This window comes from Trachurus japonicus, chromosome 11 (genome assembly GCF_045865225.1).
Source record: "Trachurus japonicus isolate A0001 chromosome 11, Traja_1.0".
NCBI classification, from domain to species: domain Eukaryota; kingdom Metazoa; phylum Chordata; class Actinopteri; order Carangiformes; family Carangidae; genus Trachurus; species Trachurus japonicus.
Window position 1 is genome coordinate 29,795,700 of NC_140917.1, and position 144,179 is coordinate 29,939,878.

The 144,179-nt window shown below is 42.4% G+C and overlaps 3 protein-coding genes across 4 annotated transcripts in view; all 3 read left to right on the forward strand.

Annotated features, from left to right (window-relative positions):
• The first annotated feature begins 57,241 nt into the window (after positions 1–57,241).
• On the forward strand, positions 57,242–120,686 carry dlgap3 (discs, large (Drosophila) homolog-associated protein 3). The gene is made up of 12 exons (XM_085792273.1): positions 57,242–57,322; positions 100,919–102,123; positions 109,263–109,477; positions 111,362–111,464; positions 111,550–111,766; positions 114,000–114,538; positions 114,819–114,913; positions 116,370–116,589; positions 118,648–118,942; positions 119,053–119,144; positions 119,356–119,502; positions 120,124–120,686. Exons 2-12 carry the CDS (start codon positions 100,993–100,995, stop codon positions 120,451–120,453), a joined length of 3,384 nt encoding a protein of 1,127 aa, XP_085648399.1. The 5' UTR covers positions 57,242–57,322; positions 100,919–100,992; the 3' UTR covers positions 120,454–120,686.
• Positions 120,687–129,532: 8,846 nt separating this feature from the next.
• Positions 129,533–136,411, forward strand: umad1 (UBAP1-MVB12-associated (UMA) domain containing 1). 2 transcript variants are annotated; one of them, XM_085792244.1, is made up of 4 exons: positions 129,533–129,825; positions 130,535–130,623; positions 131,526–131,611; positions 135,708–136,410. In XM_085792244.1, exons 2-4 carry the CDS (start codon positions 130,542–130,544, stop codon positions 135,969–135,971), a joined length of 432 nt encoding a protein of 143 aa, XP_085648370.1. In that variant the 5' UTR covers positions 129,533–129,825; positions 130,535–130,541; the 3' UTR covers positions 135,972–136,410. The 2 variants fall into 2 exon arrangements, with proteins under 2 accessions (XP_085648370.1, XP_085648371.1); XM_085792245.1 differs by having other exon boundaries at positions 129,539–129,820; positions 135,708–136,411.
• Positions 136,412–139,161: 2,750 nt separating this feature from the next.
• The window catches only part of glcci1a (glucocorticoid induced 1a), an 11,934-nt gene continuing 6,916 nt past the window's right edge, over positions 139,162–144,179 (forward strand). Inside the window, 4 exon segments of the mRNA XM_085790247.1 lie at positions 139,162–139,203; positions 139,477–139,585; positions 139,588–139,733; positions 143,331–143,413. Coding sequence (XP_085646373.1) covers positions 139,162–139,203; positions 139,477–139,585; positions 139,588–139,733; positions 143,331–143,413 — 380 coding nt within the window.

A 144,179-nucleotide genomic window follows, 5' to 3' on the forward strand; every position in this document is an offset into this window, starting at 1 on the left:
AGAATCAAGGCTTTTTTTTTTTTTTAATTTCCAGCTTAGAGCATGTATGCCCAAAACTGAGGGGTTTAGTTACTCTTTAAATTGTCATTGTTGTCTTGGTTTTATGATTTAGCAAAATGTAAAAAAAACAACAACAAATGTAACAACTGGAACATGTACTTGTCTGTGGCGGTGTTCAATGAAAATAAAGTTGGCAAAAAAAACAAAAAATGGCCTTACTTGCATGTGGCCTCCTCCATTCTTTTTAAAACTGTATTAATTAACATGCTTGAATTAGCATATTTTGTTTTGATAGGTCAATAAGCAGCAACAGCTAGCTCATTGTGACAAGAACGGTGCTGCTAAACCATGAGATGAACAACTGATGTGCTTTGGACAGATTATAAGTATGATTATTGACTTTTTGTTGACACATGTTTGAATTTGCACCAAAGATATCAGAGGTAAAGTCCTCTGTCTGAATACAGCAGGTGTTGGGTCAGGTGTTAGTTTGTGTTTGGTTTTTTGTTATAATTACTACTCTTTTATATTGATGATTAGTCTTTCATCGCCTCTGTTTAATTATCTTTGAGCAGGATTTGAGCGCTCAGCCGCTGCGGGTGCATGCCATGCACATGATTTGTAGAAGTGGTGCTAAGTGGCAGGTTGTGGTATAGGCCACGCTGCCGGAGGTGCCAGTGCACCAGGGGACAAGGAGAAGTTGGATAATGCTTTACGCCCCCCCCTCCCTCAAAGTCATAACTCACTCATAACATGAATCAGCGTGACTTACACTTACAGCACTGATATTTTCCAAGTCTCTCGTGGATAAGCGTCCATAAATCAGCTTTATCCATAAATAGAGTTCGCCTAGTGCATCATAATACACAGAGCAGCCCGGGATGTTTTTATTCCAAATCAAGCACAGCATAATTTTAGCCACAATAGATGAGCGTACACACCCGACTCACAGACACACAGCCTTGTTAACCATTTGCTCCAGTTCCAGTGTGATTGGTGAAAAAATAGCGTTTACTCCATGTTCAGATTTTGTCTCTCCGCAACGTAACACAGCCGGTGCGGACAGATTTATTTTTTGAGTCATAAAAACATGAGCAGTCACAGCCACAGTCACTTTTGTCGGATTACTATTTTTCATGACCCATCACCTTCACATCATCATAAACAAGGGTCAATAGACCGTGATGCTGTAGTTCAAAACATCAACGGAATAAAAAATGAGCTCTCTTTTAAATCTAAAAACGCCACTCGACTGTTAATGATTTGCATTTAAAGCTGCAGGGACGACACGGGTTACACAACTCATGTATGTTAAAGGGTTAGCAGCGTGGGTGTTCTGTAAAGACAGTGTTATATGTAATGCCATTGGAAAATGTACTCATTAACAAGTGTGACACTATATATGAGGAAGATAAGATCACTAACACAACCCTCTTTATCTCTCTCTTCCCCTTATATCCTCTGATGACGACGCCAGTGGCACTGATTTTGTCATTTGATCTCATCTCATGCTCTTGTGAATCATAATCACGGGGCCGATTGTTTAGCCGTGTCTATTTCTCACGGACGCTGCTCTAATGAGTATCAGTGTTATCCGTTCTGTCACCATCGGTAATCTTCTGGCCTGTTGGGCAGCTCATCTGAGCATTTTCAGATTGGCTGGTCTATCAGAATAGTCGGTCATGATTTGTTAATGCCTCCAGTCAGTTGAAGTAACGATGGAAACTTGACTCTAAAGAAAAACTGTCTCCTTTGAAACTCAGGTGGATTGGCGACTGTTGCGAGCAAACTGTGACTTTTTATTTTGAGCTTTTACAGCTTCTCAAGGTTTTAGGGACAGTCGAGCAAGCAGAAAAGAAATAAGTGGAGCTGTAACGGAAAATAAAAATATATGCCCTATTGTCTCCGGGTATCCTTGCTGCGAGCTATGCACTGGTGCTTGAGGAGAGAATGGAGGGGGGTGGGGGGGCGACAAGAAGATTGAGAGAGTTGTGTTTGTTGTGATCTTATCTTGTTATTTTCTCTTTTGCTTGTTATTCACTACTTTTTTCCCGCAAAGCCATCTCCTGGAGGGAGCTTCTTCTTACTTTTCAAGAATACAGGGTTGGTCCCTCAGGGGGGCATTTTAGGGGAGCTCTTGGTGTGTGGCTGCCTTCGACTGTCTGTCAGAGACGGAGAGGGAGAGGAGGGAAGGAGATGGAAATGGAGGAGAGGAAGGACTAGACAGTGTTTGATCAGTGGGGGTGCTGAGTCACACTGGGATGTGATGGAGAGAATGGTGCTCTGCGACAGAGAAGAGGGAGCAGAGAGAGGAAGACAAAGAGAGAGACCAAACAAAAGTTTTTGGAGAAGTAAAGCCCCGGCGGCCATCGTCCTCCTTCAAGGTGTCTCTCGCAGAACAAACACATGTGCAGAGACATATGCACAATATCGGAACAACCTCTCAGCTGTCTGTCTCTCTCTGTCTGTCTGTGGGGGCCCGAGTGTAATCGCAGATGAGGCAGATGAAGCAAAAATCCTGTCATACATTTTGCCACCCATCAGAGGTGTGCTGCTGTATGTGTATGTGTGTGTGTGTGTGTGTGTGTGTGTGTATATGAGAGAGAGTGTGCTAGCTGTCAGCAGTTGTTCCCACCAGAGCTGACGAATGTAAGCCCCTAAAAGCTCCACTTTTACACCTCCAACAATGCTGGGCACCCTCCAGGTTGATGTGCGACTGTAGTGGGATTCATAACTGTGCCATATGCAGAGGCTGTGCATGTCACCAGAAATACATGTGATAATCATATTCATGTTCCATGGCAGCTCCAAGCAAGAGTGGGTTTGATTTTAGTCCAAGACTGAAAGAAACAAACAAAAAAAAAACAATGTTTAAATCAGAATAGGGGTGGGCGATATGGCAAAAAATATCATATCACGATTTAAAAAAAATAAAATAATGATCTGTGTTCGCGGTAATTTGAATACTGTACAATTAGCGCGACATAGCGCATTTACCATTTATTAGCGGCAAGAGCGACCTATCCATGCGTCTGTGTGTGTGTTTGTGTGTGTGTACGTACGTGTGGTGCGCCCGCACGCGAGAGAGACGGCAGACGGAGGGGCTGACTGGCAGAGATGAGAGATGGTGAAACGCTGTTTTAAAAAAAAGAAAAAGCGACCAACTCCTGCTTTGGCTTTCAGCCATGGTTCTCCATGCGGCTACCACTACACACACAAACAAGGAGGTGGGTAAGAAAGCACGTCACTGCCCGTAATTCGCTATGATTGGTCGTTCAGGTTGACGACGTAATATGTCTGGTGCATCGGTGCATCAGCATAGAACTGCAGTCTATAGAATGTGCCCTAGAGACGATCCTACGATCTCTGCACTTTGGCAGATCGTCTACACGCTCTAATCACTTCACGATCTAATATCGTCATGTCGCCCACCCCTAAATCAGAATTTATGTAAACCAACACAAGGAAATCAGAACAACAGCTAAGAAAATAATAGATCATATAAGACAAGTTAAACAAAGTGTTTTAAAAGACTTAAAGGTACATTGTGTAGGAATTACTCCCATCTAGCATTGCAGTTGTATATCGCAAGCAACTCAATCGTATTTTTCATGCTACATTCACGTGAAATGGGGCAGACGGACGACAGCCGCTGCATGTAACGGCATAAACAAGCCTCTATGTAAACAAGTGGTCCGTCAGCACGAGGCAAAACAATACACGTGACAATATGTTGTCATGGCGATGTCGTATTGTTTACCTGACCCACGTTTTACTGGCTTTCTCTGGACTTGTGTGACTAAAATGACATCTGGTTACCGACGGCCGTCTGCCCGACTGCACGTGAATGCAGCATCAGTGTAAAGGGCCTTTCACACCGAACGCGGTATGCGCTGCGCCCACCGCGAGGTACAGCGCAGACAGGCGCAGAGCAGGGCGGCAGCGCGTACACATATGGCGCGAGTTGCTGTGCAACTGAACAAACAAGACAGGATTTTGGGGGGGTATATGCAAAGATATGTTCGCCAGGAGCTACAAAACGACCGCTTCCAGGTGAACTTTAGCGTCAGGCTGAGCAGGGAGCAGTTTAACAGCCTGTTAGAGAGAGTTGGTCTGATCCTCAGGAGGATGACAACTCGCTTCATGCATCCCGTCACTTTAACTGAACGTCTGGCCGTTTGTTTTCACTCTGCAAGCGGCTGATTTTTTTTCAGACTCCACTACATCCTCTCCTATTGGACGCGCCGAGATGTCGTCACAGCGCGCTGCGCCCAGATTAAACATTTTTTAATTCGGGCGCAGCGCGCCGCCGCGGCATGCGCCCACCTCGCGTGCCGCTCAGCTCGGCGCAGAGCCGTTCGCCGGTGCGCCGCGGTAGCACATACACAATGAATGGGTTTGCTGCCGCCTTCCGCCGCCTGCCGCGTTCGGTGTGAAAGGCCCTTAACGCTCCATTCCTCCTCACTGCGTTACCGCGGTGATTTTTCACAGACGCCACCTCCACCTGAGCCGACAGCTCCGGTGTCTCCGCTGAGTTTCCGTGGTTTCCTACCGTCACGCTGCCACTGAACGTAAAAACATGGCGACATGACATGTCAGCCAGCACCGAGCTTACCCGCTCCATGTAGATATGAATGATATGAACGGCAAATTCAGAGCTGAAAGGAACACTTCAGTTTGTTGATGGCGGGGATTACTGATTAATGAAGGACATACTTTTGAACGAAATAATCGATTTTCATGAATAGATAGCAGGAGAAGTTACACAATGTCCCTTTAAGGCGTTCTGAAGTGTTATACAGTAATTATGCAACCATTAGTTGAAACACTGTAATTTTGCCAAATGAAGTCCCATATTTTTATCTTAAGCTGGCAAGAAATATGGCATTAGCTGACACCACATTACAACTTGTTCATAGTTAATCAATTCATGACAGCCTTACCCCATTTACTTGTCACTTTTTCATTCAGCTCCACTTTTTTAAAATCCTGTTTATTTCCAGCTGAGGAATCTATTTAATTTGTTCCATTATTTAAAAATAATAATTTGAGAGTGGAATGAAAGGAGCTTTTTATTATTTTTTTTACACACCACAGATGAAGAGGCGAGATTGTCATTTATATATATTTTTTCCCCCAAATTAAAAAGTGCAGCGTCTCATTATAACAGCACTGCTAATTTCCAGCGAGGGCCAGTCTGGGGGTTAAATGCGGTTCGTCCTCACACAGGGCCAGAGGCGGCAGCCGCTGCCAGGGGAGGGAGAGCAGGAGGAGCCCACAGCTGTCACACAGCTCTGACCTGACTGCATACAGGGGAGCAAAGGTCCAGTGGCCTGACATGATACAGCAGGGACTCTGACCTCTGTCTGGGATGTGACGGCCACAGCTAATGAGGATACACACTTGATATGAATAGTAATTTAAACGAGAATGGCACAGCGCTAAAAATGAGATTAATAACACTGAGAGAGGCGACACCAGTGGTAACACTAATAGTGGTAATAATAGCCTGCTTCTACAGTACAGGCTGAGGATGTCTAATGTACAATGGAAGTTGTGTACTGAATAGTGTGTCCGACCTCACACTGTGTTAACATTGGTGACAAATGCAGTGACACCAGCAGGCCAATAAATAGGCAAGAGACAAGCTCCACAGGAGGGCCACGGTAGCAAGGTGCAGGCACATGAGCCACCCCCCCCCAACGCACACACACACACACACACACGCTGCCAGTGTGACAGTCAGTTGCAGCAGTTGGATCACTGGAGGGCTGCAGGGCCGAGGCCATTACTGACTGAGCACAGCCAGAGTTGTGCTACCTACTGCAGCCATTAATGAAATACATTCACTATGTGTGTGTGTGTGTGTGTGTGTGTGTGTGTTGCTACTGGGGAGCAAAACGTTCCATGTTTGTACATTGTATGCCGTGAATTAACCCAACGCCTGTAAATGCACGGATGCGTCATTTGATTCGCCGAGTTCCTATCGCGCTGCTGGCTTCCCGCTTGTCCTTGGCGCTACTGATCTCTGCTTCACTGACCTGAGCTCAGCACTCGCATTCGCTAAGGGATCACTGCAGGAATGTTTACACAGTGTTAGAGAACATTCCCTTAAGGAATTTCAAGTCGGGTTAAAAGACTTGTGCAGATGCAACTGACAACAATTCTGAGAATCAATGCATATTTTAAAGCCCCAGTGTGTAACTTATTTGGCTTTTTATTAGCAAAAATCAAATATTGCTTTCATAAATACGTATTTCACTGAAGTTGAATCACACCCGCATACAAATGAAAGCTTTCTCTACCTTAGAATGAGTTGTTACAAGTTGTTACAAATACACAATGATGCACCGAACCGAGGCTGCCATGTTGCATCGCCATTTTTTACGTTCAGTGGCAGCGTGACCGTAGGTAACCACAGAAACTCACCGGAGCTGTCGGCTCGGGGAGAAAGTTTTCCAGGTAGCGCCTGTTAAAACTGTCACCACTGTGTAGTGTGAGGAAGGACGGAGGCACTGATGTTGCATTCAGGTGCAGTCAGGCAGACGGCCGTCGCCAAACCAATCGGATGTCATTTTACTCGACGAGAGAAAGACGGTAAAACATAGGTCAGGTAAACAATACGACATCACCATGACAACATATTGTCACTCCTGTATTGTTTTGCCTTGTGCTGGCAGACCACTTATTTACATAGCTTGTTTATCCTGTTACATGCAGCGTCTGTTGTCTGTCTGACGTCTGCCCGTCAAGAATACGTTCCGATATGCAACCGCACGGCTAGATGGGGGTAATTCCTACACTTTATACCTTTAAGTAATTTCTCAAAACAAACATTTACTGATTTTACCTGTTTGTCAGTTGTGAGGGTTGTGGAACTATTATCCATAGAAATAAGCAATTTACATATATTTTTGGCAAAGCAATCAGAAAGAAATTGCTTGCTAGTTGCAGCCTTAAAAAAAACATTAGTGCTCATGCAAGAACATTTTTTTATTCTGCTGCTCAGCTGTGATGCTTGATTTCTTGTGTAGAATCAGATTTAGCCTGTTGTTTTCACCTCCACAATGCTAAACACAAGGTCTATATCGTCAGATTAAGCCATGATTTATATTCTCCAGAGCTACACAGATTTGTAGAACTGTAGTTACATCTATTGATGTTATTTCACTGTGTCTCCTTTCTGAATAGAGACATCCACAATTCATTTTCTGGCTCAGAGAAGGTTGTCAGAGTAATGGTTTCGTTAGTGAAAACGAGAAGGCTGCTAAGAGTCTTCTCTGATGTCGGCTTTCCTCTGTAAACTATCACAAACATGCATGAGGCAACACCAGCAGCCAATCACAGTTCTCAGCCATCCCCATTGAAATTCCGCCCACCTTCACATGTACAGGGTGAACCCTGAACACAGAGGCTTTGTTCAATATCTCCCTTAATTGTACTGTGAGGTTTTCTTGTTCAAGTTCAGTTTAATTCACCTGACTTTCCAAACTGCAGCAACTTGTTTTAAATCGCTCGCTCTCGGCACCAATTCATGAGATTTGATCATTACCTGTTCTGCTCCATTTGCCAGAAACTTCACACACAAAAAATGTTACTGAAAAGAGCATGTAAAGCAAAGCAGCACATGGTGGAAGTTCACAATCAGCACAGCAGCAGTGTTATTGGTCACATATAGAAACAGCTATTTGGCGTCACTTACAGCAGATGCCAATTTGCAACACCGGTGTCTAGAGACGCTATTACTGAGTACAACATGGTTCAATAAACCTCATTTAGAAGAAACATCGCCAAAGAAAATGAGTACAGGTTTGTAGCTGAATCAACCAGGATTTGGTTGCTTTCTTTAAAAGTGAAGTTTGCAATTGAAGTGATCAGTTATACACAATAAGCAGATTGAGAAAAAAATGTTCTGCTGAATGAAATCTGAAATGAAACTGGTGATGATTGTCTCTTGATGTATTTGCAGAAAGGCAGAGGAGTCGGTTCATTCGGTCGTTTTAACACAAGCTATACATAACGAAAATGAAAAACCACGTCAAACGCAGCAATGATGCTTCATTTTCTCCCTCCATCCTCCAGCGACTGTTTTTCTAATAGTAAATACATGGCTGACTTTGGATGGAGATTGAAGGGTGAAAATAATTGTTGGTGTCCAAGTGATGGATCAGTTGTTTCCGCGACAATCTTCTCCAGTGCTTTAGCCAGGACTGGAAGAAGAGTAATTGGTCTGTAGTTGCTAATCTCTTCCCTGCATTTTAAAATGGGCACTACCAAAGCATTTCTCCATGCACCAGGGAATAGCCCAGTTGTGATGGAAACATTAACAAGAGGAGTAAGTGGCTGAACCAGAGTGCTGTTGTATTGATAATCCAGGTTATAATTATCCTTAGAGAAGGTGGTGTTTAATAGCTTTCAAAACAACTGGTTGGTCAACTTTCCTTGACATCATCTTCATCAGAAGCCATAACGTTCCTGTTAGTACTAATATGGAGGAGGCTTCCTCCTTCCTAATTTCTTTAACGGGAGGATCTTTAAAGGGATAGTTCAACATTTTGACAAATTGGGCCATTGCCATAATCCCTGGCAGTAGTTTCGTTACCTTTAATTGTTGGTGCAAGCTATTTACAGAACGGCGGAGCAGAGCCGCGAGCTGCTCAGAGCAGAGAGAGGCAGAGTTGTTTTCAAGGTAAATTCATGCAAAACCACTGATGTGTGTTCCTGTCGGGGACAGTTTTTCGGCAAGCAGTCTCTGCATTTGCCTCGAAAACAACCCAAATCAACAACAACAATGTTCTGTTATTATCTCATAGCGTGGTGAATGTGCAGGTCACAACTTGTCCACGAGAACGTTTTGGAATTGTTGGATTGTGTATTTGATGAGTTTGATGAGGAAAACCAAGAAATGAGCCTCCGTAGCGTAGCTCTGAGCAGCTCGTGGCTCTGCTCCGCCATTCTAAAAATAGCTTGCACCGACAATCAAAGGTAACGAACCTACAGTAATTCTATGACTATAGTGATTATGGTAATCGGCCAATTTGCCAAAATGTTGAACTATCCCTTTAAATTCCTATTCAAGAGAAACAGAAATTGACCATTTCTATATCACTACACTACCATTTCCTTCAGAGCTCCACCTCCACCATGCTCACATGTGGCTCAGTGTGTGCAGCTGATTTGAGTGCAGCCAAAATACCGACTCTCTGTTCTGTGTCACAAACTCCCTCATATCAGTGGAATGAGTTGGTTTATGTTCAGAATATATTGACAAGTAGTGAGCTTTACATTTCAGTTCAGTGTCAAAAAGCAATTAAATGACCTGGTGATATTAAATAGTGTTTATTGTGTTCCGTGTTGGATTTAGTTTTGACTGAAGTGAGACAGTGATGGGATTGTGTTTTGCTCTGTGTGTGTGTGTGTGTGTGTGTGTGTGTGTGTGTGTGTGTGTTTTCTGAGCTCACCTTGCTGGGTTCTGGTCAGTCCAGTGTGACCACTTTCTTTGACAGCTCTAGTGGATTGGTGTGTATGTTTGTGCGAAGGTACACACACACACACACCCATAGCTCACATCTATACGTAGCTTACCCTCCAATTTAGATGATTTCCGCCGTCACTCACTCTTGACATTTCCTAACTTCACTTCTCCCTAGCTCTTTTCATTTCCAGCCTCTGGTGTCAGGGTCTCTGCCTCGGTCCGTCCGTCTTTGGAGGGTTCGGAGGCAGATGGACAAGGTGAGGGTCAAGGTGATGTAAGGGGTCAGCAGTGATGGAGAGCTTTGGAGACAGGGGACCGGGTCAGCAGAGAGCGGTTGGATGCTGGAAGGGAATGAATCAAGGAAGGAGGAGGATGGTAGGGGTTAGGGTGAGGTGAACAGGGGGGTTGGGGGAGGGAGGATCATTTAAGGGTGAGGTAGATTGAATGAGAAATGGTAAATGAGGGAAGGGAATGGTTGGGGGTTGGTAGGTATAGCATCAGGCCTGGAGAACAATATTTGTCTGCAGTGCTGTTTGTGTATTTTCCATTAGAAGTAAGATTTCAGAATAAAATGGTTCCACATGACCTGCCACACTGATGTTTGTTTAGAAGGAAAATCTGAAGAACGAGTTAATCTCCATGAAAAGCAAAGGATAATTATCTCGTAGCCCTCATTTGTTTGTTTCATAAAAAATATAGTGACATTAAACCCCTCATTTAAGCTTAATTTGCTTTCATGACATATAGAGCTGCAGTCACGACGTCTTTAGCGTAGCTTAGCATAAAGAGGGCAGAAGGCTTGGTTCTATCCAAGAGGGATGAAGCTCATCCAGTGGGAGTGGGGAGTGACATTACAAAATTACCCCTGAAGGAAAGTAGACTCAATGTGGATTGTACTTAAAAGTATTCGTTGGGATTACTTTGTAGTAGAGCAGTGGCACTGGTTCAAAGTGTTGCTGTCACACAGAGATTGCCCCACATTGATCATGTCTTGCATTCAAATAAATGGTAGCCTGTGTTAAAGTTGAAGGTTGGCAGCGTTTTCTTTTTTGAGATCAATGAGCAAAAATTCTATAATCACTTAATAGTATTTTGTAATGCAAGTGATGTGCAGACTGGACGTGTGCTTCAGGAAGACTAGCCTGTGATGAGAGACTTTAGCTAATAATCACAGGAGTGTCCCTATTGGCTGTTCTACTAATGCTCACGTGTGTGTCTCTCAGAAAGACATGTGTCCATCAGTGTGTTTCGACTATGAAGAGAACCTGTTAACTTCATTGTCCTGCTATATCTCAGTGTGTTGTAGCTGATGGTTTACAACGGAAGCAGATGATGAATGACCAAGTTGTGAATGGTACGGTACAGTACAGCTTTGATTTGTTGTGAGTATGAAGCGTGTTCATGTGCTGGTGAGGGGAGAGCTGCAGGAAGGGGGGGCTGGACCAGTGACGGTCAGGACCAGAGGCATCGTGTGTGTGGGCTGTGTGTCCCATTATGATAAACTTTAGATGATGAACTTCAGATCTAGAGCAAATGGTCACTCTGATTCAAGGATGAACTGATTCCAGTTTCATGGTCAAGTGTCAAAGGTCAAGGTCAGTGTGACCTGATAAAAGAGCCACAACAATGTCATTCATAAACTATTTATAATTTCCCCGTAACATAGAACACAAAATGATGATATTTGAATCCAAAAGGTCAAAGGTCAACATAATACTGTATGTGTGAAAAAAAGAATTTCTGGCCATTATTCAATGCTGCAACGTGTGACCATATTTCCTGCAACTTGGCTTATTGATGGAGATTTACAACCGCATTGTACAGTAGTTTTTTTTTTTTTTTACAGATTTCTGCCGACTTCAGCTTTAATAAGTGAACTGCAGAGGTGTGTATTTTGAACTTTGGACAGGGCCTGGCTGTAGCTGCTCACTGCTCTGTCCAGTCTTTAAGCAAGTCAGAGCACGTCCTGACTCTGGCTCTGATTTTTTTTTTTTTTTAACACACAGGCATGAGATTGATCTCATCTCCCTATGCACAAGGAAGGTAATGAGTTCATTTACCCAAAATTTACCCTATTCCTTTAAGGTCGACATCAATTCTGCAGATGTAACTAACATAACTGTCAAACATAATCATGCAGTCATTATGATCACAGTTAAACCTCCATGTGCTTCATTCACACATCTATTGAAACAACACTTTTAAGAGTGTAGGTCATTTGTCCTTGTTTCCACCCTGCCCTTCTCTCTCTCCTTCTCTCTCTCTCTCTCTCTCTCTCATTGTATATTCTGTGTAGCCGTTCAGGTCAGTTCTAATTACTGGGCTCCAATTGGAATTGGCTTTTCAATTTTTGACACTGTGGCGGTGGAAATCGCAAGGTGCTAGTGCCAGCGTTCTCCCACCCCCACCCCGCTGCGCCGCGGCGCGCAGCGACCTCCTAGTATGACTTAATATGCCTGATACATTCACCTCACTGCACCAAGGCTTTCCAATGCAGTGTGACTGTGTATGTTTGTGTTGGAGTGAGCTAGGGGGAAGAAGAATGAGGCTATTACTGTAAGTCACTACAAGGCCAGCCAGAATGTGTGGTCAGAGCAGTGTAGTCGGCATGTACGTATCTGTGTATGTCCGTGTGTGCATTAGAGTCCTGCACTGGGTTGGGCACCAGCAAAAACTGATGAGTATAATTATGAAATATTCATGGGTAGGGACATGAGTAGAAGTGAGCTACATGTGGGCAAGCAGTGAGTGAAATAGAAATGATGTTTTTAAAAAACATCTCAACCAGTTTAATGTTATCAAGTCTAGTTAAAGCCCCAGTGTGTAACTTATTTGGCTTTTTATTATCAAAACTCAAATATTGCTTTCATAAATACGTATTTCAATGAAGTCGAATCACACCCACATACAAATGAAAGCTTTCTCGTACCTTAGAATGAGTTGTTACAAGTTGTTACAAATAAACAAAGGGGGGGGGGGGGCGTACCGAACCGAGGCTGCCATGTTGCATCGCCGTTTTTTACGTTGAGTGGCAGCGTGACCGTAGGTAACCACGGAAACTCACCCGAGCTGTCGGCTCGGGGAGAAAGTTTTCCAGGTAGCGCCTGTTAAAACTGTCACCACTGTGTAGTGTGAGGAAGGACGGAGGCACTGATGTTGCATTCAGGTGCAGTCAGGCAGACGGCCGTCGGCAAACCAACCGGATGTCATTTCACTGGACGAGAGAAAGACGGTAAAACGTGGGTCAGGTAAACAATACGACATCACCATGACAACATATTGTCACGCCTGTATTGTTTTGCCTCGTGCTGGTGGACCACTTGTTTACATAGATGCTTGTTTATCCTGTTACATGCAGCGTCTGTTGTCTGTCTGACGTCTGCCCGATTTCATGTGAATGCAACATCAAGAATACGTTCCGATATGCAACCGCACCACTAGATGGGGGTAATTCCTACATATTATACCTTTTTTACAGTGAGTGATTGTGTAGCTTATTTGTGTTTTTTATTTAGTTGATGTTTCAGGTACAGAGTTGACAGTGTGATCCAGATTACATTTTGAGATAATTGTAGGTAACCAGTCGGTTCCGGTATTGCACCTTACAAGGCGGGTGTGGGTTTGCAAAATTGGTCCGGTGCAGGACTGAGACAGAGGAATGAGCGCATCACTGCGTTACAGGGGGAAAAAAATTGAGGGAGAACAGCAGAGGAGAAAAGGAGGCATCTCTAGGAAGTGAAGGAGTTATGGGAGTGGCAGAAAGAGCCTGGGTCTCTCTCTTCTGTCTTTCCCTGGGTCCGCAGTGCAGGAGAAGAGAAGATTAAAGTGGAGACGCCGCTTTTGAAGTTGGGGCAATGTAGAAGGAGCAGCACAGAGAGAGAGAGAGAAAGAGAGAGAGACAGGGAGAAGGAGAGATAGGGAGCGACTTCTTCCTTATAGCCAAGTAAAGTGAGGGAATATCAATGCTGCTCAGACTGCCTTTGATTCAGACTGCCTCACAACGTTTTAACATTCTCTCTCCACAACCACAAAAAAAAAAACAACTCCCCATGGGAAAAAAAAAGAAAAAGAATCGAATCCCATCCTCTATTTAAATGAGAGCAAGGTGATAAAGAAGCAAACTCGATTAAGTACTGACCGAGTCGTGTTTGTGGCTGCATGTTGTGGGGATTTGGAGCCTGAGTCCACGCAGATACGCTGGCAACCCCCCCGCCCCCCACCCCGGAAGCCCAAGACTGAGGTGGAAATTACAGCTGTGAATGTTTGCAATGGTTGTAAATAAGAGGATTAATTGTCCACTTTGGGCACACACAGAGACACACACACACACTGGCTTACCTGAGCCCAGTGAAAGAGGCCTAAATATGAATCTAGTGTAGAAATGTCAAGAGGTAATTGTGGGAGTAATACTCAGACTGGTGAAATGTCAGATTCACCATCCCATTAGTAAGTAGACTCCAACCCGCAACCCTTATGCCATTCATTACAGGCATATGGACGCTTCCTAAACCAATGGTAAACAATCATCATTGACCACTTCATGTTAATGACTTCTTGTTATTGCGCGCATGATGCATCCACGTGCGCCATCTGTGTGCCTGTCAGAGGAATGTGTGTTCAGACACGCCTACGCATATTTCTGTGTGCGTGTGTGTTTGTGTGTAGTCACATCCATTCCCAGCTTTCAAATCAATCTGCATTTATGGACATCGACATGTGCCGAGCGGTCATGAAGAGTGATCAGGCTTACACTGTCACTGGGAGCGCAGTCAAAGAGCCCAAAGTGACAAATCTGAAATAATATTGCTGATGACACTCCAGAAGAGCTGTCTTCAACTCATATCATTGTGTGTGTGTGTGTGTGTGTGTGTGTGCTGGAAGGGGGAGGAGCTGTCCAAAATAACCTCATATAACGCACGGTCCTCATAATGTGAATATATTGGATTTTAATGTCCTTGTCAAGTCGAATGGCTTCCCATTTGAATCCTCTGGAGGCTGGTACAAGCATACTCAGTAGCAGCTTTCTTGCTTGACCTAAAATTCCCTTTTGCTGCATGAAAAAAAATGGTGCTAGCCTTTCTTGTTCTTTGGCTTCATCTTTTTGCATCATTCTCTTCCACTGCTCCTCTCTTTCCCTCTCTCTAGAAGCCTCAAGACAGGTGAAGATTTAGTGGATTTACCTGCTTTATTCACACACAGCATTAGGCTGAATCTATCTATCTATCTATCTATCTATCTATCTATCTATCTATCTATCTATCTATCTATCTATCTATCTATCTATCTATCTATCTATCTATCTATCTATCTATCTATCTATCTATCTATCTATCTATCTATCTATCTATCTATCTATCTATCTATCTATCTATGCTTTGCTCTGCTGTTAGATGCTAGTTTAGTCCATGTGCCTGCACACAAAGTGACATTTTGCATACAGCAGTTATTTAGCATTGATAAAACAACTAGCAACAACCAGCGATTGTAGCAATGTTTAAATGTTTAGTCAACTAATCGTGTATTTATGGTGAGAGCATAAATATCTTATTGGAAATGTATGACTCACTAAATGAAAAAGGGATTTTACAACACAAATTTGAATGTAAAATTGCTTTTGACTATTATTTGCACTTAAAATTTGTAGTTTGCTAATATTAACTTTGAGGCTAAATGTAATTTAGAAATGTACTGTATGTAGAAACTAAAGATTTTTGTAAATTATATTATAATTTAGACAAACTCTTGGTAGCTAACTAACATCTATCTTTCTAACATTAAGTCATCTGCACTACCTGGTCTACAACTCACATACAAAAACTCACAAGCACAAACTCCTCCCTACAAACCTGCCACTCCACCTCCACCTCTACACACACACACACACACACACACACACACACACACACACACACACACACACACACACACACACACACACACACACTCACAATCACTCACACTCTACACACTGACCACACACACATGCATCAAGCCCCTGCAGTCCGTCCCTTCAGATTCAAACATGCAGAACATTCTCCGAACGAACACAGCATTTGAAACACACTCTTCTTCCATCAGTGCGAATATCCAATGTTCACGCTCTCAGGCTGGCTGTCTGTGTCTCTGAAGGGACTCCCATCTCACATACTGTACACCAGGAGAAAAGGCGCCTGAATTATTGAAGGCAGAAGGAGGAAGATGCAGAGTGAACAGGGAATGCATACATGAAGGGATGAGATAGAAATGGGCAGAAAAAGTGGGTAAAGTTAGGCAGAATACTGCCCTACAAAGGCAAAGTGCAGTATCTGCATTTTTTCAAATTTTTTTTTTTTTGACCAATCAAAAGTGTGGCATATTCTCTTCAATCTGGTAGAATCTGATATTGGTACTGCTAACATTTCCAGAGTTATTACTTTTTTATTTTGCTGTCCATCCAAAAAAGCACTGTGAAACCAAGGCAAAGTGCCATATCTGCAAAGAGTACTGTACTCCCTATTCTATAATTTACTCTATGATTCCACTGGAGTAAAACCAAACCAAAGTGCAGTATCTGCACCAAAACCAAGCCAAAGTGCAGTATCTGCACCAAAACCAAGCCAAAGTGCTGTATCTGCACCAAAACCAAGGCAAAGTGCTGTATCTGCACCAAAACCAAGGCAAAAGTGCTGTATCTACCATAAAACAGTCAAAATTGGTCAGAAAGACAAACTACAAAATACATTTAATTCAGTCCACCTTCATCTAATCAATTATTAGACTTGGTAGTTATTCATAATTTGATGCTTAAACCTGACAATGAAAAACACAAAAAGCTGTTTTTCTCAGTTTGGCATTTTTTCAGATACTGCACTTTGCCTTTGTAGGGCAGAATAGGCGAGCAGGGAGGGGAGATGGGAGGCATGAAGACACGCTGGGAAGGAAAAGACAAGGTACACGGAAATGCACGAGAGGGCAGAGCTGCTGTAGGAGACAGGAAGACAGGGAGGTGGAGGTATGTTACCCTCTGGTGTGTTTGGTTGCTGATGTAAAGAGGAAACGGCTAGATCAGCAGGGTTCTTTTTTTTATACCTACAGTACACTGAGTGTAGCTAGTTGCGGAAATATGTGTGCCACACACACACACACACACACACACACACACACACACACACACATGCATAAAAGTCCATGCCCCACGGGATTGAGGGAGATGAAGGGAAAGAAAAACAGACACTGTGCAGTAATGTCTTCTTCATGCTCAGGTTACACTGCTCAATAGAGCTGAAGAGGCTGTTGGGCTGTTTTTTTTTTTTTGCTTTATTGCTCATCTATGTGTGTAAACTTGTGTGTATGTGTGTGTGCTCCATGTTAGTGGAGAGAGGGACAGTGAGTGTGTATGTGTGTGTTATGAACTGACATCTGACTTACTCTGGTGCTGGCTTTAGATCAGCACCCAGCTGAACTGTGGATCAGTGGCTCCAACTCCATGCACACTTGGACTTGGTTACAGTTTACACAGCAGGTGGTACGGATAACAGCAGCCATTTGGACAATTGAACTTCCCTCTATCTATCTATCTATCTATCTATCTATCTATCTATCTATCTATCTATCTATCTATCTATCTATCTATCTATCTATCTATCTATCTATCTATCTATCTATCTATCTATCTATCTATCTATCTATCTATCTATCTATCTATCTATCTATCTATCTATCCACAACAACTGCTTTTATTGTGGACCATTCCCTCTTTGTTCCCCTAATCATGATGATACTGTAGTGGATATTGTGGCAATTAGGCTAAAAAGAAAATAACACCATGCTTCACCAGTGGTTAATTCATGTCACAAAAAGACACAACAGTATCAAATCCAGTGTGTGAAAACTGAATGCCTAACCCCAAACCTGCCAAAATACTGTAAAAAAAAAATTGTCATCGCAACTTGCGTTCAGTATAGAGCTCTTTGTTTACCTATAGCTGACTGCTGCATCCCTGAGCACTATGCATTCACCAACACCTCAGTGCTTGAAGTTGAAGTGCGGGAAAGTTTCAGGCAGGGTTTCTTCTCTCTGACTGACACTGTTGCCTTCTCGTTGTGAAAGCTGTCAGGCAGCATGTATTTACTGCTGGCCAGCTGTGATGACGCTAGACACAAGACTCTGGCAGCACTCCCTGCTGCTGCAGCCATGGTCAACACAGCAGGGCAGCTTTCAATGCATGTGTGTGTACTGGGGAGAGGAGGGGGGTAGGGGGGGGGTGGGTATGCTTGTGCATGCCCCCATACATGTAAAGTGTTTATTTGGCGTGGCATTCTCCTCCCACATCTGCAGATCACTCATCCTCTGGGAGACGTCCTCCCGCTTTCATCACGCTGCATGGAAAAGTGGGGAATAATTAAGGGGTGAATGGAGTGAAGTGGGAAAAGTATAGATGAGGTAGGAAGTGCAGTGGCACATGAAAGAGGAAAAGAGGGAGAGATGGAGAGCGATCGAGCTTTAGCTAAAGTAAGGAAAAGCCAGCAATGCTTGTGGCGCGGTGAAGGCTCTACCGGTCACCATAGCAACCCTTTAAAGGCCGATCCCCAATGCAATTAGAGTGGCTTTGAGGCAGCCAGTCTGAGGGCAGGGAGTATGAAAAATAATGGCAAGAAAGAACAGACAGACTTACGGGAAACAACCTAGCTGCATGAATGAAAACCAGCTATTATGTGACCAAGTGTGTCAGTAATTGCATGGGATAATTGTGGGGAGGCATCCCATTCTTCCACATCGGTTGTGGGAATTTTAATAATGAAGACGCCTCCGGCAACGCATGTTTATAGGTTTGGGTGTACGAGTGCACACGTTCATGTATGTTCATGTGTGTGAGAGTCAAGGTATGTGGGGGAGAAAAGAAGCCGTGGATTATTTATCGGTGCCTCCGTCCACAGAATTCTAAAGGAAAAAGCAAACTTATTGGAAATGAACAGAGAAACGGCAGCAGAGGTTTGATTCACTGCAGCATTGTGGGATGAGGGCTCGCGCTCCGGCCGCAAAGGTGATATCAATGAAATTAAACCTCAGAACTGGGTAGTATTATTGCTTGCAATCCTCTCAAGTCCTATCTAAGCCCATTAAGCACAAAAGAGCACAGGATATCCATGCACAGTGAGTACGATTCTCCTCAGTGAACACAGAGTGCAGTTTGTACTTTTGTACCTGTTTAAATGAGTGCTTCATCTAAGAATTTTGAGTAGCAAAAGCAACATGCAAACTAAATATTCAGGATTGCTTCATGAGGGCTTTGGCTGTCCATCCCACGGGGATCGTGTTCATTAGTTCATGTTCACACTGTGGATTACCTGCCAGTTAATAAGCATGCAGACTGAGAATTTAATATAGAACTGACTTAGTTCTTGATCACACAGCAGTGCCTTCAAAAAGCCTACAAAAATGATTTACGCCGGCCAAAGCCCACCTTTCAATTACACAAAAACAATTAATGGCTGAAGTGCAAGATTAAAAAACCTGCGATCGACTGAAACAATCAGTGTGATATCATTCTTATCAGATTTCACGCATCATCTAACAACTTCCATCACTTTTTTTTTTAATTTTTTTTTTTTTACAGTTTTTCTCCATCGGTTTGGCTCATTTCTTGAAACAGAAATTACATTCTCAAAACAACATGGACAAACCTCCAAACCACTTGGCAATTGTCCCCAACAGAATTGTATTTCTCATTAATTTCAAGAATTGCAAATGTCTTCGTACAACTTTGCAAATGATTAACATGCACAATAGTCTGTTCAATTGTCAAAAATAGTCAAGAACATAAAACCATGAATACCATATATTATTTACAGCACTATAGGCTACTTATAATTTTCCTTGTTTTTGTTCATGTGTTTATATTACCGTATATTATACTGTAGACATTTCCTTACTCTGATGAATGAAGTTACCTTATGTGTGAATAAAAATGGCTACCTTTCCTTAACAGTATGAGTGCAATGTGTGATGTCAAACCTTATAGGCTACTCTTACCCTAAAATCCTGTTTATTTTATTTTTTTTATTTTTATTTTTTGGGGGGGGGTTATTTATTTATTTCAGTTTTATACTCAAAACTATGAGCCACACCAACTGAGAAAAACTGTAATGTGTAAAATCAATCCATCAGTGTTTGTTGAGCAATGTTTCCCTGACTCCCTATCATGTATGAGTCATCACTTCCATGGCGACAGGCTCTTTGTCCTCCATGTGAGCGTAGTGATTCCACAGCGACACAAACACTTGTCCCTTCAGATGTCGTCGCAAAACATTTTGTACCTGCAGCCCCTCCTCGCTCCGCAATCACACAACCGACAACATTAATCTCTCCCTTTGTGACCCTTCTGCCGCCGCACGCGAAAGCCAACGCGGCATCAAAACAACGAACCGCCGTCGCTGAGACGGAAGAACTTTTTGTGACACAGCACCGGTGTTGCTCGCTGGAGCGGGCGGGAAAAGTGCCCTTCCAGTGTGAGATTTCCGCGGACGGCGACCTTACGAGACATGGACTCTGCTGTCCCCGTACTGTACGTGCAGCGAGTGAGTCAACGGCGACTCCATTCATGTGGGAAACACTCGGAAAGGGAAGCGATGAGGATATTTTTCACTGCACATCCAGGGCAAATTGATGGCTTGTGTTGTGGCCGTAGCGTACTGAGTATTTATAACGTAGCATTTGCACTCCACTGCCCCGATCCTGCGACCCCTCAAGGGGAATTGATTTCTGCCGCTCCGCTGCCCTCTCTCTATCTTCTCTTGTTGTTATCTCGTTTCTTGTTTTTTTTCCTTTTTCTCTCATCCTCTCTTCCCCTTCTGCTGTTTCTTCCCCTCATACTTTTATTTCGCACACACACACACACACACACACAACCAACACACACCAAAGTCTTTATGATCCCGCTCTGTCTTCATCTTTCTTTGTCCTTCATTTCATTCGCTCTTTTGCACCCTTTGCTCCCTCTGGCTCTCTTGTCATGCCTGCTTGTTTTATTGCCTTATACAGTATCTCAAAGCTCCAGCTAGTCTTCACTTCTTCTCTCAACCCCCCCCCCACTTGCACGCTCCCCTGCTCCTAGCTTCATCTTTCGCCACTGTCTCTCTGTACTCATTTTTATCATTCCGCTTTTTCCCTCATCCCCTCTCTCCTGTGTTTACACCCTCCATCTGTCTAATCACTCGATCGTCTCCTTCCAGTCTTCTCTCGCTGTTTGTCTTCCCCTTGCCTCCTCTATTCCTTATTTCCTACCCCTCCTCTCTGTTTGCGCCTCCGCCACTGAGTGTTATCCCTTCCTCCTCTTCTCCGTCTGTCTCTGTGTACCGGGTCCCGTCCTCAGCCCACAGCTTGGTTGACAAATGGATTATCTCTCCAAAGACACCACATAACCATCTCCAGACCTCTTTATTTAACCAGCTACAGCAATTTTTATAGCTGTCATTTCTGCAGATTGCTGCTGGCGAGGTGATACCCCGCTCAACAAACGAATATGCCCATGTTTCCGTGCAGACGCATAACCCGTCTAAACCTTGGCTAACATTTGTACTCCCTCTTAGTTTAAAGTCCCAGTGTGTAACTTATTTGGCTTTTTATTAGCAAAAATCAAATATTGCTTTCATAAACGTATTTCACTAAGGTCGAACCACACCCACATACAAATGAAAGCTTTCTCGTACCTTAGAATGAGTTGTTACAAGTCGTTACAAATACAAAAGTGGGCGACGCTCCGAACCGAGGCGGCCATGTTGCATCGCCATTTTTTACGTTCAGTGGCAGCGTGACCGTAGGTAACCATAGAAACTCACCGGAGCTGTGGGCTCGGGGAGAAAGTTTTCCAGGTAGCGTCTGTTAAAACTGTCACCACTGTGTAGTGTGAGGTAGGACGGAGGCACTGATGTTGCATTCAGGTGCAGTCAGGCAGACGGCCGTCGGCAAACCAACCAGATGTCATTTTACTCGAGAGAAAGACGGTAAAACATGGGTCAGGTAAACAATACGACATCACCATGACAACATATTGTCACGCCTGTATTGTTTTGCCTCGTGCTGGTGGACCACTTGTTTACATAGACGCTAATCCTGTTACATGCAGCGTCTGTTGTCTGTCTGACGTCTGCCCGATTTCACGTGAATGCAACATCAAGAATACGTTCCGATATGCAACCGCACCGCTAGATGGGGGGAATTCCTACATATTATACCTTTAAGTTCAGTTCATAATAGAAAACATGCAAGTTGTCTAATTTTGGTGCTTTGCTGTAATAGGAATGAAGGGTGTCCATTCATAAACAACTCTCACCCTTAGTATCTGATCTTTATGATTTGAGGAAAGCAGATTTGTTTCATGCTTTTTCTGACCTTCAGTGCCCTCTCAATCATTCCCTTATTGCTCCACTCAGGCCCAAATATTAATGTGAAGAAGATCTCAGATGGGCTCTTCTTAAGAGACATATTACCAAAGAAGTGTGCTGAGATTAAAGTATATTATTCAGGCGGTAAATTGCGCCCTGTACAATATTGGATAGGTTAGCTCAGGTGGTTAAGGCTTTTCAAAACTGCCCTTTTGTGGTGAATAATTTAGCATTTTCACAGTGGAAACCTCCAGTAAGAGCTCAGGCCCATCACACCTGGCCCACATTTCTGTCAGGGAGAACTGAGATCAGCTGCGGAACTGTGAACTTTAACCATGACACCAATTGACCTGACATTTCTCGCAGGCAGCATCAAGAAGTACATTAAAGACTTAAAGCCTTAGAAGTAATGAAATCAAAGACTTGACCTGTCTCCCTCCTAATGATTGGGCTCTTTTATAAATTGTACTTATTTTCTCATTATTTTCACATTGTATGTCACCACACGAGCATTCACAGGGTTTTGAAGTAGGGAAAATTGATGCAGTAGTCGGAGAGATTCAGCTGAATGCAGCACAACTGGAGATCCAGACAAGGTTATGAATGAATTTTTTGGGGGGGAAAAAAACTCTGTCTCTCCAAGCTCATGTTCTTCTGTGCCTCTGGCAAATGGATCAGTGTTTGGGACCTGTACCTCTCCCATTTGCTGTGTTGCCCTGTGGCTTGTTATTTCTTCTCCCAACCCAGTTAAGCTTGCTTGATATCAGACAATCAGACTATCAGACTATCTATATACAATGTTACCTGCAATCTTCAGCCTTCCAAACATGTATTTGTCCTCACATAATGCCGGTAACATTAGTGTTAGCTTCTGGCTAACTGAAGCTATGAAACCTAGTGATGAAATCATTCTCTGTGCACTGCAGACAAGATTAAAAACTTTTCCAGTCTATCTCTCTCTATATTTATCACTGTGAGTGTGGCAGACATAGGTGTGTCGGGGGGGGGGGGGGGGTTCTGTTACAATATTTGACATAAAAATGGCAGAAACAACTGATCCATTCAGCTGCCAGATGTTTTTTTTCAAAAATTCCCAAGTTTGTTTTCCACTTGATATGTTTGATTGTTGCTCCATCTTTGGTGTATGCAGAGCACAACGCATACTGATACAGAAAAAAAGCAAATGCATAATTCAAAAGGAATATTTTCAAAGCTGCAAGACCTGGGGCAGCAAATTAGCTCCATGGATTTTTGATGCCGGGGTTGTGCTATAGATTTAGTATGTATCTGAAATAGTGAGATGTATTCAAATCAAGAGAAGCCTGTTTGTGTGTGTGTGTGTGTGTGTGTGTGTGTGTGTAGGGATGACTTTTTTGCAAAGTGCTGCATCAGTAAGACCACGCTTTCTCTTTGCCATTTAATCTCCATGTCATTATCGAGCCACCCCTTGCACGGCACGCGTGTGTCTACGTGAGCGCGTGTATGCGTCGCTACCACCTCTGTGATTATTACATACTGCATACATTAGAGGATGGATGGCATGTTGCTGGGAGAGATTCACAGCTGAGGGAGCAGGAATTGCAGAGAGTGAGGAAGATGGATGGAGAAGCATACAGAAGGGGCCGCAGAGGAGCAGAGGGAAGTAAAGACGAGATGATTTCTTTGAAGTGGGACGGACGGGCCGGACACTGTCTGTCTGTCCGGGAATAAAAGAAAAGAGAGGGGCATATAACACATGTGGCACAGGCAGGTGCCGCGGTCACAGCCATAGACTGAGTGAGAGACAGAGGCACTGTGAAAAATTGATGTGGCCTACTTACAGCAGCTGAGCGGAGACAGGAGCGGGAGGGTGGGGAGGCTGGGATGATGTTAGATTTTTGGAAGCGAGCAAACCATGTTGTGTTTCTCTTTTTTTTTTTTTCTTTCTTCCTTTGTGCATTACATCACGCCAATTTGTTTCTGGGTGTGGGTGTGTTCCTCTAACTTGTTTAGCTTCATGTTCAGCCAACATGCAGCGCCGCTTTGTTGCTGTGTGTGTTTGCGTGATTTGTTTTCAAACCAGTGGTTGTTGTTCTATTAATTTTACAGGCTTAGCTGTAAACTAGCCAAAATATAAAGACATACCCTCTTTTGCATACACACACAAGAAGAAGCCTACATGGGCCACGCAGGTTCTCATTAGCCCATCTCCGGCACTGTTTGGCCAAGTGGAGCCCTTTATCTGGCCTCCTCCTTTTTAAACGAGGTAGGGAGACGAGGCCGGTCCCTGAAGGAGTCAGCAAAATGGAAACCGGCTGCATGTTAATCAACAGTCCCAAACTCCACGAGAAACAACTAAGGAGCTGTGCCGTTTTAGCCCATTTACCCCAAGGAATATCTTAATGACCAAAAAAGGATTTATGGAGGTTTAGGTTGCAGGCCACACTGGGCGTCGAGTCTTGAATTTATGCTGCTCTCAGCACTGCTGCTTAATGCGATGTAGTGACCATGACTCACCTGAGGGCTGAGATAACTATTACAGAAACCTATAGCCTGCAGCATTTAACTCTCATCTCTCCACTTCACTTAGCATGGTATGAATTGATATGTGCTATTGAAGGAATTTATCTGGAGCATCGTTTTTTTTCCCCTTTCGCTAACAAGTCACCTGCACTCCCTTCGTCTTCTTCCACCCTCCCCCCACCCACCACCTCCTGCATTTATTCATCCGTTGTCCACAGCGTTCCCATTTGACTGACAACACGGCCCTCGCCTGTTGCCAGACGACAGCTGATCTCACGGATGGCTTTTCATTATTCCTCCTTAATGGCGTATGTATAGTGAGGCCATGGGTGCGCTGTAATACATGCTATCAGCCGGCAGGAAGAGAGAGACACACACATGGAGCCTCAGGCAACAGATTGGTGCAACCCATTCAAAGCTCTAATTACATAAATTGAAACATACTGTCATGCAAGATGACACATAATGAGAGCGGTTATGTAGTTATGATGGACACATGTGAACGGACGTGGTTGCAATGGCTTTGAAATGTACACTAGCAGTCAGTCATGGTGGGGGAGGTACACGCAAGTAGGATGCTGAAGCCTCGCCTTGACCTTTGGCCTCTCGGGGGAGGTAGGCTGGGTACAAGTGATTTCTTTCCCTAACCCTAACCCTCCTGTTGTCTTCCTTGGTCAAGAAAGATGGAGGAAGGGAACAGATTGGATCAGGGAAGGAAGAAGAACGAAGGGAAAGAAGGGAGGAAGGAAGTGAGAGGGAGGGAGGAAAGAAAGAAAAGAAAGAAAGAAAGAAAGAAAGAAAGGGAACAGATTGGGTCAAGAAGGAAGGAAGGGAAATTATGGTGGGAAGAAGGGAGAAACGAAGGAAAGAAGGATGGAGGAAAGGACGAAGGAGGGATAGAGAGACAGAAGGAAGGGAGGAAAGAAGGACCATTTAAAACAGATTGGGTCAGTTTGACCCAGGAGGGCAACAGAAGGGTTAAATTGCGAAGTGGGCAGCACCTGGATACTTTAATGGCAGAGAGTGAAACCAGGTTATCAACTTAACTGTCCAGGAATGGAAACTGCATGTATGACTATGTTCACACCAGCATTAATTAAAACTGGTATTTTTGCAGTGAAATAAGTGAGTTCCATTGGACAATGCATGAATTCACTCATAAGGATGAAGTAAATCTGGATTCCACTTTGGTGATCAAAATAGAGAAATCCATGACACAGCAAACTGCAAAACATAACAGAGGATGTTGCACCGAGACATTTATGACTCAGAGTCACCACTTGTTAGCAATGGAGCTAATGAAGATCTGTCACTGTCATTATGGTGTCATATTCCTTGCTGGCTATCTCATCAACCATTCTCTAGCTAGCTTTCCAATGACACCAACATTTGAGCTCTTTCTGTTATATGTCGAATCATGTGTTTGTTTTTTGATGTAACCCTAAAACTTTGTATTACAACACTGTATGTCTCTCAAAATGAAAAATACAGGTTGAAATTTCTCTTCACTTTGATACCAGATCTCGCTGCTCAGCCTCATGCAGTCACGATCTCTGGGAACGGCACTCCCTCTGTTCTGCCGCATAACTCCAGAGGACAGAAGGCTTTGATGCCCCAAATTTTGAAAATGATCCCTAACGGAGGGCAAAGTCAAACACAGACACAGCCACACTCTCCTGTTTGGCACCGTCATTAAAAAGATAAGGAATATCCAATCCCGAAGTTTTATTTCAGTCTGACAGCGCTGACTGATTGGGAACACATTAGGGACACACGTCTGTGTTCAAATGTTGCTGACAGCACAACCTCAACCACCATGATCCCCCTGTGCTCCTAACGCTCCTAACGAGGGAACGTCGGCCAATCACATTGCAGCTCACACACACACACAGAGTAGAAAACCCAGGTGACCAGGAGGATAATTTTAGCACCTGTCGTCTCTTTTTATAAAAAAGTCTTTATCTGTATTTTTATGCTTGTCCATCTGTCTCACTTTCACAGCACTATTGAATCGAATCATTTCTCTGAGGGAGCAAGGCATGCTGGGTAATTGAAAGGGGGCAACTGGCACAAGTCAGGCAGATGGAGATGTAGTGTGCATACAGGGAGAGTGTGTGTGTGCGTGAGTGTGTTGGGCAGCGTCTGGCAGGAGTCAAACGGCTGTGGATTTATCAGCTCCCCCAGCGAAGGCCAAAAGCATGAGCTTGCCAGACGCCCCCCCCCCCTCTCCCCACATCTTCCAACACGCCCCCTGCCTTCATGAAGGTGTCAGTTTTTTGGCGGCTCGTGCAGTTTATTGTTTTCCCTCCATTGTTTCCCATCCCTCCATCTTTTTGCAGGTTCTTGGACGGCTTCTCGACACTTCCTCTTCTTCACTTTCTCAAGTACGCTTCCCTTTTCCCTCCCTCCATCCCTCCTTTGCATCTCGGTGCATTTTTCATCCCTCCCTTCATCTTTTTGCTCCCTCGTCTTTGCCGTTGGCGTTCTCGGTTAAGTGACAGATGCCATGGCAGGGAGAGAAAAGGAGAGGGGACACTGAGGGATGAAGGGGAAGAAGAGAGAGAGGCTTGATGTTGAGCTTTTTCTTTCTTTTTTCACAAAGAACGCATTTCCATCATCAACAATCCTCACTCATTTTTCTTTTTTTTAAGCATATTTTTTTTGCTAACATGTCTATGAATATTCTCATTCATCCAGGGCATTGTTCTCTCTCTCTCTCAAATTGAATCGTAGGCAACTGGACTTGTATTTGTCTAGGAAGACGTTTCGCCTCTTATCCACGGGGCTTCATCAGTTCGTCTCACTAGTTCGCACTAGTCTGACCAAGACAGTGGACTAAGACCCAGGTATTTAACCTCTGTGGGAGTGTTCACCAAAGTACCTGTGAAAGTACTGGTTCCACTTGACCATTGTTGGTATCTCATGTGGATGACAGTTGTTAGGGTCTTTTGACCCCTGGAGAATAAACAGTTGTTAGGGTCAGGTGTACCCCTGGTGAACGACGATCAGAGAGAGTCGTCTGAGGTTAAGTTGTTGATTCTCCTGGGTACAGATGAAAGGGCGACATTGTAAATGGGAACCATCTCTCTCCCCCCCCCCCTTTTTTGACTGTTTACCAGTGGCTGTCAGGGCCCACACTGTGGGTGCTTTACACACATATTTCTTTCGTGCTTCAATGTGCACACACAAACAGTAGGTACACCGATGCCTAATTCAACAAAAGAAAAAGTCATGACACCGAAAACAAATATCGGCAAATGTACACAGTAGATTTGTGATATTTGAACGGCTGGTTTATTGACTGCAAACCTGAAAGTAACCTTTGTTGTAACTGTATCACGGCTCCAAATGACTCAAAAGACTGCTATCCTCTCCTCGACTGTGCATTTAAGGATTTAAAGGAGCTTCTTCAAGGCGGAGAGAAAATAATCCAGTGCTTTCATAATCCTGCGCTGGTGTACGCACTCAACCGATCACTCGCATGCATATTCAAATTGGCACGGCAACGAGACACATACACCTGCTGCAGGTGCTGGCCGTGTCTCCGATAACCTGGCAGAAACACTCCTCCGGCGTATGACAATCATTTGCTGCCTTCATTGCGATCTTTGTTGGCTCAGTGCTGAACTACTTAGATTTGTGTGACGGTCTCCGGGCTTTTGAAACACTCTGAGATCTTCTGGCCTTTTCATCTCCTTTAGCTTTTTTTTCCCCATCCAGGGAGAAAATGAATAGACTTGTCAATCAGCCTTAGCTGGCCACCTGGAAATCATATGATTATGTTTGAAATACTTTGTTCGCCGTCACTTTGTAGTCCAAAAAAGAAAAAAAGAGTGATTGGAATCTTGATTGAGTGTGTGGCCCCTGTGAAATGACTGTCATTGCATGTAAAGGGGAATGAAATACGCTGCCAATGACAAAGCAGCCTCTTGTTATCATTTAAAAAAAGAGTTTGTTTCAGACGTCAGGTTTCATCCCATATGCTGAGGAGACACACAGAGGATTCGTCGCCCATATGTCCCAAAAATCTTCTCTCTCATGTGAGTTTTGCTGTTGACCTCACTTGGAGCTTGGACTTGTTCTCCGTACTTAGTTGAAGGTGACTTTTCCTTTCCTTCTCCAGAATGATTGTGGTTGAGGAGGAGCCATTTTGGCATCACAAGAACAGTTTTATTTTTTGACTGTCGATTGGCGAAGCTTCATGGATAAGACTTTATTGCGAGGACAACAAACGGCTCGATATGTTTTAAAGTGACTCCAGAGAGGATCGAAGACAAAGACAGTGGATATGAAAAGCCCCCTTTTAGGTCTCTCTTATGCCAAACTGCACAGGGATGGAGGGAAGAGAAGGGAGGTGTGTGTTTTTCTTTCTTTTCTTTTCTTTTTGCTGCATCATACCTTTTAAAAGTTCTGCAGTTCACTTTCAAACAGTCAAACAGGAATCTATCTATTGCCTGACAGAAATGCCAGGACGGTATATCCCATGTACACAGACACACACACACTGAAGAGTAGCCCAGATACTCCAAAAAGCAGGCTGACTGAGTGTCAGAGTTTAGAAGTTTAATTGGCCAATGTGTCAGTGGAGGAACAGGGTGTGAGAGAAGTGTGGACAATTGCAGAGAGAAAGAGAGAGTGGTATGAGTCTATGTGAGAACGGTGTGTGATGGTGCACAGAGCTGTTGTTGTGTTACATGTGGACAGTGCTTAATTTGTGCTGGATCCTGCCGGAACAAGATCCAACACCTCGCCGATTGGATCCGGGACCTCCTCTGTCAATCAGATGTGTTACTGTATGTGTTTGATGGCTTCTGAAGCTTTAACTTATCACAATGAAACACAGTTGATTTGATTTCTGATCATTTATTTCTCAGACCGCCATAGCGGTCATACTGCAGCTGCTATAGACCACTGTGACCAGCTGTGGTCACAGGTTACTATGTTTCCATGTCGTGACTTCTATTTTTTTTTTTTTTACAAATGCGTGACGGGGCAAACACGCGGTACAGAAAGGACACAAGCACGCATCAAATTTCACACAATGTAAACAAAGTGACTGTAGATAGTGCAGGAGGAGGCAGAGACCAGTGGATGACGGTGGTTCAGTCACGGTGGACGAGGACGACAGGCTGTAGGGGCAGTTAATGAGTTAATAAATTGTATTTAACAAGAGAAAAGAGCAGGAATTTAAAGCCTATTTGTCTGCACAAAATATTTGGTCCTTTAAGCTTTGTGATGTAGTGACAGCTCTCGGGGCTACAGGGTCATTCAGCTAACCGCTTACAGGCCAGACGGCAGATAAAAGGCTAGCACTAGTCAGGCACTCTGAGCTTCTTTCTATTTTTTCACACTGGAGCATTTAAGAAAGTGAATTGTGCAACACACAACTAATAAGCTAAAAGAAGCCGGCTTCCCATTGGTGAACAACCTGACAAAAATTTGCGCAGCTTCACATCAGCCCTGTGAGAGAAGGCTGCGGTGATTTCATCACGTCAGATGCTGATGTGTTCTTTAAGGAAAAGTTGACCTCATAGTGGAGAGTATTAAGAGTTAGATATTGGATGCCATTAGTGGAGATGTCCTCAGTACACTAATACAAACCTGTGCATGCACTTGTGTGTGTTTGTGTGTGTGTTTGTGTGTTTGCACAGGCACCAGAGGCTAAGAGAGCTCCCCGAAGGAAAGACCTCATTCCACGGCCTTGCCTGTCGATATTACGGCTACAAATCAGGCCTCCCACACCGCTGAGAGCAGCAAATAGCACACACTCTCACACACACACACACACACACACACACACGGGCGCACACAGACGCCATTGACTAAGGGAAAGTTTTATTACAATCTGTGCCTGATACTGCTCCCCTGCCCCGGTTCAGACCGTGTGAGAGTGAGACCGTGCCTTGTTTGCGTAGCACATACATCATGCGATTGTGCATGGATATGTGTGTTTATCCGTATATATTTAGTTTGTATGTGTGTATGTGTGTGCAGAATTTTTGGTTTTATTTGTGTTTATATGTACAGGTCTGGCCTGTTTACTCACCTGGGAAAACAGATTGTGCCTTATCTGGACAGAGGTGTGGAGTGTAGGGAAAACAAAACTAATCTCTATCAGTTGCATTAGCATAGTTCAACATTTTGGCAAATTGAAAGCAACTCCGTCTCGTGGCGTAGCTCTGAGCAGCTCACGGCTCTACTCCGCCATTTTAAAAATAGCTTGCACCTACAATTAAAGGTAACAAACCTACCCCTGAGACTATAGGGATTATGGCAACGGGCCAATTTGCCAAAATGTTGAACTATCCCTTTAATGAAGGTCAGTATTTGTTTTATGTTCAAAAACTAAATATATGTGAAGTCTTAAAATACCTAATTATATCCATCCTTTACTTCAACATGCAGATTTTGCCTGGTGTCTGACAAAGCACTGTGATTAATATGAATATGTCCATACATTATATCTTTTCACGTCTTAGAATAGAGAAAATAAAGGAGGTTAGAAGACAGGGAAGCTCAATCCTATAAAGCAGACGTGGCCTGTAATCATGGAGCCGTGATCAGCTAGTTAAGCCACTTCTCAGTGATAATAGCAGCTCATCCCACTGGCGGATCACAATGGATCCACAGAAGATCCACAGCTCAACCTGTGTGGTGCAGAAGAAGGCTCTTAGTCATCATCATCCGTCTGCTCTGCTCTCCACCAGACCTCCAGTTTATCTCTCCCATGACTTTGTACTTTCTGTGTACGTCTGGAAGGAGAAAGGAAGGAGGAAAAGAGACAGTAAGAGGAGGAAACAAAAAAAAGTGTGACCGATGGAGAGAGACAGTGAGAGACGGAAAGAGACCGTTGAGACCCAACGAGTCTCTTGCCACCTGCCGTGTTAATGCGAGTGTGTCAGACAGACCCATGTCACAGTTGTGTCCATCAGATGTACTTCCCTCAAAGCTGAGAAGTTGGACACTTAACTTGAGCTTTTAAAAAAAAATGCAGGCAGATAAACATTTGCTTTTCCTGGTCTGCTCGTAAATCAATTTTATTTCAGCGAACAGTGGGCAGGAGCTATCTATATGAACCATTATTGAATATATGGCTACTATAGTATATAGGCTACGATAAAACATCTATTTTCCCAGACACTTCCTCCAAAAGAACTTCTTCTTCTTCTTCAAGCTGTATTATTTGCATGAACAGTAATACTGTTGTAAGTAAAGCAGCTGATGTGTTTTAGTTCCAAATCATCTTCATGTTCTTCTGGGCATTATGAGCCAACGTTCAAGATAATCTCCACAAAAATTACTGGTATGAATATGATTATACTTTTATTAAAGCAGAAGTAAGCAGAATATTTGTGTTAATATAAATCTTAAATAGTTCTATCTTCCGGCAGCAATCACTTACATAGAGTGTTTGGCCTGAAACAGGGGTCTGTCAGTCACTCTGCTCTGCTGTAAGCCGAGGAGAAAACTTTCCTTGTATCCTACAACCTTTATCCAATGACGAGAGAGAACGGCATAAAGGGGCGGTCCTCTCTGTGTGTGCAGCCAAGGGATGCGCGTGAATGTGGTGACGTAGGGACGAGGGCGGGGACTGTTAACGTCATCGGCTGACAAGAAGGAGCCAAAACGAACGGGTTGCTTACTTCTGCTTTAATGCATTATGTCTTTTTCCCTTGCGGCCCAGATGCAAATGTTGTGTGGCCCCAAGACCGGTCAGTGGCATTGGGATGGTAAAGCTGTATATTAGATAAACAACATGGTTAAAGGTATAATATGTAGGAATTACCTCCATCTAGCGGTGCGGTTGCATATCGGAATGTATTCTTGATGTTGCATTCACGTGAAATCGGGCAGACGTCAGACAGACAACAGACGCTGCATGTAACAGGATAAACAAGCGTCTATGTAAACAAGTGGTCCGCCAGCACGAGGCAAAACAATACAGGCGTGACAATATGTTGTCATGGTGATGTTGTATTGTTTACCTGACCCACGTTTTACCGTCTTTCTCTCGTCGAGTAAAATGACATCCGGTTGGTTTGCCGACGGGCATCTGCCTGACTGCACCTGAATGCAACATCAGTGCCTCCGTCCTTCCTCACACTACACAGTGGTGACAGTTTTAACAGGCGCTACCTGGAAAACTTTCTCCCCGAGCCGACAGCTCCGGTGAGTTTCCGTGGTTACCTACGGTCACGCTGCCACTCAACGTAAAAAATGGTGATGCAACATGGCCGCCTCGGTTCGGTGCGTCGCCCACTTATGTATTTGTAACAACTTGTAACAACTCATTCTAAGGTACGAGAAAGCTTTCATTTGTATGCAGGTGTGATTCAACTTTAGTGAAATACGTATTTATGAAAACAATATTTGACTTTTACTAATAAAAAGCCAAATAAGTTACACACTGGGGCTTTAAACACATTCTAATTGGAAGCAAGGAAATGAATCTGGTTTTGTCCAGTTCATCGACATGAGACTGAATGACCTTCTCGTTCCTGTGAATGCTGATGTGAAACATCATGACTTTAACACTGCATACTGGATGTGAGGAATGGACTTCACGCTGCCAGTATCAGACTGAATATGGAATGAACCTATTATGTAGTTTCAAACACTTTTCCTCTGAAGTGAAGTGATTAAACTGAAAAAAGAAAAACTTCCCTGTCTCAATGTCCACCGTGTAGTTTCCTAATCTAATTTTCCTTTAATGCATGCAGTTAATACCCAGACACACCCTTTCATTCCTTTCATTCTGTGTCTGCATTTAAACATTTAGGACTATTATGCACTGAATTGAATGGTTTGTATTGCTGCATCGATTCCCTTATAATCTGAACACACACAGACACAGACAGACGGACACCCACAGATACACACATACACACAGATTTCCGCTCCCTGGTCATGCAAATGCTTCCAACAGCATAATAAAAGCATAATTTAAACAGAATAATTCATTGGGTGTTTGTTGACAGAAGCCTGTGATTCTGTTCATAGTCCAGTATGTAATTTTTTATTTTTCTTTATGAATGCATATTACCACTTCGTTCTGTGAACGTGTGCCACATACACAATAACCGTGGATCTGATTTTTCACTAAAAAAAAGAAATGAAAAGACAACAACAACCAAAAAAAATCCACTCCAGATTCCCAGGCCTTGATCCATGGGGAGAGAGCTTTACTTTGGTGGTGGTGCAACAGTCTTCTTTGAATCGATTTGGTTAAGTGGCCATTTATTTTAATTAGCTAATAAATAGACTGTTTGAATGGGATGGACGCAGGGTCATTTGACTTGATGACGCTCAGAAAGAAGCAATAGAGCTAAGTTTACTGGAGAGCAGCTCCCCAGTTGCAATGCATCAAACGGTGCACCCTGCTGCTTTTCCACCACTAGAGATAGGAAGAAAATGTAGCTGAATGACAGATAAAATGGAGACGTTATCAAAGTGAGACATACAAGACGGAGGGCACAATGAGGAGTGTTTCCAGACTTTACAGTCTGAGGGACTGTCACGACCACCAGAATCCTCTCCTCTCGTCTCAGGCTTTTCTATTGATTTTCATTTTTCACGGCATCAGCAATTTGTGCACTCCAGTAACTGTTAGAGGGTAGGTATATGTAGCATATACTGTAGGAAGCAATTAAATCCTCCCCCCTAAACAGCTGTTTAAACAACTGTCATGCTTGGGATTTCTCCACCTGTTGAAGTGGTAATAAAAATAAATTCTCAACATTAAACAGTGTGGAGGAATAAGAAAAGATGATTATCTGCATCAGCATAAGCTGCAAATATTAGCTTGCTTGACTAATTATGTTCTAAGCAAAACAATATTTTATTAGCTTTCATTTTGTAGTACTTAATAATCACATAATTGCTGTGAAGCTCTTAATATTTTTGATTAATTTGATTGAAAATTTGAACAACAAGCATTAATCTTACCTCATCTTATCTTACTTACAGTAGAAAGACATAACTGTGGTGGAAATATTATTCAGATTTTTCCTACATGTGTCATTATTGCTGTATGTTGACATTTCAGGCAATCAGCCAGAAACCTGTTTTAAATGAAATGATGGATGTAATGTTAGCTTAATTAGCTACCTGCAGCAGCAGCAGCAGCAGCAGCAGTCAGCTAAAAATGAAGACCTGAAATCATGTACTTCTTGATTTGAGGTTAAGAAGAATGTGGTGAATCTACAGCTGGGGGTTGAGTTAGCAGCAGAGCTGTCTGTCATGCTACAGAAGGGCCAGGACCCTGAACATCATTAGATATGAACAAGCTTTACCTGTCGGCAAGGTCAGCATACCTCCTGTGGAAATGTGGGCTTTAGGTCTGGATGGGGTGAAAGCGAATTGTTAGACACTTATATACACTTTACGAAAGGTATGAAACATTGACAGGTGTGAAAACATGAAGCCCTCTGTTGCACAGGCCGGCTAGCATGAACATTTAACCAGCTGTTCTCTTTAGGTTGACAGACGGTATGTGACACAAGACACTTGTCACATCTATCTCTCACATTGACTTAAATTAGAATATGGTTGGCTGTCTCCTCAGAAGGCAGGTGTTTAGCTCACCTAATGTATGCAGATGGCTGAGAAAACTAAAGGCTTTGCTGATGCATGATGAAAGATGGAGTGATAGAGGTTACAGCAATATGCATCTGATGTTTCTGAAATGCATCCTATAAAGAATATTTACAACTCCCCGATCAGCATCAGCAGCTCAGCTGCGAATCTCCAGCTATTTGTTAAAGTAATAAAATGACACAGAGCTAAAAAATAAAAATTGAATTGAAGGCAATGTTATGATTTGCATTGATAAGAATGAAAATTCATGAGTGTGCTTTGAACTAAGGGTTCAAGTTACCCTGACTGAGCTAAAGCTAAACAAAGCACAATTAGCAATCAGTGGAACGTGGGGGTGGGGGGTGGGTGGTGGGGGGCACAGCCTTAAGAAGGGGAAGGAGACGAGAGGGAAAGGGACCAAAGAGAGAACTGGAGAAACCATAAGCAAAAGCTGAACGGAGGCAGACTTAAGCAGAGCAGATGGTTTCAGCGTTTTAGCCCGGGGCTCTCCATACACACAGAAATCACTACAAGGACGGAGGGAGATGATGAGTTGAAGCACTAACTACACATCTGCACTTCCCCTCCTCCAGCGCCTCAGAAGGGAACGAGAGAGTAGAGAGGGAACCGGAGGAGTTCTGACAGGCATCACCAACACTGTGCTGCGTTCAGTAGCTTCAGTGTTCGCAGCAATCTCAGCTGACACATGGCATCCATCATCCCATGATACATTTTACCAATACGCCTTCTTTTACATTTTGTCGAACATGTTGGATATTCTCCTTTGTCTGTCAGGCGGATATGCCGCAACTTTTTAAACACATGCTGTAGAGGCAGAAGAACAGTTCATAGTGATAAATACAGTTTACATGATGATACAATGATACATAATTTCATTTATAAGTTCATATAATGGTTAAAAATGTTAAAAGCATGCTAGAATTCATGTTTTTATGTGATTTGGTACATATTGATAAAAAAGTGTACTTAGTAGTAGAGCTATAGAAGCAAACTGTTTTCTTACCTTCTTTTCAGTGATTAGTTACAACAAGTGTGTTAGCCAGCCACATTCCTTTGTAATTCTGTGGAATAATAACTTTGAGTCTGAGTAATAAAACTGGAGATTTTTTATATTTTTTCTTTACCACAAGAACGGCTTAGCTACAGACACTGCCTGTGGAACGTAACTTCTTGCTAGCAATAGACCACTGAATAAGCCATTGCAAGATCTCAAGCTATTCAAACCTCTACATGACATGCTGCGTGTATTTTTATTTATTTATTTTCCTTTTAGATAATGTAGTTCAGCGTTTGTGGGAGCATTTTAAACCCACAACACAGCTGACCCCAAAATCCTGCAGCTGAGCTTCAGCACGCGTAGACCTGTTTGACAGCCAATCTCCTCAGCGTCACTCCACCCAAAAGCACACTGTGGACAAACACGCACACACAAGTACACACACACAGACACTCGTTGCGTACTGCCCGGCTAAATGAGTGGTGAATGATGGATGAGTGTGTGGCTCGGTCGTGTTGCCATCTGTTCCGACGTGGGACAGAGAGTGAGGAGGGCTTGCGGTTCATTGAGCTTCAAACCCATCACAGCGTTTAGCTCATCTACTGTACATGCTCCATTGACACCTGGATGGATTTGAGTGTGACTGTGTGAAGGTGTGTGTTTGTGTGGGTGAGTGGATGTGACAGGCTCCTTCTTGACCGATAGCAGTCACGTAACACGTTACCAAAGCAGAAAAGATGATAGTTTCAAATATGGTAATATCTGCCTCTATGAGTCCACAGTCGCACACGAATCCCCACTCAGAAGCCGATCCAAGATCAATTTACTCTTTTTTTTTTTTTTAACTCTCATTGAAAATCCCTCAGCGTCACACTGCCACACAGTCAATTTTCTTTGACTCGGCTGCGTGCGCCTTCTCCTGCACATGTGCCCCTTAACTGCCTCGCTCTGTCTCTATTACATGCCGTGCCATTCTCTCTTTACACCACGGTGGTCACTCCAAACACAATTGCCATCGATTGCTTCATTTCTCAATTTTTTTTTGCCTCTTTGTGGGAGTTCAGTCCAGGTGAGAAGAATCACTGGTTTCTGCAGCATCACCTTAGATGGATGGAGAAGGAGAGCAACACATTTGAATCACAAACACCATGATATTAAAAGTGTCCTATTACCATCCTATTCCTAACTGATTGGGTTGCAAAATTTTCAAAATTGGAAACTTTCCTTGGGAATTAATATGGGAATAAATGGGAATAAATCAGAAATTTGAGTAATGTTTTGCTCAACATTCATGTTTTTCTTGATTTGTTGACATGATACATACCCCCAATTTCCAGTTAATTCCCAATAATTCCCATGGAAAGTTTCCAATTTGGAATATTTCCAAAATTCCCATGGAAAATTTCTGACCACTGACCAACAATATGACACACACAAATGCCTGCCTTTGGACTCCTCTGTCTGTTGTTGTAATGTGCGTGATCGTGATGTGCGTAATCTCTCTCATCCCTTCCCTGGTCCTTCTGATGACTGGAAGGTTATTGGAGTAGTGTCATGCCCAAAAGCCAGCAGACAGCTTTGCCCTTTACAACAAAGTATCAGTGCTAATGAGAGACTATGAGTATGTCGCTGAACTTAAGTGCGTGTGTGTTGGTGTAATCATCCATGCGTAGATGTCTCAGCCTCTTACTGTCTGCATCAACTTAGCATGACTAACATTGTTAGCATACTAGTGCTACGTTGAAATTCCTTTCACACTGGACAGGAAGGAACATGACGTAAATTGAAGTGGGCACAAGGCACCGCTTGCAGATTTCATTAGTTCTATAGTTTGCTAACTAAGGCAACAAAATGTCTTCAAAATCTTCCTCAAATCTGACTTTTCAATGGGAAACTGCAAGATTTTTACCTTAATTAAACAGCTTCAGAGTAATTGTGATGGGTGTATAACTTGTCACAGGGAGAATGGAGGCTCTCTGCCATCCACCTAGCCTCCCATGGCTGAAAAGCAACCTTGCAAAATCGGCGGCAAGTTTTTACAACTGTGAAAAAATGCACTCCGAAACTGTAGGGAGAGCTCCGTAGAGAAAAAAGCGACCAAAACGGCAAAAAAGCGACCAGACTTGCATACAGTAGCTGGCTGATTTTGAAATAGAAAATTGTAAATGGTGTTATCTATTTGAATATGTTTGATGCACCACTGGTGGTATCAGTCTAAAGCTATATACTGGGAAAACATTTGAAATGCAGCTAATTCAAGAGAATTGCTCTTGTATTGATTGTAAAGTAATTGGGGCTGTTATTAGGTATGGTTGGCTTACACACTTTGTCAAATAGTATTTTCATGGCTAGATTTGCTGTAGTAAGCTGCTTTGTGTTTTTAGTTTTAAAAAGCTTTAAAAGATGCCACCCTCCAAATTTTTGCTACAGGTATTGATCTGCAGAGGTGGTTTGTGAATATTAAAGTATGAAGTATAGCTTTTGTTCCTTGTACGTTTATGACTATGCATCTGCATATCTCTTGTTTCACTATGTAACCGTTTAAGACTGGTGTTCACCTGCTGTGCAATTGGTTTATATTTTACATTCAGATGAAGTGAGCAGCTTAAAAATAATCAGAATCAGAGTGCACATAATAGAACGGGTTCTGATTTACATATTCATCACCTGAAATCCATACTTTACATTGCGGGACACAGTGTACTCATTACCATGCTTAATTTAAGGGTTGAGAGAGAGGAAAGTGTTGATGCACAGCGCTTAAAAGCAAAAAGTACATACTTCACAAATCTACTCTTTTTGGTGTATCCAGTTTCTGATAAAAGGCCTTGTCTGTTTCACTTTCACCTTTATGGAGCTGTATGAGAGCTTATTCAGCGTTGAGAGTCTCTAGACTGAAAACACTGAATCTCTTGTGGCAAAAACATTGTTATGCTGTTGTACCGAAGCTCAATCACAGTCTTTGGTCTATTGACGCTGCAGCTATAAACTCAGGGAAATTTTTAGAGAGTGCTGTTGCAAAGAAACACTAAAGAAAACGACAGACTGCAGTTCAAGATCCATCAATATAAGAGGCGGATTTCTCTCTAAGAGAGAGCTTGATGGGGTCCATTATGATGGGATAGTGTCCAGGCTTATATAGCATTACCTTCAAATAGCAGCCAGGCCACCTTAAGATGTGATATGGCTCATTGGATTATAGTTCATAGTGTTTGAAAGCATCAATAGCTGCCAGTGAATGCATCCTGGCAGAATGATAACAGTCCCTTTTTAAAACAGTGTGAAGTTGGACCCCAAGTGAGGTCTTTGGATGACATTTTAGGATTTGCTGTCCTGTTTGACTCCGTCCCGTTGTATCATACTTTTCCAGGTGAACAGACTGGAGCTGAAGTGCACACCCACCATATTGTGTGAGTGGGTTTCTCGTTTCATCACTCTCCCGTTCTTTGAGAGCTGCCCCGGAAATTTCCGATGATCCCACCTCATCAGGAGCAACCTTGCCTCAGCTTGAGACTCGCATTGGCGAAATAAATAAAATCGCTGATGCTAAGCTAGGAAAAAAAAAAGCCAGATAAAAAGGCAGCAGACGAGAGCTTGAGGAGCGGTCACAGTCTGATGAGCCTGCAGTGAGAACTTCTGACACTGTTATTGTAGATTAAAAAAAGGGTATTAATGGGAGGAGTGATGCAATTGATTTCTGCACTATGCATTCAGATGTAGGAGAGCATGAATGGGCCTTTTTGCAGAGTAAAAAAAAAAAAAAGAGAAGGTATACAGTAGCTGCTCCAGTTGCCATATGCATATTTGATGGTCCAAATCTCTCAAGGGTGGGTCAGGGGTTGAGTTTACACACTCTCTACCGGGGCCCCCCGCTCTCTCCGCTGGCACTCGGCCCACAACCTCCAGGCGAGAGAGAGAGGAGAAAATCAGCAAAACGGAGAAAAAAAGCAAAGAGAAGGTTAATTTAAAGTGTGAAAGACAGAGAAGTGGAGAAGTTTCATGCTCAAATATGTACTCAGAGAAACTGTGTAATATGCTGCATGCTGTTTTTTTTAAAGCCCCAGTGTGTAACTTATTTGGCTTTTTATTAGCAAAAATCAAATATTGCTTTCATAAATACGTATTTCACTGAATTCGAATCACACCCGCATACAAATGAAAGCTTTCTCGTACCTTAGAATGAGTTGTTACAAGTCGTTACAAATACATAAGTGGCCGATGCGCCATTTTTTACGTTGAGTGGCAGCGTGACCGTAGGTAACCACGGAAACTCACCGGAGCTGTCAGCTCGGGGAGAAAGTTTTCCAGGTAGCGCCTGTTAAAACTGTCACCACTGTGTAGTGTGAGGAAGGACGGAGGCACTGATGTTGCATTCAGGTGCAGTCAGGCAGACGGCCGTCGGCAAACCAACCACATGTAATTTTACTCGATGAGAGAAAGACGGTAAAACGTGGGTCAGGTAAACAATACGACATCACCATGACAACATATTGTCACACCTGTATTGTTCTGCCTCGTGCTGTTGCACCACTTGTTTAGACGCTTGTTTATCCTGTTACATGTTGTCTGTCTGACGTCTGCCCCATTTCACGTGAATGCAACATCAAGAATATGTTCCGATATGCAACCGCACCGCTAGATGGGGGGAATTCCTACATATTATACCTTCAAAGTGTGAAAGACAGAGGAGTGGAGAAGTTTCATACTCAAATATGTACTCAGAGAAACTGCATGTGTAATATGCTGCATGCTGTTTTTTTTTAATCTTCTGTTCGCCACTTCCCTCTCCTCCAACTGACAATATTTATCTCCTCCTCCTTCATTTAACCTCCAGCTTCTCTACTAGCTGATGAACATCAGAGGCACACTGAGTTTAGGAAATTTCTCTCCCCAACTCCTATCTGTCTGTAGAGCTCCTCTCTCGCGCTGCTCATTGGATCCAAAATAACTCAGCTGCCGGCTTTGTTGTCATGTAAAGGACAGCGAGAGAAATGTAACTATACTCTATTTGCAAAACACTTGAGCTGTTAGCACAGTGCATAATAAATGATGGTTTGTGGAGCTTGTGATGCGCAACTCTCACTCAATGAATTAATAAAACTACAAGTAAAGGAAGAGGTGCTATATGGGCTGCAGGCACCGAGCCCTGAACTCATGCACTTTATAATGAGTGTTGCTGTGTGTGTGTGTGTGTGTGTGCATGCATCCTGTGTGTGCATGTGTCTATATGTTTTTTTTTTTTTAAAGAAACTGTATGTATGCTTGTTTGTGCGACTTGTTTCCCAGAAACATTCGCATGCAATATGGATGTGACTGAGTGCTCTGAGTGGACGAGGAGGCAGCGTGTGGGGATGGGCAGCAAAGCAAAGCCACAGTAATGTTATGCAAGGCTGCATCTCATGTGAAATGGTTCTGTAGCGTTCGGTTTGAGGAGTGCACTGTCATTTTTTCGTCCTGAACTGTTCCGAAGATGTTTTTTTTTTCCCCCGGAAATTGAGAAATACATGCATTTTAAAATAAGCAAGCAACGTGCACAAATGCACACAGGCAGGCACTGACAGGGATCAGGTCCAGCAGCAGCTTCCTCTGGCCAAAGGTACATGTTGTATTTATTCTTGTTTTTTTGTGGAGGGATGATTCATCTTCCCCAAAACAAGTTCCGACCCGTAGAAAAACCACACTCTTCTGAGCATGGACGACATACATTCACACAGACGCTGGAAAGCTGCGAAAAGTTCGGCCCATGGTAGATTTGTAGACCACAAAGTATGAAAAATTGATTTGTCCAATGCCACATGTCATCATATTGGAAATCTAAGGCGTTGCAGCGTGTGATGGGAGCGGAAATGGCTCCAGCGACACATATGGAGAGGGAGATAGGGTGTGTGAGTGCGTGTCTCTTTGCGTGTGACTTTTGCGAGCGAACACTTCCGCATGTGTTTGCACTTTGTTCCCGTGGAGATGCTGACAGTGTGTTGGATGTTCTTGCTCTGTTTAATGAGCAGATCTCAAGATTAACACAGGAAGATAACGAGCAGCAGCATCACAGGAGGAGACAGAGAGTGCCAAAACAGTTGTTCTGAGTTTTCAACACCCTGCTAGTTTCTCGGCACATCAGACCGCCACGTGTTTCCGTGACCTGCTCCCGGACCAGAAGGCAAGCTGAGAGGTCATAGGTCATGACGTTTCAATTCCACATGAACAGACCTACTTACCGTTAGATGCAGCAGCACCACCCATTCACCTGTCTCTTTCTTCAGAGCACTGAATCACACAGACATCCTCAACAGAGTCGTATCAGCCCGCTGTAATCTGGGGGGTGAATGTAAAATAAGAAATAAAATTGATAAATAATAAAATGTAAAATAATACATTTCAATATAATGAGTCCTGAGGCACAAAGGCATAAAGCCCATAGTCTGGTCTTTTCAGGTGTCTGATATGAGCTGCATAAAGGCAAAGATAAATGACATGAATGGGACCAAAAGACAAACTAAAGGAGACACAGTAGCATTCAAATTTTTCTTACCACATCAGATAACCACAGTGTGGGCCTCGGGCTAGAAAAAAAAAACATTTGTATCTCTCCTGACATCTTTTATGTTTCCTTTCTGAAGTATCATGTAATCGATGTAGCAGAGAAAAGAGAATAAAACACAGGCAATGGGTAGAAATTACATCATAAACACATCCAAAAGAAGCAACAGCAATATTTCCATGTTACTAAGTAACAAGGTTTGAGCCAAATCTAGCATCTAGCTGTGTCAAACAGAAAATATGCCCTCAGTCAACCTCGGCATAATAGCAGCACATGGTTATACAGCAGATTAATCATCCTTTTTCCTTCTCAAACATAATGTAATCGCTAAAGCCAACTTTCCAAGTTGCCAGGTAACATGTAGGTAACAGCAGCCTTTTTTTATCCACCAATCCTTTGACATCTTGTGACGACTGAAAGAGATCTTACACTATGATTTAATAGGCCCGGATACTGTAGCAACTGTTTTGACTGAACACCTTCATCTCTTTGTTTTGCCTCTCTCCCAACACAGCTTTCCCCCAGGTCTTAATGCATTGAGATAGATTCCTTTAGATCGCAGCCACGTAGTACAGTAGGATCTTCACAGAACAAATTCTACGCTAATCCCTGTATTGCTTAAGGGCTACAAGCCAAGCAGTGATGGCATAGCTCAATTCCACAGCCTTTAGATGAGTCTCTGTAGGAGAGAAAATGACTTGTCTCCCTTTTTGCTTTGCCTGTTTTTTTTTGTTCCTTTTCTTTGTGACGCTGTGTGAAGTCGTTGTGAGTCTCTATTTTGTTTTCTCTCTTTTTTGCCTCTTAGATTTACAGAGTCCAGATTCTTGCGGATGTACTTAGCTTACACACACACACTCACACATTGGCATTTCCTTCCTACAATATCACTTTGGTGGCATTTTCCACATTTTAACTCTGCCTGACTTCCCAACCCCAGTGAGGAAAAGTTAGAGAGTCAGGTCGGAGCTATTGTTGAGAAAGGAATAAAAAGTCTGAAAATGGACAGATTGATGGAAACAGATGGAGAGAAACTCATAAAACAAGAGACAGAGGTGGTTTGTGTGTGTGAGTGTGGGGGTGTGTGCGCGCGTTGGTCACCGATCTATAGTCGGCATCGTCGCTCAGAATAAGATAATCACCTCCCTCTAAAGATGTGGATGCTCATCGCCGGGGGCAACCACACAGCACACGGCGGTCCGTCTGATGCTGACGATCACCACATGCGCGTGCACAAACAAACACACACAGGAGACATACATGAAGACACTCACAACGGTGACAGCCAATTAATGAGAGGGATGGGATGAAAGAGGAGGGAGAGAAAGGGAGATTGGAAATGATGACATTCCTCATTGTCAAAACTTTTAGCGCCGCTTTGCTGGCGTCCGCTAATTAGCGTCTGGTTGTCCTTCTCTCTGCTGGCTGTGCATGTAGGTCCTCATGACATCTACACTGCAATTCTCTGCTCCTCGCAGATTTTTCCCCAACTAATTGGTATAAGCTGAATAGACACAGTGTCGGAAAATGGATGTTTAAATACCGGCGATGTTGTGTTTTACACCAGACAACAACTGCCCTACAAAGGCAAAGTGCAGTATCTGTAAAAATGCCAAACTGAGAAAAACAGCTTTTTGTGTTTTTCATTGTCAGGTTTAAGCATCAAATTATGAATAACTACCAAGTCTATAATTGATTAGATAAAGGTGGACTGAATTAAATGTAGTGTGTAGTTTTTCTTTCTGACCAATTTTGACCGTTTTATGGCAGATACTGCACTTTGCCTTGGTTTTGGTGCAGATACTGCACTTTGGCTTGGTATTAGCTACAGATACGGCACTTTGCCTTGGTTTTACTCCAGTGGAATCATAGAGTAAATGATAGAATGTAGGGAGTACAGTTATTCTTTGCAGATACTGCACTTTGCCTTGGTTTCACAGTGCTTTTTTGGATGGACAGCAAAATAAAAAGCCCAATAACTCTGGAAATGTTAGCCGTACCAATATCAAATTCTACCAGATTGAAGAGAATATGCCACACTTTTGATTGGTCAAAAAAAAAAAAACTAATTGAAAAAATGCAGATACTGCACTTTGCCTTTGTAGGGCAGCACCAGGGGCGTCACTAGACCTAATACTGTACTGGGGCACACCTGGGGCACAAAGAATTCATGTGAGCGCGCAAAGTGCATGAGCAAAAACATTTTTAGCACTTACTTATAATAAAAAAAAACATAAATAGTGCTTTAAACTATACATGTCTACAGTCTGTAGATGATGATAAACCAAATTTTACACAATTTTACAGTTCATGTGGCACATAATGTACCACACAAACAACTTTTGCAGTCACCAACAAAATATTCTAGATCTAAACTGCCAGCAAGTGAGACCCCCACACACCCTCATTTCTGTTCAAACACAGAGCCACAAAATGCTGAACTAGAACCAAACACACTATCTACATAGCAAAGATGATGGCAGATGTGTTACCATACATGCTCTAATCCAGAAAGATTCACATCCTGTACTGGTCCCAATATTGGAACTAAGGATAAGATAGGACTCTATCTATAGGCCCAAAAGCCAGAGCTATGGTGAATCTCATCTTTACCATTAATTCAGAAGTGAGAAACATATTAGACTATTTTAAGAAAACTGTTCATAACGTTTGATTTTGAGGTCACCAATTTCTTTTCCTTTTTTTTGTATTATTAAAAAGATAAAAGCCCAACTAAACCACCACAGACTATTAAAATGAAATTATAAAACTTTTTTTTTATGTGCTACATATAGGCTACAAATAGCCCAACACTGCACTACAAACACTCTAACAACTACATTAAACCATGCATTAAACTCATTCAACTCAACTCATTCACTTCAATTATGTTGTTTCCAAAAGGGGGAAAATGTCAAACCTGGCAACGCAGCATGCGGCTTTGTTTACAACCTGACGGCAGTGCAGCTTGCAGGTTACTATAGCTCCGCTAACCAGAGTGACTGCACAGGGCACAAAATGGATCGATTTCTAATAAGAAAAATCAAACGGACTGACAGGCGGCGTGATAAGGAATAGTGACGTTAAAGAGTCAGAGGAAGCAGCATTATGAAAATCAACATAAAGACGCCAGAGAGGGACGAGCAGGCAAGGGCCAGGTGTTCTTAGAAAAAAAAAAAAAAAAAGGTAGGAGGCATACACCTGACACAATATAATTCTGAAACTCTGAAAGTTAGTAAGTGTATTAAATAGCTTGGTAGCTACTTACATTAATTTACAGCACTCCATGAGATGGCGTGAAGTCTTTTTTTTTTTTTAATGCAGGCACCGACTTGGATGTGAGCCAGTCAGGCTCAGGCAATGAAATGGTTTAGTCCACTAGGGGTGTCTGAAATTTTACTACAAGCATCTTCCTATGGAAAATACTGTTTATTGTAGTATTTATGATTACTAATAAGAAAGATAAATGTTTCAACCCCCCCCCCCTGTTATTTGTACCTCTTTTAGGGGGGTCGAAGTCGTAATTGGGAGGGTGGGGGGGGTCAAACCCCCCTGTAATTCGCACTATGGTTGTCGGCTAACGTTACTCAGGCAGCTGCTTCACAGCGCCTCTCTCTCTCTCTCTCTCTCTCTCTCTCTCTCTCTCTGTCTGCAGCTTCAAGTTGAGCAGAAGTATAAATCAGCTGAAGTCGCTACACGTGAATAAATTACCATATTAAGTAGTTATGTGCGCATTCCGTAGCCTATGCTATGTAGACTTAAAACTCTGAAGTGAATTTTTTACTGGTGAAATTTTTACTGGGGCACTGCAGATCAATACTGGGGCACGTGCCCCAGTGAAATCTGTCTGGCGACGCGGCTGGGCAGCACATGTATATGCACACAGACCAAGGGGGCAGTTGTCGGTCTGAGAAGTGAAGCTCACTTCCGCGTTCAAAAAACTGCAATCCCCTCGGCTTCCTCTGGGGGATGGTGTCAGAAGGGAGCATTCTCCATAGACCCCCATGTTAAAATCGCCGATTTTACATCCTCAATAAACATGTTAAAAGCCTGGTGTCAGCACGTTTTTTTGTCTCAATCGATAGTTTCTACCCCCGCACACACTCTGAGGGGGGTGAATTTTTTTTTTACTCTACCGTTTTACTATTATTAGGTTAAAATTCTGGCCAATTAGGGCGCGGAAACGTTGAGTGACAGGTCCGAGCAGCTCCGTGGACAGCTGCTTCGAGGCCAGTGGGCGGGTTCTCGGCCGGTAAATCCAACATGGCGCTGTTCAGGCCGCCATATTTGAGTCACAAAAACGACTCCCCAAAACCAATGGGTGACGTCACGGATGCTACGTCCATTCTTTTCACAGTCTATGACACAGACAAGCAGTGTTGTGCCTGAACGCGTTCAATGAACGATCGTTCATGAACTCGTTCATATTTTGGGCGAGCGTGAACTGAACCTATTGTATTTCCGCTTGATGAACGTTATTGTGAACGCGTTCATTCTGGCGTTCGTGAACGGTGCTTTCTCATAGTATGACTTCTTTCAGGAGTGTGCCAGATTTCTATAGCCTTTTGGAAAAACCAGCCGATCTGGCAACACCTATCAGCTGTCTGGATCAGAGGCGCTGGAAGAGGCGGAGTGATACAGCGCGTCGCAGAGCCTGTCTGTGTGGAGGAATACTGACCCAGTTGGTTAGTAAAAGATCAACGGGGGTTAGAGAGGGAAGTCAAGTAATTTGATATATTTGAGAATTTTATAAAATAGTAATGCAATAGTAACTGTTCCTGGTAATTAATTGCTTTCATCACATTGTAACTCAGTTACTTTTTGGGGAAAGTAAAGTAGTAACTAGGAGGTTAAAACTGCAAAAATAATTGCTGTCTGTGGTCTATGGGCTGAGGCAATAATTTTGAAAAATAATAGCCCTATCCCTTTCCCAACACTGCACACAAGGGGCGCTTTGTGGCATTTATTTAGCAACATATTGTTTTATCACAGGGAGCCGGCGGGTTGCCTCGGTCCGATGCATGAGACGGATGCGCTGGATGTTTTTGTTCGCATGCCGTGATGCTCGCTGGAACGAATGTCCATAATGGTTATGTGGGTGTGTACTGAATGTATGTGGCAAATATGTGCAGCAGCAGTTACCTGGAGACTCACAAAGCAGCTGTGACAGTGCTGGCCTTTTGCAAAAGCTCCATGTGATGGAGTGTTTTACATGCTCCCCTGATAAGGTGAATCTTTAATCTGCAAAAGCAATGCATTAACCCAATATGACACCCAGTGTGTGTGTGTGTGTGTGTGTATATCTGACTTATCTCCACCCTTTCTTCACTTAAAGGTCACCGTATCACCCACCTTTGCAAAACATGCAAATAAACAGAGACAGCTACGTGCATTTTAGATCGAGACCGACTCCTCAAACAGAAAGATATACACAAGTAATCAATTGTGATGCTCGTTACACAGTAATTAGAACCGTAAGCCTATACGCGCATTATGCAGGAATATGCAAATTACAGCGAAGGCAGTCAGCTCCGTGACGAATGATACGCCCAGTGGTTCCACCGCCGTGCGTGGGTTGATGACGATTTGAAGATAAATAAACTCCTCTGTCGTTTGTTTGTCATCACCTTCTCTCTCTCTCTCTCTCTGTTTTTCTGTCTCTCGCTTAAATGAAAACGATTCAGCAGATGTAAATAGCGAGGATGCTCAGCATGGCAAAAGAAGAAAAGATGTTTTCTCCCAGTGTTTTGATGCTCTCCCTCCCTCTCCCTCTCTGCCTCCTACTTAATGCCCGTCATTGTAACAGGGCTGTTTGATGGTGCACTTTTTGATGATGTGTCCTCGTCCAGCAGCATCTGACCATAAATGCTGCGTGTGTCTTTGAACAGCTGAATTTTAAACTCATTTAGCACCTCCACTCACAAATGCACATAATGTGCACGCCCAAGTACACAAAAGCCATCTTGGATGTGCTCACTCTGGGCATTGGCACAAATTAGACTGTGCAACACACACACACGCGCCCGCACACACACACACCTGAGTGGTGGAGCTAATTTACCCAAGCAGACCTGAGTGAAAGGAATAATGAGGCTTTGATGACTTCACTTGAAGAGACTCGCTCCACCGTGACATCATCCGCGACCTCAACACGACCCGCACACTTTGCTCTGATTCATTTATCCCCCTCCCCCTGTGGAAATCTGCACTTCTGATAGGCTGGAGTCCACCGAGCCGCAGAGAGTGAAAGGTGGAGAACTCAAGTGGCCGTTTGCTGAAGACTGTGAAATGGGGTTTTAATAGAAGACGGAAAACTTCAGCTGCGTTTGGGTGTGAAGGGAGATGTAGACGTGTAAGAACAAATGTAAAAATGACAGACAGCTGGAATGTGTCTTTATAGTTTTGTCCTCAAAAAAATGTGGTACAAATGGAGCCATCATGGAGGCTCTATTTGTTCTCATGAAAAATAAAGACCTTCTGTATTAGAGAAACTAGAAAACCAAAAAAATCTAATGACTGTAAAACAGTTCAATCTCCTAAAATGTATCTGTGATTTCCAAATGGATTTCCAGATAAAGTTGTAGCACATGAAGTAGTTGGAGTGCTTTTTGAGGAGTGAAATCAGTTTGAGTCCTATTGCTGAAAGCATGTCAAATTTAAATTTAAAGTTAAAGTATATGAGGACTAACTATACAGTGGAATATTCAACGTGTAATCGCAGTTGAAATAAAAAATTTATACAGCAAGAAATGAAACTGAAGCCATAGAAACAGTTTTCAGGCTTTTGTAAGGAGTGACAATATGTTGTCGTATTGTTTACCTGACCCACGTTTTACCGTCTTTCTCTCGTTGAGTAAAATGACATCCGGTTGGTTTGCCGACGGCCGTCTGCCTGACTGCACCTGAATGCAACATCAGTGCCTCCGTCCTTCCTCACACTACACAGTGGTGACAGTTTTAACAGGCGCTACCTGGAAAACTTTCTCCCCGAGCCGACAGCTCCGGTCAGTTTCCGTGGTTACCTACGGTCACGCTGCCACTCGACGTAAAAAATGGTGATGCAACATGGCCGCCTTGGTTTGGTGCGTTGCCCACTTATATATTTGTAACAACTTGTAACAACTCATTGTAAGGTACGAGAAAGCTTTCATTTGTATGCGGGTGTGATTCGACCTTAGTGAAATACGTATTTATGAAAGACATATTTGATTTTTGCTAATAAAAAGTCAAATAAGTTACACACTGGGGCTTTAAGGTTAAAAAACTGAGTACATTTTACATTTTCATAGAAATTCTCAGATTGTATCATTTTTTAACCATTCATCTCTGTGTGTTTACGATATTGTAGCAGGGTGCAAGAATTGAGACTCCCTCAGAGTGGCCCTGCAGGTGACCTTGAGTGAAAGCTGATAACGTGGTTTAGGATGACGCTGTAAACCCTAGCTGTGACCCCCGTGTCGTATTACCAATAGTCCGCCACTAATGGATATCCTAATCCCATTCATTCTGATGAGAGTCCCTCTGAATGACCTCTCTGTGACCTCTCTGTGAATTTAACACATACACAAACACACAATAGGCCAACACAACATGCACCATTCATTTCTGTAATATTTGTCTAATGATCCATAATGAATCAGCTTGGAATTGAGTTTCGGCTGAGGAGACATGGACGAAAAATCACATGCATGTGCATTCTTTTCAAAAATTCTAACACTGTGCACATATCAAATCTTTTGCATATTTTGCAGGTCTGACTGACAATAATTAGGAGGATGCAGTTTGTGTGGCCACTCCAGGTCATCATCATCATATCTTCGACATTCACGAGCGACGGCGGAATGAATTAATCATAACTTCAGTCATTCTCCAAATTGCCTGCTTGTAAGGAATAACAAAAGAAAGGATAGAGGCCGTCTTGAACTCGAGCAAATTTGTTTCCGGGTCATTATTCTCGAAATGTTGTTGCCTTGTTTTGCTCTGTTGCTCCTCATCATCCTTGTTCTGGCGTCCTATAGGAGAGCATAGCAGGAGAAATAGGGAAGGATAGAGAGAGGCAGTAAATGAAAAGGAGGGAGAGAGAGAGGGAGTACAGTGGAAATGCTATGAAAAATGGCGAGCTGTCAGGTGAGTGGTGGAGAGGGAACAGGGCTCTAAATGTTTTGGCCTAACCACAGAGAATATGTGTGAGAGCGCCCGTAAAGATGCATGACCACAGAGCAAAAGCACAGCCGCGATCTGTGCACCTGCACCCACGAATGCATTCTTACAAGCACATGCATATTACACGTTTTCACTGTGTAATCCTGCACACACACATACACGTAACAATAACACATTTCTGCTTCACTTGTATTGAACCCAGTGAAGCAGACAGAAGCCTTTTTGTTTTGTTTTTTCTTCCTCAGCTTTTTTTATTTCCACGACCCATCTCAACCTTCCCCTTGTGTCCTTCTCACACTTTTTTTCCCCCTTTTCTTTCAACCACCCTGATGCCCTTCTCTCCATTTACCTCCTCTGTTCGGCTCCCTCTGATTTATGCATGGAGTTCTGTGCCAGCTTAAGAGCACCATATCACTAGCACCTCACTCTAATGTGCAGCGTGTCTGCGGGCGAGCCTTGAGCTGCTATATTCATTTGATTTGTGTCGAGTCAGAACAGAGTCTAAAACACATTAAGGCCAGAAACGGAGGCTGCTGCTGGTTTAGCATCCAGGTCTTTGTCCAACTGTTTACTGTACATGGAACATGTTGAAAACAGGGCAACCGTGAATCGGCTTACATTTAATGTAAGCACAGTGGCAAACAACCGCTCTGTGGTACAACCGCAACACATCTTTTGTTGACAATATTAGCATTTTAAAAAGGTTGTGCTGGCTGCTTGGTGACACTGTGAAGTCGATTTATAGTTGTGAGTCCAGGCGGTGCAGCTCATATAGCCTGTACACATAACCACCACATATAAGCCTGAGGCGCTGTCATAGCACAGGGACAGGAAGAACATGAGCAGCATGTGTTTCCTACAAGTTTCTGATCCTGGTGAAGATACACATGAAGTATTTCCTTTTCCAGGAACAATCATCCATTAACTGATACGAGGTGGACCTGTGCTTGGGTTAAATGTTTACATTTATTTGATCAATGGAATTAATCAATGGCACAGAATCACAAATGTTATCCATTTGTAGTTGTGACGGTGCTATCAGGAGAACTGAGGCTGAACTATAAACAGTAATCTGCCATCTTGATTGGGTCAGGGTAAAATCTACTTCAAGTCTTAAACCTTGAATCTACAATAAGTCAGTTATTCATTCAGTTTTAGCTCTGTTTTTGGTCTCTACCCTCTAATGATGGAAATATAACTCGTCTAAATTCTCCACTGTGTTTACCAGTAAGTTACTTACAGTGTGGATTTACACAAGTTTGTAGAAGAAAAAAATATTGCTTATAATCACTTTAACTGCTGCTTTTCACTAGAGTTTACTGTTCTTCTACTCTTTCCTCCAAAGCATTGTTTTTTAATGCCTTTCCTCATCATGTGCTACATATAGATTTGCTTCCACAGAGCATTGATCCTCTCGTCTCGCTGCTCCTTTCCCCATCTTCTTTTCTTCTCCTCTCTCTTGAAGCCTGACCCATACGCTCTCTTTAAGCGCTGTCATCTTACTTGGAGCTTAACCAAGCTCTGTTCAGTAGGCATCGTGCATCAGGCCTCCACCGCATATGTCATCTCCTAAAGACTTGATTAGCCTATCATCCTTACAGTACTGTATGTTCCACATGTGTGACGTCATGTTACTTAGATAACTCTAAGTCTTACTTTAGATATATGCATTGGTGGGATTTGGAGGCTGTGTCACTATGCTACAGTACATGAAATGAAGAAAAGCACAACAGCATACAGCAGCCATATGGAAGCAATACATGCAAACTGTTATTAAACTTTTTTACCCTCTGTTAAGCTGATGGAAATCCCATATAGGGTGTTTGCAGAGCTGAAGTCAGTGTTCTGTTAATAGGATCTAATTGGAACTGGCTGGTGTTAACAAGTTGCTTGGGTTTTCTGAACCTAATCCTGTGGAAATCCCTAAGAAGTTATTAAGAATCTATGTGCTATGTCCTAAATGTAGGACAGTGGTTTGCAAATGGAACTAAGCCCTCAGTCTCTCTGGGTTTAGCCATTGCTCTAAAGTTGAAACTACAGTAATACAAACAATACACTTGACAAAAGCCCTTTGGTAAAAAAAAAAAAAAAAGTATATATATATGTTTAAAATGATAATAAAACTACAGTAGTATATTTTGTTTCAGTATATGTCCTTTTTAATCGCATTGTTGTCAAAGTTATGAGGGATTTTTGTTGTCTTATACCAGTGCATGTGGTAAATTAGCAGAAAAACTCAATCTGTAAAGCGAATACAATAGTGATGAGTAGTGCTTCCTCTTATAGCTGGATGATGAGTCAGTGTTACTGTAGGTTTGCCAGAGAAGCCTGCTATAGTTTGACCTCTGTCTGAAATAAATGCCCCATTATCTTAAAAACCATGAACTCGCACTTGTGTGTCTTTCACGTACATTAGCAAGAGGATGTATAGTATAGTTAGCTATCAGAGTTGTGCGTACGGCTGCTGCTGCCCCCGTAGTCTCTGTCTGTGTCTTGATTGCAGTGGTCAAGACAAACCTGTCCTCTCCTGGCCTGGTATGAACCGGCCGTGCTGCTCAGCCCTGTGGGGAATCCTTGGCGCATGTCTGGCCCTAATTAATGCCCCTACTGCAGTCTCTTGTTAGAGAGGGAGATGAAGAAAGGAAGCAAGAGAGAGAGAGAGTAGAGAAGGGGACTATCAAATATTGATTGTATTTGCATAAATAGCCGCAGTTGGTTAAAGCCCTGCATGACCCCACTTGCTAGCTTTGCACTCTACGGGCATACGTAGGGGAAAAAATAAAGAGAAGAAAAGAGGTGATTATAGTCAAGAGAATGCATGGATCTCCCGCAATGCGACACAAAGTAGGCCTCTCAATCAAGCCATCCCAAAGGCTACGCCACTACTTGTACACTTTGTAATTCGAAGCAATTATTGCCCCATTAGTAAGCCAACTGTAGTACAGAGGACAGAACATAATGATGCTTTTCTGTCGAGTCGGTCATTAATACAATTGCTGGGATAAAATGCCTGAGAATGTGAAGCGGTGGCTTCAGTTGTGCTGCTTCTATCAGCGGTGGCACTTAATAATTGTGGCCTTTGAAATCAAGGAGCCGAATTTGTCGCACGCAGGGAAGAGGAGAAAATAATTGCTTTTCTCCTCTTCTACCTGGTTCATCTTCATTCCAGCGGCTCCTCACTCAGTTTGCATCCAAACCAGGTTTTCAGTCTTGGCCCCAGATCCTCAGTAAAGTAAAGTAACCCCCTAGTGACTGGGGAATGACTGTGTGGGCAGATAGGACAACACATTATTAAACATTGCTGTGGAAGAACAGAGAGTAAGTCTGAGTGTGCGAAAGAGTGCAAGACTGCATGTGTGTGTGTGTGTGTGTTGTATAGGCATTGGAGAAAGTGTCTATGAGGATATTTAGGATTTACTGTTAACTAAGCCGCAGCCCTCTTTGCTGTTTTAGAGGTTATGCAGAGGAGAACTTTGATTCGCACGGTTGTTGCCAAAGAACAGAGTGTTCAAATAAATTTGCTCCTCCAGCTTTGCTGAAAGAGACCGAGAGTGAGAGAGGATGAGCTGCGTAACTCATAGAAATACAATGCAAAACAATGAACTTTCGAGACATTTATTGGTTTACAAAAAAACCCCTCATTGAATAGAAGCTGTCTTTATTATTCCCAGAGGGGATTTTAGCCACAAACAGCCAGTGAGGCTGAATAACTATAAAGCTATGGAGCAGCTGAAATGATTTAAAAACTCATCAGGAAACAAGCAATGTAAATACATTTTGAAATGACAGCGCTGAATAGAGAAAGATATCCATTCAAAAATACATTTTTGTGGTTGATTCAATTCATGAGAGCAATGTATGACACATTTACAGAGTTATTTTGGAAATATTTCTAAATCTCAGTGGCCATTATTGGACCATTGCTCTCTATTACAGCTGCAATTGTGGCTTTTGATGTTTTTTGTTTACATGCAAATGCACTGCTCACTGACGTGTTAGTGAAGATCATGTGAGTCTTAACAAGTTGGTAAACAGGATTTAAGTTGATTTAATCTCTTTGTGCCTGTGATAGGACCAGTTTACCTTTGCGAATTTGCATTTATTGTGTTTGTGGTACTGACTAGAAACGACTGCAGTTTGTACAGCAGTCAGTGTGTTACATCATAAACACTAAATACAGTTTCCATCGATTTTAGAGCAAGTGAATGAATTTGCATCGACTATGTCCGGAAGTATTTTCTTTCCTTTCTGTGAGAGAGAGAGAGAGAGTCGTCACTCATTTGCACAATGCAGTGTATTTTGGATCGGGGCTGTGTGAGTTTTTTCGGTAGTGGCTGGGAACTGGTGGGTAGATGAAGCCACGAAATGGTACGCACACACACCCTCTGTGCCTGCCATCATTAACATCCAGCCCTTTTAGTATGTGTATTTCCCTTCAAATGTCCCCTGCGTACATACGTAGATGTGGGCCATATACACGCGAGGGAGCATGCCTCACCCAGTGTGTGTATGGCTGCATATTTTTGTGTATGAGAGACTGAGCTAACAGAGCTGATCAGTGTCCATGCTGAGGGCTTTGTCACAGCTGACCTATATTAGATGAAAGCAGCTGGATCAGTGGCCTGCAGGGACAGCAAAAGAGTTGTGTTCTAATTATCTCTGCAGCTAGCTAGCGACACATCACACCCGCCCGCCCGCACGCACACACACACACACACACACACACACACACACACACACAGACAGACACACGCTCGCACAAAAAACACACACACACTTGCTGCACGCTTTCTGGCAAATCAATGGGAGCATCGTGAGAGCATCTGCCACGCGCCGCTTGATGAGCAACAGCGGCAGGTCCTGTGTGTAGGATTGACGAGGATACGATGCCACATGTCACATAATGCATATTAAAGGGCAATTGCGGGCAAAATCCAACTCAGGGCTGTATTTTCATAACATTTTAAGTCTAAAAGAAGTAATCTGTAGATTTACAGTTTAATTGCTCCTGTTTTGCGGTGGTTGTGTCTGTCCCTGCATCGCCACGGCAGCGATGAATGGGAGCGGATGGAAGTTCCGTTCATCCCTCACATCCCAGCGTCAGATGGCTACTCAAACATGCACCGAGAGGTTTGTTCACTTCAAACAAGTCAAGAGTTGATATTCCTGTGTTTATGACACAAACGGGAGCTTCCGACTGCACGTGAACACACCGAGTGTCAACTAGGGTCTTGCGTGAGACTCCGGGAGACTTTGAATTAGATCTAGTTTGTTTGTTGGCTTGCTTGAAGTGAACAAACTTTAAAAAAAAAAGTGGCTTTGAGGGATGTAAACAGCCTAAGCAGCGGAACTTCCATCCGCTCCCATTCATTGCTGCCGTGGCGATGCGGGGACAGACACAACCACTGCAAAACAGGAGCAATTAAACTGAAAATCTTCAGATTCCTTCTTTTAGACCTAAAATGTTAGGAAAATACAACCCCAAGTTGAATTTGCCCGGAATTGTCCTTTAAAGACACCCCCCCCCCCCTTCTTTTTTTTCCTTTTTTTTAGTGAGTGTGGACTGTGCCCTTTGTTCTCCCAGTGTGACTGTCATAACACAGCTCTGTTCACCTTAGCAAAATATTATTACCCGGCGATGCACTGCTGAAATGAAATCAGGCTCTTGTTGTGGCTTGTGGGAATTGTAGGAATGCATCCAGTCTTCTTGTAAACGATTCCTAGCCTACGTTAGCTGCTGTTGCCATGGAGCCCTAAACACATGCTGAGGCGGGGGTGGTAGCGCAAACGATAATGAGGCAGAGAATTACAGCTACAAAAAAAGCCCAGGGAGCTAATGCTAACAGCTAATAGTAATCATTGGACTAATGCTAATGCTAATGGGAGGGTAATAAAGTGTGTGAAACCCTGTGGCTGGCATCCTCCTTTGCAGTTTCACTTTTGCCAGCTGGGCCCCATGTGTTTTTTACAGTATGACCACGTGCACACATCAGGTGACACACTCACAGAGTTACTTTGTGTACAACTCTATGGTCTGTGTGTGTGTGTGTGTGTATTGTTCTTTTTCTCTGAAGTCTAAGTGATTTCACACATTCTGCTACCTTTAGGAGGTAATTGGATGCAGCGCACACTCAATTAAGCTGTTAGCCACTTAGTCATCCCCTCATCTCTTTTTTTCCCCTCTTTTCTTTTTTCCTCCCTCTATTTCTATTCATCCCTCTCTCCTGACCCTTTTATTTCCATTGCTAATTTTGCTCTCTCCACTGTTCCTTCGCTCTCCTCCTCCTATCATATCTTTCTGCCACCCCTCCGTTCGCGGCTCCAGGGCCTATCTAGCGCTCCGAGCAGGGGAGGTGCAGCGGCATTAGCCAAGCAGTCAGGGAGCGTCTTGTTTTGGGACTTACAGACATATGCCGTACATGTTCGAGCACCGCTAGGGACCCATTTACAGGTCAGAGCTTAAATGGGGAAGGGTGCTTCTCCCATGAATTCTCCTCGTTGCCAGGTACGACGGAGGTTTTACACAGAGCAGCTCATTAGAGTTTTTTTTTTTTTTTTTTTTTACAGATGAAGCTTTCCTAACGTGTGTCCTGTTTTCTTTGTCTCTTTCCCACAGAGTTGACTGAGAGCGAGTTATTCAGCCGACCGTTTCTACTTGAAGACATGGAGCCCCATTTCCTGATGAGACTGTGGTAAGTAGATGCAATGCACGTACACGCTCACACACACACATACATGTGCATATGTATAAATCCTGCAGCTACTTGTCACCTGTACCCTCTCATATAAATCTCACTTTGGTATTGTGCGTCCTTGAGATCCATCCCCTGGAGTGGAGCGTAAGAGATCCCAGTGGAACCTCTCAAGGATTAACCCATGTCAGTGAAGCAGCTCTAAGAAAGTGGGATTCAGAAGCACGCCACTCACTTTGTTCTCTCTGCACGGCCTCTCTAGTGTCTTGTGTTCGATCTCACGTGTGAAGCGGTATTGATTGAATTCCCCCCTCAGTGGATGTTTAGCTTCTGAAGCAGCAGTACACATTAACGGCTGAGCACTGCATACATCAGTCTGAGTTGTACCTACAGTCACTATGTATAATGTACCCGCTATGCTTTTGTTACTGAAGTGGTTGTTTGGTAGGGACACGGATGTTGACGGGCCGGTGACTGATGGAGATAGCAATGGAGAAAAAGAGGAAGAGAAAGATGTCAGACGAGTGCTGGCTGGCACAGTAGTAAAGTAAAAAATAGCAGGCACGGCCGACCGATTGTGCTGGCCCGAGGTTGTACTACTATTATTAGCCTCAGTCTCCTCCTCTTCCTCACTCTCTCCTCCCTCCTTTCTCCTGAGTCTTTTGTTACCACAGTGACGTCAGCGCTCCTCAGTCCATCTGGTGTCTGGTAGCTCTCTGGATCTACGCTAACTCTCTTATTGGCTAAAACCGCATAACGGTCTCTCATCCATCTACCTACCATTCATTTCTCTTTTTCCCTCTCCTCTCTATTCACCTATCTATCCATCACCACGTCAGCAGATATCAGTCATGCAGAGCACTTTTTTTTGTGTTGGATTCACCAGACAATATGAGCTCTGAAGCTTCCACTTAGAGAGAGAGGACCACTCAGAAACTAAGTGCCCTTTGTGTGTGTATTTGTGTGTGTATGTGTGTGTGTTTTCTTTGATGGGATGGTTGGGCAGGATTGATTGTGATGTTTTATAAAAGTGAAAATCACAAATGCATCAAAATGTTATAAGAACTGGGAAAAAAAGTCTGTACTGTTGCCACGGTGATGTGTCAGGCCTGTGGTTGCTGTCGGAGCAAGTGCAGGGCACTGTAATTCACCTCTGACAAGAATGTGAGTGCGTTACGTAAGCGATAACACATGACGAGGTGTCCAGTTGTAAGGAAATAATGGACTAGGTGGAGGAAATTCCCTCTGCAGTGCTCATCGCTTTCTCTATGGAGACGTTGCAGTGAGTCATCAATACTTCATCAATACATCAATACTACAGCCACTTACCGTAGATTGTCTTCAGCTCTTCTCAGAGTTTAATTAGGTTTCATCAGTGAATCATAAGTATTGTTGCTATGGTTACTTGCAATCTATAGCTTAAATCTCGTGAGTTACACAAAGATCAATGTGAGGGGTAGTGAGATACAATGGGCTGGAAAAACTAGCTACCAACCCAGTCCTGTTTCAGACTGGGGGCCAATGAGACACTGCTTTATCGTAAGGGGCCACAAGCCTGGTGTCAGCTTTAACACTGTATTATATTGTAATAACCTTATCATATATTGTTAATACAAAATCTCACTTTAAAGCATAACAATAGGGTGGATGCTGCTGTGATGTGCTGCAGTGCATAAGTAAAGCGGTATAGCTGTAAACACTGCATTCAGCAACTTTCCAGCATTGATTACAATGATGTCTCAATTGGGAGATGTTTGAAGTGGAGGAGCCAAAGAGAAAAGCCTGAAGCCTGAACAGGGAAACACGGGAGAGTTGAAGGGCAGAGAGGCGATACACAAACATTAGACACTTTGGTATAACTCATGACACCTGCATTCCTGTAGCAGAAACATTTTCTCTGTTGCTAATACTGGCAGTGGTTCCATGCAGATAGACCTACGTATATCTATTTCAATCAGACAACTCTGGAATGAGAAGAAATCATTTATTGAGTGTAAGCATAGCAGGCTGAAGCGCAGCATGGATAGCATATTCTTGAGCATGGCTGCAGCAGGTTTGGCATCAGGCTCTGTCTCATATTCCTTCCCTGAATGATCTGCTTTGCCAGACATTACAGGGAATGAAGCAGACTCCCCACAGGGAATCAAGAGACAGAGCCCGCAGGTGGATGCTGGGAAGGTGGTGGGTTTGCAAAACCTCATGGGCAGCAAGGCAGCAGCAGCAGCAGCATAGCCAGGGATGAACAGGTAAACTGGGGGATTTAAATAACCCGCCCTATTTGGAGGAGGAGAGCCTGTGACTGATCAGCTGATCAGGATGGGCATGGCTTGAGTTGTCTGCCTGAACTAGCATCGCAGGCTTCACATCATTTATAGCATTTTTCTCATTCCTCAGATTGGTCAAACATTAATGACTTACTCCATTTCATCTTTCATCAGACTGGTTGCTCTGGACAGGATTGAAGTTGTTGGAGGACCAGCAAGGTCACAGAAAACCAGTACTGGTGGATGCAGCTGTAGTTGCTCCCAGGGTGGAAAACATCCACACGGCTTGTGTTAAAATCACTGTCCAGCGAGGGAAACTCACTTCACCTGGAGAAATCTGAATGGACCTTAACTTTATGGGCAGAGGTCACCTGGGAAAGCACATTCAGATCTGAGTCACACAAACAGCAACAACAAACAACAACAGTCATACCTTCCTTATTATCAAAGCTGTCTCAAGTCCTTCTCTTTTGTCCTGACATAAATGAATCATGTTTAATATTATCGTAAGTTATTACTCATGCAAATCGTGAGGTTTTCTTCAGAAACCAACAGGAAGCAGCAAACCACGTCGATAGTGAGCATGCAGGCGACGTCGGGAGGCTCAAGAATGTGAGTCATTCCCTGTGAGATCAAGATTTAATACAGAAGGGAGGCCAAACAGTTTCAAAGGAAAACAGGAAATAACAAATAAACAAATAATGTTCACATACAGTCATTTTAAGGGTTGGTTGTTTTTAAATGCCATCCACAGCCTAATACAAAGTTTTGTTTTCACCACTGCTCAAATGCATACTATGATAGTGACACATGAGCAGTCAGAAGTCACTGACACACATTTAGATCCAAGAAGGTATCAAACCGTAGTCTTTTAGAAGCCGTTCCTCAGTATGTAAGTCTTAGTACTTGTTCACACCAGCCCGGGTAGTTTTGTAACCGTGAACATGTGTTCCTGCCGGTTTTACTGTTCTGTCCACAAGCAACCGTGCTTTTGCAACACTGAAACCGTGGTCTTTTGAAACCGGGGTCCGGGGTGGAGTTCGGGTTTCAGCGGTTGCGTGTGGATATGACAACCATGATTATTTCCATTGTTTACATCAGAGCTGAGCACATGCTCTTCTACGCAACTCTACAAATAGGTAGTTTGCTAGAGCTAATGTTAGCTTGCTAGCTAAAATGGACGTGACAAAGTTGTTGTTGTTTACTGGCCATGCTGTCAGCTGTATTGGGGTCATATCCAGTTGCTCAACCTAATTCAACAACAGAGGTGCCTGGAGGAGCAACGAAGGAGACCGCTCCTCTTGCTAGCCACCCCAACAACAGCAACTTTCTCAAGGAGACAGCAGCGACGTGCCAGGGCGTCAGCGGAGGTTCTATTTTGATTGGTTAAAACAGCCTTCCCATTTTACCTTACATCGCCACCTATCGCTGTGGCATATGTATTACACGTCGTACATCACTTGGTAGCAGATTTTACGGTTGCGTGTGTACAGAGTATTTTTATTACACCACTCGTGTGGACGTGGAATTTTATTTAGCAAAACTTGGGTTTCAAAAATACCCGGGCTGGTGTGGACAAGGCCTTCGTGAGGTCACAGGTTAGCTCAGCAGCCTGAGTGCTCCTTGGCTCCTACATGCATGTGAAACTGTCCTCCAAAAGGCCAAAGGCCCGAGCATGAAATTAGTACCATTTACGCTTCTAGTAACCTGAGAGACAGATGCTACAAAATGCTGATGCATCATTATTACACAGGTCATATAGCTGCTGTGTAGCATCACTGTCGGTTTGGCTCATTATCATTCACTACAGTGAAAGACTTTAAATTGATGTCACGTGAGGTGCATCTTGCAGAGATGAGCCCCATCATCTACCCCTTCAGTCAAGCTCCACTTCTGAATGGGCGTCTGTGTGTGGTTGTGCATGTGCATACATTACGGTGTGCACGTTTGTATCTGTGCTTACATGCCTGCCTGTGCATATGGCTCGGTGGCCCTGTGCCCAGTCTCCCCGCTGTTAGCGTGTGGTTTCTGGGAGAGTAAAAACTTCAAACAGCAGCTTTTTTTGGTAGCACTGAAGGACGGCATCTCATTAGGAAGCGCATTAGGATGTGTGTAGTTTGAGTTGTGTATAGCTGTGAAGAGGCAGACAGGAGTAGAAGCCTGCAGGAGAACAGGTTATCAATTCTGTTTCTTGATTATCTGCAGTGCAGCTTATCAGCAACAGATAAGAGAATTAGGCTGAGAATCATTTTCTCCGTAGCTGTCCCGCATGCCAACCCATCTTCTCAACTCAACACCGGAAAATTTTATATTGTGCGACACGAACTTTACTTTTGTTACAGAATTCTGCAGCTGGGCAGATTAAAAAAAAAAGTTGTTTACTCTCCCACTTCATCTTTGAGCTACGCAAAAACGTGCCATCTGTCACTGTCAAACTCATGGAGCGGCTGCTTTGTTTTTCTGACAGGCAAATGGACACAATAAAAAAGAGATAACGAGAAAGCATGTAATAGATGTGTTCTCTAAGGTTTCTGTAGATCTTTTAAAACTTGATTGTGTTGCTGCCAAGTTGAGAAAAGAAGCAACAATTAGAAGGACATTTTGCAGAAAGGCTTTGTAAAAGAAGTAGAAATATATATTTAAACGATAAATAAGACAAAATGGGCGTTCTTATCTGATTCTCACCAAGACGTTGGAATCAGTTATTCTGTGTGGAAATTAACATGAAGCAAGTAACATTGGTTTGTGATATTGCATTCTCTCTGACTGTCTGCATCTCTATCTCTATCTGTCCGTCTTTCTTTTTGTTTCTAGTGGATCTGGTGTCACTCATGCATACTTCCTCCCCCTCCCACTACCCCACCCCTTATCCCCCTCTCTCTCTCTCTCTCTGGCTTTCTCTCTCCAGATGATTTATGGATATCTTTTATCAATGTTGAAAGCAGGGCTCATCTGTTCTGAACTACTCGAGTCCCATATCATACAGTGTAAGCTAAAGGAGAGATTAAAGTAAAGGGATTCCAATGTGTGTTTGTGTATGTGTGTGTGCGTGTGTGAGTGTGAGAGAGAGAGAGAGAGAGAGAGAGGAAAAGAAGGGGGGAAAGGAGGGAGGCAGTGACTGTCTCAGTCTTCATATGATTTAATCAAAGCCATCCATCACATCTGGATAATTAGACAGCAGCATGGATCGCATGACCAGAGCCCATCAGTTAGAATACACACACTTACACACATGCGTTCACACCCATCTCTTCTTCGTCACAGACACATCAGAGGCAGAAAACATTTGGGTCCCAGCATATGGCCTGAGGTTCAACACCGGCTCTGGTTCTGCCTACATGGAGGACAATGGCAGCAGCAAAAAAAAACAAAAAAAACATGTTGGCACAAAATTCAGACATAATCAGTCAGCGAAAGACGATTGGGAGCAGTTTGTGCCAAATGGCCTGAGTTGGGCTCTGTCAGAGAGGTTTTAAGCACTTGATGGCCAATTAAATGTGTAGAGTTAGTGCTGGCATTCAGAGAGCTCTTCCTGAAGCCTGCTAATGACCAGAACACAGGCCTCGTTGCACAAAATGTCGGCAAAAAGTCACTCAGTGTTAAGTGAAGTCTTAAAACTAGTCTTAAAATAATAATAATAATAATAAACAGATTCTATAACTCCACTTATTTCTATCCAGTAGAATTGTAAGATGCTTTTATTTTTTATGACAAATAATTCTTTCTTTAATACAAGGAGGACATTTTTATCAGGTATAAACCAAATGACTATGATTAAAGTGAAAAGTGTCACTCATAATGACAGACCCACATATAATTATCCATAGTGTGAAATTATAAGCTACGTAGTGTCTCAATGTCCATCAGCTCAGTGTGTTGGTCTTATGGCCCTTAACATGACCCTTGTGGTTCAGTTTCATTGCTTTCTTAGAGAGTTATTCCCAGCAGCAGACGGAGAGCAGCTGTTCTCAGCAAAAAGATATTAAACCCCACCATATTCCCACCTGCGAGACACTTAGCAACAGGTGGGTAAAGTTAGCTGCTGAGGTGGAGCACTTAGCAGCTAAAGACCCAGATTTTCCTCACAGGTCAATGAAGACCGAACCAGAGTTTAAAGAAGAACAGCCACCGTTCATCAGGTGAACTTCTACTCATTTAATTCTGTATGAATGTATCAACAGGAACATGTTTGCTAACACACGTCAGCTTCATGGGAATTGCTTTAATTGCATAAATGCAGAACTGCTTGTATGACATTAGCTTGCCAACAAAATGCTAGGCTGTGTAATCCAATCAAACTCGTAAATTATTTCACGTTTCAGTAATGTAGTTCCTGGGCCTCATAAAGCCTGCCTTTCTGTTGCCGGGCAACGTGTAGCTAAAAACCATACACGTTCCCCAAGAGTTTTCTTTTTGTTGTTGTTATTTACACAAATACAGTAGCCGTAGCTTAAAGGTTTTTAGCTAAGCCTCTTGCAAGGTAGTTGGTTTTACTGTCACTTTACTCAAAGCTGAGCCACACCTTCCAGCCAATCAAATTTCAGAATTCCAGTTGACAGTAGCCTATAACTGGGATACTGTGATCCATGTTGTATATAATAGCAAGTTTTACTGGCCCCATGTGCCACAGAAATCAATTAATGCACGTATAAAGAATCTGTGGTTTGATGTAAATTGTGTAATGGTAATATAATGAAGTGTCATTGTTTAATATTTAGATTCTCACAGTGCAGTCATATAATACGCCTCATTTGACTTGCTAATACTAATTGCATTTTGAAATAACTCTGTGGACAAAATAAAATAGTATTTCCACAGTGATGCCGTGTCAGGTAAAAACAAAGAGATAAGATACCGGTCGTGGTTTCGACATTTTGGTCACGTATTTCTGAGGTGACAGTGTGGCTCGCCACCTGATCATCGCCTCAGGATCAAATCCTCCATTACTTTCTATCATGTCATAATATTGCAAAAATGATTACCTGTCTCTCTGCCAAGTGCTTTAAACACCCAAACTGCCTTTATTCAAATGGTTTAATGATGCGTGTCTCAGTAGATTGCTGTAGAATGTGGGAATTACATCCATTCATTCATCCATTAATGCCGCTTATCCTGTGAGGGTCGCGGGGCGGCCTGGAGCCAATTCAGGCTGACATTGGGTGAGAAGCTGCATGGTACAACACAGACAGGTCGCCAGTCTATTATAGGGTTGATGAGTATACAGTGGAGAAAATAAGTATATGATCCCCTGTTGATTTTGTAAGTTTGCTCCCCCACAAAGAAATGAGTGGTTAATAGTTTTTATGGTATATTCTAACAGAGAGAAACAGACTATCAACAAAACATCCAGAAATAATATCATTATATAAAGGTTATTAATTAATTTACATTTGATCAAGTGAAATAAGGGCAAAAATCAGCAGGGGGTCATTGTCACAACTATAAATTTAATTATCATCTTTATTTTTCTTCCATTTTTCTTTTCTTCCAAAAAGGTTTATTTTGACAAATACCAGCATTTGAAAAGTGCTGGCAGAAATTCCTTAAATGAAGCCAGTGTCTTTTTACCTGGTTTAAATAAAAAATAAAAATAAAAAAAGGAAGTGAGGAGAAGATGTAAACTCCACACAGAAACTTGGCCAAACAAGAGTTCATATTCCCACTACAACAGCTTTCTGTGAGGTGCGGATGGTAACAGTCTCCCACAGTTGTTCCATTTGGACCAAACTCCGAATCCTCCTGTACGAATGCTGAATATGTAAAAGTGAGCCAATGAAGATTCTACCAATTACATGCACAGCAGCAGAGGATGATGTGTACTACAACCACAGATTAGCTGTAATCCTGCTAAGATGTATTTTTTATACTGTATTGTGTTGGCTCATAATCGACCAACAATGCTGCTCTCACGCTCTGAGTGATCCTGTTTTAACGGTGACTCTGTGTTTACGTTGATTTGATGAGGAGGGGGAGTTGGGTGGATCTATTGGCTGTCATTTTAAAACAACATGTACTAAGTAATGTGTGCACGCTGTAATGAGTCACTACACACTACAGTAAGGGCTGATCTTGGGTGGGAACAGCAAGCGCCTTTCGCTCTCTCTCTCTGCTGACTGAGAGCACCGAGATATCTTGTCCTTTTCCCTCACTTCTATTCCTCACACATTCTCTTATTGATCATGTGTACGAGTGACAAGAATGCAGTGTCAAGATTTTTCTAGGGGAGGAATACTTCCCAGCCTTTTTTTCCCCCTCTCCTGTTGTCTCACTGCTTCATCACGGCTGCACGGCTCGTTCTCATTTTCTCCTCTGCCACCTTCTCTCCATCTCACACAATCACACACACACACATACACAGAGGGAGAGAGAAATAAAGCCTGCAATAGAAAATCACATCCTCATTTGTCATTATCACCTTATCTTTTCTTCAGCTGCGATCTTTGTCGCTGCATTTCATTCTCGGTTCTGAGTAAGTTGTTGGTGCAGGTAATAAGAGGGTTGGTGCCCAGAACAGATCAGATCTGTCACCGAGGCCCGGCCGCTAAACTGAGGTATAGGTGCACTTCTGAAACTGTAATATTCAACAGATACAGGCCATGTGTGTGTGTGTGTGTGTGTGTTTGTGTGCATCATTGTGTTTGTGTGCCTTTCACACTTGAGTGACTGGCTGTGTATTGTGTCTAGGGGAAAATGAGGGCGGTCACAAAATGCTAGTCACTCGCAGCATTTATTCTCCACAGTGACCTGCCCTGCCAGTCACAGCTAAAACAACATGTGCTCGCAACACCATAAAAAAACACAGACACACACTCAACAATTACACATGCAGAGAGCGCACACGGACTAATGAGAGCAACTAAAGTGATTCCAGCGGGCATGGTCTAAAAACACTGGGTGTATACTGTATCCCCCTTGAAGTGTGCACAGGCATAAATGCCGGCGTCACTGCTTCCTCCGGTTTACCTTGCCTGTTTGAAAGCAGCACAGTGTGTAAATAAGCCCAACAGTCACAGTGAGTGGGAGTGATATGGGTCAGATGTAAATGCAACACACACCTGCAGCATCTTTGGCAATTTCTGAACATCTAACACCAAACATTTGGATGATGTCAGTTTACTACACGTTGGCTCCTGTTTTGGTTTAAGACTAAACTCATTCACCTACTTCCCCACATTTCTTTTCTCTTACCAGTAGACTGCCAACGCATAAGAAAGTATTTGGAAGGGATACTTCACCCAAAATCGATAATTCACCAGTTATACTCACCGTCATGCCAAGGAAGGGTTTGGAGAACTTTCTGAGTCATCAAAACGCTTTTGGAGTTCCGGGGGGTGGGGGGGTTCCGGCTGGCAAAGGATTTTCATATAATGGCGGTGGATAGAGCTCACTTTTGAATCGTCCAAAACACACATGAAACAGTTCAGTTCAGTTCAGTTCAGTTCAGTTTTATTTATATCCCGAGGGAAATTGGATTTGCAGCAAGCATTACAAACATAATAGACAAAAGACAGCATCAAAGACATCAACATGTCTACAACATAGTGCAGTAATACATAAAAACTGTATGAATATTAAAAACATACTACTACTAATAAAATACTGTTCATAATACATCCAAATATCTCCATACTGCTCGTCCGTACTGACCCAAGTGTCCTCGTAGCAAATCTCCCGCATTCGCACAAACATCCAAAAGCATTTTGATAACTCAGAAAGATCTCCAAACCCTTCCTTGTCATGACAGTGAGTAGTTGATTGGTGAATTATTGATTTTGGGTGAAGTATCCCTTTAAAGTGCATTACACTGGTGGTAAAATGATTATATTTAGGCTTCTAGCTTGAGGCACTGGCACATTGTTTAAATAATACATCATATTTTATCAGCTTGAGTCATGTTACAGCATTGGAAGCAGTGTAGACAGAATAGGTCAACACTCGGTAACAAGGAAGTTCCATTACACTTATATCACTCACCAGATGTTGTTGCTGTTGTTCACAACTTCACTGTCAAATTGAAAAAATCCGTGTCACTTGTACAACATGGACCCAGTCAGTCACGCATTAATGTGTTGGCGACTCTGTGTGTGCTCTGGAAAATGTATATACAATGATAAGAGACAGACGTTACTGACAGGATGAGTGGCTGAGCCATCCTGTATGGAGAGACATTGTACATCAATGGTTTGAGGGTAAAAATGACTGTTGCTGATATGGTTACCATGGTGAAAGCAGCCTATAGCGAGCAACCCTTTGGAGTGAATGCAGAGAGGAGCCTGTGGTCGTAGCCTTGAACATGTTGCATATATATATATATATATATATATATATATATATATATATAAAACACGCATATGAGAATACTCGGCACAGAATGAGCACACACAGGAAACACAACAGTATGTGTGACAGACGTTGAAACACTATGTGTCATTTTCATCATGTCAAGCTTTACAAATCACACAAAATGGTTCAAAGGCAAGGTCTGGTTTACTATGACTATGTTAAATCAGTAATAATACAAAAACCTCTGAGGGTATTCTTTAACTTTAACTGAATGTTTTTGGTCATGGTACTCTCCTTGCAGTAAACCTTATCCAGTACTTGATAAGCAAAATTTGAAATGTAGCTTGTGAAGCAACAGCTCATGTAAAGTAGTTACACAGAGAGCTCAACCAGTCCATCCACTGTCTATATGACTTGTCTGTGAAGGGTCATGGGGTGGGCAGTGGGCAGTGGGCGGTGGGGGCCTGGAGCCAATCCCAGCTGACATATAGGTTGAGGGTATATACACTATGGACAGGGCCACACATGGAGACATCACACACACACACAAGTTGCATATTGACCTATTGTGGGAGGAAGCTGGAGAACCTGCAGAGAACCCACATTATACATTATACATTATACATAGGCACAGGGAGAACATGCAAACTCCACCCAGGACTGTGCTGTGTGAAAAAAAAAGATCCATGTTGTCCATATTCCAAAAAGTCAATCAACATTTTTTCAGTATCTGAAAAACTGCTGCTGCAATTAAGTGATGTACGGAATGTACAGTAGTAACGGTCAATCATTGTCAAATGGCTTTGACTGTATTCAACCCATGAGCTTTGTCTCCTTGTTTCAAAATGTCTGTAATGTCTATTTTGAATTAGCTTTTTTCTTTCTTCAGGGACAAAACGTGGAAGTTCCTGTTCATCCCAGCTCTGTATTTAAGTTCAATATAGGCTAACCATCATACCATATTTGGACATGCTGGGACAAAACTAGTTTACTTATTTAAGTGATTTTGAAATATGCTACCTGACTGCTAGCTGCTGGGGAATGTATAGCACTGGATGCACATGTGGCATGGTTGAGCGCCAACACTGGGAATAACTCTATTAAGCTTTCAGAAAAGAGGCTTTTCTCTAAATTATATATTGATATATGGCCCTATAGTCGACTTGGTTGGCTGTTCTAAATGTAGAAATGCAGAACAAGACCAGACAAATGAATACTTTCAGCAAAGATGAAAAGAGGCAAACAGAAGATAAAAAGGGAGAAGTGAACAGAGAGGAAAGAAAGTGTAGGGAATACAAAATGCATTTTTCTCCTCCCTCTCGCTTCTTTTACATTCTGTCCTTTTGCACCTCCGCCACATTCCTCTCACCCCTATGCCTTCATTCTCTCCATCCTCTGATTCTTTTTTTTTATCTCTGTTCCCCTGACTGTGCCCTGACACTCCAAAGCTCTGCTCCCCTCATTAACTCTCTTTCATGGGGCTGCAGATGACAATAATTGCATTGAAAACAGGAGACAATGGAATACAAGGATTATCCCCGGCTCACACCCGCAACTGCTACCACTACCCCCCTCACCCACACCCACTCTGCAAGGACAGGGCTGCTCCGCATCCGTCCCCTCTGCTTCCTGTCCTTGTCCTTCCTGCAGACGCTGACTCCCCTCATCCTTTCAGTTTCATGTCTTTTGTTTCTTAATTGCCTCTTTGGTCTCCTCTCTTTCACCTTCATTTTGCTTTGCCCCTTCAAAACTTTTTTTTTTAAAGGGACAACGAGGAGTTTCTATTTGGTTATAAAAAAAAGTCTTGCGTTAATGTGGATGAATCTACGTTACCCATACTTGTTAATGGCTCCATTTTCGATAAATATATCGTTTTGTCTCTATCGTTATTTTGTTATTTTAATTAGTGGTGGAAACGCTGGGCGTGCCGACCAGTGTTTCCTTACTTTTGGTTTAGCGGACGCTGCCCGGCGGGTCATGAGAATAACGCCGCTGAATCGCCGTTCATGGTCGGAACTACGACGGTATCTGATCGTCTTCGAACCTCTGACTTTAATTGTTGATGAATGAAAACATTCTTGGCAAGACGTCCGTCTTGCGCCGGTCCAAGAATTTCACAGTGTGCGTGGAGGTTCATGGTAAATGTAGTATGAGAACACTTCGCTTTCCAAAACTCCTCGTTGTCCCTTTAAATTTTCTACTTTTTTTCTCTATTTGGTTCAGAAGTATGTTTTACATTAATCAGTAATCCCCCCCATCAACAAACTGAAGTGTTCCTTTCAGCTCTGAATTAGCCGTTCATATCATTCATATCTACATGGAGCGGGTAAGCTCGGTGCTGGCTGCCATGTCGTGTCGCCATGTTTTTACGTTCAGTGGCAGCGTGACGGTAGGAAACCATGGAAACTCAGCGGAGACACCGGAGCTGTCGGCTCAGGTCGAGGTGGCGTTACACTGATGCTGCATTCACGTGCAGTCGGGCAGACGGCCGTCTGTGACAATACGGCAGGTAAACAATACGACATCGCCATGACAACATATTGTCACATGTATTGTTTTTTCTCGTACTGACGGACCACTTGTTTACATAGAGGCTTGTTTATGCCGTTACTGTAGCGGCTGTCTTCCGTCTGCTGTCTGCCCAATTTCACGTGAATGCAGCATGAAAAATACGATTGAGTTGCTTGCAATATACAACCGCAACGCTAGATGGGAGTAGTTCCTACACAATGTACCTTTAACACACACACATGCACACACTTTTTCTTTTTATCTCTCTTTTTTGGACTCTCTCCATCACCTTCTCCCCTCTTCTTTGTTCATATTTTCTTGGAGAGCTGACAGATGAGGCCCCAAGGGATAAATCCTCTGTCCCTGCCAAGAGTGAAAGTGACATTACTGACACAGTTACACACACACACACACACACACACACAGAAAAAGAGAGTTCTGTGAAATGATAATGACGTTTGATTAAGCGGCGTGACTAATGCGATGTCATCTTTCCAAGAAAACCATGAACCTGTGACAAAGTGATGGAGGAAAATGGAACGGAGGGAGGGCAAGGATGGGGAGGGGTTGAGAGTGGTGGGTGAGATAAGAAAAGAATGGGTGAGGAGTGAGAGGGGGGAATGAGAATACGAAACAAACCTGAAAGGTACACTCCAAATGTCAGGAGTTGTCGTTCCACTCTTTCCTAATGCTCTCCGTCGGCGTGTTTTTTTCCCTGTCATCCGATCCCGCTGTCACTTTCTCCCCCATCTGTTTTCTCCTTGTTTCCATTTGCCTGAAAGTCACTCTCTCCGTTACTCTTGCTTATCCCTCCTTCTCTCCTCCATACACACTCTCTCCATCTCCTCCCTCCGGTGACGGCTCTGAGGTTTCGGCTGTAACTGCTTTAGTGCAGGGGATAATGGTTTGTAATTCACTCCCAGCTCCTCTCGGCTGGTCAGGAGGCCCACTCATGTACAAGTATAGGGAGTTAATCAGTGTGTGTGTTTGTGTGTAAGGAGTCTAAGGGCATTGTTGATTTTTGTATCACCTTTTCAGCTGCATTTCCTCTGAGTGTGTGTGTGCGCTTCTTTCTGTCATGCTAACATTTGCCTGGATGTTTGCGTTTTCCTTGAGCATTTTCTGCACTAAATGGGAGTCGGGACGCTGTGTGTGTTTATTTGTTTATTAGATGGATCCCCATTAGCTGCCGCCTTGGTGACCACTAATCTTCCTGGGGTCCATAGGGTACATAAAGTGCAGTATGACATCAATGATATACCCAGACATCAATAGTCATACATTCCAATCATAACTACACTAGGCTTTATGCACAGCTCCACTACTTCCTGAACTTTAGCCAGCTCCTTTATTTCCTGTTTTACATTATTGGACCAATGGGCTCTATGCACAACTCCAGCACTTCCTGAATTTAAGGCAGGTCCTTCATTGCCTGTTATTGGACACACTGATTAATCCAGGTGTGTCTGAGTAGTCACAATGGTCAGACACACCTGGATGAATCAGTTTGTCCAATAATGTAAGGAAGGAAATGAAGGACCTGCCTTGAATTTAGCAAGTGCTGGAGCTGTGCATAGAGCCCATTGATTGATCCAGGTGTTGTGAGGTCAGACACACCTGGATGAATCAGTTGGTCCAATAATGTAAAACAGGAAATAAAGGAGCTGGCTTAAATTCAGGAAGTAGTGGAGCTGTGCATAAAGCCCCTTCACTTATAATATAATAATAATATAAAAACAACAACAACAATACACATGTACACACACACATCAGTATGCATACTACCACAATATATCAAAAACATCATGATTCATATAAATTATATATTAATACTCTACATGTGTAATATATTTTCTGTCACTATCATAATAATCCTAATTTCAATACCAATAATGAATTCCCAGTCATATGGTCAGCTTCATTAGGTGAGCCTTGAGTTGTTTTTTAAAAGTTAATTTGTTGTTGTTGTGTGTGTGTGTGTGTGTGTGAGAGAGAGAGAGAGAGAGAGAGAGAGAGAGAGAGAGAGAGAGAGAGAGAGAGAGATAGTCAGTAATACACAACCTGATGCTGCATGGGGATCATCTCATATGTTACATAACCCCAGAAATAATGAATGCACACAAACATACACACACACACACACACAAATATGCAAATGGTTACAATGCAATGCCCTCTTCCCACAGTGGCACCATGCGGTGCAAAACTCCAATACACTACCTCCCCAGAGTATAAATAATAGAGGGATGCCATATGTGTCAGCTTGTAAATCTAGATCACCAACTGTAGGCCCGAGGAAGCTTGGTAGGCCCAAGGGTGCCCCAGGGCCTCCAGGGTGGTGGGGGTGTTGTGGGTGGGTTGAGGCTAAGCAGCACCAGACAGACTGTCCACCGCGCAGTGCCTCACCTCAGGGCAACAAAGACAGAGTGTGGACCGGAGCGGCCCGGATAAACAGGCCAGTAGCCTGTCAGACCACACTGCCCTGCTGCCGAGTCCAACCAGGACTCTGATTCAGCCGCACTGGAATGAGATGCGGTCATTGTGTGTGTTTATCATTGCTTACATACTCCACACAACATTGCAGCTGATTGTATGAATCCGCTCAATTTCTTTCTCGTTCCAAAGATCTCATTTTTAAAGCAGCCATAATTATTATACAAATTCATTTAGGTGGACTGGGTTACCTTTATTATGTGACTCCACCGTCCACCTCAGCTTTGTGTAGCTCTGTAGCCTCTTTCAGCTCATTGCTTTGGTTTTTAATTCAGTGCAACTACACTGCCAGCTAACCCTGCCTCCTCTGAACAAATAAACGGAAAACCTTTTCCAATGCAGCCCACAATAACACACTCTCAGAAGACTTTTTATTTGAACGATGTCAATTATATTTTATATTTTAGATTATTCATATACAGTATGTCACTACAGTAGATATCCATTTTGATAGTCCAGTTTCTGCCATGGATGTAATGTTTTAGGAAGCAAGACAGCAAAAGTATGCAATGTGGTCCAGTGAGACTGTATATATGTGCTGAATTTCAGTTTTGAAAATGATAATGTAGTGAAAATGTAATGTTTGCAATCTGCAAAAGTGAAATGTCATAGAGAAAGATAAATAAAAAGATTGAAAGTGACACTAAATTACTGGTTGAGAAAGACTTCACTCCTGCACCACATTCACACAGAAGCTGCTGCTATATTAACTTTCTTAACAGAGAAAGTTATCCCTCTCAACCTTTCAGCTGTATCCACTGTAATCAAAGAACACTTAGATTTAAAAGGGAGACTGCTCTACATGTACATGATATTTCTTGCACCGTGGTGATGAAAACTAAAGAATTAATGCCTGTAGGGTAGTAATTTGTACATGGTCTGTTTTTGTACTTAATTCATCAGATTTCAACCTGCAGATGTCAGACCGGCTGTCTGCCAATGAAGGTTCAGTCTCTCACATTTGTCTAAATTATTTTCATGCTGTTTTTCTTAATACAGAAGTGCCCTCTTCATTCTGATATGATATGATCAGTGTTCTAAGCTTGGACACATTGAAATTCAACATACTGGGAAAATGGCTACAGTATCTTTGGTTTTTACTAAATTATTTGTAAGAACTACAGTAAATCAGGTTTCTGTACACTGCTCCATTATGATATAATAATCCACAATTCTTAATCTTGTTTATTACAGTATATAGACATGAGTGGCCTCATTGAAGTAAGCCATTATTGTACAACATGTGTAAGAATCCAGACTTTTTCCCATTAAGGAATCTGAATCCACAACTACCACTTCCCAATATTTTGGGAGGTGTCTCATAGTACAGAGCTACGACCAATCACACTGACCCCCCCCACACACACACACACGTCTGGGCCGTTCAGCTGCTCCACTGCGCTTTTGATTTAAGCCCCAAGATTTGTTTTCTTTCCTACAGTTAGTGAACTTATCAGGTTCTGACATGGCTTTGCTGTCGCTGTCACGGTGCTGGTCCTTCCCTCTGCTGGCAGCAAGGTGGAGAGTTGCTTTGTTTGTCGAGATGTGCTCAGCAATTCAATTTCACAGCTCTCTCTTGTCTCAGAGGAGAGCTGGAGGAGCATAAGGAGAGAGGGGACAGTAATTGAAAGGCAGTGGAGCTCATCCTGTGTCCTCTCCTACTTTTTCTTCTCCATTTGTGTACATCTCTCCTTTGTGGTTTTTTCATGTCTAAAATCACTGTCATAACTGCTTTATTTATTTATCTTTTTTTGTAAGCTCTATGCAGTTTTTAACAAAATAATGTATAATAAACAAAATCTGACATGGTGCTCTCCCTCCCTTTGTCCCTGGCTTGTAGGCAGCAGAAAGCTGTCGCAGAATTGTTCTGAAAAATGTGTTTTGATCTCTGGTTTGCTTTGAATCAAAGCCCTTTACTTTAATCAATAATTGATTCCCCTGTGTGACAGCAGCTATAATAAATTATAATACATTTGCAGGGGAAAGTAAATTGTCATACACAGACCCAGTGATCTTTCACAATTTAGATTTGGGAACAAGACTTTCTTGAGGCTTTAAACAGGGAAATCTGTTCCGTGTCCAGGATAACATGACCATGTGAACTGCAGGAATTTCAGTATGAATGTTAGAAGAGAACATAAGATAGTCCTATTACACTGTATTATATTGAAAATTAATCTTTTTGTGTTTTTTTTTTTTCGTATTACGCAAGTTAAATATTTATTTCAACTATCAAAAACATAAAAAAAAGGAAATAAAAACATTAATAAAAGCCAACTGTACTTTTTATACCATTCTTAAAATTGCTCCTTCCTGGCTTTGGCTCTTCCTTCATTGTGCCACTGGAGTGTGAACCAACAGGGGCTTTTAGTGGAGTGTAACTAGGTCTGAATGAATGTATTGGCCAGAGAAGAGAGAGGGAGAGTCACGCTGCATAATTCAGAGGGGATGGGAGATTATGCGCCATCTGTGTCCATATCTCGGTGGCCCTGTCAGAATTGATCCACAACCCCTGACCTTTTCAGATACTCGGAGTGTTTTCCACCGGCTCTGTCGTGCATGGTTTGTTAGTGTGCTGGCATGTGGGTGTTTGTATTTCTGTGTTTTGAGCATGAGTCAGCCTGCTGCACACTAACCTTTCCACTGGATTACAAAGTGCAGGGCAGTCACACACGACTAGGTTTTCTGTCATTATTCTGTTGTCGCTCAAATCAAAGGTCAGGCGTTTCTACGAGGATATGAGATATTACCGGTACTAAATACAATATACACAAATAGGTCATTCCAATAAAGTTTACGGAACAGTCTGACTTTTGGGGGAGCTAAGTTTATTTACTTTTGTTGCACAGTGGGTGAGAAGTCTGTTATGTCTGTACAGTAAATATGAAGCTTGTCTGGCTGAGTCTTGTCGTCATTGTTGTTTGCAGTAGATATTTTATGTATAAGTTATAGTTGGCATAGAGTCCACTGGACAACCCCGAGGTGTTAACCACATAAAGCTGACATCACAAACATTTAACAATCAGAGCATTCACACTTATAACACAAAATCATCACCGACAGAACTGTGTGTGATTTACATCACTCTCTCTGGTTGACTGTCCTTTCAATACCCTGATATTTCCTTGTCTGTGCAACGCTGGGGGCAAATGGCATAATGAAATAAAGTTTTATGTGCCATTAAAAATCAAACAGGCTGAGGAAACGAAGTTTGTCCATCTCTCTGATGTGTCTCTTTTTGTTAAAGGAGATCATCAGTTTTAAAATGCATCTTGTAAATAAAAGAACACACTATGTAAGACTATCTTTAATAGGAGATGAAATCATGACAGAATAGTTAGATTTATTTACAGATTTTAATAGTGACAAACAAGGTGCAAGTCCCAGTATAAATGTCATGTAGGCGATACACTTTAATGCTTAAAGGTATTATGTAGGAATTCCCCCCATCTAGTGGTGCGGTTGCATATCGGAGCGTATTCTTGATGTTGCATTCACGTGAAATCGGGCAGACGTCAGACAGACAACAGACGCTGCATGTACTGTAACAGGATAAACAAGCATCTATGTAAACAAGTGGTCCACCAGCACGAGGCAAAACAATACAGGCATGACAATATGTTGTCATGGTGATGTTGTATTGTTTACCTGACCCACGTTTTACCGTCTTTCTCTCGTCGAGTAAAATGACATCAGGCCGTCTGCCTGACTGCACATGAATGCAACATCAGTGCCTCCGTCCTTCCTCACACTACACAGTGGTGACAGTTTTAACAGGCGCTACCTGGAAAACTTTCTCCCCGAGCCGACAGCTCTGGTGAGTTTCTATGGTTACCTACGGTCACGCTGCCACTGAACGTAAAAAATGGCGATGCAACATGGCCGCCTCGGTTCGGTGCGTTGCCCACTTATGTATTTGTAACGACTTGTAACAACTCATTCTAAGGTACGAGAAAGCTTTCATTTGTATGCGGGTGTGATTCGACTTCAGTGAAATACATATGACAATATTTGACTTATGCTAATAAAAAGCCAAATAAGTTACATACTGGGGCTTTAAAGAGTAAGCAAAATCAGTTCAGGCACCGATCCCGTGGGTGATCCGCTACACTGAAACGGTTGAACACTCGCTTAGTTTGACTCACCGATTGGAACCGGTAGCTATTTGATTGGATCTGGGACCATATCTGTCAATCAAAAACTGTAAATAAACTGCGAGCTCTCTCTGTGTTTTATTGCTCTTTGAAGTTAATCATAGATCGCCTGTTTTGGATGCATTTTAATCTGATAAAAAAAATAATAAAGCGGGGGAAAGAAGTGATTGACAGACCTCAATCGTCAGGTTATGCAATGCAACCAGTGACTTTTGGGCGCAAATAAGGAGGAAAGCAGGAAAAGAAGAAAACAAAATGACACTACTAAAGGACGTAGAAACTCTAAGAGAGTACTGGAAGAATATAGAAATAAGGAGGCTGAGGGTTCTGTGGATGGTTTGTGGGCAGTATTCAAAGGTAAACACAAGATTATTTATTGCTGTTTTCTGTTGTGCGATGTTATTGATTAGAAGCAGAGTACCATCATTGTGTTCGCATGTGTATGCATCAGTGCACCTGCTCGTGGGTCAGGTGTCACCACACCATACAGTAGCATTGACAGCGCTGTTTTTGTGTGTATTGTCTGTGTCTATGTGTGGCTCACAGTAATTGATTCCTGGAGAACAAGTGAACAATCAGTTATTATGTTTTTACACTTTAAATAAACTCAACTGAACATGTTGCCACTACAACATTTAGAAAGAGTTCTATTGTAGGAGATGGGGTTGCACAGACTGACGGTTAGAAAAGAGAGCTTGCGATGATTTCTGCGAAATTGTCAAACACAGCAGCAGTTGTGTTTTGTTGTGTTGTGTTGTCTCAGAGATCTTTGATTGTCTCTCATCCCCACAATACCAACACACATACAAACTCACTCAATATCTGTCTCGCTGACCAGCTTGACAAACCAATGAGGGGAATCAGCGTGTCTTGATGCTATAAAAGATCTGCTGCTCGCTCCAGAGAATAATGTGGATGTACCTTGAATAAGCATGCACACCTGCTCATACACAAACAACTATGGTACAGTAGCTCCTTAGCAAAGTTGGCTTCTTCAAAAAGAAAACCCAGCTGGTTATCATGAAACATTCTATTTTTTTCACTGGATATTGTCCCTTTTCCCCCTTTGTTGGCTTTGCATCACACTGGATTAATCAGAGAATCCAGAGATCATCACAGCGAGAGTTTCTCAGCTTAAACTGCATCATGTTGTATGGTCTGGCTCAGAATCCACATGGCTGCTTGAAGTGCACAGTTCATCAATCTGTGACACACAGTGTATGAATACTATATATCCACCCCTGCACTATTACAGTAATATGTGATACACATGATGCAAACATCCAAGACACATCATAAGATTGGAAAGAAACCCCGAAGCTGTGTTAACATCATATCTATTATAGACTGATTTACAGATGGTAAATGGTAAATGGACTTGCACTTATATAGAGCTTTTTTAGTCTCTCGGACCACTCAAAGCTCTGTATTAGCTGTCCTCTCCACAAAATCACAGTGATGATGAATGCAGTGACTAACCATGTTCTTTGTTCTGCCTGTGTACAGACAGGTGGTCCTCATCAGGTATTTTTGGCCCATCATTGTTACACATCAGCGTTGGCCCATTTTTTTGGATAGAGGATGCTCATCTGCTGCTCTGTCATTGTGCTAGATTCTTACTTTGCAGTATCCTTAATGTGAGGGTGACCACAAGGTGCCACGAGGAAGTGAAAATGTACACAGAATGAATTTTAAGCATTATACATGGCACCAATTTATCAGTGACATATCTGAAGGGTAAATATTATGTAAGCCATATTGATTTATGGCACATTGCTTTTTGATTTAATGTGCTAAAGCAGTGGTTCCCAACCTTTTTTGGCTCGTGACCCCATCCTTAAATCACTCTCTCCCCACTTGAGCATTTCTCCCACCTCTTCTCTCCCACTCTCACTCCCTCCCTCTTTGCTTTTGTGATTTTATCTTTCGTTTGATTGACTCGCGAGTTGTTTTTTTTCCCCACCTCGTCACAGCTGGCTGAGGAGTGAAGGCCGTTAAGGATTAGTATCGATGTGATGAGCCCAAATTGTTCCACTTTCATGGTGCCCTTGAAACTTAGTGAGGTTGCACTGCGGACGCCTTTTACATGAACATGAGAGCACGGAGGGCAAAAAAAGAAAAAACACATGACCAGTGAGACTGTACTGGAGCCGTTTGGTATGTTTGTCTGTCTAGGTAGCACTAATGTGTTGTAGATTTCTGTCTGATTGTGATTAATTAGATGATGAGAAGTGTGCGGTGACAAGCTGCTTATTCTGATTAGCGAGATCAGCTTCCTGTGAGAGGCAGAACTAACGAGGCTCATGAACCTTGACTCTGAGCATTCTCAACACATCTGCACTATGTCGGCACTCTCCTCCCACAGCTTTAGTTTTCTGTCACCCCTCAGCTTCAAACTCAGCGTCATATACCTTTTATAAAACCTGTTTTAATTAGATGAGATGTTCATGGACGAGTATACGCGTATAAGCCGTTGCGCTACAGTTCAATAACACTGAGAAAAACTGAAAAATAAAATAGCTATATTTTTGAAAGGAGAAATAGCATCAAGCTTAAAGAGGAACTGTGTAAGTCCGGTCCCTTTTCTGCTGTTTTGCTAACCAAGGGGGCAGTTGTCGGTCTGAGAAGTGAAGCTCACTTCCGCGTTCAAAAAACTGCAATCCCCTGGGCTGTCGCTGGGGGCTGGCTCCAGAAGGGAGCAACTCCAATTGAGCCCCATGTTAAAATAGCCGATTTTACAGCTTAAAAAAACATATTTACAGCCTGGTACATTTTATTTTTTTGGTCTCAACCGATAGTTTCTACCCCCGCACACACTCTGAGGGGGGTGAATTTTTTTAAAACTCTACCGTTTTACTATTATTAGGTTTAAAGTTCTGGCCAATTAGGGCGCAGAACCGTTGAGTGACAGGTCCGGTGACCGCTGCTTCGAGGCCAGTGGGCGGGCCCTCGGCCGGCCAATGGCCGCACCGCCCCAAATATGGCAAGTAGAATACAACATGGCGCGGCTCAAACCCCCGTAGTAGCGGCACAAAACAGACTCCCCCAAACCAATGGGTGACGTCACGGGTGCTACGTCCATTCTTTTTACAGTCTATGTTGCTAACCCTCCTCCTGCCCATGTGCATTTGTTTACAATGAAGCCGGTGAGAAATCAGTCAATAGAGCGGTAGATAATGTTATATATCATATTCGATGTTATGACATGTATATTTGTCAAGTTTAATCCGTCATGAGCAAGAGATTACAGGTTACAGAGCACATTTGTGTCGAGAGCTGGGACACTGGGACGGCGCCCCGATCAGCAAGGTTGGTTTTCAGCCAAGAGACGCAAGTGTGACCTGCAAGTGGAAGACATAGAGCCTCCATTGTCCCTCGTAACAAGTTAAAGTCCCTGAAAAGTGACACTGGATTCGTTTTCTGAGTTAATCACATCCCAGACATAGTCCTATTAACCATCCTGCCAATTTTGGATGCTAGAAAAATTCGTTTAGTAGGTGAAATTAGGTTTTAAAATCATGACTAAATGAGGCAGTTCTCGCAGCTCTGGATGTCTGCTGCAGGCACATAAGCCCCGCCCACTTGCTGAGCTTCATCAAGTTTCAACTGTCAATCAAATGGCCTACTGCTAACTGTCACATCGTACCCGAGCAGCTACGGGCTTGAGCCTGAGTCTGAGTCCAGCTCTTATCTGAATGTCTTGGATACACACTGAGCAGTGAGGGAAATAAGCTGGGGGCACACGGATCTCCGCTACCCTGATAGCGTTAGCTCGGCGGCTAATAGCCCGGCGCTAACGCGTTAGCTCGACTAGCCCGGCGCTAACCGTTAGCTCGGCGGCTAGCCCCGTTCGTTCACCCCGAGCCACTGCAGCATCGGACCCACGGCTCACCACCACAGCAGCGGGAGCCTTGAAGGCTACACCACAACAACAATGAGGGCCGCCACCGTCAGCACAGGACGACGGGCCTAGTGCTTGCCGCCGAGCTAACGCTATCAGGGCAAGCGGAGATTCGTCTGCTGACGGCGGCGGCCCTCAGTTTTGTTGCTGGTGTAGCCGTTGCTGTGTCGGTGAGCTGTGGGACGGACGCTGCAGAGGTTCACCTGGACTGTGGCTGTTTTAGCTTTTAGAGTTTTGCCACCGAGCGCCGGCTGGTCCCACGGTGGCAGTCTCATTAGTTTGTTTGAATTAAAAGTGGAGCTTCATGTTTCACATAAGAGCAGCGCTGCCTCTGGGATCTGTATAGACTAGGTTCAAATAACACCACATATCAATAAATAAATGTTTTACAATGACCTGATAAGTCTGCATTACATTTTATTAAGACAGAGACCAAGCTAATGGACTGGTAGCTCCGGCGGCGCTGGTAGCTCTAGGGGTAGTGGCAGCAGACGCTCGTTGGCATTCTTGAAGTAGGCTATTTATAATATTACTGTGCACATGGGAGGAGTTATGAAAGTAGGGACGCCAGTGCGTCACGGCGTCCCCCTCTGTAAGCCTGCCCTTAAAAACAAAGACCACTGAAGCAGAGTGAAACTGTGAAACCCTAACCTCTAAAATTAAGCACTGCACAAAAATGGGTCTTTTTGCATGTTTTTATCAATACATTTCGAACACTTTTAATATATTTTGAAACAAAACTCCAATTTCACTTTCCAGGGACTTTAAGCCATTCATTAAACCATCATAATTACTGCTGTCCCGATCAATCGACTTAATCGATTACATCGGTTACAACATATAGCCTACCGCCAGTTGTTGTTGAATTAGCCTACGCAGTTTACGCAAACATGCACAGCAGATGTTAATGTTCACAAACAGAAGTGGATGCTCGTTACCCAATTAATAACCGTTAGCTGATAAGATTATAATGCTCTATTCATTAGATTCACATGACGTCACTGTGTTTCTGCGCCGTCATATTTGTGTCCGAATCAGGGCAATCTGGGCACAGATCACAGCGTCACGTTACCAGAACAAGTGGAGTAGTAGGAGGAAATCAGCAAGAGACCGAAAATTGACGTTATTTGAAAGATGCCAGGATTATATTGTGCTGTTGACTGTGATAGCAGTCGCCAAAAAAACCCGGACTGCAGTTTTATTCCATCCCAAAAGACGTAAAGTTATAGGCGGAATAAATAGTTGACTGCAGGCAGTCTACTGTATCAGTGGCAGCGTGGGCTGTGACAAGTCTCACAAAAAGAGGGGATTCACTTTTTTTTTAATAACATGGATATATTGAATTCGGCATTTTGATTACTTTCTTATTAATTACTCACTGATTCTGCATTTAGGGTCTTTTATTTCTGTATAACAGACCGTTGCTAAGTAAAACGGGCCGTTGCTAGGGACGCCGCTCTCATCAGCGGAGCAGGGCAGAAGAACTATAAGGATTTTTACCTTGTGTTTCATTTTTACCAGCTTCAGACTAATTGTGATGTTAGAAAAATGACTTGTAGCTTGTTAGAGGGAGAGTGGAGGCTCTCTGCCTCCCTCACCGCTGCTGGAATCAAACCTGCGATCAGAGCGGACAGAGCGGACGGGCCAGCGCAGTGTCACAGCTGTGACCAGCTGTGTCTGTGCCACCGCGAGTCCGTGACACAAACGTGTCCCGTATCGTAATCTCTTATGACAGACAGGACGACATAAATGCGCACATCGTAACATTTACATGATAATTCATCAATCTACTGATTGATTATCAAAAGCTCGTTGAAAACAACTACACACGAGTCGACCGAGAGGAGGGTGAGGAGCAAACAGCGGAGAAGTGACCGGACTAAGGACTTTGATCAACATTACGTCTCAAATTAATTAATTAATTCATAAACTGTGTAATAAGTGTGATAATATAGAGTTAGTCTGTTGTTATAGAGATATAAACCCAGACAGGATGTATGAAACCCTGTCATTTTGTCAAGAAACTGTCATTTCCATCCTGCGGTTTGCATGCTGTCATATGAGGAGACCTGTCAAATCGGACATAAATATGGCGGCGGTCCCTTCGACGTGACGTCACTGCAACCCATGAATTGAATGTCTGTGACTAGGTTTGTGCCGATCAGCAACGAGATCCTCTATCGGCAATTGAAAGGATGATTGGCAATGTTTGTTGTTTTTTTCTTGCCGTTATAAAACACACACGCTGCTACAGCTGTGCAGCTCCACATGCACTGTCTTTGCTCAGATGGAGATCTTCACATGTTGAACTCTTTTTGTACAAAGTGCAGCCAAACATCAGGCTAAAGAGAGAGGAACAGCAGAGCTCCTCTGACAGTTCAGTCAGCTGCAGGTGAACCGGATAGAGAGCGCAGTGCTGTCCTTTTTTTTAATACAGTGTATATGACTAGTTTATAGTGAGTGAGTGGGGCTGGAAATTAAATTGATGCCGCAGATGCATATTAGCTAGAAAAACCAAAACAATTACCTGGCTTTGTTCCCTCCTTGCACTGTTTTTTTTAACTTGTGCTAAATAAAATAAATAAAATAAAATAAAATAAAATAAAAAAGGCTTAATACCCCACACAGGTCTAAGTGTTGGGCTAATTCACTTAAGACTTTTAATATGTGGTAGTGATGGTGCAAATGCAGGAGGATATACATTTATTAATCATAAAGTGGTGTTTTACCAGTGTTCCATAAAAGCATTAACTAACATGAGAGAGTGCTACTACAATGCAACCACTCACTTTGTGCCACACAGCACCACCATCCAGCTGCTCTAATATCACTGCAGGGTGGTTGTATTGCTTAAAAGTGCAGGTCTATAGCGGCACAAGTAGTTCTCTTATTATTACAAGTGGGAAAATGTTGCCTTCACCCTTGTAAAGCTCTGACATACTGTATCTGAGTGTGGGATATAACTGGAGGTGAAACAGTGCTCTGCAGAATCACTTCTATTAAAAAGTTGGACCACTTGTACCTCTGCTATTCGAACACTCATGAGTTGTTCTGCCATATTAGCACTAAATTGCTCTGTGGTTCAGGGGTTTAACACATGAATCACAAGTGACCGAATTAATGTCAGAAATATGCAGAAACTTGAAACTTATATATTATATAAATTCTGCAACTTCCATATGACGTGCATATAGTCTTCCTCCTTTCTTCAGCCAAACAGAAATGGGATGTGAGGAAAATATGAGAATAAGCTGAATTCCATCATAGATACAGTATATCTGGCCATACAGCAGAAGGGTAGACTCATCTACAAATGTGTAAATTTGAGCTCCGGTGGTTTTATCCTCCACTACTTTGCTGAATATAGCTTCTCCCTCTGTGTGTGGAGGCTTTCTCAGCTGTAGCCATCTAGCCTCGTCTGTTTGCCACAGATGGCTTGTCAGTCATACACAGTCTCTTTACTCACCAGAGATCCAAATTCCTCTAAAAGTTCTGCTATAAATGTGTCCCTCGATCTGAGTCATCCCAACTCTCTGTGTTTCTCTCTGATTATGGATATTTCTCTGAGGGCCCGTGCCTGTCTTCTATTGTCTCAATTGACGGGTGATGGACAAACCATTCTCTCAAGCTCGGTGACACATCATGCAAACACACACACGCAAACTTTACACGTTTAACACTTAGTGCCTGTGAAGCTTCGCAGTTGATAAATCCCCCTAGCACACCACCGTTGTTTGTGTAGATGGAAATGAAATGATTGAAACCAATGGAGGTGGAAAGGTGTGCTGTATACACTCTCCTACACAGTGCAGTTTTGCTGTTGGAAACACACTAATCACAGGTACCTTGTCTTCCATTACTGTGAGTCAGACGGGTAATCAAGTGGCTGTTTCCATGAGTTCCCTCCTCATCAGCTCTCATTAGCGTTTCCTTTCTCACTCCACTACTTCCATGATCCTGATTATCTGTGGATCTGAAGTTGGCTCAACATGAAATGAGTCTTCTCGAAAAAGATAAAACAGGCCTCATACATCAAGTGAGCGTGGAGCCAAATTAAATTATTACACTCATTTTATAAGGGATGATTAATATTTATCAATTCGATTTTTTGACTCTTAATGAGATATCTACTGTGACCCCCCCCCCCACCACCCCTTGACTTTTCCACCTGATTTCATTCATGTCAGAAAGACTAATTAACCTCCGACATACAAGCAGGGCTCTGCTGGTTTTAGTTTATTTGTCTGCACTTTAGTACTGGAGCAGAATTAAGTCTGACCTAAACCTGAACTCAACTTTAATCTAAACCAGTTCTTTCTGCTCACTCCCGAGTGTTGGAACCTATGTCACTATTTTATAATGTTTATCTTCTGTGGTGAGAACATGAGCCTTGTGATGTAATAAGGGTTATCTCAGCATTGAACATGGGTACTAGCTGGGGTTTTACCAGCTAGGGAACTTACTTTTGAGTTACATTATGGGAATTGAAGGATCTAGCCTATCATTTTTGGAATTTGACTGTTCATTTGGGATTAACAGTCGGGATATCTCAGCCACTGTTCTGTTGATTTTGACTATTCTTTTCTTATTTCTCTCTCTTGGTCTTATAAATGTATAGAATGATGTAAACTATGTATCAATACAGAAAAACGCAATTCGCATAACTTACAGCCACATAAAGGATCCAAAATGTTTTGTAAACATTATTGAAACTCTGCATTGTTATATCTTCGAGATGGGATAATGCTTTCTTTTTATCCATACAGTTAAATAAACAAGGATTTCACAATTTCTTGTACAGTTTACAGCTTTTGTTTGCTGTAATAGTTTGCAATGGTCACACTGATGAAAACCAGATCCACTCCTGAGTTTAAGTGAAATCTCATCCTAGTCTGTGCAAAGATGTATTCAGATTTTTTGAAGGTATTAAGAATTTGTGGCTGGAAAAAAATTGACATTGCTTCGAAAAACTCAGTGACTTTGAGCCCTTGAGTAAATTGGACTCCCGAAGGCCCAACAGCTTTGGCTGAACTTTGAAATGCACAGAACAAGGACACATTAAAGTCACCTCTTCAGAGCGAGTAGGAACACGTACAGTAAAAATACAGGCATATTCTGAGTAATGTTTTAAGACTGACTGGAAAATTGAACCTTTATTTAATTATCTTCATTGACAGTCAAATATAATCAGATTCTGGAATAAACATGCAAACTATATTTCTATTTCTAAGAGCGTATTGTTTCTACCACTCTGTCACCATCAAGAAATGATACAAACCACCCATATGTCATAGTAATTGAAGCCATGCAGGTGTCATTTCTGTGCCTTGTTTTTGGTGACATGTATTTTGACATAGTGTTCGGTGGTTTCTGGGTAATAAGCTCATACTGCAGCACCTATGCAGTTCCCAAGTCCATACCATCCTATAGTGGGTGCAATGGAACACATACAGGATACTGGAAAACAGGTGCTTTACTGTAAGTTCATGCTTATTTTTGTCTATCATTAGTTCTTTTTTTTTAACATACATATCCTGTGCATCACTGCCTGCAGAATATCTCACTATACCAACATGGCTTACCTGAGAGAAAAAAACAAAACAATCCCCTTTTTTAAACATAAAAAAAAAAAAACATTTTATTAAATCTGAAGACTCAATTTAATAATTTGTGTCTGTGAATTTTATGTCTTCTTGTCTTATTTTGGCAGGCCATTTTCATTGCCATAAAAATCAAAGGTACAGTGAGGGGGGGACCCAGTTGTTCCTTTAACTGCTGCGTTCTTATCTTCCTGTTCTACTCCATTGAACTGATTGGAAGTCTAACACACAGTTAGAGTGTGTAAAGACATTTTTTTTTTTGGGGGGGGGTCTCTTCTCAGGCAAATGTGCTCCTCTCAGCGTCACAGCATGTGGAAAAGTTTCCACAATCAGGCATTTTTTTAAGGACATCTCAGCAGTGGAATTTGTATTGGTTTCAACAGAGGCATGATAAATGAGGGCTGGTATCAGCACTGATTAATGAAGTCTTCATTATCTCCTGTTTTCCCTCCTCTTTTCATCCTCGCTCTCATCTGGTTTCATTGTTTTGCCTGGTTAGAGTGCATCGATTTTGTACTTCATAATGAGCCAGAGAACAATTGCAGAGTACTTTTTCATTTCTCCTCCTTAGCGATACTTACTCTTTTGTCTGCATCTTCAATAAATGACTCCTGAATGTCACTCCATTTTCTTTTCTTTCTTTTTTTAATCTCTCTCTCTGCCTCGTTTTCTGCCAGCCATTCTCATTGATTCTTAACTATGAATGGTGACTGGAATGAATGAGGAGACCTTTCTTTTTATAACACTGCTGACTTTTCACTGTGTGGAGTTTGTAGGCGCCTATAACCCAAAATGCCAATTTATAAAATTGAAATGCTTGCGAGGACATGATTTCAAATGACGTGACAAAATGTCAGATATCACCAGTGTTGGGTGACTATCTTTCCAAAGGAACAACGGTTGTACAGTAATGCTACATGGCAGTGTGCATATCCTATTAGATAGTATCTATTACAGAAATGAAATTACCTCCAGTTAATTTGATTTGGATAATATTAGGCTAATAGAAGTGTGCTGTGCTGTGCTGTGCTCTGTGCTGAATATGAATTGAGTGAGCAGAATTATGCATTCACATGGCACACAGCTGCAACCTCTGGGTGTGAGATGGGCTGGATGTCAGGTTTTCCTTTCTTTTCATCCTTTGCTCTCTCATCTCCCCCCCTTTTTCTTCTCCCTGACACACACTTGACACAAAAGAGTACAGTAACAACAAGAGCCCCGCCACGGTGCAACGCCGACAAATTCGTCACTAATTTAAATAGATTATTTTCATCTGGCAGTGCACCGTGTAAGAGATGCAATACTGGAATTACATACATTGCTTATCGCCACTGAAAGGAGAAAGAAAAACATTCATTGTTCTGAAGGTCTGGTAAATGAGAAACACAATGTTGTACACAATGTTCACATGGTGATTGGAATGATTTGTAACTTCTAAACAGCTGAGAACCAATAACAATAATAATAACAACAATAATAATAATAAGAAGAAGAAAAGTTTTTTTTTTTAAACTTTATTAGAAATTAAGTTTTAAAGCAGAAGTAAGTGGTCCGGTCGTTTTCGCTAATGCTGCGTTCCAGGCAGGCTTTTGAAATCGTAAATTACACCTTCAAGTCACAACTTACGACTTTGTAGCGTTCCAGGCAACCCACTCGTGTTTTTCCGACCTGTTTTACCGGTGAAAGTCACTATAACGGCCACTCGTAACTTCCGACCGGTGAAGTCGTACCAGATCGAACTGGTACGACTTCACGGTCGGAAAAATACGAGTTTCCTTGAACGCACCATAACAGTCCTCGTCCCTACGTCACCACATTCACGGCGTCCCTTGGCTGCACACACAGCCCTGCATGCCGTTCTCTCTCCTCATTGGATAAAAACTGTAGGATACGATAAATGTTTTCTCCTCGGCTCAGAGCAGAGCAGAGTGACTGACAGACCTGTGTTTCAGTCCAAACACTCTATGTAAGTGATTGCTGTCGGAAGATATAACTATTTAAGACTTATATTAACACAAATATATCACTTACTTCTGCTTTAAGGCAGATTGGCATTCAATTTTCTATTTTATCCCAAATGGATCCCAGATTAATTCTACTGATTTTAGTGATCACCTGACTTTTCATCCAGTTCTCAACGTCTGCTCTGCTTTGAGTTTCATGCTAATTAGTAATAGAAATATAACTTAAAACAGCTAGGCAAATCAAGTCTGATTAATGTCTGTTTGCTGATGTCAACATTTAGCTCTAAACAACACAAATTTATTTAATTACCCGCTTATTTAAACAGGAAGGGCCCTTGAGAGCTCACATTGATGACAGTGTAAGAACATATAACAATAATAATAATTAATCACAGTCTCCGATATGAGGCATTGTGTATTATGGGCACTGGAAACCACATTAATACGTCAATCAAACTGCAGTGGATCATATAAATAACACTCCCCACACTTGGGTTGTTTTAACACAAGGGTGTTGTCGGTCTGACTGCCCTCTTATTTTTGTTTACTGCTCAGGGATTTTCGCTGGTCCAACTGTGCGACTTAATTATTTCTGCTTTCAGGAGGCAAACCTCACAGCAGTCAAGATCCAAAACAAATCTCTCACATCCTCGAGTCCACATCTCAAGTGTCCAGCAGTACAGCTGTGCACACGTCTCACATGAGGCTTTTATTCAGTCGACATGTGAACCCCAGGACGGGAGCTGCTGCGTCTCAGCACTGAAACTTACAGGAGGTACCTGAATCAAGGGAAAAAAAGCTTGATTTCAAGTGGATCACTTTAATCATAAAAAATCGTGGGATTGCTACCTGTATCCATGCTCACTTCTGAGCCACTCAGTGAGTGCATGTGTTCCTGCATGTGTGTGTGTGTGTGTGTTGCAGAAAGCAAGGACAGCTGGACGTGGGTAAGCCAGTGGTACACAGCCCAGCACAAAACATTAGTACACACACACTCCCACATCTTCCTCAAAACACAGTATTTTCACTGCCTGTCACTTCTCACCTACTGCACAGATGTGTCCCCACTGCCAGGAGTGACAGAGCACCTCTCAGCATGACACACTTTTCATTTTTCAGTGTGTATCTGCAGGTTGCTGTGGGTGTTTCCAAACCTGTGACTGTGTGTGTGCATGTGTGCATCTGAACTCCATCAAGCTATTGATTTATGCAGCATGTGGCATAGAGGACACAGAGTCTGCCTTTTAACTAAATGATGTAAACACTTATCGTTTAGCCAAGATGAGTCCTTAACTATATCTTTTACACCTTAATTACATTATGTGTTATTAAACCCCCTGCATCTGTTCAATATCAGAGTTGTGCACTTCAAGCATTAATATTACTTAGCTCTAACAAGGAGGTGCAGGGAGGAGAGAAAGGACAGTGTGATGATAATAGAACGAATCGCCTTGTTGTTTACAACTACTTCCAGGTAGAAAACTAGAACAATAGTGACAGACGAGAGTTTCGCTATATATCTCATTTTTCATATCACTGTATCACCGTTGAGACTAATCTGATGTTTGTAAAGTTTATAAAACCAATTATTGGACAAACATTAGGCCTACTACGTATGTGTGCATATTTTTGCAATTAGTCATGGTTATCATAGATTAGCCGGGCTAACTGTTACCTGTTTAACTTTAATAACTCAGTGACTCAATAAACGGTCCATGAAAAAATATTTTCTCCAGCGGATATCTGAGTTACAACATGACTGAGCTACGTAACTGGAGTAGTTTCATGTCGTGTCCGACAACGGGAGGGTTTTAACAGCTGACGTCCTGCTGTTAGCTTAGCTACCGCCGTTAGCTTAGCTACCGCCGTTAGCTGTCCCTGTCAGCTGAGCCACTGATGCTTTCTAAACACTCAGATTCCCCCAAACTGAATAAATAAAACAAATAAAACACACACAGCAACACAAAAGCACACACACAGAAATAGTAATGTTTCTTCAATCATTTCAGATTTGTCTAAACGGTGATAGGGCGTGAAAAATATGATAAATATAGCTAAACTCTCGTTCGTTACTACTGTTCTCATTCAAATGATGTGCTGGTTTTCTACCCGGAAGTAGTTGTAAACAACAAGGCGATTCGGTCTATAAAAAGTCCAAAATATGGAGGAGCAAAGGAAAGGAAAAGGAGAGTAGCTGGCCCACCTTTATGTTCACTTTGCCCTCACATGGCAGACCTACATCAAAGCACAAGCCACACACACGCACCCATAGCTACATGCATGAATTATGCAAACACACGTATACATTTTGCATGTATACTTTATTTGCATTTCAAACATGCTTACATTTGTGTTTGAAAGAGGTCCAACAAAACGAACACAAAAACATCTCAATGTTTTCCTGCACTGCTGACACAGTCAGATCCTTGGAAGACGGTCTGAGAATGATCACTATTATTGATCCCAGTAGATAACTATAGTCTCCCTCGCACACACACACGCTGTCTCTCATGTTGTATGAACATCCATGTGAGATTTATGCAAATATGTTCTACATGTAGTAACCTAGTTCACCAAGTAACCTAGCAACTAGAGTCAGCTGGTTAGAAGAGAGACAGAGGGAGTGTGTGATGTGCGTGTGTGCGTATGTGTGTGTGTACATACATCCCTCTGTCTCTGTGATTTGCATCTGTGGACACAGCTGCAGCAAGTGCCTGAGTGTGTGCAGCATTTGGAGGAGTTTGTAGTGATATGTGGAAGGAACCTGTCAGTTAAAGCTCTACATTAGGACTAACAGCCATCTGTCACACTGCATGACGTTAACTTGTGAGTTATTCCTTTTTCTTGTTTTGTCTTTGCTCTTAAGTGCATCTTGCTGTGACTTTTCTCCCTTCCCTGTGATCACCTGTCAGTCAAACATAGGTCAAGAACTTCATCAAGCCTTTGTGTTTCAGCAGGTGTTTGTCTTTTCTTTTCTTTTCTTCTCTTTTCTTTTTAGATTGAGAGACCATTCTTGATTATGAAGAGGGTAGCCGGTAGAACAATCTCACTACAGTGTCCACTCAGTAGCCGTTGATAGTGTTTGATTGTTTTATATTCTCAGCTTTCTAAAGCCCTCAACTTGGCCACTTAAAGGGACATTGTGTAACTTCTCCTGTTATCTATTCGCAAAAATCAATTATTTCGTTCAAAAGTATATTTTTCATTAATCAGTAATCACCCCCATCAACAAACTGAAGTGTTCCGGTAAGCTCTGAATTTGTCGGCTGTCGTCCGTCTGCCGTCTGCCCAGTTTCACGTGAATGCAGCATGAAAAATATGATTGAGTTGCTTGCGATATACTGTACAACCACAACGCTAGATGGGAGTAATTCCTACACAGTTTTTTGCTTGTACTGTAACATTCTCTGACTCAAATGAACACAATCTCACTTATCAATATTTATATCGTACTTTTTCCTTTCACATTAAAACCTGGAGCCTACATTACCCACAATGCAGAAGCCCAGAGCCACAAAATGGCATTTCATACCTTTTTTCCCCCATACTGTATACAGTAGTAGATACAACTTCCCAAGATGTGTAAACAGTCCAGGATGATTCCATTCCCCTTTAAGAATTTCTTGTTCATGTTGGCAAAGGCGAAGATTGTTGCTTGGCAGCAAAAGCTGTGTGTGTGTGTGTGTGTGTGTGTGTGTGTGTGTGTAAGAGAGAATGTCAGCAAAAAATGAAAACAGATCATTCATGGTTAGAAACTTCGAAGAGGAAATTAGTCCTTCTTGCCAGCTTACGAGCATGTTGGCACCAATGGAAGCACTTTCTTGACCTTGGAAGCAGCAGTTGGCAAAATCATTTCCATGCAAGGTCCTTTATTTTTATTATTATGTTTGTTTTTCTGTTCTGTTTAACCCTGGTAGCTTTTGACGCTTAATTAGCCCAGCTGTTACCATTAACAGCTGTTACAGACCAAAAACTTAAGCCATGATGGAGGCTAGCTGGTTAGCATGCTAACTTAAAGCAGAAGTAAGCGATCCGGTCGTTTTGGCTAACTTCCTGTCAGCCGATGGAGTTAGCAGTCCCCGCCCTCGTCCCTACGTCACCACATTCACGCGCATCCCTTGGCTGCACACACAGAGAGGACTACCCCTTTATGCCGTTCTCTCTCCTCATTGGATAAAGCTTGTACAGTAGGATACAAGGAAAGTTTTCTCCTCGGCTTACAGCAGAGCAGAGTGACTGACAGACCCGTGTTTCAGACCAAACACTCTATGTAAGTGATTGCCGTCGGAAGATAGAACTATTTAAGACTTATATTAACACAAACATTCTGCTTACTTCTGCTTTAAGTGGAAACCACAGGTAGAAATTTAAGTTGGACAAAACTGTTAATTTTCACTGCCACAGGTCTGTACATGTAATGTTTAAAGTTTGATACTGAACTCAGATTTGTTCCAGGCTGTTACATAAAAACCTGTTAATGTGTTAGGTTAGGCCTATAGCTTTTCCTTTCTTTCTTTCTTTCTTTCTTTCTTTCTTTCTTTCTTTCTTTCTTTCTTTCTTTCTTTCTTTCTTTCTTTCTTTCTTTCTTTCTTTCTTTCTCCTTTTCTTAAACACTTTGGACTGGTTTTCATTGAGAAATAATAACAAGGTGTGGTTCAGCTGTGTTAAAGGGGAACTATGCAAACTTTCCTCTCCCCGAGCTTTTCTCCTTAACTTACTCTCCAGGTTCGGACTAGTATTTGTTTGTGAGTCCTTTAACCCCACCCTCAGACCTGACTAGTCCATAAGCCAACATTGGCTACATGGCTACATGGCTATCTATCTGCTGTATCTGTTTGAAACAGGTGAAAGAAGAACTTCATAAGACGCCTCAGTGGTGGTTTCACTTTACAGTTACCGATCGTTATGACATTGGACAAGACTCCTATCAACTGCTTTCTGCGTTCCCTGCATGTACATCTGTGTGGTTTTACTCCTCTCTGACCTGTCGTTTCTGTATCTACCTTTGATTATCTGTCAGGGGAGTTTGTAGAACAGCAACACGAGCAATTGGAGAGACGCTGAGAAAGGGGAGGGAGAAGCGATGCACTGAGAGAGAGGCAGAAGGAGGGAGTGAGGGTTTGATACAGAGCTAAAAAGAGAAAGAGTGCGGATTATGAAGTGACCAGCTGAGCAGAGAAGATGTGAATGAAAGAAAGGAGGAGAGGTGGACTCAGAATATCAAGAAGTGGGTGGAGGGATATATGAAGTATAAAGGGAGAGGTAGAGAGCAGGGTACATGGAAAAGAGTTATGGTCAAATAAAGTAAAAGAGCCAAAGGGTGTGTGTTGAAAGACGAGTCTGCTCCTGCAGAAGGTCAAGGCCTGACGTCTAATGAATGAATCTGTTATGCCTTTCTCTCAGTGCCTTTGATCTCTGTTTTACCCCCATCTAATATTTGTGGTAATGTCCTCTCATGTTATCCGGGGTATAAGCAGGCCAATTACAAGTGAGCAGCGCTCGGCTAAGTGGTGTTGGTATTTTCCCTCTCATTAAGTCACAGTCAGAGCCCCTCTCAGGGGTGTAAACATACAGCTTTCTACTGAATGTGTTTCTGCATCATGTTCGCTCAATCGAACTGATGAATGTTAGATAAAAATGGGCTCTTTTCAGGAGAAAAGACATATTTATACATTTTGATTTATTTATGAATATTTATGAATGAAGTTGTAAAAAAAAAAAAAACACCCAAAACCTACAATTTAAAGGTGACTGCAGTGAGGAATAGCACAAGACTTGCTGTAAAATGATCTGTTTACACGGTCCTGACAGGTGATCTCTTGTGCTGGGAAATAATGACTCTTGTGTGAAGCCGAGATGGAAACAGCGTGAGGCAGTTGGAGTGCAATCAAAGCTCTTCGAGAGGAGGAAGGACAGATAGGGTCAGTGGTTTGGCGGACAAATCTTTTGATTCTCCCCTCTGTCAACAACAGTCAGTGTAGTTGTCTTTGAACAGGTATCAGGTCGTGAAAAGTTTTAAGAGGGATTGACTCATTTTTCTCCAAACCATACTTGGTCTTCAATTTAATTTTGAAAGGTTTTAAATATATTTTCTTTGCTTAATTCATTCATTTTGCATTTTTCACTACGCAGACCTCCACAAAGAAGATTATACTGTTCTGGTTATTCAGTCCTTTTTTGGTTTTGAGTTTTAGTCAGTACCATCAAACCTAATGCAAGCACTTACTCACTGCTCATTGACTTGTAATATCCTTTTTAATAAAAATGTCAATGAATTTAAACGAGTGCATCATTTTTCACTGGTTAATCCATTAATCCATTTTAATACCACTTGCCCAGATCATATTCTTTAATTATATATATATAATTAGCATAATATAGATATAATAATAAAAAATAATCCTAGGTCATATTATTCAAACTGGTTTTCCATCACACTATGATCCTCAAGTAGATTCTATGTGATATTAAAAATGACTGTATATGGGCGTGACTGTTTTTCCTCAGATCATCCATGTATAGCTTAGATCAAGCTTAACAAAATAAATAGCAAATTATAAAGAAGTAATTTAGCAATTGTTGTACCATCATCTGCATTTTAGTGATAAATGATGTCATTCCTAGATAAACCACATAAGACAATGCTCATGTGGATCATTTGGGAACGACCGTGACATCATGTAGATTGTGGCATCAGCCTCTGCTTTTGAAGGCAATGTGGTCTTGTATGGGTGACACACACACACACCTCAACAAATTAATTATCATAATAATAATAATAACTTTTATTTGTATAGCACATTTCATACAATTGTTGCAGTGCTTCACAATAAAAGAAGGAACATTAAATGAACATAAGAATTGAAGCAACTACCAAGTGACCTATCGTCTAATGTACTCTGAGATTTCGGCTAGGTATTTTGTCCCCAGCTAATTAGAGGCTAGTTAAAGGCTAGGGTAAACAGATATGTTTTTAGCTTACTTTTAAATATATTTATTGTGTTGGCTTCCCTGATATCTAAAGGTAGTGTGTTCCAGAGCATAGGGAGCTTATGAATTCAACTTCATAAATTGAATTTGAATTTAAGTGATTTTAAAAAGATGTTCTGCTGACCTTGAACGTTCTGTGAACCTCAGGGTTGGGACTTGTTTGACTCCTGGAACACTTGACATCTTGTCGGAGGAGCGAAAGGTGAAAGAATAACAGATAGGAGGAGATGGAGAAGTGGAAGGAATAAAGCAGGTTGTGCAGGAGCATATGGGAATGATGAGGGATGGGAAAACAGGGCAAGAGGAGGTGGAGACTGGGAGAGTGAGATAGAGGAATTGCCCCCCAGGCACTCTTCAATTTTGCCCTTATGATGGGAGCATATTTCCCCTGTGCTGTGACCATCATCTCTCTCCCTCTCCTTCACAGTCGCTCTCGTGCTCTCTCTCGCTCTCGCATTTCATCTCATTCTTTCTTGCTGCATTTGTGCAACATTTCCCTCCCGTGTCACTGTTCACTGCTCCTCGTAGGCATCCTAAGATACCTTCCACCTTCGTCAGCTTTCATGATAGTGTTTGTGTTTGTGTTTGAGTATATATCTGCAGCAAACCCACCTGCACCACCATGTTTGTAGATTAACTTCTGCCCATTTCCACCTGGAAGTCTGTGGCTCCATCCTCATCTCACACAGATAAGACAGCAGGTACCAGCTCAGTAGATGTGTTGCATTAAAAAAAAAAAACTGTGCCATTATATTTCCCTCTTCTCTTCATATTTCACTTCACTTCTTCCCTCTCTACATGAGCAGAGCTGATGAGCTGCAGCCACCCAGCTGCACTCATATTTTACAGGTCCTCTTTCTCAGCTCACCCTTGAAATGTTCCATCTTTCCCATCATCCTTGATTCTTTCAGGATCATGATGGGTTATCTACGGCAGTCACCGGGCTGCCAGGGAAGTGTGTGCGTGTGTGTGTTCTGTGTGCTGTCTGTGCATATTAGAGAAAGACAGTGGAAAAAATGAAAATAGATCATTCATGGCTAAAAGCTGAGAAGAACAAATCAGTCCTCCTGCCAGATTCCCAGCATGCATGTCTCTCTGGCTGGCGAAGATGGAGGTGCACGCCAGCACACAGCCGAGCCAATCCTCTATTATTTCCCATTCCCATATTTATACATTTCACCATTGTCTGCCCCACATACCATTGTGAGCGTGCAGAGCTCCAGTGGTTAATCGCATCTTTGAAGTCGACTGCACTGGTCCATATGCGAAGATACCAGACTAATGAAAACTTTCCCATTGTTTGACTCCGATTCTTACACGGCCTCTGAGTACTTCACCTTCTCGTATGTTTAAATGAGTCGACATATCTGCCCCTGACCACGCTGCGGCTTGGTTCATTGTATCCAATGTCAAACAAAGTGTGACAGTGTTCAGGCGAACAATACCCACAGTCGTGCAGCGTTGGCCCGTTTCAATAAAGAGCCAAGACTGTGGCTGCCTTGTCCAAATGATTCAGTCTGCTATTGTCTCCCATTTCTGTCTGCTAGAAAGTTAGACATAGAATAGTTAGACATTTTGAAGAAAGTCACTTTCTCCAAATCTCCAATTTTTTTTTCCTGACCAACAATTCAATGAACCACCCACCTGTCATATCTGTGGAAGTGAATATGAAGCGACCACTAGCACATCTCAGCACTCTGCACCCAAATAAAAACTGAAGCGTACTTGTGCATCGGAATATGGTAGTTTAACAATTCACAAACTGTGGTGTCAAAGCAAAAAACTGTTTGATTCAAGAGGAAATAGGAAAAATAAAGCATACATTTCTAATGCAGTAGGCTTTTTTTGTGTGGATAAGACTTTTTTTTTTGGCTGGACCCGTGCATAGAAGTAACTACTCCTCAAAGTGCGCTGATGTCATTACACTTACGTATGCCTACTGACTATCGAATACCTTATACTACCTCATGTAGAATAACCTGAACTTTCACTTTAAGGTGTGTGTTTCTATGTGACATTTCCGACATCTGGCATCATCTCAGGAGTTGAACTTACAGTATTTCTTTGATGCGAAATGCTCTTTGACCCACAACTTGAGAGAGCAGAGACAGCAGAGAGCGGGCAGACCCAGCTGATAGCAAAGTGGGTCAGAGCAGCTGCCATGATCACATGAATATTTAAAATGAAACGGGTCCAGACTGAAGCCTCTGTAACAATCATGCTGATTTCAAGCAGTGTTAAACAATGACAGCTCTGACTCCCTACACCGAGCAGCTACTGGATGTTTTTGCCTACTCGAAGCGAAGGAGGGGTGGTGTCCAAAGAGGAACGGAAATATAGAAAGAAAATATGTAATATATGGGGTACAAAAGGATGGCAAGTAGGTATTGTCAAATCATTTATTAGCAGGCCATTCTATTTTGAATTTTACGTTTCAATTTGTAGAACACAGAAACACAACTAGAGGAAGCTTAGAGAGAAAAAAAGACGCATCTTGAAAGTCTCAGTTTATTATTTGGTGGATAGAATGTGTGTGTGTGCTTAATGCTTTAATGCCTCAATTATTGAACAAGAAATGAAGAAGAGAGAACACTGGGGGATGACAGAAAGATCAGTCGAGGCCAAGAAATGAAAAATGGAAACAAACTTTGTAATTAACTCAACACAGAGAAGCGCTGACTGGCAGAGAGCCAGATGGACTGACAGGTTAAAACAAAGAAAGGAGAGCACAGGGAGACAGAGACATGACTGGAGGATGGATAGAAGTAGGTCAGGAGGAAAGACTGAGAGGAGAGGGAGACGTGTGCAGGGATGGATAGGGAGAGGGAGATGAAGAAGACACTTTTCCTACCTCTATCTTTTCTTTCTGCGGCATATGGGTGTCTTTTAAGGATGTGTGTGGTGCTGTGATTGACAGCTCCTAGCCAGCAGCCTCTCTCCAAAGCCAAAGACCTCATAATAAAGACAACATGTTTTAATTTACTCCTCTAGGCAAAGCAGCACTGCTCACTTTGCTGTCTATTCATAAACAGGGACACAACAACACTGCAAAAAATACCTGTCTCAACAAGGTATTTGATACACCACTCTTCCCGGCCCATGTTCCATCGCTTCACCAGGAGTAAAGACATGACAAAAAATGTTCAACCAAAAGAGATTTTCTGTCTGGAAATATCCAATATTTCAAAATAAAAGTGCAAATTTGAGAAAAATAAATAAAACAAACATTAAAACAGATTTTGCAGAAGTTTTTTTTTTTTTTTTACAGAGCAATGAACATTTCATTTCACTTTTCATTTCACCTTTATTTATTCAGGGAAGGTCAACTGAGAGCGAGCTCTCTTTTTCAATGACGCCCCGATTACAAAAACACAATTATACATTATACAAATACACTCAAAATCATAATCAACAATTACACACAGGCTGTAGAACAGTTGATAGTAAGTTTTTGGAGCTATGAGATGATCCAATTTCAGACAGCTTTGTAGGTTATTCCACTTTTGGGGGACATAAATTCTGTCCTGATACTGGGAATTTGTAAAACCAAGGTATCCTGCGAACAAGTGTGCAAGTTACAAATTCTAAGTGAGATTAATTTCAAGTAAGGCTTTGTAAATAAAAACCATGCAATGTTGTTCCCTTCTTACACTTAAGGATGGCCATCCAACCTTATTATAAAGAACACAGTGATGGGTTTGGGACACATCTCCAGTAATAAAACGAAGAGCGGAATGATAAACATGCACACAAAAACACCCACATGTGCACACATACACGTGGTGAGATGGGTCAATATGAAGCGGCCCCGTCCATCCAGGTTCCACGGCTGTCTGAAATCTCTCCACGGTGGGATGCTGACTCGGAGAGGGCCGTCGTCACGGCTACACCAATGACACGGCTGGATGTGGGGGAGCTACTCGGGTGGCAGCTCTCATTCAGCCAATCAAGGCAAACAGGCCACGCTCTATTTAATGATTATCCCAGCATCTGTCCCCTATCTCTCATCTCTGTGTGAAAGCCGGCAAAGACGAGCACAAACACACTCGCAGGAGCTCAGACGATCCCATCCAGGCAAGCGGCTCCATTCTGGCTTCCATCGAGTAATTTCATCTCAATTTAATCACACTGTGTGCATTTTAAACAGGCTGTGTGTCTGTGATTCATTATATAGTTAGAGGAGAACGTAGTTAATAGAGGATGTGATTACAGCCGCAGCAATTAATGCCAGTCCAATAAAATACATGATTACCACGTTTGGAGTGTAATCTCAGTTGTTATCCATGTGCTGAAAAGGCAACGCAAAGATCAGCTTTATCCTCTTCAACAACCAGAGTGTGTGGGTAATACGGTTTACATTGTTCCATGTTCTTGCCAGAGCTTCCCAAGGTGTATTGATTTCATTCCCTGCATTTGTTTTGCAGAGTAGATCCAGCACAAGGCTTCAGTAGGGCTGGTGTCTGCCCAGTCACCTGGATATTGTGAATCGTGATATTGTTCAGCTGCTACTCAAAACAGTGAATTTGATCCAGAATTAGATAGGATGGGACAGCAAAGAGGAAACTCAAGGGGAGGGGAGAACGGCTACTATTTTTTTTTATTCATCAGCCCAGCAGCTTTTGAGATAAATGAGAAGAGCAGCGCTGACTGTGGCTGCTTATTGCAGCCTGCAGGATGAATGCTCACCCTTGGTCTGTTTGTCTTTGGTTGGGTAAAAAATCAAGTGCAATATCAATAAAAATGTTAATCAGAAACAGTCTAAAACCCCCACCGTTTTCACATTTAATTTATTGAACCAACTGATAGGCCGTTGCTAGGAATTCTGGGCCCCCTGAAAGAATACTAAAATGGGCCCCTAGCCCCTGACTTTTCCACTTTTTTTTTCTTAGACTACGTATGTATTATCATTTTTTATTTCGCCTACTTTGTTTTGATGCTAATGCAGCATTGCTACGAGTCATAGTCAGGGTCTCATGCAGAATAATTCAGTCATACAAAGATAAGACTACTGGGGTTTTTTGTGGGCCCCACTGGGTGCTGGGCCCCTAGAATTATCATCTTTCTCCCCTGTACAACGGCCCTGGGTGGGGAAACAATATGGACATCAAATCTGTTTGTTTCTGTTGTGATTCATTTTCTAAGTCGTACTGTGAATTACTCTCCACTGAACCTCCCAACAAGAACATCAAATAAGTGACTCACTCAGAATCACATTGTTGAAGTGTTATGGCACTGTTATGTCTCTCTTCTGTCTGCATATGAACATTATGTGGAAGGAAAAATCATAATTATTGTGTAACGAGACTGTAAATTATTAGCGATGTGAAGACTGAGCACCAGATTCAATTATTTGATAAAAACGAATATAAATACACTGTGTCTACTGCTGATTCCTGAGATGCTAATAATAATTGGTCGCTCCTTCTCTGCCTCCAGGTGAGACCGGTGCAGCCCTGTCACGCCCACAGCGCCCCCTTTCGGCCCGGACGGCCCACCACGGCCCGGCGCCTATGAAAGGGTACCATGTCAGCCGTAGCATGTCCCAGCATTCCTCCGGTGGTGGCGGAGGGGGCCCCTGCCACTGCGCGCCTGAGGACTGCGACGGCCCCGGTAGAGACTACTACCAGGGCCACAGCGACGGCCACTATTACCCTCCAGGAGGTCCGGCCGAGGCTCTGGCCCTGGAGAGGCACCATTCCCACTCCCACTCCCACAGTCATTCCGGCACGTTCCCTCGCTCCCACCCCAGCCAGCACCCTGCCCTGCAGTCGTTCGATTCCTGCGAGGAGTGCCTGTCCACGGGTCACGGAGGGAAGATGCACCGCATTCCCCCAAACCTGATGGATCAGTTCGAGAAGCAGGTGCCCTTTCATCCCGACGGCTTCCACACGCTGCAGTACCAGCGCACCGCCAGCGGGGGCGCCGAGCCCCGCAGCGAAAGCCCCTCGCGCATCCGTCACCTAGTCAACTCTGTGCAGCGCCTCTTCGCCAAGTCCCATTCCTTGGAGGCGCCATCCAAACGGGAATACAACGGCACAAGAGGAGGCGGGGACTACCGTGGCGAGAGAGGAGGAGGAGGAGGAGGGGGCCACAGGAGCGGAGGGGAGGAGAGCGGAGGCCACTACTCCGGCCACCAGTCTCGCTCCACCAGGAGGAGCAAATCCCGAGAGCGTAGCAAGAGCGGAGACTCGCGGCACGAGTCGGGCAGACGCCACCGCAGCAGGACGGCGGGCTGGTGGAGCTCCGACGACAACCTGGACAGCGACAGCAGCTTCCTGGTGAGCGGGGGCAGGAGAGGGTATCCCAGCGGACATGAGAGCCTGGACGCCGCCATCCAGGAGCTCACCATGAAGAAGCCCAAAGAGCGCGGCGGGGGGCCGGGGCCGGGGCCAGGGCCGGGGCCGGGGCCGGGACCCGGGCCGGGGGAGTGCATGGCCTGCACCACGATGGCTCTCGCGGGGAGCGAAGGAGGGGGACACCACGGGCACCACGGCCACTCCCTGAAGAGAAGCACCTGGTCGGCCATGACAGTGAGTCAGGCGAGGGAGGTGTACCCTTCCAGCCGAGGGGGAGGAGCCTATAACAAAGCCCTGGTGCCCATGGAGAGCAAGCTGAAGGAGAGGACCTTCCACTACCTGCAGGTATGTGCACGGCTGCATGTCAGCCATTATGTGAGTGTGTGTGTGTGCATAGATATATATAAGAAGACTAGATGACTCACCCGCCGCTGCTGCCCAATGACACAGCGTAGCCACACGGCGGCCATCATGGGATGGGCAACTCTCTCCCTCAGAGCATTCAGCCTATGACCAGAACTTGCTCAGTTTTTGTCCGATTTCAAAATGGTTTGAACATCTATGCAGTTATGATGCAGCAAACTTCAAAATCAAAAAAAAAAATCACGGATAATTTTAATCATGTACTTTTTTTTGTAAAAGTAACATTATGCAAATAGTTAAAGTAATAGCTACATACTGATTTCATTTTCGCAGAGTTATGAATCGTTTTTTTTAGTGAAGATGACTGGATCACCATCTACTGCACTGTAACTGCAGCCAGAGTCAGAGCAAGTTGCCCGTTCCAATATGGCCGAGCTACGCCTGCGTGTAGTCCAATCCACCCCCTTGTGTGTGTGTGTATACAAAGGGAATATAGTATTTGTTTGCCGTTGTTTGCTGCTCAGTGAACTGCAGTAAAAGGAGCAACATTTCAGCAGGTTTGGCGTCAGGCTCTGTCTCATATCCGTTCCCTGAATGATGCTGCTTTGCCAGACATTACAGGGAACGAAGCGGACCCCCCACAGGGAAGAGACAGAGCCCACAGGTGGATGCTGGGGAGGAGGTGGGTTTGCAAAACCTCATGGGCAGCAAGGCAGCAGCAGCAGAGTAGCAGCAGTAGCATAGCCAGGGATGAGCAGGTAAGATGAAGTAAGAAGACGAGCCGACGCTGCTGCAGCTGCATCGCGCTCAGTCACTTCAATAACTCAATAAATCCATATTTAACTTAACCCTCCTTTCAATCAAAATATAATTAATGCCACGCTGAAACATCCAATAGGCTTTATGCACAGCTCCACTACTTCCTGAAACTAAACAAGCTCCTCTATTTCCTGTCTTACATTATTAGACAAACTGATTAATCCAGGTGCATCTGACCATTGTTGTGACTACTGAGGTCAGAGTCAGACACACCTGGATTAATCAGTTTGTCCAATAATGTAAGAGAGGAAATAAAGGAGCTTGTTTTAGGAAGTAGTGGAGCTCTGCATAAAGCCTATTAAACTATTTTAATGTCTGCAACATTAATAGCCTAGAGGTTGTTATGGGAGGGGAGGTTTTAAAAAATAAAGTTGGGCTTGATTTGGGTTTGGGCCTGCCGGGCCGGGCCGGGCTGGGGCTCCACCCCCTCAGGTCAGGGCCGGGCTCAGGCCCAGATTCCAGCAACTATTTTGAAGCCTTTTGACACAACACAACAACTCTTGCCTTTGTATGATAAGACATGACGTGAAACACATGATGTGATAACGGAGCAAAACCAGCTGGGAGCCTAAAGGTTTAAATATGCACCTGAGCCATACGCTGGACTGACGTGGTATTTTGTTAAAAAACAATGATTCTCACTCCTGCAGTGAATATCTGATGTCTCTCTTCCAGGCGCCACACTCTGTCTCCAAATCAGACACATGCAATTTTCCCTTTTCCCTTTCTCCCATTTTATATACATGAATTCTCTAAAATGAAAAGCTAATGGCTGTTCCAGTGTACCTACAAAGGCAGCGGAGAGAGCACACACACACACACAAACACAAACGAGCACGCACAAGGCTCCAGCTGTGCTGAGGTAGAGCTGCCATGCAGGCTGTGTTTCTACGGAAACAGCAGGTAGCCACAGGAGTCCCTGGTGTTTTTCCAACTCTCATTCTTTAGACACAGCTGAGGTCTGCTGATAGAAGAGACAGCAAGAGGAGGGCTGTGTGTGTGTGTTTGAGGTTTTAAAGGACAAACCCCACACAATCTGCCTATGAGCCTAAGGGCTACCATCACATTCGCACCTTAGGACACGAAATGAACTTCCCCTTTGCAGCTTTTCTCATATCTTCAGGCGTCACTTGCAGTTTTGTCAGGAGAGGGGAGACAGTGTGTGTGTGTGTGAATTTTGTGCCCCGGTCAGATGTGCTGAAGCCAGCCAGATTGATCCATGGCAGCTTCCTGGAGCTGCTGCTATAGAGCTGTCCACCAGGACCAGACCTCAGGACAAGCAGCAGCACAGGTGCCATATCGAAGCAGCAGCTCTGACCGGAAACCTGGTTCTCTACAAGACCAACTTAAAGGGATAGTTCAACACTTTGGCAAATTGGCCCATTGCCATAATCCCTATACTGTAGTTTCAGGAGTAGATTCGTTACCTTTAATTGTCGGTGCAAGCTATTTTTAGAACAGCGGAGCAGAGCGGCGAGCTGCTCAGAGCTACGCTACGGAGGCTAATGGGATTTCTTGGTTTCCCTCATCAAACTCATCAAATACACAATCCAACAACTGCAAAACACTCTGGTGGACAAGTTGTGACCTGCACATTCACCTCGCTATGAGATAATAACAGAACGTTACCAGACAGAGTTGTTTTAGAGGTAAATTCATGCAAAACCGCTGATGTGCGTGGCCTTCAGGGACAGTTTTTTCAGTCTGCAGTCTCTGCATTTGCCTCTAAGACAACTCTGTCTGGTAACGTTCCGTTATTATCTCATAGCGTGGTGAATGTGCAGGTCACAACTTGTCCACCAGAGCGTTTTGGAGTTGTTGAATTGTCCCATTAGGCTCTGTAGCGTAGCTCTGAGCAGCTCACGGCTTTGCTCCGCCGTTCTAAAAATAGCTTGCACCGACAATTAAAGGTACTGTAACTAACCTACTCCTAAAACTATAGGGATTATGGCAATGGGCCAATTTGCCAAAATGTTGAACTATCCCTTTAAAACATTTGCTGCCAGATAGATCATAGAAATATAACAACACACATAATTGGTGCTATTTTAAATATTGTTTGCAATAACAATGGATCATATTAGTATACAAATACTGAAGGGAATTATCACCAAACTATGCAATTCCTCACACTTTATATCCTCTATTAGCCTATTGTTTTCTGGTCAATACCTTTACTGTTTTTGTTCACTCACACAGAAACATTTAGATTTGTGTTGTTGTTCAGCTCACTCAGTGCGTGGAAGGGTGTGTCCACTTCAGGACATGAGCTACCAAAGTATAATTTTTGAACAGATGCTGTTGATCCTGACTGGAGAAGGAGGTAAGAGACTCTTATAAACATCAAACTGCACAAACATAATGGTTTTAAAGCCACAAAAGGGAAAACCAGTGGCGGACCATGAGAATTAAAACCACAAGTATCTGTCTATGTTTGTCTTTTCCTCTGTTATTTATTCCTTTAGTCCTTGAGTGTTGACCCATTGTCATGTGAAGTCCATTGCAGTTAGTTGGGCAACTTCTTCCAACACTTTCCAGCTTGGGGGCTTTGGATATGCTTGAGTTTATTAGTTTGCTGCCTACAAATTGCAAGTGTCCCTTCAATGTTCTGTTGAGCTTTCAGCCCAGGAGGCTCGAGTGAAGACAGTGAAAGCGCATATTTGAAAAGCCAATGACGATTTCCCTTGGGAGATCTGGCCTTGAGACTTCAGGAAGACCTATGGCTGTTATTTTTATTGGTCTGCCCACTATAAATCAAAATGCGATTGGTTAATTCACCAATGTCACTTTCCAAACAAACACAAAACTGTCGGGGCTTCAGGCTTCAGGCCTTCTGTCCTGGTTATGAATTCCTAACTAGAATGAATGATAGAGTCAGCTTCTACCTTTTATCTGCTTACAACAAAAACTAAAAAAGGAGAATTTGACTGGGTGATTCAGTTTTTTTTTTGCTCTTAGAACAGTAGTCCTTTCACTTCTGAAATAGGAAATACAGCTAAAATAAGAATTAGAAGAGAATATAAAATTAGAATCAGCAGATAAAACATTTTAAGTGAAAGACATTAAACATGATATTTGAAATTACAGTATGAGTTCGGCCTTCTTTTTAGGCCATGTTCTATAACAAAGTAGCTACTCAAAACAACTACACATTGAAGTGATGTGTTTTTGAGACACTGACATGTTTCCACACGCTGATCTCAGCAAGTCCACACCAAGAAAAACAAGAGATGAGGGAAGCAGCTCCAAGTGAGAATTAAAGAGAAATAAAATGACTTGCAGTGGTCAGAAGCAAAATGACATGCGCATAGTCGTCTTCCATGGTGTCAGTTGCCGTCATGATGTGTGGCATCACAACCTACCCAACACTCTCCATGGTAAGCCTTTCTCTGCCCCTTGGCCTGTGTCTCGTAGATAAGGAATGACAAAAACAAGAGTATGGAGCGGAAGTGAAATGAAGACGGAAACAGTGAGTGAGAGAGGGAGAGAGACAAAGATAGAGAAGGAAAAAGAGCAAGGTGGAGGGATCCAGAGATAGCACAGCCAGCTCAGGGATAGAGAGGAGATAAAGGAGGTGATGGTAGCTGAGGGGCAAAGTGAGAGGAGGAGTTAAAGCGCTGGATGAGAAAATGAGAGAGATAGTGGAGGGCCAGGGGGATCAGGAGATTAGGCTGAATCATCTTTTAAGTGATGACCTTAAAAACACACACTCAGCTGGATGCCAAACCCCGGGGCCCTGACTATGTGTGTGTCAATGTGTGTGGGTGTTTTCATTTAGTTACTGGAAAAATCCGAGGGGTTTATTCATAATCGAAGTCAAATTACCTCCTACTGCAGCACTTGATACGAGCAACTGACACATTCATGATTTTAACAGTTAGTCTGTCATTATTTCTTTCGCATTTAAAGGACTACAACTCCCATGGTAGTGCAGATACTCAATGTACTTCTGAATTCGCCCCCACTGCTACAGTAATGTCATCCAGGTCATGGTTGGTTGTCCAAGAAAGTCCTGAATCAAGAGCTGAAGGTCTGAACTGAACAAGTAGGAGGAGGGGAGAAACAGGTTTTTACTCTCAGCTCATGTTGACCTTGATTCAACTCTTTAGACTCTTCCATCATTACTTTTTAGCTTTTTAGCTGCAATCTCAGCTGTCTTTAAATTTGTTTGCTGTTATTAGAGACATGAGCTCTCCACCATAGACCGTTTATAAGAGCAATGGCCTCTATGATGTAATTTCAAGATTTCAGTTCGTCAGCTTACTACGACATGTACGAGCTGCGATTGGCTGCTCTTCCTGCTCCCTCTACCTGACTGGTGGAGAATCTTCGGTCGCGGTGGATTTTGGCAAAAATACGATTCTAGGCTGTAGGTGGAGCCAGAGGAGTTGGATTTGGTCCTAAATTACTCATTTAATATCTGACTCAGAATATAGTGACACTTCCAGCAAATATGACTGAATAATTGTTACCAACTGAAGCTTTAAAGCATTAATACAAATTAAATGGGTGAGCGAGATAAAAATTCAGTCTCCAGGTACAGTTGTCATGGAGATGCAAATTAGCTATGGAGACCAAAATGGTTGTTTTAACCAGGTTGTAAACATGTTTGTTTCTGCTTTTAAGTTAACATTCAAATCTGTGGAGATTTTTGAGCACTTCTGTGTTGGCTTCATTTTTCAGCCATTGAGTTTGCTCCTTGCTCTTTACTCTCCCATCTGTCAAGTAGCAGTGGTAAGTGGGCTTGAGGGGCATCGTATACTTTAAAGTTCAATGAAAGCTGAATCTGAATAAACACTGTTGAATAGGTTTATGTTCCACGGCTGGATCTCCAGCTATTTGCATGATTACAAATGTCAGTGTGATTTTGAATCAGGCTTTCTCACTCTGGAAGTTTCACCTCAGCTCTCAAGATGCAAATTAAAGCTGCATTAATATCTTTTCTTTGAACAATGGCTGAAATGACTATGAGTAATGTCAAAGGTTTTACTTTTAGCGACACGTCTGCACATCTGCTGGATTGAACAACAAATTCTCCTCAGCTTTTCAGCCACACATTGTTTTAGCGCCTGTTCTGTTCTGTACATCTAACCTCGTTTGGTCCCCGAGTGCATTTTTATAAAAAACACAAACTGTTTCATCATCTTTTCTGTCTCGCTGGCTCTTGTCTACCAAATCAGTCGACGTATGAACATGTCAGAAAAGTTTTCACCCGTCTGTTCACTGAATGAGCTGAGAGCTTAAGCTGTTTTTTTCTTTGGAAAAACTCCAACAACAGACCATGAGACCAGAGAGCGGTAACATTTTTAAGAGTAATGAAAGCATTCCGACATCATACATTTTACATGAGGGCTGCAGTGGGAACCTGTCAGTTGTTTGGTTTCATGCCATTGCTCTTTATCTGTTTTCTCTGTGTTGTCTTCCTCTTTAGTTTGGTGTCTTGAGTGTGTCCTTGTGTGAGTGTTTTTCATTCTGTTGTCTCATAGGACTCCTTCACTTTTGCCTGTCTGTCTACCTGCTATTCTACCTCTCTGTTTCCTGTACGTCTGTCTCTCTACATGCACCCGCCTCTCCCGTCTGTCTGCCTACATTTCACCAATCTGTCTGTCTCTCTCTCTCTCTCTCCTCTACCTGTGTCTCTGTGTATTTATTGATTTGCTCTCTGTCGGCCTGGCTCTGGCTTACGCTGTTTTTCCTTCTCTGTGTCAGTGTTTCTCCAGCTGTCAGAGTTTCTCTCTTTCTGTAAGTCACTTTGTCCCTTGCGCTCTTTCATCAGCACCATCTCCCATGTGTATGCATTATACTGTATGTGCATGTGTGTGTGTGGGTCTACATGCTTTCATCGTGTGCACGAGCCTGCTTGTGCTCCCTGTGTTGGTGTGTTTGTTTTACCACCCAACACTGTGTGCACGACGTGTGCCAGGACTGTGTGTCTGAATCATCGCTGTCCTTCTGTTCGAGGTGTGAAATATCTTTCAATGATGAAATATATTTCTGTTTGGAGAAGTCGTTTGACTTTGATAACAGATATTGGGAAGAATTTGCCAACAGTGCGGTGCAAAACATCTTCAATATCTCAACTCTGATTAATTCCCATTGTGATTAATTACTCTTCACTTTAACAGTTGGTGTAAACGAAGAATGCCTACTTACTTTTAACTCATACCAACTCTGTGTTTAATCCATTTGTACAGAGTCTTACTAAAGAAACGTCCATGTGTCAGCTCAACATGGCTGCACACTACCACTCGCTGCATGACATGTTATCCTCCCGACTCACTTCTGTACTGAATGTGTCCCAGGTCCCTTCAGAAGACTGGGGAGGTGGCTATGGAGGCGGCGGTCCGGCCGACAGTGGAGGGGAGATTCCTTGCCGTCGCATGCGAAGTGGCAGCTACATCAAGGCCATGGGAGACGACGACAGTGGCGACTCAGACACCAGCCCCAAAGCCTCGCCCAAGTCCACCCTGATCGCCCAGAGGGACGCCTTTAGACGCTCTATCAGCATGGATCAAAGGTCAGATGTCATAAGTGTCATTTTTTTATGTGCATGTTGAAAGACATTAGCTTCCTGTCAAATACACTTCTGGGAAGTCTTTACTAATATTAGAGTTACATTATAATGACAATCTGTTGTTATTAATCTATAGAAATTCTTTTTGAAATGTTTGTTTTGCATCATACAGCAGCACCACAGTATTTTAGTTTTGTTTGAGTTAGTATGTGCTGGATATAAACTGGATGTAGACAAGAAATAAATAATCAAAAAAGAAACTATAAACTATAAAGAACTCCAAACTGTATTTCAGTTCAATTCTCAGATTCATAATTTCAACACTAAATCAGCAAATAATCTTCATTCCACTTTTTTCAAGTCTACTTTCTCTCAGTTCTCAATTAAATTTAGAGGTCTGCACTTTTGGAATTCATTACCAGTTCACCTTAGAAACTGCACAAGCATAAATTCATTTAAGAAACAAATAATTCACTTTCTATTGGCCCAGTTGAGCAATGCATAATCCACATATTTTTTTTACATCACCACACAATATTGCTTTTCTATCTCTCTCTCTTTTCTAATTGTTTTATGTTGTTCTTTACTGTAAATTAATTTTATGTTGAATGTTTAGTATGTTTAGAATCTATAGGAGGACCACATGACAAGCCCTTAGGGCATTTGCTTTACTTTGTATGTTTTTTTTGTTGTTGTTCTACTTTTTAATATGCTGTTTTATATATATTTCATGTGCTAATAAAGTACAAAAAGTTCAAAAAGAACTACTCAGACGTACATAAAATACAGGGAAGAGATGGACTCAATTATTTTTTATGTAACCCAAAATAATCCTCCTAAAACTATGTAGATTATTTTGCCAGATTTTGGATAACTCTGTCCAGAGACCCAGAAGTATTGGCTTGGAGTGAAACAGTATAAAATTGGTGCAGGGATGCTAAGATATTCTACAATATATCTTGGTAACCTTGAATGTGTCATCCCTCATTCAGACAAATAACAGTATATTAAAAATTGGGTTTTGTCACAGTGCGAAAAGAGGAAGACAGGAAGTAAGAATAATGAATTATTACATCAACACAGTTGATTTATTATTAAAAAGGAGATTGAGCATCCATGTTTTTTTATATATAGCCTACTGTGTGTTGGTGTCAGGACATTTTCAGATTCAATTGCACTTAGAAATAGCACAAATCTTTATTTCAGAATGATTTAATTCAGTTTTTCCTCATTATCATTTCATGCTTTATTTCAACACTGCACAATAGCGCAGCTGCAGATTTTATAACCAGAATGTGACACTAACAAAGTGGGAAGTCGCTGGTTGTTTGATTATACACAGCAGCTGAATGCTCACATGTGTATTTAGGGATGTCACGATTTTCTTGGTATGATTATTGTCAGAGAAATAATCATGGTATCACGATTATTATGCATTAATTAATTTAACAACACTAATAATGTGTAAAATCAAATATAGTCAAAATATAATTACATTACTAATTATTCACACAAAATATTTCAAGTATCTATTCAAATATGACCAATTATTAATCCCCCAAGCGAAAGTGTTTGAAATATTCAAGTCATTAATTGTCATCTATACCAAATGTTTAAGTTCATTTTAATATATATTTTTTTTTCAAAATTACAAATGACACTCACACATTTAAATTCCTACCAATTCAATGTTAAATGGACCAGTATCTGAGCATTTACCTTTACTTTGGTGCACATCTGCCGACACGGTTCTGACATAATCTTTTTTGGAAAGTGACGGTATTTAGGAATCTTTACCATCAATTAATTGTGACGTTTATTACCGCAAATTAATTGTGAAAACAAGTAATTGTGACATCCCTATGTGTATGTGTATGTTTGATCCAGGTACTCATGTAAGCAGTGTACAGATTCCTACCCAAACAGCCGAACCACACCCAAAACCCACACCCGCTCCCGCAGCTACACCCGCTCTCTGACCAGCTCACAGGTAACAAACAGCACGCTTTATTTGTGTCGCTCTCTGTACTGAGGTGTCTTAATTAGACTCAAGTGCCCTCATTTCTCCCCTCCAGCTGGGAGACACACTGAACCGTCAGTTTGAGGCAGTGTGCGAGACCATGTTTGGGGAGGTGGAGTCTCAAGCCGTGGAGGCCCTGGACCTTCCGGGCGTGTTCCGCACCCGCAGCCACAGCTACGTCCGCGCCATCCAGGCCGGATGCTCCCAGGACGACGACTGCCTCTCCGTCTTCTCCATGTCCGGCCCCCAGGGAAGCATCAAGGGAGGGGCCGGTGAGTGAGAGTGTGTGCATATGTGCAGCTCAGTCTGTGAGTGTTAGAAGAATCTGCGCGTATGTGCTGGCAACCAGGTGGGCGACACAGTAGGACAGCAAGTGGGAGAAGGAATTTTATGACAGCTTGCGCCTGCTTACCTCAACACAACAGAAGCCAGTTTACGCACTTACACACACATATTCACCAACCCCACACACACCGCACACCTGCATGCAATATGTGCATCCATTTTTAATTTTGAACTCTTTTTTTTCTTCCTATAATTTATCACCATTCTCTTCCTCCTGCAGCACCGTCTTTGTGCAGCATGTATGTTATAAACACGGCTTCTGTGTATGCATACTTTTTGTTCTCTGTCATCCCTGTCTTGTCTCTGGATCTCATCTTCCTCCATCACCCTGGCTCAGTAATAGGTACAGGAAAACTCATGATTAAATTCAAATTCAAATTTTATTTATTTATATGGCACCTTTCATGCTAAAAGCAGCAACACAAAGTGCCTCACAGAGGCTAAAAACAACAAAGAAAAGAAAGAGAACAAAACAAGAAAACAGAAAGAAACAACCCCAAACCCCATTTTTTTCAATCACAACAAACACTCAAAAAACAATCAAATGTCTATGACTGGAATCCTTAGACACACCACTGAACTCATATAGTGTACAGTATAAACTTTGTGTTTTTGCATGTAGTCACTCACCTCAGACAGCCTAACTCTGAAACATCCTGGAAAGACATTACTATCTGATCGCAGAGCGCCTTCTCTCCTCGCCACAGAAACAAACACTTTTTCCTTGTTGTGATGATTTCTTTACAAAAATAAACGGTCTGAGATATTTTGGAAATTACCACTGCACTGCTCCACCGTTTATTTTTGTAAAGAAATCATCACAACAAGGAAAAAGTGTTTGTTTCTGTGGCGGGGAGAAGGCGCTCTGCGATCGCTTAGTAATGTCTTTCCAGGACGTTTCAGAGTTGCCCTAATACTTTAGCGCTGTGGCTATCACTAGCGCCGTCTAGCCATGGTGTAACTCCGGTTTGCATGCATCAATTTTAGTCACCTTTTTTGCTCCCCCCAACACTGGGTGACCATCAGGACAACGATTTAGGGGTCAAAAATAACCGGAATTCTCCTTTAAGATGATAGCTCAGTGTCTGCAGCTGCTTCTATCTGCCTCTTCCTGGCATGGTCACATTTCTGTGCCTTCTCCCTCCACATCACTCCATTTGAAAATCATAAAGAAATCCCCCTGCTGAAGCCTAATATTCTCCCCATTTGCATTTATTTATGACTGTGTGTGTGTGAGTGCATGTGTTTGCTTGTGTGTGTTTGCACAGTAGACTGCAGAGCCACTTTAGTGCCTCACAGGACTCAAATTTCTAAGCTTAGACCAGCAAATCCCCCCTGAGATTTATTAAAGCCTCTGCAGTGTCATATATATCAGCCATAAACACACACTCACACGTGCACTGTACATAAACTCAAACGCATTCACACCTACATCCATACATGCATGCACACACACTAGAGGTTTGAGACGAGCTTGGTGGCAATGAAAATGTCTGGAAAGAAATACATTAGGGTTTGATCCTGTGTTCATTTGAAAATAAATTGTGTGTGTGTGTGTGTGTGTGTGTGTGTGTGTGTGTGTGTGTGTGTGTGTGTGTGTGTGTGTGTGTGTGTGTGTGTGTGTGTGTGTGTGTGTGTGTGTGTGTGTGTGTGTGTGTGTGTGTGTGTGTGTGTGTGTGTGTGTGTGTGTGCTCACATCTCTGTTTGAATGAAGCTGTTATGGGAGCAGGAAGAGACAGAATCTGCGTTTCTCATTTTAATATTTCTCTCAGGAAATTGCTTTATCTTCCTAAGAAGCGGAGTTAAGTTAGCTCAAGGGAGGAGGTTTTTCTTTCGTCACTTAAGTCATGTCTGTCTTTTCCACCACTTCACTCTCTGTCTCTAACTGAAAATCCCACCAAAAAGCAAAAATGTTTTGGTGAAAAGAAATAGTGAGTCAGAATTGCCCATCTTTTTGCCATTGTTTTTTCATGATTTACTTTGTTTTTGCTTTTGCACCAATGAATTTCCATCTTCTCACTTCTGTCTTTCCTTTCACCTTCTCCCTCCAGTCTGTCCCTTCTGTAAGTATCCACCCCCTTCATTCTCAAAGTTCCCATAGAACTTTTAACAGCCCCACTATGCCTCTGTCTTCCTTTCTCCCGCTCTTTGACACTTCAGTCTTTCCTTATCGTAAAGGTGCTCCTCCCCCACTTCCACCTCGCATGTCCAAGTCTTCACTCTCAGTGCGGGCCCAGAGCAGCACCGAGTCCACGCAGGACGCTTACTTCCAGAGCAGTGGACAGTTCGCCTCAGGTTCAGGCCCTGGGCGCCCCAAGCAGCACAGCAACTCTGTGGATCTAGGCAGCTCCGACGGGCCTTCGGGTCGCTTCTCCAGAGGCGGCTACTACACCGCCACGGGCCCCGGGCGGTCCAGGCAGCACAGTAACTCGGCAGAGAGCCTGGACGGGGTCAGGGGTTCGCGGGAGCTGGTGCCCTATGGAGGGGGCCCGGGAGTCGGGGTCAGAGCCAAACACAGCAGCTCAGCTGACACTCTCCTGGAGGGGCCACAGAGGCCGGCCAGAGAGAGGGACGGCCGGGTCGGGGGCAGCCTGGGGAAATCAGTCTCTCTGCCTCAGAACAGCATTGTGCTGAGTAAAGCTGGAGGGCAGGATGAGGGACGAGCTGGGAGGAAGTGGAGTCCATCCATAGCTGTGCAGGTGAGAAAAGGCAATTTCACTCAAATCTGGGACCATAACTTGGAATTATTTTCAACTCTCATATGTGCCTGGAAGAGATAAAACTATAGCCAACAGTCCGTTAGCTTAGCGTGGCAACAAACTAGCTGTTTCTTTATGTATGGTTTAAAAAGATACTAACAACAACATGTAACATTGATCACTAGTGGGAATTAGACTATTATTCTATTTCTAGTTGTTGCATTTTTGGGCAAAACCTCTGCACTCTGACTGTGGTGCTTTGTGGCTCTTTCTCTTCCAGGTGGACAGCTCAGAGACTCTGTCAGATTCAGACGGAGACGCCAAAGCTCTCACAGAGGTCCACTCTATAGGGGTCCAGGTGGAAGATGACAAAAGGTAAAGAAAGTACAACGTGTATTTAAGCCTGTTTGTTCATTGCTGTCCCGTGTAAGTCCATGTTCTGATGAAAGTCTGGGAAGCGTAAAGGGGACATATTATGGAAATATCACTTTTTGAAGGCTCTTTAACATATATTTAGGTGTTTGTCTTGCCTTCTGGCCACCAAAATGTGAGAATTGACCAAAAAAAAAAAGCAATTTTCAGGCTCCCAAGGTAAAATCCACGTGGTTTTACGAGCTGTTCCCTCAGTTATCTTCCAGTGATGTAACTAGGATTTGAATTTGCATAACCCCACCTCCCTGGTACTAGTAGAAGGGGTGGGGCAAGCAGAGGTTCATTTGCATTTAAAGGGACATGCACCGAAACCAGCCGTTCTGAACAGGGCTGTTTTGAGCTGTGATGTTTGACCTTGGGGGATTTTGACCTAAGCATGTCACAGACATGTCTTTAAGACACCTGGGAACTATTTTAATTTGTGGAAAGGGGGTAGAATATGTCTCCTTTAATATAGCTTTGCATAATTTGCACTGACTAAGTGTGCGGTTATCTAATGTCTGGCCAAAGAAAGCACAACTAAAATTCAAAGTTGGGGGGGGGGTTACGTTTGAAGTCCCTCCCTGACTTGTGTGCTTATTTTGCTTGACATTTACCTCGCCTTAATTACATACACAGACTTGCAAACTAAGACATGCAATTTGTTTATTTACCAATCCATCTTTGCCCCCCAAAACATGTGGCTTCATCAAGAGCTTGTGGCCGTCGCACTGTAATTTATGTGAATAATTTTCATATATAATTTGAAAGAGCCTTCATCTCCCTGGCGCCCAACAGAGCAGCCACCTATGGTTGATTTCTTGGCTAGATCTTATTGTTTCATTTAACATTTCATCAGACATCACAGCTTGAACTCGGTAACACTTTGTTCCAAGAATGTCTTGTTTTTCGCCATTAGTGACTTGTAACCATGACTACTGTAATACATTCACGCACTCGACGTGACTTTCAGACGTGCAGCACTTCTCCTAATTATATCCCGCATTGCTCACGGGTCAGACTCACACACGTGCATGCAAGCACCACTTCGTAGTGTGTGATCATGCACCACTTGTTAAAAATGCCCCCCCCCCAATAAATGTAAATGTGAGTCACACCTCACTCCTCATCAGACAGCAAAGAAGGATGAGGGAAGGTGGTGGGGTATAAACTTGTAAAAGAGTAAACACTCACCAGTGACGTGACATTTGCTCACACTAGTGCGTCATATGCCAAAAGATTTAGCAGGACTTGCACCAACCGAGTGAGTAGTAGCGACTGCAGTGACGGCGTGAGATCCAACAGGACTCTGCAGTTATTACAAGAGAAAAAACTGATCTGAGAAAGGCATTTGCATGTAGTTACCGTGTGTGACTGGATGGCTTCGGGCCCACTGTGACTCACAATGTGTGTGTTGCAGGCGAGCTCGTTTCAAGCGCTCCAACAGTGTGACGGCGAGCGTGCAGGCCGACCTGGACCCCGAGGGCTTCCCGGGACTCAGCATCGCCGTGCCGACACAGGACAAGAGTCTTCAGTTCGGCTGTTCGTTTCAAAGGCACTCGTCAGAGCCCGAGTCGGCCAGCCAGTACACAGAGTGCCACCGCACCGTCCACACACAGGGACAGTGGGCCTACAGAGAGGTAGGAAGGAGCCTGCATTGTTTTTAGACGTATGCTTTTTTTTTTTGTCTTTTCGGAGATGCACACAACACAACCCAGAGAGCAAAATACATCTGGCCCATACTTGGACTCCATGCTTGTTCTCCTGGCTCTGTATACACCTGCTTCCACGGCCTGAATCTGGCCCAAACAGAACAGTTGTTTGCTTTGATTATCAAATAGTAATTCCATATCTGGACCGCTTCTAGGACACACGGATAATGTTGCAGCTGTTGGACAATACTGGAGGATAACAGCTGGAATCTGCCCAGATTACAAAGTATATGGGCCAAACTCTGGCGAGGACCCAGACATATGTTGGGCCAGAAGTTTAGTTTTTCCACATGAACCATGGAACCAGTAGTTTCAGGACAAGGGTCGTGTGGATGGAGACAGGCTGGCTCTCTGTAGCCCAGTTAGCCTGTCTGTTTGTTCTGTCAAATAATATAAACAGTGAAATAACACATAACACAACTGTAGAACTCACTACAACAAAGGAAAAGGTTTTTAATTTCTTATTTTGGAGTTCTTGTAACAACCATTCTCCAAAATATGACATTATACATTTATGCAATATTTATGCAACAGAACATCTTGTTAATGATCAAGGACGCCGTCAACATGAATTACTTAATTTCTCTATTTGTCACAATAGTGAAGCTGAATCAGCGTAATGCCAGTGTTAGACAGAGATGGCAAACCTTATTTTCAGTAATGATGAATGAACAGAAACGGATCCTATGAAACTGAAGAACAGAAAATAATAAAATAACCATCAAACCCAGTATCAGTGTGGTCCTTTAGACAAGACTGCCAGCAGATAATCTTGCTAGTGGTTAGTTCAGTGACTGTTGTTGGTCACAAGACCTGTGTATTTTTGGTTGTGCTGGTCTTTTGAGGGTCTCCTCTGCTCATTACTGCCGTAAGCTGTAAATCGGAGACAATGCATTGAAATTTATGGCAGGAATACAACGCAGTGTTGTGCACAGGATGCAAACAAGACGAGATCCAACCGAAGTAGAACCTGTAGCAGCTCTTAGCTCTACCAGTGGCCAAAACTCCACTGGAAACCTCTAAACCTGAAGAAAATAATCAATAACCTGCAGTAAAACCAGAGGTATGTCGAATGCAAAGGGATGATCTTGATTTGATGGTCACAGTTATATATCGGGAATGGCTAGAGATATATTTTGTACATTGGTGCGGTTAAAGGCAGGAGGTTGTGTAGGGGAGAAAGGTGATGATAATTGTAGAGGCCCAGCGACCAGTAGGGCCCACAAAAAAAACCCAGTAGTCTAATCTTTGTATGACTGATTTATTCTGCATAAAACCGTGACTAATACTCACATTAAAGGGACAATGAGGAATTTCTTTTCGGTTATAAAAAAGTCTCACGTTAATGTGGATGAATCTCCCCTTAGCCACACTTGTTAAAGGGCCCATTTTCGATAAATATATCGTTCTGTCTCTATCGTTATTTTGTTATTATTAGTGGTGGCGGAAATGCTGGTCGAGCCGACCAGCGTTTCCTTCGTGGCGAGTTATGAGAATAACGCCGCAGAATCGCTGTTTATGGTCGTAACTACGACGGTATGTGAACCTCTTTGAACCTCTGACTGTAATTATTGATAAATGAAAACATGAGTCCGTCTTGCGCCGGTCAAAGAAATGTACGGTGCGCACGGAGGCTCATAAATGTAGTGTGAAAACACTTTGCTTTTCCAAAACTCCTCGTTGTCCCTTTAATGCTGCATTAGCATCAAAACAAAGTAAATAAAAAATGATAATACGTAGTCTAAGAAAAAAAGTGGAAAAGTCAGGGGGCAGGGGCCCACTTTAGTATTCTTTCAGGGGGCCCAGAATTCCTAGCGACGGCCCTGGTTAAAGGCTCCGGTTGCAGTGATTACATTCTTTAATTCACTGTCCATGTGAGTGTGAGTCACAGTGAACAGATTTGCAGTGGAAATGTTTTTGTTAAAGTATTATATCATTATTAAGTCCAAATTCCCACGTGTCCAGTTTTGCCTTCTGTTATCCCAGGACTTTATCCAGAGTGGGTACACCACCGAGGCCTGCCCCGCAGACCCACGGCCCCACCAGCACCCGCACTTGCCACCACGTTCCCACTCCCCTCTGCCCATCACCTCTGAGCGAGCCTGGGCGGGGACGCCGTCCCTCGAGGGCCCCCGAAGCCTGCCCGACTCGGGCCGAGCCTCACCCTGCATGAGGGACGGAGAGTTCTTCTTACGCCTCCTGCAGACGGAGGTGGAGAGGATGGAGGGCTGGTGCCAGAACATGGAGAGGGAGGCTGAGGAGAACGAGCTGCCAGAGGAGAGTGAGTTTGGGAAGAGGATCAAAAAGATTAGAAACAGAATAAACGATGATTTGAATAATTCTTGGATTTCTATTCTATTATGGACTATTTATGTGCTGTTTCCTCCACAGTTGTTGAGCTGATTCGAAATGCAGTTGGCAGCGCCCAAATGCTCATGTCTCAGAAAGTCCAGCAGTTCTTCCGCCTCTGCCAACAAAGTGTGGTCAGTATGCGCGATTGCATGCAAATTCATGACAACACACATTAGGTATGGTACATGGTTTTGTAAAAATTCACTGTTGCTAAAAGTAAAAACAGTTTTGGCTGCAAAAACACTTAAGATTTGTCTTTTGTAACATTGTCGCTTCCATAAAGCCGTGTGTATTACTCAGTCAGCCATCACATGTCATATCCTGTCTCCCTGTCTGGTCCAGGACCCGTCGGCCTACCCCCAGCCCACCACTCAGGACCTGGCAGGCTTCTGGGACCTGCTCCAGCTCAACATAGAGGACGTCAGGGTCAAGTTTCAGGACCTCCAAAGGGTCAAGGACTCGGGTTGGAGGCTCCCACCTGAAAAGAAGGTGAGAGTCCCAGGGATCCGATCGGCCATGGTTTCCCTTCAGCAACCCCCCAGAGCTAAGATGGCAATGTGCAGAAGAGTAGCGCAGATGGTTGTGCCCTCCAAACCTTTGCAGGCTGTGAGAATACAGAACAGCAAGAGGAACTGAGCTGAGCTTTGCACCAGACAATGGAGTCTTATACTGCTAGAAGTGATTCTAACCACAGCTGTAACTATAACTTTATTGCAGCTGGCCAGGCAGAGGAACATACTTGACTGTTATAGTATTGTCCATAAAGATTAGACTACTCACTGATCAACTACATTGATCTTGATAACAAACTAACAATTGTTTCTCCTTTCTTCCTGTTCTTTTTACATTTCTTGATCTTTACCTCTCCCATTTCATTCTCATTTTTTTTGTCTCCTGATTCCAATGCATGCTGGGATACTTCCCTATTCTATTCTGTTGAATCCTACTCTTTCTCTGTTTTTCTCATTCACTTCATTCCTCAAAATATCCTTTTTTTTTGCATGTCATTTATTCCATGCAACCTTATAAAACCATTTTCCCACCACCCGACACAACAAACCCACCGTCCATTACATTAAACTCTATGATGTCTCATCACTGACGGGCTAGGAGGACAAGAAGCTTCCTCCTCCGTTACCAAAGAAGCCAGCAGGCGGGGTGAGCGGCAGCCTACGCGCCGACAGCGTTGGGGATGTGGGCGCCGGAGGAGGTGGAGGAGGAGGAGGAGGAGGGGTTTCAGGGGGCCTGGTGGTGCCTCGTGTGGGTGGACACACCCTACCCATCAGGGAGAAGTCCCTGGACCTCGGGGACCGTCAGAGGACAGAAGCGAGGAGGAGGCTGCTGCAGACCAAGAGGACCGCCTCCTTCAGGCAGAACTCAGCCACGGAGAGCGCCGACAGCATCGAGATCTACATCCCCGAGGCCCAGACCCGACTCTGAACCCGAGACTGTGGGGTCTCCCTGTCCACCTCCTCACCCAACCACCCCCCCTACCCCGCAGAAGCAAGACCTGCACCTACTTTTGGATCTCCTGCAGGTCGTTGCTGTTTATCTGCCGCCCCACGGCATTTCCGTTAGTTCACTCAGTACAACTGCAAACCCCGACATCTTTCTCATCAAACATGCAATGACAGCCATTCTAGTGTCTTGAAATCTGGACATTTTACTGACACCGCGGCCTAGACATGAAACGGTAGTTAGCATTAGTCCATTTATTTATTTATTTTTTACCACTAGTCAGCAGAGGTTCACGCAGTAGTAGCATGCCTGTGCGTGTTCACCTAGCACTTCAAAATAAAGGGCTTAACAGGCACGAAACCTCTGATAGAATCTCCCTGTATGGATCCCTGACGCCATTTGCAGCAGATTCAACTCTGTATTATGTTTGTGGGGGGGTGTCGTGTCACAACGAAACGTATCCATACTCTTCACTGATGCTAACATCACCATCAGTTTAAATGCCCTTAAAAGTCAGATGGTCGGCGATCCCCAAAGAACATCCTTCAAGCCAACTACAGCTGGCACCTTCCACCCAGGTGCCATCTGTCCACCCAGGCGCTCGGTCAAAGTACATGAAATCATTTTTTTTTTAGTTTCCTCCTGCCGTCCCCTCCGTGTCCTGTGTATCCAGTGACTACCCTCACCGTTCAGCAGTGAGGCCATTTTAACGTGCAAGTGCTTTTTGTACATAGTGTGCACCCATGTTTGCCAAAAGGAGCTTTTGCAGTATAGCATCACAGCCTTGACAGCTAGAGAGCATCACAGACAAAAAAAATATAGATTAGAGATGAATAGATCTGTTTGCTCTTTATGTAGTCTTACTGAAATTTGAAAATCAGGGGGTGGGGAATTTTTAGGGGAATATATTTTGGGTGGCTTTTCAGGACTTTACTGACAAGGCCCCCAGTTCACTGTGAGACTATAGCACCACCAAGTGGTCAAATGTGGACCCAAACCAACACCAGTGGTCTGTAGAGAGTTTTCTCCACCTCAGTTAGAACACACGCTCTGATGAAACAGCCATGAAAGAAGTTCAAGTTTCTTTACCATTACTTTCTTACTTTCAGTTTGTTCCCATGACACACGACGTGTTTTCCTCTTTTTCTTCTCATGAATATTATTTGAGTGGACTTTCCCCATGGTGTATTTTCATAATTCAGAAGGCAGCGGATCACAACATGAGAGAGAGAAGCGCCAAAGTCTTCAGTAGAATCCACTCGCCTAACTTGAAGTAGAGTCCTCTCACACACACCGCTGATGGAAGACAGAAGGAGCTGGGGAAGAAAACAAAAGGGGGAGGAAAGTTGTTGTATGTAGCTCCCTCCAAACCCTTTCCAAAGAATAATCACAGAGAGCAAACCATCAGTTATGGTGTTATAGAACTGGAGCAACTAGATAGTGTATTGCTGAGATGAGGAAACGCGTGCTGTGATTGGAGTCATGCTGTGTGTTCCTCTCTATTTCCTTCCTGAAGTCGTACTATCTGGTGTTTTCACTGAACAAAGTGTAGCATAAACCCTAAAGCTTTTACGGGGGCCTCATCGTCTAATTTATGTCAGAACACACATTTCTTATTTAAGTAGTTTGTACGACTGTTGAGTGCGAGCATGTGTTGTGTGTGTGTGTGTGTGTGTGTGTGGGACAGAAGGGACATACTGAGGCCCAATGAATACTAAAAGGTCAAAATCGCCCATTTTAAAGAAAAAAAAAAGACTTAGCATGACCTGTTTATTTCTTTTCTAAAAGTTTGGATGGAACGTGTTGGAAAATGGGGATATTTTACTGGGAGATGTATATTTTATAATATAATCTACATTTCTAGATTAGTAGAGACTATTGAGTACAGTATGTACAAAAAAAGCATATATCAAATGTGAAATACTACAGTATTATTATGATAGATTATAGCATTGTGTGATACTACAGCTGTGTGGCATATCCAGACTCAGTACATGTGAAAAAGAATTTCTGATGATGATGATGATGATGATAAAGATGATAATTATTGTTATCATTATTATCCTCAGTTTGTGAGTGTTGGGTCAGGTTCACAGGGTATAACTGGCAATAGCACTGATTGCCAATGATCCTCTCTAGGCCTACTGTATATCTGTCTGTGGTTCTAACAACATATACTGCTGTATCTGCTCCCTGTACTTCCTCTTTAGAACCAACTACATGTGCCTACCAGCTATATGTGGAGGTTTCCTTTGAACACAGTTTACAGTATATATATAGAGAAATATATATATATAAATATATAGATAGACAGAAAGAGAGAGAGAAAGAAAGCTATGTAAATAGAAAAGTATCAAATCTGCGGAGAATATTCTCAAAGGAAATGTTTTTATCGTACTGACATGCCATCCTTTGTCACCCTCACCTTCACTTGCAATACACACATTAGACTCACGTAATTTTGTTAATACTGCATGTTTTATGACAGATTTAGCAGAATCTCGTTTTTGACTGATAAACGGAAAGCGAATTTTGTAGATTATAAACCTTTTTTTGTGATTGAAACAAAAAAAGTTTTCAAGATTTTACAATGCAGTTATTTCAATGAGTCATGTCTTTGTACTAAGATTATATCCTTAGAAGACAAGCGACACTGGAAACCTCGAAACAATCAGAAGCAATCCGCGTTTCCATTTGAAATCTCAACAGATCTGTTCCACAGCCTCCGTGTATAACAAGCTGCCCTGGCGATGATGAAAGCAGTGTGGGCCGCAGCCTTTTATCCTCTTATCCCCCTCTCCTCCTCTTCTTCTACCCTCCAACTTAACATCTCAGTGGTGTATGACACAGCCCGCATCAAACAAAGCACAAACGACCTGCTTTTCTACTGTTACTCCACTGTGAAGGACTCTTGACTCCACCCTCAAACTCCTCAAACCTACACACAAGAGGGATGGCAAGGTCTTTCCATTTCGGCCTTGAGGAACACCAGAAATCACAAAGGCTTTGTTGGATACGTATCCACGGTAGCAACTACTTCTTCCTCTTCACTTCTCGCTGACTTTCCCCTCTATACTTTTCGATCATAAGTTGAGGTGTTAGCCAGCCACCTTGCCTTGAAACAGGTCCATTGCTAACACAATTTTTTGCCAGTTGTGATTTCCACACTTTTTGTTCAGTGTTTTTACCGATTCCATTTGTCCCACGATATATCTGCACAGTATAAATACAGAGGCCTCAGCTAAATCTAGCACCTATAGGTGTATAGTTGTACAAATCATCCGTGCACTCACCAACACACAAGACAAATATATATTCTGAACCCTATCAACACCTTCTAGAAGTGCAAAAACCCCACATGGGCAGCCAGATGGACAAGTCAACTCTGAGTACCTCAGTTTCTAGCAGCAGTGTCTCCAACCCCAACCCAGGCCTCTGTCCTCAGGGGATTCTCTCGCACCACACAACCGTCAGACCCAGAACAACCAGGACCAGAGCAGTCCCGCAGGAATGTTGTCCATATTCTCTGAACTAAAAGAAAAAGGGGGGTGGATGCACTTGTTGTTTGAGTCCAGATTCTCTAGTAGCCATTCTCCAAGACTGGAGAGCAGCACGAGTCGAAAGGCAGTGATGGAGGTGGAGGCTGAGGCAAGAGCTCAACTGTAGCCATTGTGTGTGTGTGCTGTATATTGTGCATCTGCAACACAGTGGAGCGAGAGGGGATGTTGTAGCAGCAGATTTGAGTTTTAGTTTGACATTTCTCAGACGCAGAGCTGCTCTGGAGGAAAAAAGTAAAGGCACTAACTAGAGCTTCTTCATTACACCGTCCAAACATTATTTTGTGAACCTTTTGTCGGCAGCTGATTTCTTTTAATTCACTAACAACAGTGTGAAATGTTGTGTTTGCATTAAACTTAACTTTACACCCACAAATTAAAATTTTTTTAATGATTGTGTTTAATTTGTAGATATGAAAACAAATTGGAAACTTGAAGTCCACATATAAAATTGTGCACATTAGACTGAGAGTTGATTCCAGTAATTGATGAAAATAAGTGCTATTGAAATAGACAATACATTAGGACTTACATTGACTATGAAAACATTGATTATGTGGGATTTTTGGTGGACTGATTAGCTATCCATCCTCAAATTAACACAGGACAAACATATATTTTACTTCTGTAGTTTAAACAGTGCCTAACTAGAGATCTGTTGTCAATGTACTCAACGTTGACATGGTAGTAGGGGTGGACATGCACCATACTATGCATTATCTGTTGCTGTAGCAACAGTTAATGCATCGTTTGCTGTGAATCCCTGACTAGGAAGTATCAAAACTTTAATACTCATCCTCTCACAAGTTTAATTTTCCCTTTGCCTCCAGAGCAGCTCGCACCAAGAAGATGTCTAACTCAAACTCTAATGTGCCTTTAGCACTGAAGTGTAATTGCATTTGTACTGTATGTGTGTGTGCGTGTATTAACACTGCATTGTTGCTCTACAGTACACACACAGGTAACCATGTGGGTCAGAGACAACTGAGCAATTACTGTGTAATTAAGAAAAAAATTATACCCTGCCACCCTCATGTTTACAAAACTGTAAATACATGTTGCCAATGGACATTGTTCTTCTCAATATTACATATATTGTTATTACAATATGATTATTATTAGTATGATTATTGTCATTAAAGGATTAATTATTGCCATTGCCACTCTCATTATTATTAATGGTGTTGTCAATTATAGCTATGGGTAAACCTTGTTCTGTATTCAAGGGTGAGTCTTGTGTACAATAACAGAAAAAATAGTTTAATCTATGATGACAAGTCTTAAATCGCTGCTACTGAGGAGATGGAGTAGAAAGAAAAACAAACTGACAATAACTCTGGGAAGACATTTTTCTCTGGGATCAATGATGGACACTCCTGTGTGGAGTGAGAGATCACCAAAAGAGGAAAGCAAGTGTTGAACAGACTGACTGAAAGGAAGATCCACACCTTTCTCCATGTGCTTTTATTCCACTCTGAACTCTTACTTCTACCAGAGGAGGGAAGACAACATGGACATCAAACAGACTCTCCACTCCCTGTATTCTACTCTATACAGTAATGTAGCAAAAACTTAATAGCCCCTCAGTCTCTACTCTCCCTCCACCTGTCTCTCCTCCTCTGTCATCTCTTTCTTGTATTCCTAACTGAACACCATGATTTTTAGTCAGACGGGTTTGATACAGCGAGCTTTTCTGTCTTTAAGCTCAGCTTTATCCTTGAGTTCTCTTGTTTTATACACATTTGATTCAGTGCCAAGACAGCATATTGTACATAGAAACATTTAATGCTTTGGTTTTTTCCTCCTATAAAAAGGAACTGACTGGAGCATATAGCAATAGCGATGCCATAAGATATGAACTTTGTTTCATAACGCCGCCGGTGGATAAGACGAGATGCATGAGAACACCACGGTGACGGGCGGATGCAGTTTGAGTATGTGGCGGGACACGGAGGGTGTTGCACAGGGAAGCGTAAACTCATGATTCTGTTTGTTGTGTTGTGGTTCTCATTTTGTACATACAAATTTATTTATTGATCTTGTATGTTTTATGGATCTAGATGTGTCAGCACGTCTGATAGCGCTGAAGCCCAGAGAGATGGCACACTGTGACGTGGTTTACCCCCAACACAGAATGTAACACTGTCAACGTTGTCAAAACATTTTCTAATGGCTAATATTATTACTATTAATATGATTATTATAAAGCTATTTTAGCGAGTTAAATGAGGAAGGCTGTGTCTCCTTTGTCTTTCTTTTGTGTCGACTCTCTGACTGTTAAATGTTTGAAGTGGTCCAAAAAAAGGAGCTCTGACTTAAATTAACCCCCTAACCAAGTACGATATCAAATATAGATACAGCCTAAAATAATATTCACAGTTAATATGAAGAAAAAACAAACAACCCAACTGTCCAAAAGTTGTTAAACTCTGTTGGCCTCAAACCAGGAGAAGACAGAGCAAAGAGATACATCTAGAGAAAAGTTAGACATTTGGGGTAATACCTTGATTAGATTTCATGCATGTAGTCAGTTATTATTACAATTATTCAATAATTTAAAAAGGCAATTTATTTATTGACTCGGTTATACATTTTTATTTATATATTTCTGCATCTATTACCTAATTCATTCATTTTAGCATTTATTTAATAGCTGTATTTATTTATTATTTCACCATTTGTGTACAGTCTATGATCTTAACCCATTGGTGATAAACTCTAAAGACTAAATGACATAGTAGATGGACATTTTTACTGTGTAGATGTAACCATCAGGGCAGCATGCATGAAAAATGCAAATCCGAGGTCATGGAGAAGACGTTGCCAGATGTGTTTGTGTTTGTCAGGACACACACACCTGTTAAGGATGACGGAAAGAAAGGACAACGAACATTGCGGTGCATGGCGACTGCAGTCAAATGCACACTCCCCGTGGGTATCCTCTCCCCAGTCTTAACTCAGACTGACGCATTGAAGAGATATTTTCGTCCAGTCACACAACAGTTGTGACACAGATTTGCACTGACAAATTTAGCCTGCCATATGAAGTGCCCGGTGTAGTTTCAGGCACACGCAGCAGTAGCCTCTGGGTGAGAGAAGCAGACAGCAGCAGACAATAAAAGGTCAGCACAGTGAGCACAATATAAAAAAATAATAAAAATGTGGGAGGTGATTGCCATCCTCAGGCACTTTTGGGAGTAGCTGAAAATAAAAGTGCTAACAAGTGCTGCACAGAACATGAAAACAGTCATAGGAGCCATCTTGTTCCCAATTATGGCTGTACCATGTGCGTCTGGATGAGTAGGCCTACCTAACCTATTCGCTCATGCTTCAAAACAGGGGTGCAGATCCAATGTCCAGATTGGGGGGGACACAACAGTGTTTGGTTTTTTTGCCCATATGCAACTCATACCATGCCACCATAAATCACAACTTTGTACAGGCTCACCATGTCATTCAAAAATACTGCACAGGGAATCATATGTGACCAGCTCTGGCGAAATGAGTCGGAAGTCGCAAATTCTATTTTTAGATAGGCTAATCAACTGATAATGTGGAAAACCAATACTAATAATAACATATAATTTTTTGCTGATGACATTCAAAAACAATTTCCCACAGTTTCATAGTCCAGATCATTGAGAAAAGTTTGGGTCAGCCCAAAAAAAGCCAGGTGTCAGCTGATGAAGGATACTTTAATTGTTGTGCCGAGTGTGCAACGAATTATTGCCAAAAAGCACTGTAGACATCTCTTTGAACTCCTGACCCGCTACCAGCTTGTTCTGGATTATCTGGGGGTAATCTCCTCTCGGCCAGTGGTCTGGTCAGAGTCTCTGGGTCAGAAAATGCTTCAATCATGTCATTGAAGCAATTTGCATGGTGTATAGTTATTATTTTTGTTTGATGTGAACGGTCAGGTGTTTCAGCCTGATAAATCAGTGTGTCATCTGGATCAAATTCAGCATCTGTGTGTGGCCCAAATGCAATTTCAGGGTCAGCGTTATGTTATCATATGGGTACGCCTAGTCTACAACAACTACACCCCCTATACTAGTTCTGATAAACAGAAATGGATCTCTGATATCACTGGGCAGTCTGTGATAGCCACTGAGTGATCCATGGCAACTGGGTGATGCAGACTGACCTGGTCCTGGCCTTGGTCTAGATCTGAGTAACTGGATACCTGAGACAGTGATTGGCTGTCAGAAACTTCAGTAATTCCATCCTGGTCCTCAAAGCTACAATCATCATCTCTGTGTTCAGGCTAGGTGGTAGAGGATTCTTCACCGGATTGTGGTTTACAAGTGTTGTGGACAGATGTGCAAAATAGGCTAACTTGGAAAGAAGAGTTTAGTGTCAGTCAGCTGATGTGCTGATACAGGGCTTTTTCCTCTCAGGCGCAAGGCGCCCCCTACTGACATGTGAGCGTATCGCGCTACAATTACAGTACAATGAAATAAGCACTGAAATCCCATTTTTTGACACAATAAAATGAAATAAAAAAAAAAACATATTTATAGGGGTGTCTAGTTTTCTTTTTGTTAAACAATTTCCAACACAATTTTTAATGCACTCAGTATTTTTATCCCATAATGAACTCCTACAACTTAAATGACAACATATTTTCTGTACACTATACTGTTTTTAATCATTTCTACTCTATGAATTCAATGTATTTTTAGCATCTTTTTAAACCTATACACTCAATGAATTTGGTGTAGGCTATTTCTTTTCAACCCTTTACAGATGTCCATATTCTACTAACTTTTGGACTCAAATATCTTTATTGATTTGGGAATCTCATAAAGTTTTGATCACGATTAGGCTACTGAAAATATGGTCTTATGACAATAAATGTTGAATGTAACAATGAAGAAGTTAAAAATGTTATAAAATTGCTGTGTCTGTTGGGTAAATTTCACATCCATAAGGCTACATTTCTCCAGGCTGTGTCAAATGAAACTTTGTTTTATGTGAAACTTTAATCTTTTTTTTTTACTCTGTAGCCTATGTAAAATCAGTAAAAACAAGAATGCTTTCAAGACATCTGGTCTTATGAAAAATATTATCACTCAATATGTTTTTTTTTTTCCTGTTTTCTCCATTTTAGCATATATATTCATTTATTTATTGTTTCTTTTTTGATCAAATTTATCTAAATGCATCCTGATACATTGTGTTTATTTATTTTATTCTATTTCTTTATTTTATTTCATTTATATTTTTTAAAATATTTTTTTGGTCAAGCTCTGCTCTTTGTGTGATATTACGCACTCCCAGTACTTCACTGTTGTTTTTTATGATGTCATGTTGTTTACTGTCATGTTTGTTTGTATAATGTCTTTACTGTAATATAAAGCTTGTCAGCTTGTCAAGGAAAACAAACAAAAAAGAACCCGGAACTTCGTTCCGCATGACGCTACGTCACATCCGTTGTGCTCTGACATTTCATCCCCCGGAAACATTAATAAATAGTTCCGACAGGCTTGGCTAACGTGCTGTGGAACCGACAGGGACATTTGTAGTTTCTACACGAGCACGGAGCATACGGGGTTAGTGGCGTCAATGCTATGACACAACAACATGGATAATCGTACACAGAGGAAGACATCAAAGTTGATTTAACATTCTTCAGCGGTTTGCCAAAGATTGGGGGAACTAAACTCTAACACATGACTGAGCCACTGGATCGGAACTAACAAAGAAAACCAAACTAAGAGGAAGTAAAACATCACGGGACAATGAACTGACTTAAAGGTCGTTTTCCGAACTTCTGGAGAAGACAAAAAACAGTAACGTAAGACCACCACTCTATCATTTCATCCTAGCAGTATCATAGTTTTGTCCTGACTTATAGTTTTCTGACTTGGCGGTTTCAGAAGCAGAATTTAGAAGGTAAATGTTTCTTACACAGACACAAACAAAGCTCCTTAATCGTGTTTGTTTGTTTGTTTCGTCCAGAGGGGTAACTTAACGTTAAGTTACTACGAAGCGAGTTTAGTTTGTTAGCGAGCTATGTTGAGTCTAAAGCCAGGCTTCCCCCATCACGAAGGTGGGTTATTTGGTTTTTCCGTTTTTGTTTTAAAACGAAAAAACGGATTAGGCTATACTTTTATACCCGGACCAAGGTGGTTCTCTTTTAACCCGGCTTGATCACCATGGTAACTTATGCTTCAGAGTTTCATCTTAAAATCGGCTACAAAAGCGCCACTGTTTCACAATTTAACTTATTTAGAGCTGGCGTCACCTTTACTTTTAAAGTCCAGTGGAGCTGGATCAGAATTACAGTGATTTTCAATGCAGTGAGTCCCCAGGACCCACAGGTGGTGATTTGAGTGAGTGGGTCCCTGGGAAATTCAATTTACATATCATTCCTCATCATCAAATTGTTTCTTTTGAATTGTAATCATTTTCACATTTGTTTTCAGCTTTGAGTTAACTTGTTAATGAAGTTGTTATGAAGATGTCTAGGAGCTCAGATGATGAACTGTTATTCCCTCTGACAGACGAGTCATGTTGAGTTTCCTTGGACTGCGCAAAGAAGCAAAGAAGTCAACAGCCGACAAAGAAGCTGATGGAGGTTTTGTCATCATTGGTGAGAAAACAACAAATATGAGTAATGGTGGAACACCGGAGGGTGGGGGGAAACATTTTGAAAGTTAAAGGGATATTCCGGCGTAAATTTAACCCATGGTCCAACGCACTGTGACTCCGAGTTAGACCCCCCCTTGAAGTCTGCTAACTGCTAGCTTCTCTAGTTGTAGCAACTTTAGCAACAGTCCCATAACAAACAGCCCAGTCTATTTCTCCACGTGCAAACTGCCATAAAAAAGCCACTCATAGCCACAAATAATGAGAACAGCACCAAACATCATCATAATACGAGGCATCAAACATCTGTTAGCTTTGCCTGGTTTCTATTGAAAAGAGACAAAAACAACTCACCCACTCGCCTCCAGTTATACGTTATGCAGTCAACTTTCCGCGTCCAGGCACTGACAACACACGTCCGAGTCCGACTGGCAGCACAAACATTTAGTTACAGCGCCCACTGGCAGGCAGTGACCACAGCCACATCATTCCCCAGCATTGAGACTCCACCGGCAGCTGTCCCTCTTTCATTTTTCTCCTCCTTTTCCTTCAGCTCGTCTTCAGTAAACTCGGTCTCAAACTAATAGGGGTGCCCATAAACTCAGCCGTGTTGTCCCTTCTGTGATGTCTGCTTCACTATGTTACAGGCAGTCTCTTCCGGCAACGAACGTAGTCCTGATTTCATGTGTGATGTCAAGTCTAATCTCGCGCTTGTTTACGTGATTCTCTCCCCTTTTTACCAAAAAGGGTCCTATACTGTATGTTCCCCAGTCGCAATACATACTGGGGAACATAGGACCCTTTTTAATATAACCATTAAAAGAAAAGAAGAAACCCTTTATAGTTGGAGCAGCCCTTTTGAAGTTTTAGTAAAATGTTTTATATCTGCCTTGTTTTTCTATGCAGGACAGACGTTTGAAGAACAGAGGAGGGAGATGCAGAGCATGAACATTGCACACCCATCAACAAATGTCATAGTGCAGCCATCAAAGGTGAGCTCATGACATGACATCTGAAGAAGAAAGTATTTTGATTTTGAGACCAGTATGACGTCTATTCTGTTTACATAAAGGGAGAGTTCAACATTTTGGCAAATTGGCCCTTTGCCATAATCCCTATAGTTTTAGGAGTAGGTTCGTTACCTTTAATTGTTGGTGCAAGCTATTTTAAGAACGGCGGAGCAGAGTCGCAAGCTGCTCAGAGCTACGCTACGGAGGCTAATGGAATTTCTTGCTTTCCCTCATCAAACACATCAAATACACAATCCAACAACTCCAAAACGCTCTGGTGGACAAGTTGTGACCTGCACATTCACCACGCTATGAGATAATAACGGACCGTTACGAGACAGAGTTGTTTTAGAGGTAAATGCAGAGACGGTTTGCCGAAAAACTGCCCCCGACAAGATCGCACGCACAAAAGCGGTTTTGCATGAATTTACCACAAAACAACTCTGTCTCGCAACGTTCCGTTATTATCTCATAGCGTGTTGAATGTGCAGGTCACAACTTGTCCACAAGAGCGTTTTGGAGTTGTTTGATTGTGTATTTGATTGCACCTACAATGAAAGGTAACACACCTACTCCTAAAACTATAGGGATTATGGCAATGGGCTAATTTGCCAAAATGTTGAACTATCCCTTTAAACAGATATTGCTGGAATATCACACACATCTGTTTGGGCTTATACCAAACAAACATGATCATTTGGAGACTTTTTGGCTCTGTCTGGAGGACAATGCTAAAGCCGATCTGTCCATCTGTACATCTATCCGTTTGTACGACCCTCGTGTAAATTCAGAGAGACGGGATTGTCATTTTTTTTAATCTCATGCCAACCAGGTGGGTTTGTTAGCTCAAGCTCAGCGACAGTCGGTTTCATAACTTTCTCAGATTTGTTTCAAAGCATCACATCAGAAGTCACACCACTGAAATATTGATGCAATAAATGGGGATAACCTTAACACGATTGTTCAAAGTTCAGATCCAGTATCCTTATTTCACCCTATAAACTAATTCTAGTGAGTGAGTTCAACCTGTTAAACTTACCAAATTAAAATACACGGATTTTACAACCCCTGTTAGGGGTGGAATGGTTCACAAAATCCACGGTTCAGTTCAGTTCACGGTTTTGTTTTGTAATTTCACAATTTCAATCTGACAGATTTCTCTTTTTATAGTCCCATTTGGAATTATCATGCCTTTCTCCCAGCCAAATTAGATCCTGTCTTTGCTCAGTGGCAGAGGACAGGCTTAAGTAAATTCAGTGATCTCTATATAGACTTAATTTTTGCTACATTTGATGCTATTTCCACCGAATTTAACTTACAGCGCTCTAACCTTTTCCGCTATCTTCAGATTCGCCAGTTTCTTCGTACCATCAGCCCATGTTTTCCTAATTTACCTCCAAAAAAAGAATAGATAATATCATTCTACAAATTCCCACCCACCGCAGAGGTCTTATCTCAAAAATGTATAATAGCATCGCCATCACATCACTTAAAGCAGATAACAGCGGCACGGCCGTTTCGGCTAATGCTGTGTTCAAGGCAGGCTTTTGAAACCGTAAGTTACAGCTTCAAGTCACAACTACGACTTGGTAGCGTTCCAGGTAACCCGTAGCTCGTGTTTTTACCGTCCTGTTGTCTGTGAAAGTTCCCTATAACGGCCACTCGTAACTTCCGACCCGTGAACTCGTACCAGATCGAACTGGTATGACTTCACAGGAAGGAAAAACACAAAGTACGAGTTTCCGTGAACGCACCATGAGTTAGCAGCCCCCGCCCTTGTCAGGCATCAATTGGTCCTCGTGCTACGTCACCACATTCACGCGCATCCCTTGGCTGCACACACAGCCCTTCATGCCGTTCTCTCCCCTCATTGGATAACACTTGTATCCCACAAGGAAAATTTTCTCCTCGGGTTACAGCAGAGCAGAGTGACGGAGAGACTCGTGTTTAGGCTGAAATACTTCATGTAAGTGATTGCTGACGGAAAATAGGACTATTTAGGACTTATATTACATAACAAAAACATTCCACTGATATCTGCTTTAATAAAGTGACACTCGATAAGATTAGAGCAGATTGGGTAGAAGACCTTGGAATCGATATCTCCGATGCAAACTGGGATGGTGCATTAGAGTAAATGGATCAACCTCATGTGCTCGCCTTAGTTTAATTCAGTTCAAGGTTCTCCATCAAATCCATTATAGCAGAGTCAGACTCTCTAGGATCTATTCTAATGTCAGTGAGTGAAACATGTGAACGTTGTCATATAGCTAAGCCAACCTGGCCCATATGTTTTGGTCCTGCAATAAACTGTATCATTTTTGGACTACGATGTTTCAAACTTTATCTGAGGCTTTTAGCAGAGATATCCAACCCAGTGCAGAAATGGCTATATTTGGAGTCCCAGGAGAGTGTATATCAATGACAAATACAATTAAAAATGTGCTAGCCTTTTCAACTCTCCTTGCCTGGAGAAGAATCCTGCTAGAGTGGAAATCAGCACATCCACCCAAAGCTTCCTCTTGGATGAAAGACTTGATTCTATTCTTTAAGTTAGAAAAAATAAAATACTGCAATAGAGGGTCGACCCAAAAATTCCATGAAACGTGGGCCAGAAGCTTGAAGTCCTCCCACAAAATTGAGAATTAGGCAGGAATAAACTCAGAGACCTCAGTAAACCTGGGGGTTATATTCTTGAATATTCACTTTTTTCTTTCCTTAAAAAAACCCAACAAATATTTTTTTTTTGTTTTTTTATATCTATTATTATTATTTCTCAGTTTACTTATTATTATTTTAATCTTGTATATTTCCATGCTTGCAACCTTTTTAGTGCAACATTTGAGGTGAGTTTTTCACTCACTGAGTTTATTTTCATTATTAATTTATTTTTCATATAGACAGCATGGTAGGGTCGGGTGGGGGGAAAGAAAATAAGAAAAATTTTGTATGTTGAATAACTGTGATCTATGCTCATTTTCTCAAATTAAAACATGTTAAAAAAACAAAAAACAAAAAGAAAAACGGCAGTCTGACATTTGACACATCAATGTGGACCAAGGTACGTTTTATCAGTCTGTTTTCTGGGAATAATTGACATAAGGAGAAACCAGAAACAAGCCGTTTTTTCGTTTTGGAAAAAAAAACGGAAATCAAAATTTCAGTTTGTTTTCTCGTTTTTGGTTCTTATTTAACAAAACGAATTTACCACTCAATATTTTGTTTCCGTGGGTGGGCGGGTCCTAGTGTGCTTCCTTGCCCTGTGCCCTTCAAAATAAAAGTTCCTCAATTTAATAATGTCGACAAAAATATTACTGTAGGCTACAGACACTAGCAGACATAGAGGACCCCATCACCCATAGTCAAGACTGACACGGCTTCAAATAACAATAATAGTAGGCTATTCATAATGAAAATGAGAACTTATGAAGTTATGATGACTTCAGTGTAGATGTTTAGCCACAAGGTGGCACAGTTATTACATGATGTTACGCAGCTTCCTAAATACAATGGTGAAGACATTTCTTGGTAATGATTTACTTCCCAGATTTTCATATGTTTACAATGGAGAATAATGTGGAATAATGCAACACTGAGGTCAAAGACCTCTAAAGGTCACCAAAGGTCAGCCACCAAAGTGGTTCCACATCTGAAATCAAACCTTGGGGTAACGTAGATGAAATGCTGAAAGTTTCATGCTTTAGTCATAAAATGCACAATATGAGCTTATCTGCCCCACTATACTGATTGTCAAAGTTTCTCTAGTTGTCACACAATACAGAAGGCAATTTAGGTGCTATTCCCGGGTGAAAATAGTAAAAACAAATTGTGGATGTAACTTCATCATGTCCAGAGAACCCGATATTATTAATGTAGACTAGGAAGGCTAGGAAATATTTAGACACATATTTGCTTCATCCTGAGAAATGTTTGTTTCACTGGCAGTGCCTTTAACCCCTGTCAGCCCATTGTATTGTCTGTGTGACTGTGAGCTACTGCTGTAGTTTTCTTTGTGACATGACAAACATAACATTTTTTTCAACACTGACATTAAATCTGTGTCTCCCTCTCTTCACAGTCATTCTACATAACTCCTGATCAACCCTCTGCCAGAGAGCTCCCTTCAGACTCGTGTATTGCAGCACCCTCAGCAGTGGAAACAGCTTCAGCCGTCCCAGATGTCCTTGGAGATGTCCCCTTCACATTGGCTCCTCATGTCCTGACCATGCAGTCTGGATACCCCGCTATTCCTGATATGCTGCTATCGCGGGATATTAATTACAACCTGGCTAATTTTCAGTATGATTTCACTTTAGAGAACTCAGTGCTCCATAATGCCTAGTTAGTATGAATTTTACTAACAGAACATTGACATCAGGAGCTCACACTGTCGTAAATTCAACTGAAATGCTGTTGCCAACAATAACTATGACAGCTTATATACTGTTCCTCACTGTTGTCTATGACTCCCTTTTGTTTTTTGACTACCCTTTCAAATTCCCCAGACATTTCTGATCATTTGATTCCTTGAACTAGAATGTAACAGTGCCCTGAAGGCCTGAACCTTGTATGTAAAACTCTGGGCTGTGTTTGGGCTAAGTGTAGTTATTTACAAAATACTGCCAGTCATCTAGATCTGTGTGCATGTATTATGGGAATTAAATTCTCAGTGACACATACATACAGTATATTCAGCATCCAATGCAGTCCAAGGAAACCTATGACCTATGCTGCTAAATTAAAAAATGAACATTGATGGCTTCAGGTTTGTCTCTTTTCCACTTGATTTTTAGGTATGCCTCCATTTTTCCTAGGTCTCCATGATTAACTTAACACAAGTTGTTCTACATTGGCATGGCAAAGTAACCTCCTTTGAGATACTATGACCTGGACAAATGAGAATATGCACAGGCCAATGGCAAAGTAAGTTTATTTTATATCCCTTATCCTTTTTTTCTTACAGTTTGTCTCAAAGGGCTCATGACAACATCCTCTGCCCTCACATCCTTTGAGGAAAGAAAAAATAGGAGAAACCTCAGGGTTAGAAACAGTTGAGAGATCAGTTTACAACATGGAATATGGAACAATATGGAGAATAGTACAGATCAGTCAGCAGTAGCTGATGAAGGCAGCTTCTGGTGGACGGGCTGGGTTGTATACAGGGAAAGCAGGGAGAGCAGGCCAGCTGATTATTAGAATTATCTGTAATGACAATAGTCCGACAATATGTCAGTGGTGTATTATTTTAAACAGGGAATCATTACAAACGCTATGAGAACTTATTCAAGGATAGACGGTGGGGCCCTAACTTTATTAAAAGCATAGTAGGTCTACTTGGACAATGAATCACATGCGCAGGACCAAAACCATTTCTGGAAAGTGTGTTGAAAGTGAGATATTATTCACATCATTATGGTGTATTTGCATTCAACCTAGAGTCAGCTGGTGTCTTTGCTCACAGATACCACATTTTAACATGGCCCATTCAGACTACATGTTACTTAAAACCCTATTTGATAACTTTGTTATAACATGATCAGAGAGGAAGTCATGGGAGACACAATGTGCTTTTCATATTTGTTTGATGAAATGAGCACAGCGCTCCATCTGGGTAACAAACTGCTGCTCTTCTTCTCTGACACTCACTGAACAGAAAAATGCAGCACTAGAGACTCTTTCTTTGGGATGTTTCTAGATGGGTTGTGTGGTATTTTTTTTAAAAATGTTTTTTTTATGTTACTACACCACATGGGAAAAACACTTAGCTGACCAATAGTTCAATCTCATCACAAACTTGATTCTGTCACTGTTTTGGAGTTGAAAGGACAGTGCTGGCTCTCCTCAGGTTTTAGCAGTGTATCTGTCACTACACAGGAATAAAGATGAGGAGATAAGTTATTCTCTATGAGGCTTCACGACCCAACTGTGTTTATCATAGGATACTCAGTATTACCATCAATTTCTACAAGTACAATTTCCCCTCAAATGTCAACCATGCTCTTATTTTGCTTCCTGAATATGACCTCGTTCCAATACAGCAGCAGATTTTGGTTATTATTTATCATTTCAGTAGTAGACACTTTGAATAAAGTAATATATATATATATCATGACAGTAGTGTACACAGTGTTTTATGTATTTTTGTTTGAAAAGTGGTGTAGTTGCATACATCTTATCTCTTACTTTTTTGCTGTTAAAACACAGTAATGACGTTTGATGTTTATCCTGGCTTAAATAATTTTCTTAACAGCTTACATGAAGTTGGCTTAATTAATACTTAATTTTACCCCTTTATAGGCTTTTGAATTAGGGAAGGTGTTGAACTGTGACAAATACAAACATTTGTTTACATAGACCTAGGTCCTAGTACTTAATATCTCTGATAAGCAGTCCATGCAGAGACCTGGACTTCAAGGATGGGTGCTCTCACATTTATTTACAATGTGCATTTCCCCCTTCCATCTATTCAAAATGTATACAGTTAAAACTCAAAGATGTAGCAATACTGTAACTTCCATTACTGGGGTCAGCTTTTTCACTGCTGAATCTTTGTTTTTGTTTTTTAAATCCCTAAATATGAATATGAATTGAGAGTTTATTCAATGAAATTATCCAGTGGTGAGAGCTCACTGCTCAGCATCAAGAAAATACATGGAAAGAAGAAACCAGACAACTTCAGGAAACATCTTCATCCATTTAACAACACATGCTACAAATACTCTGAATCCAAACAAAGTTGTAGAACTGATAACTCGGAGGTGCCAGAGGGACAAGAAGGAGCAAGTGTCATACAGCATTTCATCTCAGAATGTCTGAGCCAAACTAATTTGCACGCCATTAAATGATGTTATCAATGATGATTGAAATTCACAATGTATAGCAATCACCAGCCTTAAAAGCCCCAAAATATCTTTAGTTGTATCTGTCGCTCATAGTGGTTTAAGCCACATCATACCATAAAGACCCATTGAATTGCTCAGGAAGTTAGTTAGTTAGTTTAAGTTTATTTCGGACATGTTAAAAGAAATAAAACATAATACAGTAATGGACAGACATGAATAAATACTTTGCAAAGACAACACGAGCAAAAATAAAATAATTGAAAATAAAGATAATTTGATTTTTTTTGTTTTTGTTTTTTCATATCCGAAACGGAGTGGGAAGTAAAACTTATTTACTCCCACCCCTTATTCATAAATTATCTATCAAGCTTTCTTGTCATTATAATCAATAAGTTAATTTATGAGTTTATCTAGCTGGATTTATTCTAACATATTATCACTACTCTTTATCTCTCTATATACAGACAAAGACAAACTGAAAGTAACACCAACAGAGCAACAAATAAATAAGTGGGTAAATACCTAAATAAATAACAAATAAGCACCTTGTGGTTGACAAACACCCTCATTCCTGTACATATTGAAAATAATTTCTTTGTAGACCTACTTCTTTTTGAACTGGATTATGTTTGGACATTCTTTTAACCCCACATTCAACCTGTTCCATAGTTTGGTCTGGGACCCATCCAGATGTCAACCTCCTGTGTTGAGACTAACAACTGCCTGGAAACGGTTAGGGGTGGGAAAAACTTTTTTTTTTTTTCTTTTCAAATAAGTTTCGTGCACCGTGAAACAACTGTATAAATGTAGACCATGAAATATTCCAGGAACATTTATTTTACCTGTCATGTTTTTATTCATCAAGTGACGGCGGCAGGTCATATCAGCATCATTAAGCAGCAGCCGGCCCGTCCCAACAGCTGGAAGAAAACACAGCCGCTCCCCCGTTAACGTTGAGTTACTGTAGCCCCCTGCGCTTCTTGTGTCCACACCACCACAACCTAGTCAACACACGACATACGGTACCAGCTAGTGCGTGGAAACCATCCCAGCCCAACGCGCTCGGCTCCCTCCTCCTCCTCCTCCTCCTCCTCCTCCTCCTCCTCAGCAGCCGGAGCAACACAGGACCAACGGAGAACCATAGCTTCAGTTCCGCCAACCTGAGTTCACGCTGCACGAGTCGACGGAAGCCTGGCCTCCGGGCAGAGACCGTCCCCGCCGGGCAGCGAAAGTCCAGCTGGAAGGCTCCCTGTCCTCCAAAGGTAACAACATCACTCAAGTGGTTGAAGTTCATCTCTAATGTACCCGTCATCGGTCAGATAGCTTGGTGCTATGCTAAGGGTCGTGCCTGTTCAGTATGTCGCGGAACTAGTTTAAAAAAAGAGCCAGATTAACTGGTTCCGAAGATGAATTAAGGCGATGCAAGAATTTAGAAATTGAAACCACCAATTTCCAAAGAGTCACATGCTATTCTTCTGTTCGGCTTGGAGTATTGTCGACTTTACAACATTAGACTTAATGAAAATGTCAACTTCAGTCTGTGTTCCGACTGTTGGTACCAGGCGTTATGTTGTGTTTTGGTGCGGGAAGCTAGTCATAATAACAGTCAAAGCTGCAAGAAATATCACGTTTTTGCTCATTTGAACACAGTTTTGTGAACAAGATGCAACCCGAATTATAAAGCGGACTGTCATTAGTAAGACAGATGACAGGAGGCTGTGTCTAAGGCTATACAAATCCATCACCAAGCCCGACGAGCTATTATTGTTAAGTTTTTAAATGCTAATTCACCTTAGCGTAACGTTACCGTTGTCTCTCTAGCTTCACTTGAACCTCCCATATCGGTGCATAGGTAACGTTAGGCTATTATGCTAGGCTAGTTGTCTAGCTTTAAATGTAGGCTCATACACCAGGGATTTGATGGTTGACGCGTCAAGCTTAGAGGGTAAATACGCATATGAATACATGTTTTCACTATAGATCTCATTGCCAATGTTCCGATTTCAATGTGAATATCAAAAATCATTTAAACGCACATCATTTTAGAGTGTTATTCGCATATTGCCATGGCGTTTTAACGTTGTAATTTAACACTAGCTAAAACGAGTGTTATTATATTATTACCATTGCGAAAACACGTTAGGATATGGTTGCCTGTGTAGTGATGATACAGCTACTTTGTCGAAGATGAAAATGGCTCGCTAATCTACATGTCATGGATAATTAGTCGGATTTTTAAGCATATTCTGGGAGCACGAAGAGCTTGTTCTGAATTGCTTTACTTTGAGGTCGTATAGCATCATTGAGAGTGGATGTAATTCGGTATCAGCTGGTAGGACCATGGCTCCTATAGCAACACTGAGGCCTAGCGGTCTGTGGGATATAAACAGAGCCCTCTGGGCCAGCACACCAGTATCTGCATCTACGTGCATGTAAAAACACTATTTTGCAAACATGAACGAATGAAAATATACAATATATTTGACTATATTCACTGACTCAGCTTTGGTGTTTTTAAGCAAATATGCAGCATGTGTCATGACTATAATATGATCTCTGTATTTGTGTTAAAGAGTCTAAATATTGTCTAGAATATGATTTGACAGATGTCATTGAAATTTATTGAATGTGTTTAATGATTGAACACATGCTTGTTCATGTAGCCTAATCATCCAATTAGACAATCATGTGGCAGCATAATCACACAGCTCCAGGTGAGGAGCTTCAGTTAATGTTAAAGCATCAGAATGAGGAGAAATGTGATCTCTTTAACTGAGTTGGTGTTAGACAGACAGTGACTGATCCTCACACTGCCCATCTCATAGATTTTCACTCACAACAGTTCATGGAGGTTTCACTTAAAGTGGAGCAGCAGCTCTGAGGTGAAGCGAGGGGTCTGAGGAAAATGGACAGACTGGTTGAACTGACCATGGTCACCTATATAACCACTTTTTACATCTCTGCTAAACTGAGAAAAAAAAGGTGAGCATTCAAGCTCCAGGTGCATGCACTACAATAGCAGATCCACAAAAAGCCTGGTCTGATTGATCAGGATGTATGCTAAGGAAGCAGATGGCAGGGTCAGGAGTTTGATGCTCAGGGCCCTGCATATTACCCATGTAGTGGGTTTCAGCGTTTGCAACTTTGGTGAGAGGATGACTCAGAACTATTTTTCTATTTAGTAAATGTTAGGGTTAGCATGTTGAACAGTGAATTGCAGGAACACCAATCAGGAAAACTTGATGGCTCCACCTTCACAGGTTTGGTGTCAGCAAATAACAGTAATGTTAAGGTAGTGCACACAAGTTTAAAATGTTGAGTCTTTAGTCAAGGAGATGGGGAGCAATAGTCTGAAATCAGCTGGTTCTCACTCTGTTCCTAGGTTTTGGTGGACTTGTAAAACATCATCAGTCACATTGTCCAAGTTCATAATCCAAATCTGACTCAAATGTGTTATGGTTAATATCCTAGAACTGTTATATTTCTAAGTGCAGACTATTTAGGCTTTGAATATGTGGTTGGTTAAATCCAAATAATGTTTTGGGAATATGCACTGCACTGGTGTTTTAGTAGAGGATCATCCTACTGGATAAGGTTGTGTTATATCAGTATTTTGCTGTCTGCTTTGTTGATATCCCTTTGGTAGATAAAACCCTGTCTTTGAGTTAAAGTATCAGTCTGAGAAGATGAAGGTAGGGCTGAACGATTTCAGAAATTGACCTATTTGCGATTATTTTTATCAATATTAAGATTTAATATCCAATTATTTTCTAAGTTCCTTATCATCTGTGTTATTCAACAGATACAAACAATAACTATAACACTGAAGTGAGACGAATCTCCCTGCACAGCCACAGTTCCTCAGGTGCAGGTGGGCAGCAGGAGTACGTAAAATAGATTGAGAAGAACGACCACCACACACTGATAAGACTCTATGCTGAATGCTGATACAATTTAGTGTGAACAACGCGTTTCGCTTATTGTCAGGTTCCCTCTGGTGTTGCTGGGTGTGTTCATATACCTTCTGGTCACATGACCCAAAACATAAATGGCAATAAAGTTTAAAACTCAAAAGTATAATATATCTGTGTGACATGAACAGTATAGCAACACTCAAATAAAATAGAAGCAATACACCCACCACCACCATGTGTTGGGAGGGTTACTTTTAAAATGTATTCCCCTACAGATTACTGATTACATGTCCTAAAATGTAATCTGTACTGTATTTGGATTACTCAATTAAAGTAATATAATCTGAATACTTTCTGTAGTTTATTACTTTTAGATTACTTCAAAATCGCCTGCCTGAGCGCCTTTAACTGGGACACTGAATTTGCTTTGAATGATCTTACACATGATCTTAGGCTACCGTGGCTCCTTTAAACTAAAGCATTAATAAATATGCTTGAATTTGTCAAACCACATTTAAATTTGTTATTGATCATCCAGCCATATTTAAAAAAAAAAAATTGAATAGCCAATCACATTGAATTAGTAGGCCTAGGCTATATTAAAACTGAGCAGCTTCCTCTGCTCTACAGTCCAGACTACAGCCTCTGAACCTTTAATACTTATGCAGAATACCTTTGAAAAAATACACGGATTAAAATAGGTTGTGTTTGTGAGTGTAGGACAAGCAGCACAATGATATTTTGAAAATAAAGTAATGACAGGAGCCAAGTAAATCTGTAGGCCAACTCTAAAACTGTCCTTAAACTCACATCTCTGCTGAAGTCGGTGTGGTTTTGGAAACAGTGTGACGTTGCTGTTAAACCATGCTCATTATAAACATCACGACAGTCCAGGATCCTTTTAACAACGTGATCCTGTCGCAGTTCATTCATGTTGTTTACCAGAGGTTGGACATTGCTGGGCATCCCGAGAGCGCCATTACCAAAATGAAGCCAACTTCACCAGTGACGGGCGATGAGTTTAGCACGTAACCCTCCTTTCTTTCCCGCATGAGAGCACTCTCGGCCGGCGGAGCTGGGTTAAAGGGATAGTTCAACATTTTGGCACCACCGTTACATGTAATCCGTTACCCCGCAACCCTGCTCACCACATACAATATAATACAATAGAACACAATACAATAGCATAGCCTAATTGTGGCGCACCACAATCACACTGCAAGAAAAATTTATAACAACAAAACAGTTATCACAACAACCAAGTTTAGAGAAAACAACTCAGGTCCTGTGAGTCATTCATACCGAAAGGCTCAATGGTGGAGAGTCCATTGATCCAAAAGGCCTCTCTTCTCAGCAGTTGTTTTATGATATTCCCTCCTCTGGGATTAGGATTTATTTTTTCAATCCCAATGAACCTGAGGGAGGCAGCAGAGCCATGGTTTTTGTTTTGATAATGTTTGGCAATGGCGTAATCCAGGTTGTTGTTTCTGATGGCCGCTTTATGTTCTGCAATACGCAATTTTAAGTTACGTTTCGTTTGTCCAACATACATAAGACCAGAGGGGCAAATCAACACAACAACATGGGTGGAAAGGCAGTTAGTCAATTATTTTATTTTATATTTCTTTCCTGAGTGGGGATGATTAAATGATTTGGTATCAAATGTGTTGGCACAATGTGCACATTTACCACATCTATAGTTTCCATAAACTTGCTGGGACAGCGAATTAGTTTGTGTGGGTTCAGTGTTGGACTGACCATCATGTCCCTTATGTTTCTACCTCTCTTAAAACA

What these genes read in the sequence shown, in the direction of transcription:
- dlgap3 (XM_085792273.1), top strand. Translation starts at nt 100,993, where the DNA reads ATGAAAGGGTACCATGTCAGCCGTAGCATGTCCCAGCATTCCTCCGGT. An exon ending in GCTCTCTGACCAGCTCACAG is followed by an intron (nt 111,465 to 111,549) that starts GTAACAAACAGC and finishes TCTCCCCTCCAG; the next exon opens with CTGGGAGACACACTGAACCG. An exon ending in GCCTCTGCCAACAAAGTGTG is followed by an intron (nt 119,145 to 119,355) that starts GTCAGTATGCGC and finishes TGTCTGGTCCAG; the next exon opens with GACCCGTCGGCCTACCCCCA.
- umad1 (XM_085792244.1), top strand. Translation starts at nt 130,542, where the DNA reads ATGTTGAGTTTCCTTGGACTGCGCAAAGAAGCAAAGAAGTCAACAGCC. An exon ending in TGGAGGTTTTGTCATCATTG is followed by an intron (nt 130,624 to 131,525) that starts GTGAGAAAACAA and finishes TTTTCTATGCAG; the next exon opens with GACAGACGTTTGAAGAACAG. An exon ending in TCATAGTGCAGCCATCAAAG is followed by an intron (nt 131,612 to 135,707) that starts GTGAGCTCATGA and finishes CTCTCTTCACAG; the next exon opens with TCATTCTACATAACTCCTGA.